At 38.7% G+C, this 103,761-nt stretch overlaps 5 protein-coding genes across 15 annotated transcripts in view; 2 read left to right on the top strand and 3 right to left on the bottom strand.

Annotated features, from left to right (window-relative positions):
• The window catches only part of LOC113529593 (CD59 molecule (CD59 blood group)), a 5,507-nt gene extending 643 nt beyond the window's left edge, over window positions 1-4,864 (bottom strand). The window contains exons 1-4 of one of the 2 annotated variants that reach the window (XM_026918878.3): window positions 4,740-4,864; window positions 4,566-4,658; window positions 4,322-4,462; window positions 1-654 (exon numbers count right to left, since the gene is read on the bottom strand). The exon at window positions 1-654 is cut by the window's left edge and continues 643 nt beyond it. In XM_026918878.3, coding sequence (XP_026774679.1) covers window positions 461-654; window positions 4,322-4,462; window positions 4,566-4,620 — 390 coding nt within the window. In that variant the 5' untranslated portion in view covers window positions 4,621-4,658; window positions 4,740-4,864 and the 3' untranslated portion in view covers window positions 1-460. The remainder of the gene's footprint in view (window positions 655-4,321; window positions 4,463-4,565; window positions 4,659-4,739) is intronic. The other variant, XM_026918877.3, reaches the window with a different exon arrangement.
• Window positions 4,865-10,155: 5,291 nt separating this feature from the next.
• Window positions 10,156-21,929, bottom strand: prdm11 (PR domain containing 11). 2 transcript variants are annotated; one of them, XM_026919521.3, is made up of 8 exons: window positions 21,743-21,929; window positions 19,509-19,630; window positions 18,792-18,886; window positions 18,402-18,664; window positions 18,229-18,296; window positions 17,942-18,129; window positions 15,446-16,009; window positions 10,156-14,987 (listed from the first exon to the last, which is right to left on the bottom strand). In XM_026919521.3, the coding sequence occupies exons 2-8, from the start codon at window positions 19,613-19,615 to the stop codon at window positions 12,826-12,828; spliced, it is 3,447 nt and encodes a 1,148-aa protein (XP_026775322.1). In that variant the 5' UTR covers window positions 19,616-19,630; window positions 21,743-21,929; the 3' UTR covers window positions 10,156-12,825. The 2 variants fall into 2 exon arrangements, with proteins under 2 accessions (XP_026775322.1, XP_026775323.1); XM_026919522.3 differs by lacking the exon at window positions 15,446-16,009.
• A 1,185-nt stretch (window positions 21,930-23,114) lies between these two features.
• Window positions 23,115-52,801, bottom strand: phf21ab (PHD finger protein 21Ab). 7 transcript variants are annotated; one of them, XM_026919951.3, is made up of 19 exons: window positions 52,136-52,800; window positions 45,691-45,731; window positions 45,155-45,253; window positions 44,078-44,110; window positions 42,460-42,525; window positions 39,658-39,825; window positions 38,548-38,802; window positions 37,797-37,889; window positions 36,358-36,651; window positions 36,016-36,120; window positions 35,850-35,901; window positions 35,271-35,350; window positions 33,739-33,799; window positions 32,548-32,723; window positions 31,790-31,945; window positions 31,288-31,363; window positions 30,728-30,831; window positions 27,833-28,520; window positions 23,115-27,705 (listed from the first exon to the last, which is right to left on the bottom strand). In XM_026919951.3, exons 3-18 carry the CDS (start codon window positions 45,209-45,211, stop codon window positions 27,858-27,860), a joined length of 2,439 nt encoding a protein of 812 aa, XP_026775752.3. In that variant the 5' UTR covers window positions 45,212-45,253; window positions 45,691-45,731; window positions 52,136-52,800; the 3' UTR covers window positions 23,115-27,705; window positions 27,833-27,857. The 7 variants fall into 7 exon arrangements, with proteins under 7 accessions (XP_026775752.3, XP_053093036.1, XP_053093037.1 ...); XM_053237061.1 differs by having other exon boundaries at window positions 23,115-28,520; XM_053237062.1 differs by lacking the exon at window positions 45,691-45,731 and having other exon boundaries at window positions 23,115-28,520; window positions 52,136-52,801.
• dgkzb (diacylglycerol kinase, zeta b) lies at window positions 50,531-95,065 on the top strand. Of its 3 annotated transcripts, XM_053237058.1 has the most exons (34): window positions 50,531-51,306; window positions 63,356-63,779; window positions 64,095-64,298; window positions 81,812-81,920; window positions 82,347-82,442; window positions 82,771-82,848; window positions 82,943-82,999; window positions 83,088-83,156; window positions 83,355-83,423; window positions 83,514-83,630; window positions 84,289-84,360; window positions 84,505-84,600; window positions 84,705-84,787; window positions 84,907-84,967; window positions 85,198-85,311; window positions 85,936-86,076; window positions 86,550-86,628; window positions 86,732-86,787; window positions 86,860-86,922; window positions 87,136-87,209; window positions 87,351-87,462; window positions 87,936-88,135; window positions 88,503-88,603; window positions 89,263-89,342; window positions 89,997-90,066; window positions 90,145-90,185; window positions 90,295-90,485; window positions 91,008-91,115; window positions 91,650-91,684; window positions 91,843-91,892; window positions 92,784-92,904; window positions 92,998-93,034; window positions 93,267-93,366; window positions 93,448-95,065. In XM_053237058.1, the coding sequence occupies exons 3-34, from the start codon at window positions 64,111-64,113 to the stop codon at window positions 93,562-93,564; spliced, it is 2,985 nt and encodes a 994-aa protein (XP_053093033.1). In that variant the 5' UTR covers window positions 50,531-51,306; window positions 63,356-63,779; window positions 64,095-64,110; the 3' UTR covers window positions 93,565-95,065. The 3 variants fall into 3 exon arrangements, with proteins under 3 accessions (XP_053093033.1, XP_053093034.1, XP_026775747.3); XM_026919946.3 differs by lacking the exons at window positions 50,531-51,306; window positions 63,356-63,779; window positions 64,095-64,298 and adding exons at window positions 74,766-74,918; window positions 76,601-77,564; XM_053237059.1 differs by lacking the exons at window positions 50,531-51,306; window positions 63,356-63,779; window positions 64,095-64,298 and adding an exon at window positions 53,404-53,593.
• Window positions 95,066-96,214: 1,149 nt separating this feature from the next.
• On the top strand, window positions 96,215-102,418 carry mdkb (midkine b). The gene is made up of 4 exons (XM_026919122.3): window positions 96,215-96,372; window positions 101,279-101,355; window positions 101,478-101,645; window positions 101,730-102,418. Exons 2-4 carry the CDS (start codon window positions 101,280-101,282, stop codon window positions 101,918-101,920), a joined length of 435 nt encoding a protein of 144 aa, XP_026774923.1. The 5' UTR covers window positions 96,215-96,372; window position 101,279; the 3' UTR covers window positions 101,921-102,418.
• The last annotated feature ends 1,343 nt before the right edge of the window (window positions 102,419-103,761 follow it).

Genomic DNA, 103,761 nt, shown 5'->3' with positions numbered 1-103,761 from the left:
TCTAGTGAAAGTTATTCTTATGACACCAACAACACCTGTTAGCCTCTAGCTAGCACTAGCTGAAAAAGATTAGAAGATAAATAAACACAAGTCTGTCAAAAGTACACACACCAAGAGCGAATAGAAGTAACATGCCCAATTAACCAGGTGTGAAATGCAAAAATACACATAACTCATCAAACACAATTAGCCACAACAGACAATATTTTTAGACAAGATATTTAGGCCTCAATTTCATTAAGAGCTTTTAATGGTTATTTCCATCACTATCCAACAACGAGCAAGTTCAATTAAAAACATGAAAAAAAAAACAGTCATTAGCATTCAGAAAATGGGTTTATCTGTATTAAAACATATTAAGATTGTTGTTAATATAAAGAACAAGTTAAAATTACGATACACATTCTATTACCATTACTGTATGTAAGAACAGTAAAAATTCTGTGATAGAGTGAGAAGATTAGCAGCAGCAGCTCCACCACACGCTGAGCAGAGAGATGAACAGGCTGAGGATGGCCGTGTCCCTGTGCCCGCTGTTACATAAGTTAGAGTTACAGCAGCGGTACGTAAATCCAGACACTGCTGGAAACATCTGGGTCAGCCGGGAGTTGTCACAGTCCGTGTACCTGATGCACTGCCGGATCGTTTTTCCTCCTGTCAAAAAACAGTTGTTGGAGTTAGAGTGCTTAGCTAATGTTTCTGAACCAGCTATTTGGTTAAATGTAGCCTAATATCAGAACTCTCTTGCAGGTTTGCAACATTACGAGATAGCTTGTAACTAGCAAAGCTAATTTGAATGTTCTTGATTCAATGTAGGATACTATTAACTAATGTGCAACAGACTAATATACGGATCCCTCCAAAAGTATTGGAACAGCAAGGCCAACTCTATATTTTTTTTGCTATACACTGAAGACATTTGGGTTTGAGATCAAAAGAAAAATGTGAGACGATAGATCAGAATGTCAGCTTTCATTTCCTGATATTTACATCTAGATATTTTAAGCAACTTAGAACATGGTACCTTTTGTTTGAACTCACTCATTTTTCAAGTGATCAGAAATATTGGAACATGTGACTGACAGGTGCTTCTTGATGCACAAGTGTGCCCTGTTAGATTAACAATAAATAGCTCTGAAAGTTGGTCTGAGCTCTGGGTTTCACCTGTGAAGACTGCATTTGTTGTTAAAAAGGATAAACCAACATGAAGACCAGAGAGCTGTCTATAGGAGAAAAGCAAGCCATTCTGAAGCTGAGAAAAGAAGGAAACTCTATCAGAACCATTGCACAAGCATTGGGCATAGCCAATATTCCAACAAATTGGAATGTCCTGGAAAAAAAAAAAAGGAACTGCTGTTGTACTTAAAACCAGACATTGGACAGGCCACAGAAAACAACAGCAGTTGATGGCAGAAACATTCTGAGAGCTGTGGAAAAAAAAAAAAAAAAAAAAAAAACAGTCAATGACATCACCATAACCTCTACAGGTCAGGGGTGAAGGTATCACAATCCAACCTTTGAAGAAGACTTCAAGAGCAGAAATATAGGGGCCATACCACAAGATGCAAACCACTCATCAGCAGTAATAATCAGAAAGCAAGATTGGAATTCACAAAGAAATACAGAGATGAGCCACAAAAGCTCTGGAACCAAGATTAACCTCTACCAAAGTGATGGAAAGGCCGAAGTGTGGAGAAAGAAAGGATCTGATCATCATCCAGAACATACGAGCTCATCAATCAAGCAGAGTGGAGGTAGTGTCATGGTTTGGGCTTGCATGGCTGCTTCTGGAATGGGCTCACTAATCTTTTTTTGATGATGGAACTCATGATGGTAGCAGCAGAATGAGTTCAGAAGTCTACAGAAACATTCTGTCTGCTAATTTACAGAGAAATGCATCCAATCTAAGTGGGAGGAATTTCATCATGAAGCAAGACAATGAGCCAAAACACTCTGCCAACACAACAAAAGACTTCATCAGTGGGAAAAAGGTGGAAGGTTTTAGCCTGGCCAAGTCAATCACCAGACCTTAACACAAATGAACATGCATTTCACCTCCTGAAGAGGAAACTGAAGGGAGAAACCCCAAAAACAAACAGCAACTGAAAGAAGCTGTGGTACAAGCCTGGAAAAGCATCACAAAAGAAGAATGCAGCAGATGTCAGTGGGTCACCATCTTGATGCTGTTATTGCAAGAAAGGGATGCAACCAAATATTAAATGTGATTTTCTTTAAGACTATCTGTTCCTATACTTTTGCTCACCTAAAAATTGTGTGGTCTGCCACCAACGGCACCATGTTCCAAGTTGTTTAACACATCTAGATGTGAATATCAGGAAATGCAAGCTGAAATTCTGAGCTCATTCATCTGATCTCAAACACAAATGTCTTCAGTGTATAGCAAAAATGAAAGAATTGGCTTTGGTGTTCCAATACTTTTGGAGGGGACTGTACATCTACCTTGGCTGATCCCATAAGCAGCCTTAGATTTGCACAAACAGGATAAAGTTGAGGAGAAACAGAATATGGGTGTATATTCCACCGTCCAAAGGAAATAAAGGTTGACTTGAGTTATCATACCCTTATATCAAAATTCTGAAACCATTAAGACGTTTAAAATTTAACGCAAGTTAGGTTTCACAGATGTTCCTTTGTCACAAGTAAAAATATTGTTATTAACAGCATACATATAGACATTTAGATATTTTTAAGAAATTAAAATTGAAATAATCAAAATTACGTTTATTCAGGATATAAATGTGAACTTTTCTTCCGATTAGCTCTGTTATTACAGTTATTACAGCCTATTTAATTTCATGAAATAAACATGACAACAATTAAGTAAACATGTGTAGACTGTTTTAAGTCATTAGACACCTTAATAAGGCACAGTCAAATTTACTAGAGGATGTCAGGGATTTACTTACTAACACTCTTAAAAGAAAAAATCCATACTGAAACACGTTAAATATGCTTACATTGAAATATGTGTGATGCAATTCTGGCACTAACTTGTTGGGTGGTGCTGTATTGTCTCAGTTCCATTGAGAACTTAGTGGCTGTCTGCCATGCTATAACAGTTACAAAGGCATTTAACAGGAGCTTCTTTTCTCCCTCACCAATTTCCAGAGACGTTAAAGAGAAATCCAGCAGATAAGGGCAGACAACAAAAGTTGGACTCCAACTTCCAAAAAAAGTGCAGCTATATGAAAAAATTGCACTGAGATAGATATTTATGAGATGACAAGCATGATAGTGTTGATCTAAGACAGTAGTTTTAGCATAAAGGTTGAAGCTTTGGAACCTTGTTTGTTTGAACAGAGTGTACAGATGAGGAGGTGAGAGAGCTGGATAGATTAAAGGAGTAAAGTGCTGCTGCATCGGACTCTTTAGGTAGGCGATGAAGGAAAGGCTAAATCCCACTGGCACCAGTATTAGTGGATAGTCATACAGCAGTGTGGGTAAATTAAGAAACGGTTACCCAGAATGAAATAGACAGGCTTGATTAAAGAAGTTTAAACTAAAAAGGTCAATTCAGAATTTAAATCACCACTGAAGATCACATATTATTTACAAATATTGATAATGAAGTCGTTCAGGGTGGATTTTTCCTCCAATGGGCAACCATCATTAGCTAAAATGAATTTTTCAGCAACAAGCCAAGACAGATGCAAACATCTGCACCCAAATTTAGCCAACCAACTCACAGGTTCCTCCCAAACCTTCTTGCATATTTTAAACTCTCAACAGCAGTGGAAAGTTTTAAAGAGAAACAGAACTCGTCCGTTTAAAATTGCTGTGCATGAAATCACTAAACATTTTACTGTTTGAAGTGGAAACCTGATGGACAGAGTTATAGGAACATAATCCATGTCAGGGTGGTGTGATATGGCTCCACGCGAAGCAGAGTAGCCTGATTTACTTGATGCGTGACTTGTTGCTGCATTGTTCACACACCCGCTGCTTATCTTATGTACATCCAGAAGAATTAAAAGCGACATTCACTACATGGCACATTAGAGCCAAGTCAGTTCAAGGAATATTCCTTTGGTTTTCAGTCACGTACATTACACATATGTATGTTACTAACTTAATGAAGTGTTCAAATGTTACACCAGTCGAAAACTCTGGAATTTAAAAAAATTGTGGTGCGGTCAAGGCTTGGGATGACAGAAAATTCATAATGTCCATTTGGGGTCATTTGCCCAAAAAGTTTGGGAACCCCTGCTCTAGGTCGTGGTCTTTTGTATTGTGTTGTAGCACGTTAGTATGTTACTGCGTATGTTGTAAGTTAGTAGCAATTCATGCTTTTGACACACACCTTTCTCATGCAGAGACAAACAGGAGTCTTCATAAGTGCACTCCTGGACATTTCCACACCGGCCACCGTAGTAGTCCGAGCACTTATAGCAGCGCAGAGACGCGCCTAATGAGGAGTAGTGCATTCCATAATGCTTATTGCCTGTTTCCAAGAGAAAAACACACACACACACACACATACAGAATTGTTGTCATACACAACATAGCAGGAAACCAGTGAATAACCAAAGTGTCAGTAAACTTACAGACGCTGACGGTCAGCAAAGAGATTACCACGAAAAGTCCAAATGAGTATTTCATCTCGCTTTAACGCTGACCAGAAACAGAAAAAACCAAACCTAAATGCAACAAGTCATTAGACAGTTGAACATTCAAAAAAACTATAAAATAATTGTTTTAGATATTGGTAGGCTACTTACCAGTGTTTACAGTGTCTGTTGATGTTTTTAGGCGAGAGGAGGTAAAAGTCCGCTGCACACACAGCCCATTCAGGACAAAGATTTCTCATGCCATCTCTCCTCTGCTCTCGCCCAGTCTCACCCCTGCTGCCCTGCATGAATGATGTCATTGATTGCTGTTATGGACACGCTGGGTTGACCCAGGCCACACCACTCATGGCAAATAATAGCTTACTGATAGCTAAATTTTGTCCAAATAATAATAATAATAATAATAATAATAATAACTTGTTGATAGTTACAGTACTGTGCAAAAGTCTTAGGCACTGTATATTTTTTTAATACAAATTTCGTTAGATATTTATTTCATGATTTCTACATTACTGAGTCAGTACACCATTTTACATTTCCAAACATTACTTTTCCAACAAAAAAATTAAATGTTAGAGAAAAATATTTGTATGTTAGTAAAGAAAACAACATATTATGTAACAGGTCCCTTTTCAGACAGCTGCTGAGTTTTGCATGCAGGGACAAAAAGAAGCGAATGCGACAGTCAAAGTCTAAAGAAGAACTGATTCTTCAAGATGCTCAAAAAACTTCCCAGCTAATTTCCTGCAAGAATTGTACATGAGACTACTAATGATTTAAAAAAACAAAACAAAAAAAAAAGCAAAGGGTTGTCACATTAAATATTGCCTTTGTTTGGTTTATTACTGTTTGTTGCTCTTTGTAGCTTTTTTATATAGAAACATTTAATTTTATTATTTCTGAAGGCATCTTTGCTTTACAGCATTTCTTTGCATGTGCATAAGACCTTTGCACAGTAGATAGATAGATAGATAGAATCACTATCTATTAACTCATTTTTTTGTAAGACAATTATTTACAAAAATAATCAACTGGCAATAGACTACAGTATACAGCAAAATCCCAAAGATTGCATCAACACACTATTAAAGTAAGGTCTACACTGCTGAATGAACAATCCCAAATGTATATCTTAATTAACACACTCCTATTGTGCTGAATGTGTGACAACAGGACACCACTTCATGTTAAATCATTGTCTAATCACACTCTGGACTACCTTGAACTTGCCCACACGTCCACATTTACTATTTCTTTTATATTATTATTATTTTTTTTTTTAATGATCAAGGTTAGATGAGTGTTGTTTAAGTAATTTGAGTTGACAAATTGACAATATTTCAACACATATTTGGGTTTAAAAACTGTCCATGCTGTCTGTACTGAATATCACAGCACCCTGATTGTATTAAAAGTGACAAAAAATGAGGTGTTGAAAAAGCAGTATTCATTCAAGTCCTGCTGGCTGATGATCTCTATCAGTTCAACTCTGGTTTACGTTCAACTTGTTACTTTGCAAGACACAGGCAGATTATTTCATTCCGTACAGGTCTCAGTGTGGGCACTACACAATGGTGTCAGGCAGATCTAAAATAGCATTACAATCAGGAATTTACAGCTTCTTGGAACTGACACTTGAACACTGAAAAATAACAGGCATCTTTCAAAACAGTGTGTTATATAAGTAAACGACAGCGACTGGTCATGGGGAATAAAAAAAAAAAGCATTCAGTTATCTTGCACTGCAGCTGGGAAGATAATAAGGGCACTGTGTCAGACTTTCCATAGACTTTCTGCCACAGACATTCAGATGCTTTTTTCCTCAACTGAACTGTTTGGGTGCCTTATAACTATTGTATGACTATGTACTGCTGTTATTCTGACTGTTAAACTGAGAGAACTGTTTTGTTTCACTGAACTGCCCCATCTTCTATAAAGTCCACAGTGTTAATTACACTGCTTGCAACATGAACACAGTATAATTTTTTTTTGTTCTGCCATTAATACTTCTCAGAACTCATGCAGGGGTTCACAAACATTTTGACCGATTTGACCTTATAATAAATCCCATGGACGCCACAGATTTTTTTGCGATGATCATAATCCAACTATTCATATATTAGGGTTTTTATTTAAATGTGTACAATAATATTTTAACTATTTAATGCAGCCATAGAGCTTTTTATTTCTCAACTGTCCATTAACAGATATATTAGGTAGGTCCAAGTTGACATATTACATACACATACTTGTTTTTGAGTTACCAAGATTTGTAGGAACCTTTTCATGCATAAATAACTACTTTTATATTTTATCTTTTTTTTTTTTTGCTTAAAATTGCATGATATTTGAATTTTGATTCTGTGTATATATTAATTATTAAAGAGTAAATGGATTGACCATGAATAAAAAAAAGGTTAAAACAGTATGCCTGACATGATTAAAAAAATAAATCATTTAATCTTCCAATGTCCAAAAAGTTTTAACATTCCGGTTTAATATATATAATCTTGAAGACAAAATTTTTTAGAAGATTTCATTTCTGAAAAAAACAAACAAACAAACAATTATAATAATAATAAAAAAAAAACTAGTAGAGTCTGGCACAAAAACATTTTTTAAAACTTATTTTTTTTTTTTTTTTTTATGTAGAAAGTTAATAAATATTGCAAATGACAAATAGCCTAGAGCTACAGATTCTCAAGTGATTTGGAGGTGATTTACATCTTATATTTTTCTAAAATATAAAAAAGAGCTTAAATTGACCGTCAAAGTCCACGAGTTTGTTCATAAATGTGGACACTATGCATGAAAGTTTCAATTCAAGCGATCAGTCAAACAGGACTAGATATGGAATGAAAAATGTGCCACAATAATCTGAATTTAAAATTTTATGTGAATTTTATGCCTTTATTTGAGTTTGAAGTGAGTAAGTAAGATTTGTAGATGAATTACATAAAACTGAAATTGTTGTCCGTGACTTGAATTTGTGTGCAAAGGTTTTAAATTAAATCTTATAATAATGAAGTGTAGAAAATTCTAATAATTTTTTGGCACCACAATCTATTATAAATTCATTTCTTCTAATTCAGATAAAATTTTTCAAAACCCTACATCACTGACTCAAAACACTGCTCATTGGCTGAAATGCTGGTGATCAAATCTGTGCCTGTTTGCTTTTCCCCAGCAAAAAAAAAAAAAAAAAAGCCCCCAGATATAGTGTTTTGAATATTTGAAATTGAATTTTAAGAACTGAATTTGAAATCGATTGTGCCACCAAAAACTTTGAAAAGTTTGAATTTTCTACACGTTTATAAAATTTTATTTGAAATATGGAAATATGGAACTTTAGTTTCATGTAATTCAACTATAAAATTTCACTTACACGTTCAAATAAAGGCATAAAATTCTGATTTGTGCATTTCAAATTCAAATTATAAATTTGTAGAATATTAAGAATATTATAAATATGAGAACTCTATAAGCAGGCAATATCACTTGAGCAAAAGTGTGATTATACTGAATATTGGCTTGGCTGTGATTCGTCTGTAGGCACGAAGCCACAGATTGAGTGCTGTAGCTAATCTTGTACAATTGTAATAGCGATATTGCTTTTATACAACAATTCTATAAACAAGAAATTAATACTGAGTAAGGGATATTTCAGACACAATATGGCCAAATGTTGTGTTTATTTTTGCTCCGCTAGCGGAAATAGATCCTGACGGCTAGCTGGATAGCTATCTCATGTTGATTTGTACATTCTTGTTAAAGGTGCTTCCGGGGAAATTGGCTTCCCTTCTTCCATTTCATCAACTGATGAGCTTTTATGTTTCAAGTCAAAAGTTACACTATATGGCCAAAAGTTTGTGGACACCTGACCATCACATCAATATGTGATTTTTGATCATCTCATTCCAGATTTATTCTCCTTTTGCTGTTGTAATAACCTCCACTCTTCTGGGAAGGCTTTCCACTAGATTTTGGAGCGTGGCTGTGGGGATTTGTGATCATTCAGCTACGAGAGCATTAGTGAGATCAGGCGCTGATGTTGGGTGAGGAGGTCTGGTGTGCAGTCAGAGTTTCAATTCATCCCAAAGGTGTTCAGTGGGGTTGAGGTCAGGGCTCTGTGCAGGACACTCGAGTTCTTCCACTCCAACCTTCACACACCATGTCTTCATGGAGCTCGCTTTGTGCACAAGGGCATTGTCATGCTGGAACAGGTTTGGGCCTCTTAGTTCCAGTGAAGGAAAATCTAATGCTACACCATACAAAGACATTCTATACAATTGTGTGCTTCCATCTTTGTGGCAACACTTTGGGGAAGAACTACATATGGGTGTGACAGTCAGGTGTCCACAAACTTTTGATGATATAGTGTATATTCATGAAAAATGTGTTGTTTGCCATGTCCACTGATGATGTTGCTAACACTAATGTAGTAATTGTTTTGAATTAAGAAGTGGAATTTGACATGGCGAACACAGGCGAGCGGAGTGATACACACAGTGAAACGTCCCAGTGCAGTTAGAGGAAATATAGGCACTCTTGCAATGCCACTTGACCAGTCAAATTACATTATTTTTTGGATAATTGTGGGTTGTGACTTCCAGCACTGAAAGAAACCCCACTTTTCAAACCACTGACCACTGTTCAAATCTTTTAATGTAGATAATCTCAGCAAGAAGTTCATTCTTTATATTTTAGATTAAGATTAAAGTTTGAAATGTTTGCACTGAGTCACGCTGGCAGCATGTTGGTAAAATCAATTACAGCTGCAAGCTGCTGATGTAATGATCTGCTCCTTAAACCTGCCTCTGTCTTTCTACTGAAAGCCTTATCCTTACATGTTTACTTACATTATTTGAAAATGTTTAATAGGATTGTATTTGAGGCATTATTTAATACCAGTGTTAGTAAACCCTAGGTTAACTATAACCATGTTGCTCTAATACTTTTAACAGAGATTTGAAAGGAATCCCTAACTGAAATTCAAATCCTGCAGATTTGCTATAGTGGTTTAAATTTCAGAAAAAGTTTATAATAGGTTTTACTTAAAAGGAAGGAAAAAAGTATCAGTCTCTACGTTGATCTCTACAGGCGAATCAGTCCATCATGGTGGACAATCAGAATTAATCTTAGATAGCAGATAGCTCTGTAGAAATTCCAAACATTTAAGGAAATTTTGTGGTAAAACAAGCTGGATATAGTTCGCTTGAGCTCCTTAAACATGTTTTCAGTATTTCCTATAAATTGAAAAAAATCAATGTTTTTCTACGAATACTGCCAGAAACGTAACAGGCTTCAGCGCTATTGTTTTTCAGCACAGTTCAAGCACACTGTTCAGGAAATCTACCTTTTCAGGATTTTTTCTTCACTCCCAAACATCACATGCACAAATATAATCACGTCCACGCTGATCTACACAGCTGATACGGATAACAATGACATGTTATTTGTCTCAATGCCAGGGATCAGTGTGCAGCTTGAGAGCTGGGAACAGATGAACAAAGAGCATTTCATCTGTGTCTCCTTCATGGCAAGCAAGTCAAACACAGCAAAAGAATACATCTAAAATACAAAACGACTTTATTAAACCATTATATGTGGAATTATATATTATTAAGCTTGCATTTTGAGTGGACATATATCGTATATAATCTCACACATATATGCAACTCACTCCTTAAGTTCACATATACTTTATAATTATGTATTTCCAGTGTTACAATGTATTCATGCAAAATCCCAAGTCTGTGATGTATAGTGCTATGTAAATGTTTATATTTGATGATACAACTTGCTTGACTTCATAAAAAAAAAAAAAAAAAAGAACACCAAAATGCATCATTCATACTGAAACATCTGAATATGAACCTAAAATCAGAAAGGTTTTGTTCCTTTTTGTTTAACCAAACAAGGTATCAGCAATATAGGGTATGGTATCAATACAAAATATCGTGAATACCTTAAAATATGTAAATCATATGAATGTTTTCTAGACTTCTTTTATGATCTTTAAAGAATGGGAGAAATGAATAATTTCAACAAACATTCTAGTAATTAAGGTACAAGCAACTGTGTGTCTTTGTGCCAAAAGGAAAAGAAAGAAAGTGAAAAAAAAGAAAAGAAAAGGTAAATTCCCATCCAAAAATCCCAATCGTTCTCCAAACAAGGAAGACGTGTGCATTGATGGCTGTACCAGACCATCATGAAGAAAAAAAAACCCCACACTGAACAAATTAAAACAAATTAAAACACCACAACATTACATTTGGTTGACTAATACAGCTAGGTACCAAAATTATCCATTTCACGGCACATCTGAGGTAACAGTCTGTACATTCATGAATAAACAACAAAAACAAATGAAAACAACAACAACAAAAATTACACTGCAGTATTATTCTGTAGAAAACCATTACACCATTAAATTGGACCTTAACTAGAACTAAAATCAAGGAATGCTATGACATGAAATGTTTATAATTAACAAAAATAAATCATTAACATGAAGAAAAACGTATGTAGCTAATATGCATTGTTGGAAGTATAAAGGTTTATCATAAAACATACTGAATATTTATTTCTGGAAAAAAAAATAAATGATGCAAATTACTTTTGCAGTAAAGCTTTTTACACACAGTATGTGATCTGCATAAATAATAATCAAATTGTGAGAGGAAAAAATAAAGTGTGAAAAACCTTTCTGAAGCTATCAATAATAACAATACATGCCAGGTTTTATAGGTCTGAAAAATGTCAATATTACAAAATAACAACCGAAGGTTATCAATACTTGCATACAAATTTTTGTGTAAAAAAAAAAAATCTAGCTGTGCAGATAACATGCAATATTACTGTATCAAATTTGTCACTAGACAAATTTCAACAACATATACTGCATAAGGCCATATTCTCCATTTATGTGCCCTTTAAAATGCGATATATCAGAGAACACAATTAAAAGTGATTGCAAAAATGATAAGATTCTACACGTGTACTCATTATTTCAGTAGAAACTTTGGCAATAATGGTTAAGACTTTTTTTTAAAGCAGCATCGCAAATTCTGTTCATTTCTTTTTGTTTATATAAACACTAAATAAATCAGATTTAAAGATCTAAATCCATAGTATTCCTCACTAGAGCATAAAAGTGTCCTAACTCTTCAGTATTCAGAAACTGACAATAAATGTGTGATTAATACATTGCACATGTTAACAATAATATTTAGTGGTAAATAAAAAAAAAGCACATTTTAAAATGATATAGGTCAACACATAACAGTGTCAAGGTACTCAAGCACAATACCATGTTTTCAGAATCTTTGTTCTTGCACTATTAATAGTCTGTAAGTGATCTGTTTGTTTGGATGTTGAAATGTCCCAGATGCTATCTCACTGACAGAAGGTATATAGTCTAAAACAGAAGAAGAAAGAGAACATGACAGGAACAGTAAATTCAGAATAAAACATGAGTATAAGGCATGAGCATCTTGCATATTGCATTCCAAACCGCTTGACGATTGGCAATAAACTGCATCATGCAGGGCTACAATTTTGCAATGCATTATGGCCCGTAAGTCTTTGTAAGGGTTCTCTGAAGCAAAAAAAAAAAGCAAGAAAATTACTTTTATTCAAAATAATGCTATTACCTTTGAGCAAGAAAGGTCACAAAATCTCTTTCTACTTAAATGGATGATTAACAGCATTTAAACATGGCATAATTAAAAGCTTACATAATTCTCATACAGTGAAGAAAGTGAAACCATATAGTTTATAGTAGAAAAAACAGGTTCTCAGGAACACAAGCAACTCAGGCATAACTGTGCATATTCAAGCAAATATTGGACACGCTGAAGTTAATAAGTGAAAATAACAACCAAAAAAGAGTCCACAAAATGGAATATCCATTTCTTATATATTTCAGCTATTCATTTCATTCAACCTAACAATAAGTGCTTTCTTTTTCTTTGGAACATCAAATCACATAAAATAATTACACATTCCAGAATAGGTTTAAGTGTGTAAGTGCCAAAGCCCTGCAAAGGCATTCATACTATTTTTTATTTTATTTTTTTAATAAATGAATTGTATGAATAAGGATTGCTGACCAGGCCATTGTAGCAGCAGAGCCAATGTCATTCATATTGGCCAATCACATAACAGACCCCGGTCAGTTCACGCCCACTGAGATGGCTTTTCGGAATAATATTGGCTGAAACGCAGGTTCTAATCAAATACCAGGATAAAACTCTGAATTCACATCCATGGAGTGCAGCACAGGTTTTTGTTCAGTGTTGGACAGTCTGCTCAACACTTCTGCAGAAAGTGCGTAACTATTCCCCGACTTCTCTTCAAACCAGCTGTCTAGTGGCCTCTTGCCATCAAAGTTGACAATAGGTGGCCCATTAACAGCCAACGTGAGCAGGTCATTCATCTGTTCCAGAGTCAGTCTGGAGTGGTTATTCCTTCTTACTTTGTGTAAAGACTCTCGTCCTTTGTCACAGCAGACAGTCGATGTTGGCAAGACCCTCAACAACTGCTGGATTTGGTTGAGCAAAGGAAAGCGCTGCTTATATTTGCAGATATGACTTATTACTTCCTTAAAGCCATTCATGCTAAAGTAGTCGGCTTTGAGATCCCTCCATTCTCTTATCAGGTTTCCGCGTAAATCCATTCTGTCATGTGACAGCTCACGAGCTGACAAGGGAATTGTCTCCAGATGGTCAAAGATGAGGAGGATCTCTTCCTCTCCATAGGTTTGGAGGTCATCCCTATTGCGTGGCCATGAGGACAGGTCAAGCACCTTGCAAGCCTGCACAACAGTATGGCTGTGCTGATCAATGCGCTGGGTCAGAATTCCCTGGGTCTTTTGGCAGATTTTCTCCCGGATGGACTGGAACTTCGATTCGGCCACCCGCAGGTTCTTGAGGTCCACTCCATTGAAGCTTTCGCGAAAGTTGTCCTCAAACTCTTGCAGGTACTCTCCTGGAGAATCGACTAGCTGACCAATCTCATGAATGGCTTCCGCAATCTTGGCATCTACTTGAGAAACTAGTAGATAATCTCCCTGAAAGTTGAAGGCAAGGCGTGACAGTATAGCAATGATATCCAAAAGGAAATAGATAAGCTTCACAGACTGGTAATCCATAAGGAACTGAAGAAGAGAAAGAGCAATGGCGGCCGCATCTGCCCTCTGGATCTGAGTGCTGATGCTTTTAAGATGGGTCACTACTTCGAGATAGTCCTTGATGAGAGCATTTAGGACATTAGGCTCACCTATGATCCAGCGAACTGCTCGTATATCCCCAAGAAACTCTGTTTCCTCAGACAGAGTAGGTGCTGTTGACCTCAGTTCAGTCATCATACGAGGGGAGTATCGATAAAAGCTCAACAAATGCTTCAAGTTGTTCTCCAAGTCATCTAAACATGAGAGCTCCTTCCCACAGATGGAATCCAGTATCTCCAGATGGGGACGATGAATCATTACGGGCAGGCACAACACAAATGGAAAAGTCTTCCGTATGGCTACATAGAGGTTTGCCCGAAGGCTAGAAGAGATGTTGGAACCATCTATTCCCAAGCCAACCACGAGCATGTCCTGTAGCCGTAGACCTAGGACAGCAAAGGCACGGTCAATAGCTTGAAGGTATCCATCTACACTGCTACCACTCAGTCTCTGTAAAGAGACAAATTCAGTAGCAGGCGGGCCCTCTGTGGTGATGAACTGCACGTAAACCGCAACAGTGTCTGCTAGCAAATCATCATTCTGCCCATCCATGATCACACCAAGGAAAGGTGAGAGACGGATCTTCTCTACCAAGTCCTCTTTAAATGCTCGGGAAATGTGGTGAATAAGAATCTGGCAGTCACTCTCGTTCATGTACTGATCAACTACCTTAAGTTCACACTTTTTTAACAGCTCTGCTAAGGGCCGTATGTCTGAATATGGCCGTCCTTCAACCGCAAGATGGTAAGCAGCATTGAACAGTGTCATCATGTTCCGACACATCTCTTCTGTCTTCTCAGGGTGCATGCGTAGCTTATACAACTGCAGACATTTCTTGTGGAGATTGCTCTGGCTATGAAGCTTGATGGTGTGGATTTTGAACTGCTTGGACCCAATAATGAAAGCAGAAGTCCTTGATGACTGTACGGTGTACTGCCGGCACACGTGGCACCACATCTCATTCAACGTCGGAGAATAACGCAAGAACCAGAATTTCTTTAGCCACTCTTGTTTAAAGCGTCGGATTCGCCGACCTGGGCTAACAGACAGTTTTGAAGAGTCATCAGTGGCTACAATCATGTCAGCAGTTATGGATTCATCTGCAGAGTCAACATCCTGGTCATCCTCCTCCATACCAGCTGGAATGGGTGTCATAGCCTCTACCACTGCAAAAGACCAGAATTCAGAAATATGATTTCACACACATTTCAGCAATATCAAATTATTTAGTGCATCTTGTAGATCCTGTTTTAATGGTACGCCTCTCTATGACAAATCTCTCAGAAAAACTGAGTCTGAAATAACATCAATAACACTCACATGATGTCTTACAGCAGAAACTTGCACTGTAGCCTAATTTGGGATTGTTTAAAGTAACTTAAGCAATTTCAAATGCACACCAGAACAAGTCATTAATAGCTGATAATCAGACAGCAAACGAGCAGACAATGTTTATTTTCAATATTTAATAAGTCTATTAGGTTTACAGTGATATAGAAAAGACAACAATTGTTATGCAAGAACAGGCTCAGCATATGGACATCTCACATAAGTAAATTACCAGCAGTGATCCAATACAGCATGATAATTCCACGGCTGAGTTGTCGCCCATGTGTAAACCTACCTCTCAGGTCATCGCTTGGCAAGGATTCGGATGGGGGCAAGCCCAATGTCTCGGTCTGCTCTTGTTGTTTGAAATGAAGAAGCTCTGCTTCCAGTTCACGTATACGTCTCTTCAGTCTAACACAGTTTGGGCAAAAAGATGTAGATGGGCCTTCACTAATCATCGTGGGCTCCTGCGCATCTTCTACTTTGACATATCTTTCAAGACTACTCTCTAGCTGCTTTACAGGCACAAGAGGCACTTTTCTCTCAGTCTGGCCCATGATTGTCTCCACTACATTTGGTGAAAATGTACCGGATTGGCTGAAGACATTGCTGACCTGCACTCTTGGTCTTGGTAATGATAGAGTGCTGTTTAGTGGATTGTCCTGACATTGGTTTGCTTCCAGAGATGCCTCTACAACATCTTTGAATATGAGATCGATTTTTTTCTTCTTCACTTGAGGTTGGCTATCTGCCTCGTCACTCCCATGCTTTATGAGGGTTCTCCTTCCATGTAAAGCCGAGCGTAGAAGTGGGCCTTTAGCTTCTTCTTGGTGTTGGGTGGTGTCTTCTGAATTTAACCCTGAAAAAACCACAAAGCTCAGTATAGGTAAGGGTAACATGAAACTTATTAAAAAAAACACATCAGACAATAGGGATGACCAAATCCCACTTTACTTACCTGTTAATCATTGCAGATAAACGGCCAGGAACATTTCCTCTGTGATATTTTTATTGTTGACAAAAGTTATTAAAGCTCACATTACAACTGATGGTCAACTATATGGTGGTTCAACAGATGGTAGATATTTACTAAAAAAAAATCTAAGATAGGAATCATACTTTGACAGAGTATTTATTGTTTGTCCCTTTAATAAACATTATATAGAATATATTTATTTAGGATATTTAATCATTTACACAGGTTCATTGAAGGTTAAAGAGCAACACCAGGGAAATTACTGATAAATGTAATAAACATAAACATAACTGAAAGGCTATTATGTTTTATCTTGATCATGGCCGAGTTGAGACAAAAATTATGTGCATTCATTTGCAGATCTCTCGAAGAACCTGTGGGTTCACCTCAGATTTAAATGCAATCGTAACTACTGGTGCGGCTTATTTGACTGAGACGCAACACAACTGTTCTCAGATGTATGCAAGAGAGAGAGAGAGAGAGAGAGAGAGAGAGGGAGAGAGAGGGAAAGAGGGAGAGAGAGAAGGAGAGAGAGACACCTTGAAGAAGGACAGCATTCACAATAAATAAATAATTACCAGTAAAACAACTCATCATGCTAGCAGGTAGCAACTTAATGAGTCAGAAATAGATTCTAAGTGTTTATTAACAAAATGAAAGGCTACTTCATTAACTGGTCGATAAAACACTTCAGAAGTCTACTTCTCACTTGATTTAAAAACTAGCACTCCGACCACACTTTGTGAACTGTAAATAAATGAATAGAGTAATTTCGAGTAAATCTGTACTCGAGTAGTTAGCTGTTTAAAATAAACAGCGTAACAGGCTTAATTTAATAACTAAGAAAGTGTACATCAAACCTTATAATTAAAAGATCCTAAATGGTATGGTACACTGTAGACTCTATCTAGTACATGTAGTGTATAGGAGATGACTTCATTTGGGTACACTTGCTTCAAATGTATTGAAGGAATTATTGGCAAATTATTTCATTACTACTGCTTATTAGATAGGTGGCACTCTGGCACAGCAGGTAACATTGCTGCCTCACAGCTCAATCCTGAGCTCGGGTTACTGTCTGTGTGGAGTTTCGCATGTTCTTTCCTGTCTGTGTGGGTTTCCTGTTTCCTCCCACCATCCAAAAACATACCAGTAAGTGCAATGGTGATTAAATTGCCCCTAGGTGTGAATGTGTGTGCTGGCACCCCATCCAAGGAGAACGTAAGGAACAATCGCTACTGAAACGCGGAGACACATCTCTATTAGCGCTTCAGTTTTAAATGAGAGATGGTTCGATGAGTATGAAAATGAGATGAGTATGTACATCATACACTATGGCCTTCACAGTAACCAGATCTCAACCCAGCTGAACACCCATGGGAGATTTTGGAAGATTGTTCTAGACATCGCCCTCCACCACCACCATCATCATCATCATCATCGCAACACCAATTAAGGTAATATCTTTTGGAACAACAGTGCTCATCTTTCCAGTACAGTTCCTGAGATGTTTAGACTCATGGTCAACCAAAACCTTTCTAAGGCATGTGTTTATGTTGGTATTTCCTTTACTTTGACCCATAGGTCGTTGGTGTTGCTCTTTAAATTTGCTGGTATTTAATTTAAGACAGTCTGTCTACAGACATATACAAACTAACTAATAGGATTTTCTTTTAAAACTTTACACATGGTGAAATGTTCAAATATTCACTCGGTGAAGTTCTGTTTCAAGAACACATCCAAACACACTCAGTAGTGCACACCTAATCTATCTTATCCCACTCAATAAGATGACAACAGCAGGAGATAGCTCACCTGTGTCCGGCTTGCGGTTGGTCCTGTCCTGGGACATACTCTGTAGACGTTTTGTGTACTCATCGCTGTACCACACACGAAGCCTCTCCCCAACCGCCAGTCTGCGACACACTCGAAAGTAAATATGCTCGCCATGCTGGAACGCACTCAAGTTTCTCTGACCCTCCTCTGAAGCCATCCGGATGTATCTAATAAAATATGGAAAAGTGGAACAAAAAATGATGATGGAGTTAGTTTTTTAGTGAGGACTTCATCACAAGTCGTCAGAGAGGACTGTTGATGTTTACCTCATCCAGTTTGCTTTAGTTACATCACAGCCATCGATAGTTTTGTAGGTGTTGTCCTCATCAACAATCTAAAACAAGCCGAACAGATTTTATCAGGTTAACAGGAATCAATGATTCAGACTGAAAAGGAAAATATTCAGAAGTAATATTTGAAAACACGAAATCCATCATACCATCCAGGAGTATGTTCCTGACGGTTTGTCATGGGCTCCTATCAGCTGGCCTTGGTAGGGGCCAAACAGAGCTCCCTTGGGGATATTCTCATCCATGCAGCACACTTCCACGTCCTGACCTTCCCTAACGATCTGAATCCCCGAAGGCACAGTGAGAGCTGCACGATCAGGCACTCCAAGCGCAGTGGGCGTATCAGGCACAAACACGGGGGGACCGTGGACTAGACATTCCTCTAGGAAATACTCTTTACATTCTTCACAGACTACATGAACAATAACACAAGAACACACTTTAGCACTGTTGCATGTCATTACACTAGCCTGTCACTATATCAAATTTAAAAATCATGTTTAAAATGTAAACACTCTGTGTAACAGCCGAATACCTACACCAGCAGTCAACGTTTCGTTGTCCCACATTCACACAACGCTCATGGTTGACTTTTTTCTCTTTGGGCTCCTCAGAAGAAGCATCATTGATGGCACTGAAAAATTTCACATATTGCAATCCATTAAATTATCATTATTATTTAATCAGACACACAAATCAGACGTTTGGCAAGGCAATGCCTATTACTGCTCTGTCCCATTACTGTTCATAACATGCCCTATTTAATGTGCTACTATTCATTATTGGATTGCAGAGAATTCCCACGTGGAGCTTCTTAAAATACCACAGCCTTTAAAACATCATATTAGTTAAAGCTACAGATTGCTATCCATAAATAATTAATAATTAATTTCATGCAAACTAAAAATATGTCCAAATTGCACGCTGTTCACTATATAGTGCACTATTTTAGCAGTTTTGGTGGTTTGTAGTCATGTCCATTAGCACAGAAGAGAATATCCAGTGCACTGAAATCTCACAGTGGAAGTCAATAAATTAGTGTCCAAATGAAGAACTGTAGCAGGTACAAAGCTATAATTCACTTTAACGTTTATAGGCAACACTGGGTAGGGCACACAGTTCCCTACACTTTTGAAGTGTTTTATTGCAAGTTATACCGTTCTGCAGATAGGAAGTAGTAGGTAAGCTTTTTCAGAAACAATAATGAAATGAAGCTATGTGGGCTTTCCAAGAAAAACATGTATTAGGATATTTACCCCGTGCTGCATTGTGGCTCAGTTTCCATACATGGCTCAGTGTGAAAGGCGACAGAGTCCGCCATGGTCAATGCAGGATGGAGGGCCAAACCCTGGCCTATTTTCATGCAAACATCTTACAACTGTGAAGAGAACAAAAAAGTGAACATACTGTCCTGACTTCATTTATTAATTAAGGCTAAAGGCATGTCAATTTCATGCTTCCTTCTATTATTTGATTAACCTCCCCATCAGTTCCACAACAGATCGCACATATGAGTAACTGCTAATGCGCATCAAGCTGTGGATTTTATTTATCGCTTTCTCATAAGTTCATTTCATTTGACTTCTCTTGATCTCAAGTTATGCCAGTATTCAATTCAATTTTATTTACATACTGCTTTTAACAATAGACATTCCAACAAAGCAACAGAAATCTGTATGTGGATCTATATCCCTAATGACCGAGTCAGAGGTGCCGGTGGCAAGGAAAAACTCCTTGAGACCACATGCGGAAATCACGTCATTTTCCTGAGATAACATTTAATTTGAGATCTTAAAAAAATTTTGTCCTGCAGTACTGTACACCAAAGTCATTGCCCAAAATATTCTGTATAGCATTCAAGAGATATTTATAGAGCTGAAGTTACAAATGCAGGCTAATGTAAGCTAAAATGACTGTTCAGGACACCCTTCTAATAGTAGGCGTGTGGTCTGTTAAGTACAAATAAAGGCTTTAGTGACTCTAGGCAATGAAATTTGGCCAGTTGGAGACCTGGCAGGAAGGCTATTTTAAGGAGAAATCCACACTGAACTTCTTGCTTATCAATATTTATAATCAATTTAAGATAATCTACTATGCATATATCCATCATTTTAATCATAAAATATTTATTTCATGACTAACTTAAGGAAATGACTTTTTTTTTGTTTGGCTTGTGGTTTCCTACATTAACCACAATGCCATGTGACTGCCCGCTGGCACCACTGGGAATTCTTCTCTGTCTAATGAGAGCGATACAGCAGCGCTTTAATCTTCTAGTCCAGCTCTCTCACCTCCACATCTGTACACTCTGCTCAACAGACACGGGTCTGATCCTTAACACAGGGTGCACCTTTCCTTCAAATATGATACACTAGTCAGTCTCAATAAGGCTTTGCACATTCAAATCACTATCTCAGGAAAACAACTGTTCAAAAGGATTGATGATCCACTTATATCAGGGTGGGGAAAAAACCCCAAACCCAACATTTGTTGTTACCTGATAATAACAATATAAATAATACGAGGTTCAAGAGAGAACAAATAAAAATAACTTCATCATCACGAGTTTATCACTTGAACCCTGAGCTATTTAGGGCAAATTTTGGAGGCATGACTACCTCAGGAATCTCGAGGAGATGTCAAGCACGGGAATTTCTAAAAATATTACTCAGTGGCTTACATAATCAGTATACGCAGAACTAGGATGTGTGCTTGGTTTTCTGTGTAGCCATGACATGAAGGCCAGTAGGCTCTCCTGAGAAAAATCCAGCTTGGTTTGACCGGCTACCAGTTTGTGAAAACACAGGCCGAGCTGGTCAAGCGGGCCGACCATGTGGTCACTGACAGGTTCAATTCCAGCCTTTACATTACAAGACTGTACTGATCAGTAAATGTTGGAGATTTTGTCTAGAATATAGCACATTCAGAAACTGCTTCCTTTCTAAAAGCTGGGCCTGTGTTTTGGTACAAAGCTGGTACACAGACTAAGGTGTTTTTTTTTTTAATAAACACCACCTCATGAGACGCTTTGTGGTGTCAGGTGAGAAACAGAAGTGTGCAGAGCTAGTGGCAATAAACACCATGCACTTTAAGCCTGACTGTTTGATACAGGCAGAGGCAGAGAGTCGCAGCGCGCGCCCCGATTATCTCGAGCCTTCGACGTGTTTCTGCTGGAAAGCTGAAACGTGATTGGTGGACGGCCGCGTCACTCACAGAGGCTAGTCAAAGCTGAGAGGAGACAAACATTAGCACCACAAACAAACCTCAAACCTACACTTCTCCAGCTATTCATGGACTCCTAAACAAGCGCAGGGAAAACTACCGAGGGCCAGGCGTCGAGCTCTTACGCCGTCCAGCCCCTGCTGGAGAAGTTTCTCCTCGGTTAGCTCATAACATGGAGGAGTCTCGCAGTGCGCAGGCCACTGGCGACTTACCTAGCGCTTTCGGGAGCCATTTTCATTGGCCACAGTGTGGCTAGTGCGGGACTCACCTTGTGCACGAGACGCAGTCCGTCCGGAGCTCCTCACTCGCCCTCCTCTGCATCAGCCGCGACGACACGCACCTCGCCTGGTCACCACCTAATCAAACTAGTCTAGGCGAGAGCCAAACTTTTAGCTCCTCACATCTTTTCTAACGAGTCAGCTGCTTCTCGCAGCTTTGACCACCATCTTTTTTTTTTTTTATTACAGGAAATGACATGGAAAAACGGAAGAAAGCTGCGTTTATGTGGAGGAGCGGGTCTAGCGTGCAAGATAACCAGAAAAGTTTTCATCTGCAGGAGAAGCTCCCTTCATGTGCCTGTAGTTTTTCTTTCGAGTATGAGCTCCACTCCTGCGCCACAACCTACCTGAAATCAGGCTCAGGGATTTAGGCAAGGTTTTTATTCAACTGCTGTACACCAGGCTCTGGGAGAGTTCAGCCAGTTCAGCAGGATTTCACATCACTGTGTAAAACACTGTGTAAAACCAGATCTAAACAGCTCCCTTCCCTCATTACTTTCATGAAAAATAAACAAATAAATAAATACATTATAACACAGAGCTGTCTTTAGCTCATTTTTACTTTTAACACACTAGAACCGAGGTCTGAAGTCTAGCTGCATGGTGTAAAATGTAAGGAATAAACCATAACAACAACCGGGGCATGCAGTTACAGGAAAATAATCAACGACGAGGTGGTGTAGTGCAGCCTGGCTTAAAGATTATTTCTAAAACCAGATAACAGCTCTCTTCCCTCAGTAGTTTATTAATAATAATAATAATAATAATAATAATAATAGTATAAACTTTATAACAGAGACGTCTTTAGTTCCTTTTTACTTTTAACACACTGGAACCGAGGTCTCAAATCTAGCTGCAATCTTGTAAAATGTAAAGAATAAACCACAATAGTTGTTGCATGCTGTTACAGGAAAATAATCAATGACGAGGTGATGTGCTGCAGCCTGTCCTAAAGATGATTTCTAAAACCAGATCTAAACAGCTCCGTTCCCTCATTACTTCAGTGAAATAAATAAATACATACATAATAACACAGAACCATCTTTAGTTCTTCTTTACTTTTTACTGCGGTCTCAAATCTAGCTGCAAGCTTGTAAAATGTAAGGAATAAACCATAAAAACAAACGGGGCATGCTGTTACAGGAAAATAATCAGCGACAAGGTGGTGCGATGCAGACTGTCCTAAAGATGATTTCTAACTTCTGTCCCCATATCAGTTTACCTTATAATTCCATTTAAGTGTCTAATGATGAGGAAAAATGGACTGGGTTTTTATAACGTACTAAATTATTGCTAAACAAAAGTAATAGCTGCTAAATAAAATGCAAAAGTATTAAAACAAGATTGGAAGTTCATTCAAAATATGTAGCAGACCAAGTTTCTTGGTAAATTTATTAACAAAATGATAAAATAAATAAATACAAATTGATCAATTGCTCCTAATATCAATTTTGTCTCACGTTCCCTACAGTATTTCTAAACACTGCATACAAACAAATCAGCACAGGCTCAAATACATGAGAGAGGTAAGAGAACCAACCAATTCACTCACAATGTCAGGCGAAAAAGACAAAGCAAGAGTTCTGTAACAGAAAGAATTCATAAAAATAAACACACTCCTTTTTAAAACCATTATGAAAAATACAAACAATTTTACAAATATTTATATTGTGTAATAAACAATTTACACATAGTTCAGCACACCAGGTGAACGTTTTGTAATTACTCAAATCGCTACAATGCATCTTGTGTTTCTTTAGTGGAAGATTTTTTTTTTTTCCTTTTTTCTTCTTTTTTTTTTTTGCACGCGTAAACAAAAGTACTCCAATTTAAGAGTTGACTGCGGATGAGGTAAAAGACACACACACACACACACACAGACACACACACACACACACACACACACACATAGACAGGAGATGTACAATACCAGGGAAGTTACTGTATAATGAAATGCATCAACAATACTAGAAGGCCACGATCATGACTGAGTATAAAGAAAAGAAGAAAAAAAAAAACCCAACAACTTAAAACTAACATGTCAGAGGGAATTATAATGCACATGTGTGAATATGGATGAGCTAAAAAGTAGCAGGTTAATGAGATGTACATCTGGAATGAATCTGTAATCAGTGTTCCCATATATGCATAAATGTAGTCCCCATTCTCTCACTTCTCCAATATTGTAAACCCCAAATTACAGTGCACTGAAGAATGACTATTTAAAAAAAAACAAACAAACCCAAAAGTCTGCAAAAATGAAGGTTCAACATAATGCTGTAAGCTGTTAGCCATAAGAGAAATCGACAGTGATATGTATTTAAATCATAAAAGGCTTCCTCATAGCAAAATGCACATTTGCAGTCTCTTTGGGTATTCTGACTATAGAACGTGAACGCGGGGCTCTTACACCACAACTTTACGCCAGTAAGACATTTTCTTCGGTCACCCATCACTCCCAAAAATCTAAACTATCTATAATTCAGCATGGTACACATACGAAAGACAGGACTGAATTAAAAACAAATGGTCCATTAACCATGAGATGAAATACTCTACATTAGTACAAGCGACAAGGTTGGTGGCATTCTGATTATTCCTGCATGTAACCGATACAGTGTTTGACTGATTATTTACTTAACCATGTGCCAGAGATACCAGAAATGCCACAACGAAAGTGTATTTGTTCATCAATAAAAACTTCTTTTTATAGACGCACAGCATGCATGTACTTTTTTTTTGTTTGTTTTAAAATCTCGCTGCCAGCAATGTTCAATGGAAAGTAACAAAATAGTTCTGCATAAAAATCCTACAAATTAAACTCGAAGCTAAATGCATATTCAAAACATTTCTATTTAAAAAAAAAAAACTTGCATAAGAAAGTGGCGTTTGCTATTGAACTGATTGGTCATGTGGTGTTTTCGGTGGTTTTGTTAAGTCAATGCAGTCAGCTTGCAGATGTTCTTTGATCGTTCCTAAGCTGCCTAAGCCTAGGCTGAAGTTTGATTACCTGATAAACGTCATTTACTTCTGTGATAGAAAAAGAATTAGGTGTATTAAGTTGTTAATAAGAAGATAATATTTAAACAGTCCCAGCTAGTGAACAGAAACATACTCACTAAACCTCAGCGAAGAGGCTCTACTACATTACAGCAGAATGTATGGACTAGTACAAGGTGATAAGTGAACGGCTTGGGAGGTTACGTCCTACTCTGATGGTATACTAAGCCAAATGACTAAAAATATTCCTTGGTGTACCTTTAATACTAATGGTATCACTGCTGAAAGTGCATAAACAATAGAATTAAAAAATGATCCCTACTCACGTCTGTCTTATTTGTTTTTTTTTTTTGTTTTTTTTTACCCCTGCTTAAAATTGCTTATGCCAATAAAAATGATCATACTCAACAAGTCAGACTTGAGCACTAAACAGGACTAATTTTGCCACAATAGAAGAATCTTGGTTTCTTTACAGACATTTTTTTTTAAACTTGTGCAATTACTATGATAAATACACTTTTGTTATGGGTGTTTCACAAAACTTAAAAACACCTATTAAGGCAACTCCTTAACCTGAACATTAAGCTCTTTAAGCTTCCATTTTAAAAGGGAGTGTGTGAAACATCTACATCAACCACAGACAGCCAGAGAAAACCAGACAATCACACAATTAACACCACCATTAGTACACCCAATTTTACTTTTGCCCAATAAAATCACAACTTGTGGCTGTGCTTCTACTTTAAGGACGCAACACGCAAGGGTCTGAGAGAGTGAATGACAGAGCTGTGGTAATATAACTAACGCAGGACAGGAACTATATTGGGAGATAATGTAATAAAGGCACTCTAGGGCACCTGTACAGGAAGGAATGGAGGTGTTTTAAGTAAAAACCCTCTCACCCTCATGATGCACTAGACAGTGAAGGGTTTCAGAAGGCCATAAAATGTCCTTTCAGATTATTTGATTTTAGATTATAATAATAACAGCCAAGATATGAAGAGTTATCATCCTGCTTGCTAGTCCGAGCTCAGTAACAGAAGTATAAAGGAATGCCGAGAGCTGATTCGCGTTTCACATTCATGCAAAAGGAACTGCAGCATGCTTCCAACGAAAGCAATGACTCTGACTGGACAAATTTTTTGTCTGTCCACCTCCTAATACAAAGTACACTAGGTTAGTTTGGTTACATCTTAATGAAACAGTCTGAAATCACGAGGCCTGTTTTGCCCTGCAAACAGCAGTAATTGTGCAATATAATTTACATGGTATAATGAATAAAGTTTGATATTTATTGTTCAGTAATAGACTAATGATCTGTCAACATAGTACAGATGAAGATATGTCAATTTGGAAAGAGGCGATGTAAACATGTTCGAGGTGCCAGCTGTGCAGTACCATTAAGACATGATTTACCCCAGTGCAATGTACAAATGAATGCAAAAAAAAAAAAAAAAAGGAAAAAAAAAAGGAAAAAAAAAAGGGTAGGAGTCAATGTAGAAGAGGTAACTGGGCAAACGTGCATCTGATGTTTTGGTCTTAGGGAAGGTGGAAAGAAAGGCTCAAAATGAACTGGTACAAAGTTTGACAGAAGATGCCTCCACTTGCGGGTGAATAAGCAGCACAGCTTCATTACACATCCTTGGAACAAAAATATGTTGGCAAGCATAAAGGTAATTAACAAATGGGCAAAACTCACTTTCCTAAGCTTTGCTTTACTTGAAGTCTTTCAAGAAGTCAGGGCGTTTGCTTTAGTTATTTTAAATAAAGCTTGTGCTTTAAATCCAGGGTTTTCTGTCTTTGTCTTATTACTAAATTTGGCTCAAACATCAAACCCTCAAGTTTAAGACAGCAAATTGTGAAGCATTATTGTTGTTTATGTATGTTTACCATACAGGACGATTCAGGGGAAGGAAGAAAGGAGTGTTAACGTATTTGCTGTTTTCTAGACTAGACTTAAAATATGCTAACATCTATATTCTGGATGTAGGAAAAAAAAAATTTGGCAGTTTAGAATAATAAAAAATAAAACACTCATTATGCAATGCCCTTCTGCTTGCAACAAAGAGCTCCTTGCATAAACAATGCCATTTTAACACCTCTGATAGCAAATTACTGTTTTAAGAAACAGAAAAGCACTTATTTTTGTGTGAAGACTAGGAAGACCTGAATACATTTTGCTATTAACAAAAAGACAAAATACTCCTCAGACATGGACACCTTTTTTTCCCCCTCAACACAGTAAGCCTGCAATGTGTCACACACGGGTACAGTAAAGACTCACTACAGAAGAGCAGCATCTTTTTCGTACTTGTCAGATGCTGCTACCAAGAGATGCAGTTGCGTTTCGTCACACCAACTACACGTTATTCTCTTCTGATGTTTAGTCTGAGGCGGACTCGATATGGGTCTTCTTTTTAGCCATATCATTCACGTTCTACAGCTCGTATGAAATGAAAACAGGATGGAGAGATCGGCATTTGATAGTTCTGATTCAGTCTAACAAATGCCTGTGACTTCAGAAGCCTCGGCGCTTCCTGCCGCTGGCGAATACTGATGCAACTTGTCCAGCTCAGAACAAGAAGCTTTTGGTTTAGGAAGGGTCCTCTCAGACCTGGCTGGGGGACACGACGAGGGTGGACAGAGCATGCAGTCTTTGGACATGTGTGACCTGCCACCCTCTTCCCAGAGAAAAGGAAACTAAGACAACTTAAACAATCCCCATGAGTTTCAAGGGCAACTGTTGCAGGCACACACTGGTGTGATGAGATATATTCAATTATCCTCCTCCTTCATTATTAATTTAATTCGGTCTTGTTTTCATTTATTTTTTAAAACAGTCCACTAATTGGTATGACACTGTGTTATAAGCACCTTTCTACAATCTTCGTTGGGCATATTCATGACTAATTCACCTTGGATGTAGAAGCACTGTTGACAGTCTCACCTTACACTGGAAAAAAAAAAAAAAAAATTAAAATGCACATATATATGTATAATATATAGATTGGCAACTTGGTGCACCGGTGCTGGATGCAATAAAAGTTGTTTTTAAATGTTTGGGAGAAGGAGAGGTATACTTAGTTGAGTCGACTGGGATAAGACTCATTTGGAGATGTCCACGCTGTTGAGTGCCACTGGCAAAAGCTGTTGCGAGGGTTCTAAGATTTTTCCATTGTTGGTGTTCTTGCTGTGGTCCAGGTCCTCTACGTCCATCTTGACTGCCTCTTCGCTGTTGCTGGCATTGGGAGTTGTATTTTCAGAGTTTGTTATGGTCACAGGACTCTCTCCCACCTCTCCAGGGCTCTGAGAGTCCGTCCCGCCATTCTCTTTGACCTCTGTAACCTCCATTGGCTTCACAGTCTTCACTGTGTCCATGTCGTCGCTGACCGCTGTGTTACTGGCCTGTGTGACTCCTGATTCTTTCGGCTCTGCCTCTGGAGTGACAGCGGCGGCTGAGTCGGCCATCTCGCCCACCTCAGGCTCAGCTTGCACCTTGGGCACCGTGCCAGCAGCAGGGACCTGCGCACCAACTTGGGCAGAGTTCTGCTCAGACCCTGAGGGCTTGGCACATGAATGTACTGTACCCTTGGGCTCTGGGCAGCCATCAGTCTTGTCCTCAGGGTTGTCCTCCTGGTTTGCGCCAACCTCTACAGTCTGAGAAAGGTTAAAGCTGTGGATGAGGCGCACCAGGTGTTTCACTTTCTCAAGCGAGGACTGCATTTCCTTCTGCCGTGCCAGGATGCTGTTCTTGGTCTCCATGCATTTCTTAGACATTAAAGAGAGAAGCATATGGTGTTAGTTCTGAATTTGTTAATAAAGAGGGGTTAAACTGTACAGATGTGCACAGGAGTGGACAGAGAGACACCTTTGGCTTATGTGAATGGCAAGTGAAACAGAGCATCAGTGCTATAACATGATGGAAACATAAATCATTTACATTACTAATTCAATTGCTGTATTTAAAAAAATCCATTTAACCCTAAGATAGCTAGAACAGAGAGCATTTTTAGTCACATCTCACAGAAAAGATGGTTGTATTTCAACCAGTGTTCAAAAACATGATCCTGTTATGACAGATTAGCCTGTAGTTCCAGAGAAAAGTGTTTGTACGGTAATAACACCTACTACAACAACCAGAAAAAAAACAGAAAATGTGCTTTTTTGTTTAGTGTACTACTATCATGTCACATTTTAAGTGAACTGCCTGTAATCACAGCTGGCCCAATTTCGGCTGTCCCCACCCCCATGTGTTTTGACTGTTGTGTGCACAGGCATTGGCTTTGTTGTTCAAAACTAACTGGAAGAAGGGCAGATTGGACAGTTGCTTAGGCTCACAAGGACATTTGGAATCTGCTAGAAAAGGAGTTGCTATGTGTTGCTAGAACATACTCTTTTATCTTTTCAGAATAATGCAAGTAAGCTTTCCATCTTTCCTGCTGTTTCACAGTGGTTCAACTTGATACATAAATTAGATAATGATGCCTCAATCTTTTAGCAGCCAAGAATCTTGCGGTTTTGTGTTTACATGCTGACATTATAATATAATTCTGCTCTGCACTGCTATAGAGAGATGCACTTATTTCAAAACTGTAAAATAAAATGTTTTTATTCAAGGCTTTTCTGAATTATGTATCTTTGCATTAAAAGATTTAGACTTTAGATTTGGCCATTCAGTTGTAGTTAAATTAAACCCATAGCACAAAAACAGACATCCAAAACTTGTATTAATCACATTTCCATTAATGTTGAGAACGCCATGTTAACTGAAAGGTACTGTTCCCACATTGGGCCTCATTCGTTGAGTAAATGTTTGCGTAAGCCAAAGTGAACTAAAAATTTATTCTGGATTTAAAAAACTTTTATCCTTATTCATGTGTGAATGTTGATAAATGGCAATCACCCGTAAATTACCAGGCGTGTGTACGCTACAGCTGATTTGGGTTTGAGGATGCCCATAAAATTCCATAAAATGGCAAAGTTCACAGAGCAGAAAGTGCAAAATGGTTACTAAAGAAGTTCTCTGAGCCAGAAGCGGAAGTACTTGTGACTCATGTCTACGAGAATAAAAATATTATTTAGCAGTGTATCTATCGGAGTCACAGCACCTGAAAACACCAAAATAAGGAGAGAAATTACAGAGGTGAATTCAGTGTCATCCATCCAGCGCAATATAAGCAAGGTCAAAAGAAAATGGTTTGATATAAAAACAGAGTAAAAAAGTATTACTGCTAATGGAGGGTTTCTCTGCTAGTGGGGGAGGCCAAACCATGACGAAGCTTTTTAAAATCGACCAGATGCCATGGCAGACGGAAGTGACTTATAAGCCAGATTTCATCATGCACTAACTCTTCCAGTAATAAAATTCTGCCTTTCGCACTGCCTCGGCTTACTGCTACCATCTCCACAGATCAGCCCACCCTCATTTTATACAGCAGCATTTCATCTTCATTGAACAATTATCTTTATTAGTCTTAAAATACATTTGGGTTGACTCGCTGTCATTTTTAATATATATGTAACGTTTTCTTAATGAAATTTAGACCTTTTAGAAATGATGGGTCTTAAGAAAATAAATTTGTGTGTGTAATTGAAATAAATAAGCAACTTGAACTTGACAGCGTAATCTGTATATAAAAATGCACTAAATCAACACAGATTATAAGATTCGAAGCCGATCAATCGAGGTTTACATTACTTCGTGTAAATTAGTTAACTTATGTGTAAATTTACACCCACTCAGGAGCATGAGTAGGATACGAACGTTTTTCTGAATTTACAGGATTTTCATGAATGCCAATTTTTTTTTTGTGTGTAAACGCTCATGCGAATGATTTATGCATAAATCCATTCATATTCCGCTTGATAAACGAGGCCCAATGTCAGCATCCATGAAAGAAATCCTGCCTCGCCTTCTAAATAGGCCTGTGCCTGGTGACAATTAATCAAGCTGTCCACCGTTTATGGATACTTACCGTTATAGAGTTACTGAGCTGCTTGACTCTTTGTTCCAGTTGCTCTCGCTGTAGTTTGAGCTCAGTACTCCACTTCATCAGTTTCTGCTTTTCTTCTTCTTTCGCTGTTGAGCGCAAACGAACAGAGGTTATTATATGCACGATTTCTAACTTGTTTCTAAAAGCTTAGCTCTAAAACAGCAACTGCTATTTCATTTAAACGGTTAATTACACAAATTTAAAACAAGATGCACGAACACACAAACAGCTCATCTATTCATCCCAAAAGGTGACTTTAAAAAGTTTAAATAGATATCTGAGACAGAAACCCAGAGGATCGTTACATTAACATGTCCGTAATTCCAAATGACAACATAAACAAAAATAAATCCTTGCAAATACATTGTCCAACTGTAGTACTCCACTCTTCTCTATTAAGCAAACCACATAAAATTTAGCAGTCACAGAAAGGATCTGGACTAAAATGTTCCTACAGTAAACTCTGCTCACTAAAGATGTGGCTGTGCTTCACTACATCCTGAATCTTAACACTTAACACTATCAATATAAAGCTGTTTTACCTTCTTTATATGCAATGTAGGAATGTACAATCGCCAGGGTCCCGGGCCACGGAATGGCCTCCTCTTTTTTCAGTATCTGAAAAAAAATGTGATGTTAGCACTGGCACAGTATTGAGGAAAACTTTGGGACACCAGAATAACCCCCTTTCCCCAGTGATCAACTGCTAATGGTGTAGTGATGAACAAAGAAAGGAGTTCAATGGGAGTGTGCTGGATGCCAGCTTCCATTTACATGATGAGTGAAATAAAAGGACAATTGATATAAGACCACATGGAAAGTTACAAATACTTATAAGCAGCCTTATTTTTTTTTTTTTTGGTGTGGGTTAGGGGATGTATAATTGATACTAATAAGAGAGAGGCCTGGTCTTAGGTCAAACACAATATGTATTACTGTATTTATGTGTCTGAAAAGCCTGATAAGCTGAGGTCAGGTTAGCAGGATTCAATGCAGGCTGATTAACGAGTTTGGGGATTTTCGTGGCAGAGTGATGTAGTTTACCTGGTCTTTACATTTGGGACAGATCCACATGCCTTTAGGAATATTTTTGAGGGGCGGGTCCAGGCAGTCGAGGTGGTAGACGCGTGAGCACGTGTCGCACATGAGCAACTGGCCACTACGTCTGCACACAGTGCAGAAATCCTCATGGATGTCTCCCTGTCAGGAAGAACGGCACGGGTCAGTACCACCACCGCTCTGTGCCGGACCAATCAAATGGGGAGAGGGCAGGGCGGGGAGGGAAAGTGCGGACTACTAGCTTGCTGACTTGTAAAACTATAGTATAATCCACTATTTAAAGTAAATGCAGATTTATTATAATCTCTGAATAAATTCAGATCAAATATGTGTAGTATCTGTCTGAAATGATCCTATTAATAGGTGTATAAGAGACTTAAAGCTGACAGAAGGCAAAGGGAACAGATAAAGTAGCTGGGAAAACAAACCTTGTGAATCACTTTAGAAGTGATCATTATATTTTGACCATTAAAGAGATTAAACATCAAGACTATTTTCAGTGTAAGGCTGCTATCTTATTTCCGATGAAATAACAAAAACACGTGAATAAGAATGTGCATGGAGGACAATCTGTTTTTGTATTTCCAAGAGGGGAACAGGAGGAGGATGTTCCTCAGCACACCACTCCACTACAGTACAATATGAACAGGGCAGGTGTAAAAGTGCGGTAGGGGCAGCCTGTGGTATACACTACTGTACTCTAGAGCAGAGTGAAAAGTGGGGTAACCTCTGTGGTTACTTACATCCCCGGAGCTGGGGCTGGGCTGAGGGAGAGAGTGGGGATGGACGGGGAGGGGGAAGCCCCCGAGTTCAGGCCGCTCGGCGGCTGGGGAAGCGGGGTGACTGCTGGATGGGGAGAGCAGGGGGTGGCAGCCCAGCTCTGGCCCTGATGCACTGCTGCTGTATTTGGGTGGGCGACCTGAGCGAAAATGAGACAGACGAGAAAAGGAAAAAAAAAAAAAAAAGAACAGAAAAAGATGGAGGAGGAGGAGGGGGGAACAAAAAAAAAACAAAAACAAAGGTGAAATAAAACAGATGATACATTGGTCACAACATACCTTTGAAAGGGGGTCCTCGTTGGCTAGCATGAAAATGGAGGAATTAAAGAAAGCAGAGAAGGAAGGGAGGAAAAAAGGAAAGGAGGTCCAGAAAGCAATTAGTGCACCAGACAAGAACTGCATGCAGGGGGTTAGATTGGAGACAGAGACAGAGAGAGAGAGAGAGAGAGAGAGAGAGACAGAGAGAGTGAGAGAGAGAGAGAGAGATGGATAAAAGTCAGAAAGAAGAAGGGAGGAAGACAAAGAGAGTGGCACACAAAAAGAGCCCAGACACACACAGAAGGACCGTTCACTCCTTTCAGAACTCAGATAACACTGTCAGAATTGATAAGAATCAAATCACGCAGCTCTATCCAATGAATAAATTTTATTGTTTGCTCCAAAGATGAGGAGAAATGAAATGCAGGTTTTTCTTTCCATCTTGTGACTTCCACTTCTTCCAGAACTTCAAGCAAAAATCCTAATGGTTCCTTCCACAATAACTAAGTGGTTTGACTTGCAGATAAATATGAGGCAAATGCATAATCAATGTTAGCGCTTATCTTCATGGAAAATGTGATTTTACCAAGTTAGCCAGTTTCTATTCAGGTCTGGTGGTGGGCTAATTGAAAATAAATAAAAGAAATAAAGCAGATAGGGTTTGCAAGCTTGGGAAAGAGGATACAGCTAGAAAGAGCAACAGCAAGAGAATTCATAGACTTATAGAGGTCATTAATTTTGAGCTGTCAACACACTAAAACTTTGTTAGGAAGCATGCAAAAGCAGGAGTGGCAGACAACCAATGATATAACACTCACTGTAAGCATGAAGACAACAAACAGCTGTATCAGATAAAGTTATTCAGAGCTAAAAGTGAGGCAGTGAGCAGTTACTGACCTCTCTTCCTCGTTCCTTGATGGAGGGGAGTGTTGAGATAGGTGACGGCACTCTTTTTCCTCTAGGAGGTGCGATAACACAAATTGAGTAATTAGAGTACATGTTTATGAGGCCACAAAAAAGCTCTTTTCATCAGAAGTAAGTCTGATGAATATCCAGACTGATCAAAATACAGGATGCATCTGGGTGTGTATATTAGGAAGGTCAAATTCCTTGGAAAATAACATTTGGGTGTTAATGCACTGAAATATTAATGAACTTAAAGATCTACAGATATCTGCCAGACAGAACAAACGACGCAATGGTGATACATTATGCATTTGTAGCACATAAACAGGAGTGTGTGCATGTGTGTATGTATGTATGTGTGTGTGTATATATATACACACATACATATACATGCACACACACACACACACAATAGCACGAGCCTGTCGTAGGATCTGTTTGTACCCCTTTAGAACATACTATTTGTTCAACCCAAACAATGTATTTTGTATTAGGTTATCCCTGTTTTACATGCACCAGTCTCCCTCCTCTGGTAACTCAGTGTAATAACAGAAGATACACTACATGGCCAATCGTTTGTGGACACCTGACCATCACACCCATATGTGGTTCTTCCCCAAATTGTTGCCACAATGCTGGAGGCACACAACTGTACAGGATGTGTTTGTGTGCTGTAGCATTACAAATTTCATTGGAACTAAGAGGCCCAAACAATGCCCCTGTGCACAAAGCGAGCTCCATGAAGACATGGTGTGTGAAGGTTGGAGTGGAAGAACTCGAGTGTCCTGCACAGAGCCCTGACCTCAACCCCACTGAACACCTTTGGGATGAACTGGAACACTGACTGCACCCCAGACCTCCTCACCCAACATCAGTGCCTGATCTCACTAATGCTCTTGTAGCTGAATGAACACAAATCCCCACAGCCACGCTCCAACATCTAGTGGAAAGCCTTCTCAGAAGAGTGGAGGATATTATAACAGAAAGGGAGACTAAATCTGGAAAGGGATGCTCAACAAGCAAATATGAGTGTGATGATCAGACATCTTTAAACATTTGCCACTATACTGTATGTGCATACTAGAATGTGACAGGCTTATATATTGAATGATGCAACACTTGTATGTCATACAGCATGATCAGTACTAATCAGATTTTTTAGTTACCTCTGGTTCTTAAAAGAATGTACAGACTTCATAAATGTCTGTGTTTAAGTCTGGTACATCACTAACATCACTTCTTATTTAAAGTGAGTGTTACAGTTTACATATTAAAGAAAAATGCAACAAGACAAGTTACTGTAAAGCTGATATGTGCTGTTTCGTGCTTCTATTACGTTATGGCTTTACTGTGAAGCTGTTTTTTTTTTTTTAACTGGATCTGGTTTGCCTTGAACTTCAGTCAGGTTTGTTTTGTTCATCTCATGTTGGATATTGGATCATGTTTTAGTCAAATCGGGAGATAACCTACTACTAGGTCCATACAGCACGTGTATGTATGTGTCCAGAGAAAAGTTTCTATACCTCTGGCTCAAATACTGCTCCACTGTACACAGGATTGGCTGTTGTTCTCCTTTTCCGTTCCTGCCTTCGGCTCTGAATCTCTGCAACAGAAAAGCATGTTGGAGAAAAAGTTTTGTGTTCGACTCAGCAACAGTTAACTTCACCGAATGCAATGTACTGATGAAAGTATCCAGTTGATCCATTACACCTATTGGACAGCAGTGGCGTTTCACAGAAATCGGATTTAATCAGCCTGTGGGACGGCATTCTTTGTTTTGACAGACTTTGTCTTTTTTTCCCCCCTTCTAATGGGCTTTCGATCTCTGCGAGACAAAGGATCAGACCACCATTAAGATTTTGAATAATCTGACCTGAAATTTTCTGAGGAGAGGAAGAAAAAACACAGAAACTTCTGATGTAGAGAGAACTAAAATAAAAGATGGAACTACCCCAGTGCAACCTGTAATACTAATGCTGCCCAGAGAGGACCATGAGCTAGACAGAAAGACAATCAGAGAAGGTCCTGTAAAAGATTAAATTACTCCCAGATTCTAGTGTAAAACTAATACATGCTGGAAAAATCCGGTAGGTAGGACTTACCTTCTAGATGGTCATGTGTGACCAACCCAAGAGACACCATGAAGGCAAGTTTCTACCGAAAAGACACATACATAAACAGTAGGTATAAACGAATAAGTATTGCACAAAATCTAACAGATACGTAAAAGTCAGAGAAGTCAGGTTATCATGTAACCTCACAGGTTACCTGTGGATTCTCCTCTCGTTTAACCTTGGGTGGAGAAAGAGGAGGAGACGCTGAAGAAGGGGTGCTTGTGAGCACCTGCTCTGAAGCCCCCTGAGATTTCACAGTCTGACAGAGAGAGATGTTAGAAGTTAGATATGCATAGAATTTAAATGATACCCTTAATATTAATAAAGCTTTGTCTGTCACTTTCAATGCTACATACATATCAGTGGAAAAACACTTAAAAAGAATCTTAGAAACGTCTCATAAAACTGGATGGCTAAAAAGAAATAGAGTTTAATGTTGCCCAATAGAGTGTTTGAAGCTGCTATCATTATGTGGCCACAAATGCACTACTCTCACCTTTATGTCTGCGTTTAAGCTGCTGATCTGCAGCGTCTGCATCGGGCCACTGATAACGATGCCCGTCACTTGGCCTGTGCTGGCTCCTGTAGAAGAGATGGTTTTGGGGATGGTGCAGGGCTGGCCGTTGACAATGCGCACTTGATGGATGGGACCTGCTGAGGTGGGTAGCGCTGATGTTAACTTGGTAGTAAGCATGACTGGTCTCTGGAGCAGCTGTGGCGCGGCCATCATGGGGGGGGGAGGAGCAGGGGCGATGGGCACGTTGTTGGGAGTAGCAGGTTTCGGGCGCACCTAAGAAATAAAGAAGATCGAGTTAGACTGCTGGTTGTGGCACACACACACACATACCCCTTTCTGCATTTCAGTGGTATAATTTCTGTCAGAGAGGATCCCATGCCATTAACAACCATCATGCTGACTTGTTAGTCCCAGGTAAGGCCAACTAAGGGGCTCTGGTAAGTACTTTATCACTAGTGAGTGAGAAAGACCAGAAATTCTCCCTCTCCACTAATAGACAAGCGCTAATCATTTCGTGAGATCAATGAGTGTGTTAAATTTCTTATTTGGCAGAAGCAGACAGCCCAAAAAAGTACAAGAGTTTTAACCACCGTGACACGTTTTTGGTCACTGGTTAAGTCACTGGTAGTGAAATAACATTAATAAATTAGGTTGAGGAGTTACAGCCACTATCTGGTCATTAAATTATACATAAATTGCCATCAGAATTTCAAAGATAGTGAAATTAGTTCTGTCCAAGCTATAATATTTTACTCACAGAGCCCCAGTTAGCATTGCAAGGCTTTAATAAGTCAAAAGCCTTTTTTTTTTTAACATCAGAAAACAAATGTTAAGCAAAGGGACAGCCAAAGCACAATGGAACTTGCTGAAAGAAAAAAAATAAAATCAACCCATTGCGAAGGGCAGAGTGCAAACAGTAGAGCAAAACAAGCGGATAAGTAAAGCATTAGAAATGTTTCAACAGAGACATCCTTACAGTGATGGACACACTGCAACACACTGGCAAACACACTAGCTGCAGAAAACAATAAGGTGAATGGAACTGACAAATGACTGCAGCCAGCGCTGGGTTAGAAAACAGGACAGTTAGGGTCATTACAGTGAGCCGTGTATGCCTAATTCTACACCTATGGATCTTATTTATGAAGGATCTTTATGACCTATAAAGAAATACCACATACAGTATAATTACATCATTAAAAAATAACACATATGTTTTGATTAAAGTGTTAAAGTACATGTGTTCAGTCTGAAGCGTCCTGATAAGTCTTCATTGTGTGACATTCAAATATTAACAACAGTGAACTTCCTCCGAGTCTAAACCTATTCTGTGTTGTTAGAGTTCCTCTAGTGGCGTCAGTGTTGAACTGCACACGCTGGGACAGGGAAGGGAGTGGGCGGATCTTACAGAGACGCACCTGTGGCAGAAAGGTGGGTCGAGGCGTCAGTCTAGGAGGAGGGACAAACTGGGGAACTTTGATAGGCTGAGCCGAGGTGGTGCTGGCCTGCACCTGTGACAAAACCAGGGCTTTATTTGCAACCAAAATGCTGAGCAGATTTTATTTTATTGTTGTTCGGGGAAAATGTCAATGAAAGGAAAGACTTTAAGTCTCTTAACTACTACTATGTGTAGTTCCAATGTCCAGAAATTAGGCCTTTTTAAATTAAACTTTTTCTTTCCTTCTTTTTTTTTTTTTTAAATCATCTTTCCCCTTCTGTTTTTGGTTTTAAATCACAGATGTATACAAGCAATCACCACAGGCTAGCACATCAGCACAGAAGTCATCGCAGTTTTTCATGTAAATATACACATCCTTTTCGATCTATAAGACATGAACGCACTTCATAACTAAATAATGACTTAATGCAAACTGTCAAAGCAAATATAAAAAACACTAGAATTAGCCTGAACTTAATATAACTGAGAATGCTTGCTTATATGAGCTAAAGTAGGGAAGGGGTGTGCCTAAATTCTCAGAGTAAGAGTTTGCTGCTTCTTTTATCTATTATTCTAATAATATTACTACAAAATAAATTTAAATAGGTGACATGAAAGGTCTGAGGCGAGATTAGCACTCTTACTCAGAGATATGGCAAATAAGGGCCTCACTCTATAAAGGAGTTTGCACAGGGAGGAAAGGAACAGATGATGCAGCGATTTACACTCACTACGATAACGTTCTTCGGCACGACTCGTGATGCGGCCTCGGTGTCCTGACTGGTCAGTTTGCTGGACAACTGAAGGTTCACTGGTGCATTGCGGGAGTCAGGGGTCAAGGCAGGTCTGGGGGGATTGCTGATGGCAGTGACCATGGCAACTGTGGGGCGTGGCGTTGTCATGGAAGCAGGCATGGTGGAGGCAGCAGCTTTCAGTACTAGAGGTAGAGTCTTCGTGGTGATGACCGGCGTGACTTGCAGAGTCTTCTACAGTGGAAAGTACAGAAACAATCGGAGGACCAGAAGAGGAATCACATCAACAAGAAGTTGATAAGAGATAGTCAGACAGTAGCACTACTTGAAATTTAAGCCAAGTCCATGAGCTGTGTTTATTAAATAAGTAAGAAATGACATAATGCTACAAGAAAATCTCTCATGACAGGTATTGGCCCTACAAAAAGTGGATTATTTTCCTACAACAGCACTAAGTATTTTATTCCTCTTACACCACAATGATTTGCAAACTATTACAGCTTTTAACTTATTAATGAATGAAACCATTTATTGATACATTTAACATCACAGAATGCCTACAAGATAAGTTAGTTCCTGTTACTGCTTACCTTATAGCAGCTATAAACACTCACTCACCTGCCTGTCTTTTTTATCTCTCTCTTGAAGTTATAAAGACAATAAAATGCATGTCATTTTAACAGAAACTGAAAGAGGAAAGGTGCAGAAATGACCAAAAGCGCTGTTTCCTGACACTAAATGTTAAACGCTTCCTTACGGAAAGCTTCACCATATGAGCTGTTACTATAAAAATGATAACGTGCTACTACTAGCACATTAATATAAACCTGTGAATGGTATTGCAGCCGGCACTATTACCAGAGCCGTGACATAGCTGTTACAGAAAACTAATCAACATCATCTGACCTATCAGATTTTAGAATGGTATAAGCATTTCTAAGTGACTGTTTCTTTTTTCCTCATGATTAGCATGAATGAGTCTGACCTAACAGTGATATTAATCAGGAATGTTGATGCTCCATTGTAGTTCTAGTACTTTCAGTACCAGGTTAGGAACGTGTGTAGCGCAGGATGCAGGTGCTGCTTTACCTGTGGAGCTGCCTTGTTGTGAGGAGGTCCTGTGGGCTGCTGTTGAGGCTGACAGGAGGGTGACAGTATCATGGCTTTACCGTCTGCCGCTGCCTGCACCGTCTGCAGCTTCAGCTCCGGCTCCTGCTTCACCAACAGCTCCTTCCTCAGCTGTTCCACTACCTTTTTCTAGAATGGAGACGGAGAGTGTCTTATGCATAGCTAAAAACCGAGCAAATGTTAGTACCCCTGCATCCACTGTTATTTTAGCCAAATACGTAACGTGGCCAGTATTCACTGTGTTATTATATGTTTGGCTTAGAGACAGTCACTGTGAAAGACCCTTCAGGTGTGAAGCAGTTACACACCTTAAGAGGAACCTATTCAATAAAGGCTGCCAGAGTCACTCAACACAGACATGCGCACATTGAAATTCAGCTCACACACACCACTGCCTCCGAGTCTGCTGGAGCAAAAGCGCACCTCTGAGAAGACTGGAATAAACGAAAGAGCGCACGCGCACACACACACACACACACACACACACACACACACACACACTCTACATCCTTCACAGGATGATTTTTTTTTTAAACCATAAAAGGGGTAACCGCTCCCACTTTAAAAAGACCATTTATCTAGAGACTGTTCGTATAATTCTATTTTGTTATAATAGAGATAAAATTACAGATAAAATAGAATTTGATTTTATCTGTATCGTAAGACAGATAAAAATCAAATAGAGATATTTTCAAATACTAGTTTATCGAGATGAAGTCATATAGCAGTAAGGCCAAGTCACATGTCCCACATACTGTTAAACTTGTACAAGGTGGTGAAACAGCCTCCTATCCTTTGACTAGCTAAAAATACTACAATCAAAATATACATTTAGTTATTAGGCTAGTTTTAATAAAATTGAGATAAGCTTAGACTATGCATATTATGCCATTATGTGCTGCAGCCCCCACAGCATGACTAACGGGGGGTTTCACAATGCCATGCTAATGTGGGGTAAAAGACAGTACTGTGGCATTTGCATGTTCATATAACGTATTATAGGTCAGGAAAACAGGAAGTGGAAACTCAGCAGAAACCAAAAAAAAAAGAGAGAGAGAGAGAGAGAGAGAGAGAGAACCCATTCACTTCACTTTCATTAGACAGACAGCACCACAAATCAAGCCATCCTTTCTTCTTCAGCATGACAGGGTATGGCTGAATTTTGTATTCATAGAACAGACACACATTTTTCATGTGCCAAAGACAGACAGACACAGACACACACACACACACTTTACCAGCTACAGCAGAAGCTACAGGGTAAACCTAAAAACACGCGTGTTAATAATAACACTTCCTGGTTCATAACTAAGTGTTACAGTTCTGTTCAAAAGTCTTAGGCACATGCAAAAATAATGAAATTAAATGTTTCTACATTTAAAAACTACTATAAAGAGCAGTAAACAGTAATAAATGAAACAAAGTCAATATTTGGTGTGACGACCCTTCGCTTAAAAAAAAAAATAGTAGTCTCAGGTACAATGTGTGCAGTTTTATAAGGAAATGAGCTGTAAGTGTTACTGAGCATCTTGCAGAAGCAGCCACAGTTCTTCTGGAGACTTTGTGACACTTGCTTCTTATTTTTGCAGCAAAATCCAGCAGCCTTCATTATGCTTTTTAGTCTGAAAAGTGTCTCTTATGTAATATGCTGCTTTCTTTACTGACATACAAACATTTTTCTGTAACATTTAATTTTGTGCTGGAAAACTAATGTTTGGAATCTAAAATGTATTTGTACTGAATCAATAATGTAGAAGTCATAAAATAAAAAAATATAACAAAGTATGTACTAAAAAAAATATAGGGTGCCTAAGACTGACTTTTGCATAGTACTGTACTTGTACTTATGTTTTGAGTGCTAGGTCATATTTTAACATGCTTGGCTGCTCTTAAACCACTAAGACAAAGCAAATCAAGATATTTTAACTCACTCAATTCTACCTGTGACAAAAGTCAGCTACTTTAACAGCAGTTAGTGGGCCGGCTAGCTAGCTAGCTTGCACTTGGCTAAAGTTAGTGACCAAAATCTTCACTGTTGTGGTTACGGTTAAACAAGTCAATTACGGAAAATATGACAGACTGAAACTTGAAATGACCTGTGACAAATGCAAGCTAGCTAGCTGACAGGAAGACATGGAGCATTTCCAAGTGGCGCATTCGTTTATATTAATGTATTTTTTTTTATTAGACATAACAGCGTTCCTTTGAGAGTTTTAATCACTGATGGTATTGAAACAGAATTTATTAGTCTACACTGATTATTGATTTAAAATGCCATGAGCAGATTTACTGCAAGAAAAACATACAAAGCAGAGCAGGTCCCCATCTCTGAAAAAGCAAACAGCTCTCTATAAACACCAACAGACTCTCAGAACAATACACATTTATCCATTTGCCTTTATTTTTCATGATGTTAAATGATATAACTCAACCTGTTCTCTTTGACAATACAAGCTGAGTCAAAGGTCCTTAAGACAGACAGTACAGGATATAAAAATAAGCAGTAGAGGACAAAATGCCCATGTAAGGACATTGTTGTCATGCAGCACAGGTCAGTGTTCTTACTACATAACCGATTCAGCTCACAAACGTCTCAGCATGTGAAGCAGAAACCCATGTTCACTGCTAATTACTGCAAAACACTGTGATTAAATCCTCAGACACCATGTCGGAGTACTCCACTGCTAAATAATACCGCTTTTATATGAGCACTCGTAAGAGACATTATATTATCTGTGAAGTCAAGGAAACTGCCCTTTGTACCTGTTTCTCACTCAGAGCAGTGATCTTGGCCTGAAGTTCATGAAGCTGCTTCTTCAGATCAGCATTCTAGAGGGTAAGAAAAAAAAATAAAAAATCATGTGAGAACGTGTGGTGTTGTTAATTACAGTGTTAATGAGACACAACGTGCCTTGTGTGTTCCAATAAAGAATTGCGAACAGGATTAATAAGTTTCATTCAGCAGAATGCTGAATAAGCCCTGCGACATTTAATGCAGGCGATCACAGAAGAAGGGAACAAAGATTTGGTGAGATGGAAAAAAAAAAAAAAAAATCAGAACAATCTACAATATACACTGAGAAAGACAGTTAGCTAATGGTAAAAGTGGCACTGAGTTTCAGCTGGTAAAGAAAAAACATTTAACGGTGCAGTATTTTAGTATTTGCAGTATGATATGCTGTACAGACCTGCACAACTCACACTATATGGCCAAAAGTTTGTGGACATCTGACCACTACATCCATATGTGTTCCTTCTCCAAAGTGTTGCCAAAAAAAAAAAACACACAATTGTATAGAAGGTCTTTGTCTGCTGTAACATGACAATTTCTCTTCACTGCAAATAAGAGGCCCAAACCTGTTCCAGCATGACAGTGTCCCTGTACACAAAGCGAGCTCCATGAAGACATGGTGTGTGAAGGTTGGAGTGGAAGAACTCGAGTGTCCTGCACAGAGCCCTGACCTGAACCCCACTGAACACATTTGGGATGAACTGGAACACTGACTGAACCCCAGACCTCCTCACCAACATCAGTACCTGTTCTCACTAATGCTCTTGTAGCTGAATGAACACAAATCCCCACAGTCACGCTCCAAAATCTAGCGAAAAGCCTTCCCAGAAGAGTGGAGGTTATTAAAACACCAAAGGGAGGACTACATCTGGAACGGGATGTTCAACAAGCCCATGTGTGTGTGAGGGTCAGGTGTCCACAAACATTTGGCCATATAGTGCATCTCTGTTACTGTTTGTGGAAATCATCATGAAATGGTTAACATCACATGCAAACTCAATTCAACATTTCCAATAATGAATTATGCAAATTCAAGAATATTAAAATATTAAAAACTACATTATTTTCTTGCCAAAATTAGAAGGTATTTATGTCAATGTTCGTTAAGCAGTGCAATAGTTTACCACTTTTATTTGTAGCTGTCACAGAGTGGTTGGCAAGTCGTTAGCTGTTCTCATTTCTTTAAAGTTCGATTTTTTGAAATAAACTAAAATAATTTATCTGAAAAAGCTTTCAATCAGAGCCTGTTTTGTATCCAAGAGTGGTTTCTAAACAGTGTAGCTTAACACAATATAAATATTATTAGGCTTTGTTATAACCAGCTCCCTGAACACTCCCTAAAAACACCTAGCCCGCTACGGGGCACGTTTACTGGCATTACAGGTTCTTCTGCTGCCAGTCGTTCAAAAGCAAGAAGCATTTCGAGCAGCTGTGTGTGAAGCGCCGGGGTTTTGGTACTGCCTGGCTGACCTCAAATGATAAAGCAGATTTGTTTGCTTTCAAGGCTAAGGCTCTATTTTTATACAGAACTTCTAAAATTGACTGGTTAAGTAATGTGTAAGTGATGAACTGCTTTCTAAATGTATTTACCTGTGGGTCCTGCTTCATTTGTGCAACCAGTTTCTGTATAAAAAGAAAAAAAAAAAAGAAAAGAAAAACTTTGTCAAATTGTCAGCGTCACATACAATCTTTAAAAGAGCATTAGCAACACACACAGGCCAACCCTGGTACTGCAGCATGAAACACCTGTACCACACATGATGACATGATGGTCATCTAACTCATTCTATGTGCATCATTAGGAGAGTAATTACATACATATTTCTCGGTGGTATAATTAAAAAATAAAAAAATAAATAAAAACCGATAGAACAACAATATTTATTTCAAAATATTTGCCATTCAAATATTATATTTGGTGAGATTTTTAACTAGCTTTGGTTTGTACACCAGATGTGGGCAGTATTGAGTCTTTCCAGTGAACAGGTCATACAGGGACACTTCTGCTCTATACACCAACATATGCTGGCTATGCACAGTCAGCTAAATACAAAAAAAAAAGGTCCAACTAATTGCTATGAAGCATCCATCAGTTACTTTCTTGCTGAAATGTAAATGGGTGTACTATAGCAGTTTTCCATCCCTGTTCACTCGCAGTGAGAGTGCACCATGTCTCATTAACCTAGAGTTCGTTGAGTACGCTTTGAGCATGCAAATACTGAGCCTTTAAAGCTATGAGCCCAAGACTTGGCAACAATGTTCCCGCTCTAACAATAGTGCTGCCATGTTCCCAAACTACTGTATTTATCCTGCTAAGGCATCTATACTCATTCTCTACTTGCTGGAACATGCAGCTCCCAATTATACTGCTGGAAGAAGAAAGTGTTTTTTTTTTTGCACTTCTAAACCCATGCATGCATCTTCAGTATTTACTGACTTTATAGAACACGTGCACATTTGAAACCATATGCATCAACTGCCTCCTAGTGAGGAAGAATCAGTTTCTCCAGTTCCCTACAGTAAACCACACACTGCCTCAGAGTCATTAAGCAGTCATTAACACCCGTCTACAATTTACTTAAAACAAGACGAGACAAGATGCAAGATTCAGATCTGTTTCAATTCAAAAGACAAGAAAAAAAATGAATTTTCTGAACAGCTTCCAACCTGATGGACTTGTATTTCCACTTTCAGGGCCTCCTGTAATGTCTGTAATTCCATCATTGGTCCAGTTCGCCAGCAAGTCAGTCCCAGGAATTTTTCAGCCTGTAAAATATTTAGAAACTGTTATTTGTTTAGAGGATTACTCAAATGTAATCAAATATGTCCCGTAGGAAACAACTGACACTCATTATCAAGCAGGGTTATGAAGGGCCTAATGGAGACTAGATGGGACATTAAAGCAGTAACGTTAACAGTGTGTTAATCCGGGGGTTTTGGAGTATCTGCAGTCGTAGGTTAGGAGAACATTTAACATATAGACTAATGATAATATATGTATGGCTATGTAAATATGCAGAGGAAAAAATTTTTATAAAATGTGTGTTGTTTTGGCTAAGGGCATGACAATTACCACACAGCAATGATGTGTGTGTGTGTGTGTGAGTGAGAGGCAGCCTTACAGATATTCAGTATCATTGATTTTGGTGTGCGAGGCACTGAGCCAAAAGAACAATTATAACTGAAGCTATTACAGGACTCACCAGCTGGCAATGAGACTGGTGTCCACTCACTCTCCAACTCCCTGCATACACACACACACACACACACACACAGAATTAGACAGAGGAAGAGACACACTCATAGCCTATGGGACAGCATAGCATTCAACTCTCAGCTCATTACTATTGCACCTGTAAACCAGCAGGTCTACTACAGAGGGAAAAAAGAAAGAAAAAAAAAAACCACACGAATCTATTACCGTAACTCCTTAATACCTTTATTTGTACACACAAGAAAGTCAAACTCAATAATAATGTCAAGAATTAATTGCTGAATTGCTGCAAATGCCAGACCTACTGATACTGCAGCTTTATACAGGCTTTAAAAAAATTTCAGCCGGACAAATGTTTCGTAAAAACTGTGAACTGTTGGTAAATTCAGTGCTAGTTCTGACATTCGTGTCACTGCCACAGCAAAATGAAAACACGATCTATTCAAACTGGGCACTTGTTTAGTGAGTAATGTCAAGAACCAAGTACACGTATAGGATTTCCTAATTTCATGAAAAAAAAAAAAAAAAAAAAGGCTATTCTACTCTTCTTCATGTTTGCAATAAAAATAAATAATAATAATTGAATTAAAAAAGACTTTCTAAACTGAATATTCACAAAGATTTGATGACCACTGATCTTGTGTCAAATCTAAGGAAAACTATTTGTTCTACCAACAGACTGAGATTGTTCAGTTTACAATATTAAACTAACATCGAGTCCGAAGTCTCAAAATGCAACAAATATATACAATAATTAAAACAAACTGAAATTGAAACTGAAATGAACAATTAGGTCGCTTGTGGGTTTTCACAAGACACATGACTATATGCATCAGGATTAATTAAAAAAAAAAAAATATTAAAAATTGAAAAAAGAAAAAAAAAAAAAAAACAGAAGTCACCTACACAGAGGTAAATTAAATTTACTCTCCACAAAAATTTCATTCTATATAATGTTTTATATAGAATAGTTTTATATAGACGTGTTTTCCAAGCTGGTCCTCAAAAAACACACAGATGATCTGCATTTTTCTTGACTAATCCATCTCCCAACATACATTTCCCAGTATTCTGTCTTATTGACTGCTTGGTTTAAGGAGAATTGGGAGGTTGAACAGGACAAAATGGGGGCGTCCCTGAGGACTGCTGCAGGCTGTAAGTTCTCTTACAAACTGCGTGGTATGAGATCTTTTACCACACTAATGTTTTAAATATTAATAACAAACAAATGCATAGTATTCTCAACTTGCATAAATTTACAAAGATCTACAATTACTGCATTATTATTTCACTGTATCTGATGCTACTAACATTTATTTTATTGATTACTGTAGTGCAATAAAACCCATTTTCTTTGTAGAAATGCAAAAAAAAAACAAAAAAAAAAACAAAAAAAAAACAAACTCATGTTTTGGGACACTGCAGGAGGATGTTGCTGAATTCACTAATTCCTAAAACCGAGTGTTTCTGATTGTTCCTGATTCTTGAGTTGATTACTTACTGCAATAATATTTCATCAACAGCACCATTTTAATAAAGTTCTTGAGAACAGTGAAGTGGCAAGCGTGCCCTTAATACAGTATTAAACCTGAACTGGGCTACAGCACACAAATTTCATACATCAGCACTTACAGACAAACACTTGCGCTACAGCTTTATCGTTATTTGTAGTTATAGTTGCTGGTTCTTTGCTGTACTAATCTTCAGCTCGGGCTCTTTTCATTAATTGTGCGACGTAAATAATGCAGCCTGGGTTATTGATTAAAACACAGTGAAAATACAACAGAGGCTGCTCTCCCAGACATGTACAGTACAGTACTACACATAATCTAATGGACGAGCTTCCTGTCTAAAGCTCTCTCTCATGTGGTTTCGCACAAGTCGGTAAGAGGCATAAAAAAAATGCTACAAACATGCCAACGATCAAGCAACAACTGAATCCGACTTGGTCACTAATAATAATAATAATAATAATAATAATAATGATAGCAGCTGTTAGAAAATTGCGCAACACCATCAAAGAACATTCAGGACATTTTGAGAAGAGAAAATGTCTGCAGACACAATGACTCAGTTTAAAGCAACTTCGGTGTACTAAGACTTGGGTTATTTAGATTTTTTTTTATTTATTTAGTTTAAAATATTAAGCCAAGGTACACTATTAGAAAAAAGCTCCTATAGCTGGATCATCAGTGTGTATCTTTTACATGGTTGTGTATCTTTAAAATGATTGCACACAGTTGGACCACTCTTGTACTTTTAATTAGCTTTTAGAATAATACTTTAAGGTGAGGTACACCACACGCAGGGCTGTTTCTTGCTATAAGCTGTTGCTCAGGGCCCCAGGACGTCCTGATGGTCCCATGACTTTTAAAAAAGATATGCAAAAAAAAAAAAGACACTTTATTATTATTAAGCAAAAAAGGTTGAGCCATCAGGCAGTCACAGGGGCCTGTGGCATGTGAAAAGAATCAAAACTAATTTATTTCACTAAATATCTCTAACGTAACTAACGTCAGAACATCATGAAAAAGTGGCGATCATGAACACGTGTACGAAATGAACGCTAATTAACTGGATTTAGTAAATTTGTTCGCTTGCTTGCTTCCACTTGATATATCTACAGTAAGAAATGCTAGGCTTGACACATATTATGGTAGGTAACTCGATACTACTAGCTATAACAGTAGCCTGCTGACTTTAAAGATAATCACCACTCAGGTGGTCAGAACGTTATTCAACTAGAGCAACTCAGAAGATCAGAATCAATGAAGAAATGCTTTTTCCTGAGTTCGAAACTTTCACCATGCTAAGTACCCTAACGGGATAAGGGTAATTTTTTCAGGTGCTATAAGAAAACATTTTGCAGCGTTAGAACCAACTGAAAGTGATGCAGGTACATTTTAATGCAAATTCTACTTGACTATATACACTCAGCATCCACTTTATTGGGCACACCTTTACATCTGCACAATATCTAATCAGCCGATCATGTGGCAGCAACGCAATGCGTGAAGTCATGCAGATACGGATCAAGAGCTTCAGTCAATGTTCACATCAAACATCAGAATGAAGAAAAAGTGTGATCTCTGTGATTTTAACTGTGGCATGGTTGTTGGTACCAGAGGAGAAATGACCGGACTGGGTTGAGCTGACAGGAAGTCTATAGTAACTCAAATAAGAACTTTTTACAACCGTGGTGAGCAGAAAAGCTTCTCAGAACACATAACACATCAAACTTTGAGGTTGATGAGCTACAGCCACAGAAGACCACATTGTGTTCCACTCCTGTCAGACAGCAACAGGAATCTGAGGCTCAACATAGTGTTAAAGAGTGATTATTTGAGTTACTATATACTTCCTGGCAGCTCAAACCAAGGTTTCCACTCACAGAACTGTCGCTCGCTCAATGTTTTTTGTTTTTCACACCATTCCGTGTAAACTCTAGAGACTCTAAATCTCAGCAGATCAGCGGTTTCTGAAATACTCAAACCATCCCATCTGGCACCACACAGAGATCACATTTTTTCCTCATTTTGATGTGAACAATAACTTAAGCTCTTGACCTGTATCTGCATGATTTTATGCATTGTGCTGCTGCCACATGATTGGCTGATTAGATAACTGTATGAATATGAAGATGTTCCTAATAAAGTGGATGGTGAGTGTATAACTACCCATTCATGTCTAAATTATGTTAGCTATGTAGGATTCACAGCCAGCGATTACTTTCGTGCTACAATAAAGATTATTACAATAGCAAAAGTGTACAAAGTCACTGAGAAACCCGTTTGGGAAACAAGACTTCTGGTCCCGGATTCGCCTCATGTCAGTCATTTTATAGGCACTCTACAGGCCTCCTAGATCCTGGGGATGGGGATGGGGCTTCATGAACCTGGGCGGGAAACATTCAAATGTGGAACCCACCTAACTGTTAGAGACCTAATCTTAGGGTTTAAAAACAAAAAAACAAAAAAAACCTCTCACCTAATGTATCAAGCTCTAAGTAAAAGTTATACAGTGTATAATTCTTGCAGTGAAGTCCTTAACTGTGAGTTCCCGAACAGTGAAACGTTACAAAGCGCAAAGACACATAAAACATACAAGACAAAGTGCACAACAGTGCAGGATAATACAGTGCAGGGGCAATAACAATAAATATCTTAGTACGGAGCGCACATGTAAATACTTCAAATTAAAGCCCAAAGTCTGCACTTTAAGGTCATATTCATTATTTACTGTGATAGACACATTTACTGTGTGTATTATATTATATTATATAAAATAAACGGAAGATTTTAGAATTTGTAAATACCTAAAACAAAGAAAGTAAATGTTCAATATCATAAATATTTAATATTCAAAATTCTGCACTATTTCTAGGTCCTGTTTAAATGTAAGGAAATGTGTGATATTGACCGTGATATTTAACTGCTCTGTACAAAAGGTCCTCAAGCCGAATCTCTTCTACCGAAGCACGAGTTCAGACGACATTCGATGGATTTGATGTAAAATGGATCATAGGGTTTTGCACAAACTTGTGAAGTCCATGCCAGCTCGAGTGCACACTGTCATTAAAACAAAACAGGGACGTACCGAATACTAAGAAACACTGAAATTCATGTAAATAAATTTTCACTTACGTTGTTGCCAAGAATATAATTTGTAATGAAAATTGATGTATTAAATTAGCAAAGAATGTGAAATAGAGACATTTTCACTAGCGTTCAGACTTTTGGACCCCACTCTGAGAGTGTGTGTGTGTGTATATATATATATATATATATATATATATATATATAAATAAATGACTGACCCTCAGGTATTTTGATGGTCAAATCTGGCCCTCTTTGGAAAAAAGTTTGTACACCCCTGATGTGGTGTGTGTGCTGTTCATCACATGCACCTCTCCAGATAAAACACACACACACACTAAAGGTGCACCTCAGGTACACAGCTCATAAAAGAGCTTTACAGGAAATCAAGTTATAAACAAAAGGACAAGTATTTAATCTAAACACACACTCCTAACTACTGCATAACTACATAAATAAGAGTATCAGGTGATAACATTAAACCTCTACAGGAACACGATGAAGAAATAAAACACAGGGAAACACTGAGACAAGTGAATACAGTATTCCAGCAAACCTTGAAGTTAAATCTTGATGTCTCAAAAAAAATATATATATAAATAAATAAATAATAAAAAAAAAATAATCCACCATCAAAACTCCATCTGACCCTGGACTCATCTTCCTGCTGCTCCCCTGAGAACTGCCACAAAGTGAGAAGCCCAACATTTAACTGAACATTTACCATGAAAAAGTGGTGATGGGACATGAGATCAGATGATTTGCTGCATGAAAAGTGTTTGTGTGTGTGTGTGTGCGTGTGCGTGTGTGTGAGAACCCGCAAGGTGCACAGGGACAGCTAAAGTTCAGCAGCACTTTTTTTTTTATTGGGCCTAAAGCAGCTCCCATACACTGAGGATGATGCGGGACTCGGAGACGGCAACGAGGCAGAAAAGTACACTTTATTCCAGCCTTTTTCAACGCGTGGAGGACTCATTTCATTACCAGGAGTGAAGGAGAAATAAAAGAAGGTTGAATAAAGTTTCCAAGCAGCTCACGCTTTTGAGTTTGGGGTGGCTAAGCGCTGCTTCTTGCTAGCTGAATCTCTTAACAATCTGCTCAGTCCTGTTACTTGGTGCAAGCTAGCTAGGTGCATTAGCAAGAGCAGAACAACTTAGCGACAGACCAACTAAACATTTCTTTAACATGTAACTACGTTGACTAACAAGTGAACAACTCGTCTCAGGTTGTCAGGAACAAACTGGTAAACTGTATAAGAGAGTTTTCGTAATGAATAACTAGGTAGAAGAGAGACACAGAGACAGAGAGAGAGACAGAGAGAGAGAGAGACTCAGGAGCTAGCACTTCGGGTTCAGTCTAGCAGGCTAACAAACGCTTTCCAGATGAGAAGCTAACACAGCTAGAGCTAACAGCTAGCACTACTAGCCAATTGAAACGACAAGTAACTGTATTGGCAGGCTAACTGCGAGCAGCATGTTTTATAAGACGCGCGGCCGTTTTCTAAACACCGCAACAAATTTGCTTGCATAAACAAGATTTCTTTTCTCTTGGCTCCTTGTTAAGATGTTTGTAAACGAAGTTAAATTCGGCCCTTTTGGCTGTTTTCGCTCGCCTTCCTCCAGTAAGCACTGCACTTAGGAATAGCACTCAACTCTTAGAATAAGGATAAACCAAGGAAAAGGCAGGCATCCAGACTTCCTCACCTACAGCCTACACACTCACATATCTCGACTCTACGAAAACAAAAGCGGCTCAATAAGCGAGCAAAGTCCAGAAAACGACCAGAATAAAAGTTCTAATAATAAGAATTTAAAAAAAAACATCCCAAGGTGCACTTACCCTGCACTCTTCACTTGAGCAGTAGTCCTTCTGACAAATTATTTAAATAAATATTTACAAACACCCCAAAATATCTCGGCAAACAACCCCCTAAAACGATCCCTTACATAACTGTAGCGATACACAAACATGGATTTAGTCGGACGATCCAATCTTATGTTTGTTTGCTTAAATTTAATTTGTGCGTTAAAAAAAAAGAGAGAAACTGAGATACAAAACAAGAACTCTTCTTCAATCTCATTCACCACGACCGCAGCACAAAAACGATCAATGCGCGCAGGAAGAGGGAGACGAAGGGGCTGTTCAAACTCCACGAACAACGCGTCGATTTAGCTTCATTTTGCCTTCAATCGCTTTATGTTGAACAGGAGAATGTTAAAGTCACGGCTGTTAGTCAGATCCGTGGGCTAAAGTGAAAGCGAAAGGTGTTTTAAAACAGAACTACTTTTTGTGACGGTGCGGCGAATTTATTTCACTTTGCCTAGGGAACAGTGGTACTGCGACTTCCATTGCCTAGGGAAAAACCCGGATGTAAACTCGGCGAAACTCATCTGGAGAGAAGTGGCACAAGCAACTCCGTTCAACTCAACACCGAGCAAAGAAGTAGCTCAGAAGAAGAAGAAGAAGGAGGAGGAGGAGGAGGAGAAGAAGAAGAAGAAGAAGGCCTTTAGACGCAAGCCCCCTTTTTAATAAAGTGTCTTTACTTTCTTTGTAGTTACAACACGTTTTTTTTTCCCCTTCTTTTTTTTTTTTTTTTTTTTTTTTTTTTTAACTTCTGCATCTCGAGTCCCCTCTGCACGTGCACTGCGCTAATTGTATTGTGCTAATCGGTGGAGAAACAGTACTCTTCTTGCTGAGTGCGCGCGCGCAGGCGACCGGTGCCGTGTTATGAAACAGGAGGCTGCTGCTGCTCCGTTAACCAATAAACAGTTTTTTTTTTTTTTTTTTTTTTTTTTTTTGGTGCTGCGCCGCCATGACATCTGAGCCTCCGTGTTATTCCACACACACTTTCATTAAAGTGTTTCACGAATCGTTTTAAAGGTGCAATAGTCAATATTTGTAATTTCTTACTAGTACAAATTATGCAGAAATGATAAAAAAAAATATTTTTTTATTTTAGCCATTTTCACAAAACAAGTGTAGCTTAAAAAACAAAACAAAACAAAACAAAAAAAACAATTTGGAAACCTGCTTTCCGGTCCGGAGTGTCTGTTTATATTTGGATTGGCCTGTTGTCAGTCATTTTATAGCCACGCCCCCAACATCACTTCACTTCCTCTTAAACCATTATAAGGAGAATTTTGCATGTTTGTATGTAATGAGTTGTAACTTAGCTTTCAAGCAGTTGCATGTCTGTGTGTGCTTTTTAATAGTCCTTGCTAATGCTAACTCTAGTTGCACCGCCATAAGTTTTGGAGGCCGAGGTTACATACATGGTCGGAAATGGGACCAGACTCAGTGAGTAAAAAACAAACAAACATTGAAATCTTATTTAACTCCACCCATTTAACCCATTAGAGACCTATTTTCACAAATCTTACCTAATGCACCTTTAAATGGGTAGATCAGGATAGTTCCAAGGGGCTGTGAAGATTAGTGAGATAGCCCTAAACGTTTTTCAAAAGGTGTGTCCGAGAAGAGGAGATGTGGCTGTAAATCTTATCTGAAACTAAACATGATGAAATACAGTTTTTGTAGAATGATTATATTGTTAGCTACATATAATAATACACTATGGCTAAAAGTATGTGGTCGTTTGATACGTGTTTCTTCACCAAACTGTTGCCAAAAAATTTGGAAGCACACAATTGTATAGAATGTCTTTGTATGCTGTAGCATTACAGTTTCCCTTCACTGGAACTAATAAGCCCATGACAATGCACCTGTGCACAAAGCAAGCTCCATGAAGACATGGTGTGTGAAGGTTAATGTGGAAGAACTCGAGTGTCCTGCACAGAGCCCTGACCTCAACCCCACTGAACACCTTTGGACTGAACTGGAACACTGACTGCACCCCAGACCTCCTCACCAACATCAGCGCCTGACCTCACTAATGCTCTTGTAGCTGAATGAATCTAGCGGAAAGCTTTCCCTGAAGAGTGGAGGATATTATTACAGTAAAGGAGGGCAAAATCTGAAATGGGATGTTCAACAAGCACATGTGATTGTGATGGTCAGGTGTCCACATACTGTAGGCCATATAGTGTACATATAATACAACATGTTCAAATACTGTGGTAAAAATTTAATATGTTGACCTCAACGTGACTAACAGAATGAGTCATGTTTCAAGCAAAGAATACTCATTTACAGTCTACAAGCTCAGCTTCATAATGTGAATCTTAACCATTATAAGTGATGATGGAGAACACTATAATCTATAAAGTGACCTAGGGTGTTAGAAAGGCCCTATATAAATTGAACAAAAATAAATAAATAAATAAGCAAGCAAGCTGGACTCAGTCACTGTGTAACTTAGACATCTTTAGTCCCTTTTAACTACACACTAAATAAAGAATTTAAAAAAGGAAAAGAAAACCCAATTGACCATTTTGGTCAGTAGAGGGAGACATAATATTCCATATTCTCCCACAGCCAGTAAGCCATTGGACAAACTAGACAAAACCATCCAGCTGCATTGTCTTGTACCATAAGACTTGTTAGTAAATGTCATGTAACTATGAGTCAGTAAAGAGAGTGAAACATAGACATAGAATTGCACATATGTAGAAGATGTGTAAAGTTTCTAAACATGTAATTATGTTACTGCAAATGCCAGAAGAGCTGATTTTCTACGGTATCTTTATGGCTATCGTACAACATCTGTGCATTGTAATTTGCATTTCTTATTAATACTAACAACAAGTTTTCAGATTTTCAGAAAAGTCACTAAGGATATATACGGTGTTCCCTATTTTCCTCTGAAGCAAACCAAAGGCCAAGCTATTGTGTTATATTTATCAATAGCAGGAGCAATTGTATTGGAAAATAATTTCAGCTATGCTTTAGTCAATCTCAGTCTAAAGACACAAAATCATTTTCAAATTAACCTACATACAGGGGTTTCGCAAAGAGTAGGTAAAATAGGAGTGATTCCACAGGCCCTGAGTAGAGACAAGACCCGAGAGGACCCTAGGAAATAGAAATTGCTCAGGAGAAATAAAAAATGTCCATGCCAAGGGACTAAACACCACAAAATTATAGCACAGTGATGACGGTTCATAAACAGCAGGTTTATTTTGAAAGATTCTTCTAAGTAAATTGATTAGCAAGCACAAATTATTCACAAGTTATTCATTTACACTAAAATAAGCATACTATTTTCCATGGCAATTTGTGTGTGTTCTTTAGGCTATGTATGTATCTTAACATTTAAATCCTGAGATAGATAATGGTGATCTAACCGCCTGAGTTGATATACTAAAGCTACGTCTAATCTGTCTGGCTTTCACAGAGTTTAAAGGAAAACTCTGTATTTACCACCTCTGTCACATATGTCCAATTAAGAATTTTGATATGTTTCATTGTACTGATAAAAGATTGGAGAACTCTTTTTGGGTCTACCCATTTTAGAAAGAGATGCTTCTAAAGAGACGCTTCGACATCAACCTCCAAAATATTATTTACAGTGCAAGACAAGGGGTTTATGCTGTGAGAAAAATGTTGAACTTGCCTGCATACTGTCCAACTAGCTTACAACTAGTGCATACTGTATATGGGGCATGTGCACTCAGGCAGGTGTGTTTGACCCCTTGCAAACATCCTAGTATGTTGGGGTCGCCCCAAGGGGTCATACCCATAAATTCAAGGTGTAAGGTCTGCTGTGCCATGGTGACCCATTCATCTAGGATTGTAGGTCTGGCCTGATGGATAGTGGGAATGGAAGGCCTGCTAGTAACATCAGTAATTGTTGAATCATGGTCTGTTCAGCCAGAATGGGGCATCCTGGCCTAAAACGGCTGTCTGTGAAGCACACCAGCCAGTATGTTGTCTGTCTGTTTGCAAACAGAATTCCGTTCTGCCACCGTCTTGTGGATTTGACAATCCTTGGGTATAGCAGTGAGAAAGCGCATCTGCTGTCTGATGGTTTTGGTTCGCTAGGAATGCAGCTCTCAGAGACGCAGAAGATGGTGTGCATTTGCCCATTTCCAAAGCTTTTTCACCCACTTCAACATTGCATACTTTTATCACCATTATTGACTCATGCTTTTGCAGGTGCCTGGAGAGCTAGTGGTTAGGCCACAGTGCTCTCACCGCTGTGGCCCAGGTTTGATTCTTGGCCAGGGAACTGACCCCGGCCACTGGGGTTGCGTGCAACAGTATGCTCTCAGTGCCGGTCCCAAGCCTGGCTCATGCTTTGACTCATGCTTTCGAGATATGACTGACAGTCACTCACCATTCAGACAACACTGTAGTGGTCTGTGGTGCAGCATTCCCAGTTTTAACACTGGGGCTGCTGCTGTCAACATCCCTGCCAGATGTAGAAAGTCTACACTCCTGGCCAAAAAAATGGGCCAAGCCCAAAATGGCAAAATATTAAGCTTTTAATGGTCTTAACTACAAATCATTGGTCAGAAAATTAGCAAGAATGAAACAAATAGATAAAGGATGTTTGTATGGGAAGCTTTTCCCTTTGATTTCTTTATATGTTTAAACCTTGTGGCCCTTGTTGGGCTGCATCAGGTGTGACAGAGAACCAAATAATGACTAATCTTTAAAGAAAAAAACATCCCAGAAGATATTTTTGGAAAATTTTTGCACACCAAGACATGTGTTAGTTTGAATTTTACATCAAACATTTTAATAATTATCATGATTTTACCTTTGTGTACAAGAAGACTATATAAGTGAATTTCCTTGTTTCTAGCTTTTCCTCAAACAAACAGTTCACTGCAGCAAAATTAGTCGAGCAAATGGTGGCACAGGAGCTCTCAGGAGTGCATTTGTTTCATTCTTGCTAATTTTCTGACCAATGATTTGTTAAAAGCTTAATATTTGCCATTTTTGGCTTTTTTTGCCCAGGAATGTACATAGGAATGGTCACTTGTCATTTTCTGCGTGCCATTTTGATTGAGATAGCTCTGTCTTCTGTTGGAAAGGCTCGCATGAAGTGAAGCTTCATACCTATGTACAGTCTGTGCATGTGTCAGAAGGCTTTCCTTTTAATTGATTTTCCTTCCTAGACCTTCAACATGTGAGATTACTTGCTCTTGGGACTGTCCAGCAGCCAGTCATCTTGATAGTGGGGTACACACAGACCCTGGCAGTGCAGGGACTCTAAGGCAACTCTCACACATTTTGTAAATACCCTGGGTGCTAAAACTCAAGCATTTAAGGGTGGTTAAATGCCTTAAACTGATATGTCACCCTGCTTGTAGAAGTGGAATTGCCGGAGGCAGTATTAGGCTCCGTTGAATGCTGTATTTCATAGCGCTGTTGCATTCCTGCTAATAGTGCTTGCATTAGGCCCATACCACCTGCCAGCTATTTTAATCTGCATTGCAATGCAGTAAAGACACTTAGCCTACTCCTCCTCTTCCATGGACTAATTAATGTTTCTGTCAGTTGCTGTTCTTGTTCCTGCAACGTGATAAAGGATTTTATCTTCTTATTTCCAGGTGAGTCACTAATAGCATTATGCTACAATTAAAGCAATGGTCTGTAAGTGCCTCTCTGAGATGTTCAGGTCCCAAACAATTTGGGCACTGATCACATCCATCGTCCAACTAAACCGTGGCTTGTCTGAACACACAGCTCACCATCCTGTCCTGAAATACACAATAGGTTATGAAAGTTGGCAACGTTTCAACAATTCGCACAATTACAAATTTATGTAATTGATAAGATCATAAGATGATAAGACGTTTCTCTACATCAGTAGTGCTGCTACATGCCATTACTTGTTGAGTAACACAGTCAATTATGGTTATCAGTTGTGGTTCATTCATTCATTAATTTTCCGTAATTGCTTCATCCTGGTCAGGGTCGTGGGGTTTGGGGGCCCATCCCAAGGACGCTGGGGCACATGGTGATTGAGATTTCAGTCCATCGCAGGCCACAATACACACATACATTCACAACTAATGTAAATTTAGAATAGGCAATCCAAAAAAAAAAAAATCAAATGATTAGATCCCAGTGACATTTAAAGATTTCTGGTTGTACTGGAGCACACAGCTGTCAAACCAAGAGCAATTAAAAGCCCTCTTTCTGTACCTAAGTACTGATGTGGATTCTGAGACAGCCTTATTACCTGTATCATTGTGGCCCAAGTCATGTTACAAATCTTTTAAAACACACTTTCTCCCCATTCTGATGCTCTATTTACTCCTTCTCCCTGTTCTACTCCTTCTCTAGTGCCTACCTGTTTTACTTCTGCCTTCACACTTTCTCAGTTTTGCTTCTCTTTTCACTTCTGTTCCCTGCTCATTCTCTGGCAATATACAAATACAAAGACAACAAATACAAATTGTGTGATTTTGTTTTTGCATCATCAGCTCATGCTAGGTACACTGTAAAAAAATGTCTGTGCAATTTACGGTGAAGAACTGTTAAATTACAGCAGTAAAAAACTGTAAATGGAAAAATTGGGGGACAAAACGTTTCCGAAAACATCAAAACACTGTAAATAGTAATACAAATCAATCCTGTTATTTTTACTCTAGCAATTTGTAAACCTAAACCAATTTTGCTGTATAAAATACTGTTTACCTTCAAAATTAACAGTGAAATACCATCATGTGTCAAACAAACTTGTACCATGTCTGTTGTATGAGTTTCTTTTTCATTGAGATGTATGAGATAAATTTGGAAAATTGGCCCAGTTAACTTGTGTTTTGACAAGATTTAATGTCAGCGTAGTAATTTGTTGGATTTTAATTGCTATTTATTTATGTAAAAATAGTTTTACAGGTTTTGAAAATACCAGTATTTCAGTGTAAAATAGCTGTAGTTATAGAAAAAATACTTATGTACAGTCGGGGTCATAAGTTTACATCCACCTTGCAGAATCTGCAAAATGTTAATAATTAAAAAAAATAAGAGGAATCATAAAACAAAAGGGTGCAAACATTCACTGATGCTCAAGAAGGCGACACGATACATTAAGTAAACTTTTGAGCAGGATGATCGGTGTAACTTGTTATTATTTTGTTTAAAGATCTTTTTTCATTTATTTTTTTTCATTTTCAAGCTACATAAGACCAAATAATAACAATTTACATTGTTCATCCTGTTCAAAAGTTTACACCCCCCTAGCTCTTAATGTAGTGCATTGCCTTCTTGAGAATCAGTGAATATTTGCACCTTTTATAATAGTTGTGTACGAGTCCCTCAATTGTCCTGAGTGTGGAAAGATGGATCTCAAAATCATATAGTCACTATAGCAAAATTAAACAAAATATTAGGACACTATTTTTGAAATGTCAGTTGCTTGATATTAATTTCTTGTTTATAGATCTGTTATATATAAAAGCACTGTCACACTCGTAATCATGCTGTTGTACTCAATACTCAATGTGACCCAATGTGATTAAACGAATAAACTGATATTTAGTACAACAGCACCATTGTTAATGTCTCCCAATTCAGTCAAGTGAACCACCATGCGCTCCATATCAAAAGCCCCAAATTATATTGGGCTTCTGTGTAATGCCAGACATTGTGCCACTGTTTGCTTTGTTGTGTCATTTTGCATTATAAAACCATAAAGGTGATAGTATCCAGTAACCACTCTTTGCTTTATCTTACCAGACCCTCCAAGGCACATCGTCTTTTAATGTATAATATGGAAGTATATAAATAGGTCTAGAACAAGAAAGGAAGAAATATTCATACACAGCAATGATGGTGATGATGATGATGAGCATTTGTTTTAAAACTTCATCATTAGTAGTAGTTTATTTTTATTATTAAAACTTTCTTTATGATAAGCAAAGATATGGTTAATTTCACTGTAAATGGAAGCAGAAGCAAGCTTCTTATTTCTCTGTCCCCTAAAAATAAACATGCAACACAATTACTCATCAGACATGAACTGACAGAAAGCACTGGCCAGTAATTTAGTTTGTTTCCATATTGACTCAACAACTGGGTTTGTAGATGGAATTAACTCTGCGTTTTTGCATGGATGTGATGAACAGAGTAGCTTTGGAGGAACAAAGGCTATCGGGCCACACCTGGGCCATTACATCAAACACCAATGTGCCCAAATAACTCTAAATTCATCTGCTCAAAAAGGGCTTTGTGTATGCAGACATAGAGCTCAAAGCATGCTCTGATGCAGACATTAAAGGGTTTGCATAGAAGATAATGGGTTCTGGCTTGTGCACTGTTCTTTGGTCTCTGCATGCTCTGGTTTTGTTCAATTCACCAGCATCTGGGCCGTCTGTTTTTTCTTCTACCAAATATGTTATCAGCGTGAACCTAACTTTCTTAATGTTAAAGTCAACAGATTCACACAAATACTCACAAAAGTTTAAGATGACATACATTAAACATGTCAAGTGGTCATTTCTTATGATTACCCGCCCCTCTGTCTGCCAGATCACCCCTTTGCTTAGAGAAAATGGTGGCACTTTGACCATCTGTGTGTCGCAGCCTCTCATTTTTTCGATGTTGCTACTCAGCAGGTTGCTACTTTGAGAGGGAGAATCAGCCTGGCAAAGACATGCCAGCCAGACTTGATTTTTAAAGTGCTGAAGTGCCAAGGCTGTTGGCTCTATTTCTGTTCTCAGTATGTTGTTGTTGTTGTTGTTATTATTATTATTATTATTATTATTATATAAAATATCTTGTTAATTCTAAAATGGAGAACAAATCTGGGCACATAGCAATGGAGAAGTTATAGTTTTTAAGCATAGTAAAATCAGAATAGCTCTCTGATGGTTATCTGCCTCTGCAGGAGCCCATTAGTGCCTGTGAGCACTTAAACAGACGAGAGCACCCAGAGCCCTGACACTGCTGCCTGTTTTAAGTTTTAAACATTTGAATTTGGAAATTTCTACATTACCTGCCATGTGTGTAAACTATTTGGATCAGTGTTTGTTATTTTGTAATTTTGGGTTTCAGTCACTTAGTTCAACTTAGATGTATTTTCTTTCTATACACAGATGTACACTATACACTAAATGGCCAAAAGTTTGTGGACACCTGACCAGTCACATGCTTGTTGAACATCCCATTCCAGATTTAGTCCCTCTTTGCTGTTATGATAACCTCCACTCTTCTGGAAAGGCTTTCCACTAGATTTTGGAGCGTGACTGTGTATATTTTGTGCTCATTCAGCTACAAGAGCATTAGTGAGATCAGGCACTGATGTTGTGTGAGGAGGTCTGGGGTGCAGTCGGTGTTCAAATTCATCCAAAAAGGTGTTCAGTGGGGTTGAGGTCAGGGCTCTGTGCAGGACACTTGAGTTCTTCCACTCCAACCTTAGCAAACCATGTCTTCAAGGAAACTCACTTTGTGCACAGGAGCATTGTCATGCTGGAACAGGTTTGGGCCTCTTAGTTCCAGTGAAGGGAAATTATAATACAGCATACAAAGACATTCTATATAATTTTGTACATTCAACTTAGTGGCAACAGTTAAGGGAAGGACCACATATGGGAGTGATGATGAGCTGTCCTTATAGCTTTGGCCACATAGTGTAAGTACCTAATTCTCCTGGTTTGAGAAACTCTTACTGCTTTGTTGACGGCAGTCTTTAAGTTATATGGGTTGGGTTGTAGTCAAACTATGTCTTTGTAGTAATTGTTCACTACTAAATTTCAGTTACTCCACTGATTTGAAATGAACAGGTGAATGATTAAAATGGATAGGAGAAAGCAAAAACTGTCACTTATTCTACTCTCAAACACAGGCTGCAAAAGTCAATCACATTACATGACCAGGTTTGGCTGGTCCTCCGCCATGTCTGTGTACTTAGCAAAATGAAAGCTAGGATTAATCATAAATATTATCATTGGATAATATGGATGAGCCAAAGAAGATTTGATTTTTATTTCAGACATACTCCTGCTGCACAGCACTGTGAGTAATTGCTGCAGAGGGCCATCATCCCTACACTTGTACTGCTGCCTTTAATTTTTTTTATTGACTCAGCTAACCATTAATGGAGCAAAGCAAATTAGAAGGAAAATAACTTTACTTTTTTATTTTTCCTTCTTTTCCTCTTTGCATTTGCTTAAATCACATTTTCAATCCCCCCACCAAACATCCACTCTTTTTCTTGCAAACTGCCTCTCTGTCCTGTTATACCTGTTATCTAACAGTGCGTGGTGTGTAGGCGGGGATTATATTCATACGCTCATGGATATCAGCTGCATATGGTGCAGCAGAAGTGCACTTCTATATTCCACCGTCCCGCTCTGCTGGAGGCCCACAGTGTACCTCACACTCGGACCACGCAGAACATTCAAACCAGGACAGTGTTAACATTTCACTTCCCTCATGCACGCCCAACACAAAGTGAAATAATGCCGCATAGATGAATCAGCATGTGCTTCAGCAATTGAGTGAAGCCAAATTGAGCCTTTGTTTAAATTTACAGGAAGTTTAAGTTGCCCATCTGACTGACTGCAGATAGTGAGTTTTGCTATAGTTTATGTTGTACAGCACACACACACACACACACACACACACACACACACACACACACACATTGCTGTATCTATATCTATTAATGTATTGCAACTATTGCTGCTGGTTCATTTCATATATTGCTTTTTTTTTGTAAATAGCTCTTATACTTGTTGCTTCACAAAACAACCATGTGTAACCTTTAGCTTTAATTTAATATTGGGTGCTGAAAATGACTTCATAATGTGCATAAAACTGACACTGCATTAGCACATGAGCCTCTCATGTTACTGAGCTGATGGAATAAGTCACTGGCACCTCAGAGGTGTGTGTGTGGGAGCAGAACCTGTGCGTTCTACAAATTCAGGAAATGCATAGCGCATTGAGTGGGTTTCTATTTGCTTGGATTTATGTAAAGCTAAGTAGGAGGGAGGCTTGGCCTCTGTGGAGGATGTTTGTGGCCTTTATAGTATACAGCTTTATACTGATTATGCTTCCTGGCACCTTTAGTTATCCAGCAGTCTGATTTTAGTTTCATTTCAAGTCATTTATTGCCAAACCTCCTGCAGCATGTTGACACATTTGTACTCCTATAGAAACAACAGCTGATTTGCTTGTACAGTTTCCATTCTTGACCAACAGGTGGCAACACAGCTTCATCCTAACATGGGCCAATGAGAGGAGATGGGAGGGAGGACTGTAACATGCTCAGAGAGGTGAGCCGATAAAAGTGTGGTTCTGAGGCAGTCAGCTGGGAAGTGTGTGAAGGCAGAAGACAAGGCTGTAGGCATGGAGTGAAACAAAAAGGCAGATAAGAAGACAACTATGGGTCCTGCTGCTGCCTGAGGGTTTTACACTTCCTGGACTTTGTTCACTGTTTAGAGACACTGCCTGGTGTGAGTGCCAGAAGATAAAGAAAGAAAGAAAGAAAGAAAAAAGAAGAGACAAGGAAAAGGCTGAGCAGCTGAGTCCTGGAGGAAGCGTCTGTTTGAGACAAAGTCATATTGTTGTCAGTGGGTGGAAGAACAGGCTCCAGAACATGGACGAGGAGAAGGAAAAGTTTACTGTAAGAGCCTCGTACAGACATTCACACACTTTCAGGGTTCACACACATGTTCAGACAGCTGCACTTCCTGGTATGCTGTGTGGACTGGTTGCCTGAGCTGCTTGGTGGAATGAACTTCCACAGCATGGAGATCAACCACATTGTGATACTCTCGTTCACAAGCCGAGGATATTTTCTGTAATAACATAAAAACAGACTTCTGATTTTTTTTAAAACTTGTTTTCTCTGGTTGTTAGAAGTTTCACCCCACTGTAAATGTTTAAAAGTATATAAAATCATGTTTGTGTGAGATGGAATATCTCTGCCTGGACTCAGTTTGCCTTGTGACCTCATGATGGAGGGAGATGGAGACCGAGGTGAGATGTCTGCCAACCTGGATGCTCTGGTGGATGGTAAGGAACAGGCAACTCCGGGATCAGCATCGTCGTCCTGCTCAGATCTGTCCTCCACTACCCCTGCAGCTCAGCCCTGTCCACACACCACCAGGACCTTCAGCGGACTCCGGTTCTTTGGCAGAAAGTGAGTGTGTGCTTGTGTGTGTAAATGTGTGAGTAAGTGTAGCTGCTTTAAGTTCTGGACTAAGGAGGAAAGTCATAGCCCCACCCAAAAAAAAAAAGAAGAAAAGAAAAAAAAAACAAACCGTCAACTAAACAATAAGTAATGAGTCTCAGATGAGTCAGAACAGTTACACCTTGAGCTCCAGCATTCCTTACAGCTGGCTTCTCAGCATAACTGTCTCATAGTTCAAATCTCAGTGTTGTACTTTCACTTTTCTTTAGTTATTCTCGATTTTAGTAATACGCTTGTGGCATACCGCTTATTTAAAGTTCTAAATGTATATCTGCACTTTCCCCACTACTGTTTCTACTACAGTTTCTAGATTATATGTTTATATATATGTGTTTCCTGCCATTAACACTCTCATACCCCACATTGCCTCCTCACTGAATTTTACTCAAATATGGAAGGTTTTTAAATATGCAAGATCAGATTTCATCAAGTGGGTATACTAACCCTACAGTCTCTGGTGGTTCGCCAAAATTGGCTACCTTAATGGATTCTTAAAGAACTTAATTAAGATCTATTATTGTCAGACCTGCTGGGACTATGGTCACACCCACCCTTCTAGTACACAGCTGACCTTGTGCTTTTTAGAGCTGACCTACGAAGTACGCTGGTTTCAGATTTGAAAAGTGTATATTATGTTTACATTTGAAATTACATCCTGGCTTTTCTAATCAGAATATCGATCATTATTTAAGTATATAAATAACATGTTTTGTATAATATGTCATTAACTCCTTAAACTCATAGGATCCATCAGCAATTCCATCACATTCGTCACTCTTGTAACTACATATTTTTAATACTACTTAGTTTTAATGTAGTTACTGAATAATATGCTTCAAGATGAATAACTGAATAATAAACCAGCGGTTTAGGGGATTAACATTTGGTTATCCAGTAACACTGAATAATGAGATAGGAAGCAAGAAAGAGGAAGCATTAATTTTTTTAAAGATATAGCTTCATGTAATTTTATCTGACCTGCTGGTGCATTACAAATTACTGTTACTAGTCTGCTGGCAGGATTTTTCTGAAGAAAAAAATAAGGATTTTGCTTTATTTTGAAGGACGAAAGAGACCCCTGGAAACAAACGTTATGATGCATCTTACCCAAAAATGAATGAATTACTTTTAGCGTTTGACCCTATGGTTCAGTTAGGGACTTTATCACTCTGGGCATGTGGAAAGTTTGAGTGTGCGTATGTGTGTGTGTGTGTGGGTGCTTATGAATTAAATGTGATGATTCTATCTAGTCTAAGCATAGCTTTGAAGCATAAAAATATGAAACTGGATGAAATGATTATGGTAACACCAACATTTTTTTATGATTATGTTCGGGCGGTTCAAAACAGTCAGTGGGGCTACAATTTTCCGCATTCACAGTGAAAATCCATAGTACCTTGTGGTTTTACATAATTTTTCACATTGTTCTTATTCAGTGAACCATATTCATATTCATGTTAAAATGGATTTAAATGGAAAATGTTGTTAAAATGTTGAAATGGAGAAGCACCTCAGTGCTTTTGGTGTAAAAAAGAACAAGTGGACTTAAAAGGGGACTCAGATGTCTTTCTGGATATTTTAGCAGGTTTGAGCTCTCAGATCACTTGTTAACTCCCCAATCCCTTTAGTAATTCAAGTGTAATTCAAAATGATACTTTACATGGTGCTATTATTTGGCTGTGGATGAAAAATAGAGAGGATAGAAACAGGATTGAAATGAAATATGAGAAGCACCTGAGGGATAAAAGAAAGGAACAAGGATTTTTGTTGCAGAACCATCAAAGCCATGCTTCATGCCATAGGCATGTAGCTCTCAGGTGAGTGGTTGGTATAGACAAAATACATGCATGCACTACATACTGTATATTACAATAGTAATATATGATATCTATTATTCCTGTCACTGTCTATTATTATTATTATTATTATTATTATTATTATTATTATTATGATTATTACTACTACTAATGCCTAACTAATTAATCTCAGTAGCATAATTTCTAGTGCCTCTGTTAACCTGTCTGTCCTGTTGCTACCCAACACTGCTTACTTGGTTGTTTGTTTTTTTACTTGGTTTCTGCGAGGTGACAGAACACTGTAGCTATGTATGAGCGGTAAACACTAGTTGTGTATGTAATTGTAGATTACCCATGGCGAGAATCACCTGGACACCTTTTTAGACACAGGTGCACACATGCCAAGACCTACAAAAAAAAATCACAAAGTGAACTTATGATGTATTATTTGATATGGATACCATTTGTTTTACACTCATTGTTCCATGGAATGTTTTTGCCTCTCGCCCTGGGTTGGCATGGGTTTCAAATGACGGGGACAGTTACAGATGTGACTAGTATTTTATTTCACCTTTCCTAACTGCAGTAAGAATCACCTGGATAACCTATGCCACTATATCATGAGGAATTGACCCAACTTTGGACTGACTGGAAAGGTGTGCTGAGATAAATGCTGCACTCGTGCCAGTGAAAGGGGCAATATAAACACTGTAGAGTATGGGGAAAGTACACAGTGGTGCCTAAATTGCAGCAGCGCAGACTTGCTGGAGTGGCACACCTCATCGTACTAGCACAAGTAATACATGCCTCAAGATTTGGCATGATGAACAGTTGATCTGATGATCAAATTGCTGCTATATGGTCCGAATTGTACAATAGTGTGCATATTGGGCATAGCAAGGACCACTCAGCAAGTTCCCCATCATGGAACATTGGTAGGTCAGAAACCAAGAGTTCGACCACAAGGTGACTCTCAACCAGCCACCAATGCTTGCAAGGAGAGCTTTTACTGCTGGCATCAGGTTGGGGACTGAGTCTTACAGCTCTACATTTGGGAAGGAACATGCCAAGGCATTTAGTCCACTAGTGAGAGCAGCAGCTACCTTGCATCCACTTCGGGGCCACAGGCAGGATTGAGAATTCTGTGCAACGTGGACAGAATCAGCTGTAGAGGTGGAAATGCATACAGTATACACTGTGGCCATTCATGAGCAGGTGCATCCTCATCTATCAAGCAGTTCAGAACCACAGTTGACAGTGGGTCAATTTGGAATGTGCAAATAGGTCCATCTATTCACTACCAGACTTTTCCCAGATCTGGCATCCCACATCTGGGTGCTGATGACAATCTCCCAGGTGTATGTGCTGTCTCGACTCGTGCTGACTCGTCCTGGCAAATGAGTTGCTCTCAGTGAAGCCAACCATGGATGTGCCCGCCAGATGAGTTTTTGTGCAAGGTGGAGTGTGCTGTCCAACCATGTGCTATCTTTGTGATTGATGTATCTGACCCTCACGTCTGTTTGGACCAGTATGGTTGGATAGCACCATGTGTGTGTGGCAGAATTTGAGGACTAGATAGTCCACCCTGTATAGTGATAGGGTGGCTAGACTTGCCACTGAATCTAGCTTCACATGAATGAATTTTGAGGCCTGCTTTGGTACTAAGCAAAAAATACTAATACTAAATAGCAGCAGTTTATAGCAACTATTCCAGTGACTTTGGCCTATTTACACCATATGTGAGGCAATGTCATAAGACCTCACCAGAGTGTCACTGGATGTGTCTGGATTCAGTGCTTGGGCACTTGTATGACTGATCTTTATCTGGTGAACAGTCCATATCTCCCAGACATCTATACAGACCTACTGTATGTAGGCATTGGCATTGCTGCACAGTCAACACAAGGGATGCCCAAAGTTTCTGACATAGATAACATTGCATATTAACATAGATGATCAATAGTGAGGCAGTAATCAAAAAAAGTTGGTGTTTATCCTTGGCTTCCAGGGAGCTTAGTCTTTGGCTGCACAAATGGGAATCCTGTAATATTGCTAGGAAGTCACAGGCCTGCTAGACTTTAGATGGCAGGTGATATGGAAACTGAGGAATTACATGTTGAGAGAGGAGAAAGCTCCGACCCCAGTGTGCTGTTAGCAAGGAAGGAAGGCCTAAGGAAGTACACCTATGAACAGCATCTCACCACACGAACAGCACCTAGTCACAGGCATGCTGTTTGGCTAGATGGTTAGGCATAGGAAGATACAGCAAAGGATGGACCACAGCTGTACAGATAACACAGCAAGCTCAATACTGGACAGTGGTAGAATATTGAGGGAGACCACTTAACTACGTTAGGTGCCTTTGGTCCACTAGTCAGGAGGCTGTGGGTGGCTGCAGCACTGAACCGACGTGCTGAGGATTCTCACCATGCTTGGTGGTTAGAAGGGGTTAAATAGAACCTTATGTTCTTTATCTATAAAGGAAGGTGTAAAGCAGACTGAGACCACTTTGTTTTCACAATACATAAACACAATACATAAATAAAGTGGACTACATAGTTCTCTTGTGGTTTGTTTTAGAAGTGTCTGAGTTCATTTGTTGTGTTCACATATGGACAAAAAAAATACTGTGTCATCGGTCTGAGGCCACTTGAAATGAGGAAATGGACCAAGTGTGACAACTTGCCTTAGATCTCTTGTTTAAAAAAAGTCCTTTCCAACTACAGTGCATTCATCTCAATGATGGAAAATATTCTTTGAAATCTAAGTGCTCACCTGTCATCTTGTCCATCATGTAGCACTCTCCAACTCTGTAGATAAGTGTGTGTGTTCATGTGTGTGAACTCATGTATTCCACCTGCTCTGTCTAAGAAAGAGGCAGCTGTTTTGGTGCTTTGTTAGTATATGTTCACTGAGCTTGTGTAATCTGATAATGTCACACACTCCACAGCCAACTGAGTTTTGTTTTGAAAAAGTAAGTCCTCCGTGCCAGAAGTGGAACAGTGACATGAACCTGATTTTCTATAGCGCTGCTGGGTGATGCTACATCCCAGCACCAAAACACTCTTTCAAACAAACTGATTTATTGCAAACATCTTTAAAGTGCCTATTCTGAGACTCATTAAAGTAGGTCTCCTAAACACACACATACAAATCATGCAGTTCACAGTCCACATTTGTATTAGCGGTCCCAGTCAAGACCTGACAAGGGACAGACCCATTTCTGCTGCTATCTTTACCATCTCTCCCTCTCCACTCCTGCTATGTATAGATCAGGGTCACAGTCTCAGTATTGGATTGTGTGTGTGTGTGTGTGTATGTGTGTGTGTGTATGTGTGTGTGGAGAGTGCTGAGGCATTAAATGATGCTCTCCTGAGCTCTGACTCAAAGGAATTAGGCCAGCTGTTTGATTGAAGTTGGGCTGTGGGGAACTAGTGGACCTGAAACAAGGCAGTGAAGGTATTCACATATCTATTTGAACACTTTGAAATTTAAACACTTGTCATCTCATTTGTATATTAAATTTTACCAGTTGAACCAGCCTTTTGCCTGTCTACATCCAAGATTCAGTTGGAGCATTGCACTCTGCTGTTTACACATGGCTTATTGTCCTTATTATTATTATTATTATTATTATTATTAGTTTTAGAATGAATACAGGGAATATGATATGCATGACAGGAGGAGCTGGGGTTTTGAGGAATTCTGTATACTGGAGTATACTGTATGACAGACTAAGATTTCTTGAAATATAAAAACTATGTTATCAACACTTTTGTTCATCTTCAGTTATAAACTCTGATGGCAAAAGAGTGGATATTTGGGAAGTGTCCTGCAGGTGGCGACAGTGCTACATGTAGCATTCTGAACATCAGCCTCTCAGACCCTTTGCTCTGAGAGCCATTACTGTTGTGGTTGCTTGGCAATCACAGTCAGCCCAGTCAGCCCTACTGCCATGGGGGGACAACCAGGGAAGTCCAGGGCCTTGGCTGGGTAGTGCCCCAGGGGGCACAGTGACATGGAACAGACATATACGGTCAAAATATTGTGGTCAGAATGTTACGTTTAAACTTTAATTAAACTTAGGGTTTACAACTAACAAACAAAAAACCCTTCTAGTCGTTCCACTTGTTGTGCTCACATGCATTTATTTATTTGTTTGCTTGTTTGTTTATTTACTTTTTTTTTTTAAATAAAAAATGTATAAATCATTTATAAAATGTATAAATTTGCATATTGATTTCAGCATATATTGTGCTCATCACTGTTCTTTGGTGTTTAGTGTGGCTCTGCTCTGTCCTCTTAGCTGGCATCTTTGTGAAACTCCCAGACAAGCTTTCTTTAAACAAACCTCACTGAGTTTCCTAGCAACATCTGATACGCAACACACACAGTACACAAAATACCAGTTAACGAAGTTCATCAAGTCTTTTTCAGAGCCTGAGTAACTAACAAGTAAAGTTAAATATTTATTGGACAGATGTATTATCCTGACTGGATCAATATTTCAAGCCGTGTCTGCTTTTATCATTTATTTAATTAATTAATTATTCATTTTATTATTTATTTCTAAAGCAATATTCCTGTTTTGTTTTTCAACCTAATGTCTATCAGCTGTAATGCAGCATAGTTTATACATATTACTGTGAACAGAAAACTCAAATTCAAAATAATTCACTGTTCTGAGATGGGGCAACTTATTCAGAGGGAAGAATGATAGGTTATGAACTTGCGTTATTTAATATTATCTTGAGAGAATGGAACAGTTGCCCTTCCGTTATACGTCAGTTCTGAGTAAACAGGTTTTCTGGTCTTATCGGTACTAGGAAAGGTGTCAGTATACTTTTACATGATAATCACATATATGATACAGATGTGGTAGATAGAGATTAGGTTCAAAAACCTAGGTTGAAAAGTTTCAGATGATTTTAACTGGGTAAAGCACAAGGAGAACATGTAAAACTCCACACAAACAGCAGCCTGAGCACAAGATCCAGCCCAGCACCTTGGACTTGTGAGGTGAGAAAACTGCTCTCTGTTCTCGTAATATGTCTAGTAACACTGTTATATAAGTGCTTGGAGACATACTTGGCGCAATTTATTGGTTTCTTCCTGCCTTCAGAGGACTGAGGCTACCTTTAAAATAAATAGTTACATATTTACCTGTGCTTCTATGAAGCCTTCTATGAAACCGCCAAGGGTGGTATATCATACCTGCATAACAACTTGTGCATGTTTACACATGCCAAGGTACTCCAGAAAGCTCAGGTAGTGACGTATGATACAGTATTCACAACTAAATCACAGTCCTTGTTTGGCAATTCAGTCCAAAGACCAAACCTGCAGACAAAGTTGACCTGGCTGGGTGTGTCAGATCACGGCATCCATCTGGGTCAGCAGATCTGCTTGGAGAGGAAGCTGCCAGGGTGTTCGAACAACCAGTGAAAGCAGTGGAAACCAAGGTCTTGCTGACCATGTCAAGGCCACAAGTATGGCCTAGTTGCTGAATCCTGCACAGAGTGGGAAGAATAAGTGGTAGAGAAAAGATATGTAATAATTGGTGAATCCAGTTGTGGGCCAGGGCATCATGTCCCAGAGGGATATCCAACTCTGCCAGGAAGAACCATAAATGGCAATATGTTAACTTAGCACTGGCGGAGAGGTCCACCTTCCCCTGGCCAAACCTCCTCAAAGTTCTGGGCTACAACCAAGGTGTAGAAACCACTCTTCTGGATGTAAGCACAGTCTTGACAGTGCATCCACCACAGAATTGCACAGACTGAGCAGATGAATTCTTCTCGGTGAGACCAGGTCTAGTTTGGCCCACTTGAGGAGATTCTCCACAATTCTCTAGCATTCTTGGTGAATCCCGTTTCATGCTATTGAATTGTGTCACCTGCTTTGGTGTTTGAGAGCTTTGTAAGTCATTTCTAAGTTCACTGTGTGCCCCAGTTCCCCAATATGAGGAGGCTGGACATGTACTGCATGGCCTGCTCTTTGGTGAGAACACACAGAAGCTAGTAATCCAGATATGGAGGTATCCTGAAGCCTGATATCCTGGCCATCAGAGGAAATAAGGCCATCTATATGCACCTTTCTGAAAGGTAGGAATTTGACCTGTCTACAGGCATCCCTACCAAGTAGAAATGGGGTACTTGAATGCTCATCAAAACCTGAGGGTGTGGTCCCACTGTCGAAGACAGCCTGAGGCAGACAGGCAACCTTGGCAACCTATAGGTGCTGGAAGGCGTGACCGGTGTGTGGTGTCTTGAAAGCACAACATGGACAATCTGTTTGGCCATGCTGGCTGTGTGATTCTGAAAACTGCAGCCCCTGTGCAAGGCTTCTTTGGCAGCAGGCCCAAAGAGGGACCCAATCACACAAGGCAGGTTCTGCAGAGATAATCAGTACACCTTTGGCAGGGTGGATTGCGCCGACCACATCTGATGCCCCGACACCCTACCATCAGTAGTGAGGTGCTAACTAGGTCCCTTAGATGGGTATATACTGTAGCTGCTGATTGGAGCAACTGCTAGCAGAAGAGTAGCCAATGTGATGCAACATCACAAAGGCACATTCACACCAGATGTGTGTTGTTAAGCGTCTTGTCTAGCCTCATGTCAAGCTTTGTGTCAACTCCTTATTCGATTGTTGTTTGTTGTATTAGAGCTCTCTTCATGACAGTTTGGCAGAAATGTTTAAGTAGCTGTGCACCTGCTATGGCAGAGTCTAACAGAGTTCCTCATTATATTTTTATATTCTACAGGGTGTCCTCAAAGTCTCCATACATAGGGGAAATGACTTATTACACTTATTAGCAAAATATCTTCCGAAATTTTTCGTACTTAGTTTATATGATATATTTTTTTCGGATTGCCTTTAAGAATGCCTTTGACAAAAGAAGAACATATTGAAATCATTCTCATGGTTGGATTATGTAGAGGATGTTTTGTAAATAAAGTTTTGCTAAAAAAATTTTAATTTCCCCTGTGTATGGAGAATTTTGGGACACACTGTATTATAAAATCACATATAGCATTGTGAACAAACTGAGGAACATTCATACAGGAAACAAAGTTGCTAATGAGCAACAGTTGAGTGTAATTAATTAGTAAACAGGGGTTTTCATTGCCACTGGAACCTAGAAGTTAACATCCAAGTACAAGTAGAGCATGTGAGGGACTAGTGGACACTGTTGTACTCAGTAGTTTTTTGAAATAATGATTTCAGAAAAGCAAACATGCGTATTACCATAATCTGTCATAATGCTCCTTCTGGTTGTTTGGTTTGCTGGTTTTCTCTGTTTCTCTCTGATGCAGTACATGAAGCATAGTCATTGTTCACAATGGGGCACTCAAAAAAGCATTCAAAGCATGATCTGATTTATTTTAAAGACTGAAAACAATGTGCAAGGTTTAATTCTGTATCCCAGAAAAAGAGACATGAGCCGATACAGCTTCCAGACCGCACTCCATGGTAACAGCCAGAGTAAGCAGCAGTATTCTGGCCCCTCTTAAAGAGCAGTAATTATTTCCTTATGTGTTGTTGTGCTTTGAGTGTAGTGGTACATCTCTCATAAGCGGAAGTCTTGCTGAGGTTGATAATCTAATGAAGTAGATGGTATTGACACTCTGTATTTTAAGTAAGGCTTGTAATAAACAGACAGCAGCTGATCAGCGTTCTGTGAAGTTAAATTAGCATGCAGCTTTTTTCAGACCCTGCGCTGGTTTATACACGCTGATCCATAATTCAAGAGCTGATGGGCCTTGAAGTGGAAATGAATGGTATTGTGTTGTGTTGTGTTATATTGGTGTTGTAGTGGCTTGGCTGTGTCTTTTTATCTGGTGAAGAGTTGATACAATGACAAGATGTTAGCTGCATGCTAGACTGACCTAGGGAAGGCTGCATCGCACAGCTACCTGCTGACTATCTATGAAGTAATGCTAAATTACAGCATGTTCCTAAATGTTGATAACTTACTGAGCTGTGCTCTCAGGTGTAAATAGGAATATGTTTTTTCAGGGTCACTTTTTTGGTATAATAACAACATGTTAATTACTATGTATCGTACTGGTCATAGTGGGTTTAATTTTACTTATTGATGGTATGAATTTTGATTTATGCAGGTGTTGATAATTTTTTTTTATTATAAAAACATCAGTTAATACAAGACTTAATTACTTTGTTAACATTACTTCTGGTGTATTATTGCTGAAGTAAGTGGTTTGTTCATGTTTACTTATACTGTCCTGTTACTGTTTACTGTAAGTTTATTGTACTTATACTGTTAGTTAAGGGAACCTTATGTTTTTCATACAAAAGGATAAGATTGGTAGAGTGGAGATCTTCTGGTCAGGGCTTGTGATGCATCCTCTGTAGTTTAGTTGTCCTTAGGATGAATAAATACAGGTTTCCTATCGAAAAGGGTAGTGGACTGGGGGGCGGGGGGGTTGTCACTGGAAGCTGTTACTATGGTGTGTGTGTGTGTGTGTGTGTGTGTGCATGTGAGTGTTGTGTAGCTGATGCACACAAGCACAGTGTGTGTCTGAATCTGGTAATCAGTGATTATTTTAAACCACAGGCTTAGCCTCTGATGCACTCCTGCTGGCTCCTTCACAGCCAATCGATGAGCTGTGTTTGTGTCTGTGTTCTTTAGCACCTCCTCTCCTCCTTCACCTGATCATTCGCCTTTCTATCCTCTCTTACTTTCTCTCTTTCTGTCAGTCGTTTGTGTTTCAGAACTTCCGGAGGAGAGCTGCGTAATCAGTGCCAGGTCGTATGCTACTACTTTTCTCTTCACATTTCACAGTAGTATTAGTCTGGTAAACATACTGAAGTTACGTATTTGTGGTGAAGTTGCAAAATTGGGTTCTGTGCTTGGTTCCTTGACGTTGCTTCTATATTTGAGTACAGTAGCTAGACTGCTGCATTGATGCCTGATTGATATACATTTAATGTTTATTTAATTAGCGTCTGTTTAAAATAGTTTCCTACATAAAAGACAAGTTTTACAGATCGATGAGCAATAAGATGCGCTTATTCATCCTCACTGTACCGTGTCCATAACTTCTCTTTACGTGTGTTTATGTTGCTATAATTTTGGAATAGCCAGTAGTCTAGCACAGAGTTCTCAATATAGACTGAATGCTCTTTTTTAATACAATGTCAATATACAATAATACAATCCAATTTTTAATAAATTGTATGTGGTTTGTCCATAACATCTTTTGTAAAATATTTATTCTTGAAATAGCTTGAAAGATCATTTTTTTTAACCTCACAGGATGTTAATTTACATGACGAATCTAAACCCTAACTCTTTAATTTAGACTGGGGGAAGTGAAAGTGGTTATACTCAGTAATATACAGGAAACATATGTGGTTAATAAGTGTGCAATACAAAGTTAGAGAAACTTTGAACTTTGCACAGTTTTTTAACAGATACATTTGTCTTGTATTTACAACATGACTTTGTTAATAGAAGGAAGTTAGCTGGATTGATTAGTCATCGATTAGCAGGGAAGACCTAAAGAACTTCCTAATCAAATCCTGTTAGCTGATCTGCCCCCTGGCTTGAACTTCACCTAGGATTGACTTTATCTGAATTTAGACTGACACAACCCAGGGACAGAGCAAAAAATATGGACTTTCTGGGGGACCCTAAGGACTGTTTTGAGAACCACTAACATATATGATACAAATAATCAAGTGATGGACATGTTTTTCAGTACTACAAACCTGAGAGCTTCCATACTATCTTCTGTTTCTAGTAAAGTTGGAAAATAACTTTATGCAATTTATAGAATGCAAAGCTAATAATCTGTTTCAACACCCAGCACTACAGTTAGTTCTTAATATTTATGGCTAGTAAATGCACCAATAACATGAACCACCATTGCACACAGAGACCAGTGTTTGGACTGAGTGTAATGTCTACAAACTTTAATAACTTGAAATGAAAGTGAACAGCTGCTCACCACCTCTAAATGAGATAGAGATGGGCTATAATTAGCACAGCCATTAGTGAAGGGTTAGAAAGCCTTTTAATCTGCTCTGTACATCTACAAGTCAAAGGTTTATAATCAGGAGGTGAACACTAGCTCATTTTCTCAAGTGCTTTACATGTCACTGTATGATGATGTCATCAGGGCTTTACAAAGATACAGCGCAGGTGGCTGCTTAAGACGAAGTTTACTAGGGCTAGTCTCAGAACAGAATATACTAGAAAAAGAGCAGTGCACTAATTCTGTGGAGATCTGTGCTAGCTATGGGGAGGATATAAAAATGGCATGTTGCAACGCATGCAAATGCCAGGCTGTTAATATTACATTAAGGGCTGGAATTAAATTAGGAGTAAATTAGATCAGCATTATGTCAGGGTTCTGCTCAAAGACTGTTTAAGGCTTAGGTTTGTAGTACAAGCAGTAATTCATACTGACAATTTTACACCAACAGCCTCAAAGAAGCTTTAGAAAGCCTCCATGGACGTGTTCTTTCGACGTCACTTTAAGAGGAAGGAGGCTGTTTTTGCTAGGCCAGGTGGTGAAGGGTCTGAGCCATGTCGATCCAGGAGACCCAGTATTGCCGTGCCAGCGAGCCGTGCACGCAGGCGTTCCAGCGCAGGTTTTGCCTCGGCTACACTGGCGCAGCGCAGGAGATCCAGTGCTCAGCTACAGTCACTACAGTCACTACAGTCAGTGCCTCATGCTGCTAGCGGCCGATCAACTAAAACTGGTAATGCGAGACGCCGATCAAGCACTACTACACCAGGTGCAAATCCACGTTTTGCAGTACGCCGCAAGAAGGCAAGTAAGTTGCGTAACATTGACACACACCTTCTTGGCCCCTCCATGCTGCTCGCCAGTCTTATCCAGATGACAGAGGAGGAAGAGGATGTTAGAGACCAAGTTGTTGGACAGGTGGAGTTGAAGGGGAGCATGTCCTACATCTGCTCAGACCCACTGCTTTCAGAAGGAGACAGCGAAAGTGATAGTCCAAGCTCCACTACTGACTCTGACAATGACCAGAACTCAGAGCCATGTGACGAGCATCTTACGGAGGCAGGTTTGTCAGAGCAGGAGTTTAGAAACTCCTCTGTTTTGTGCCAGAGGAACTGCCTGCCTCTGAGCGTGGTTGTCGAGCGAGTCCAGGCTCATACGCTAATCCGTGTTCCACGATGTCTCAGGAGAAACTCCTCTTACCTAGGCCATGCTGAAGGTGGCCCACAAGGGCGTTATTGCCAGAAAAGGCGCCGCAGACGTGTCTCCACCATCTCCAAGGCAGGCAGCCCTTGGCCAGGAAGAGGTCAACCACTGCCTAGTCGCAGGAACTCCACCTGTTGGAAGACACACGCTGCCTTTGGCCCACTAATGGGAGCCCATTATGACCCTACACTGGAGTCATGGAGTGGCTTCCTCTCGTATGTAAAACTTTTACTTTCCTTCAGTCCAGATGATGTTCTCTGTTTTTACTGTTATTGGTCATACCCACTCCCAGATTGATCTTAAAACTGACATGCTCTTCTTGTGTTTAATCTGGAGGTACCTAAGTGTAAAGCTATTTGGAAGTGTTTTTTCTGGTACTGTTACATACGAAAAGTTATGTCTTTACAATAAATCGAAAAGACATACTGGACACTACACTGTAGAACACAGACAATTTGGGTTCTCCAAAACATTTGTGACACAAACTGCTATTTTAGACCACAGGAACATGGTAAAATGTAGTCATTTCACTCTAGCATATTTCTTCATGTTAGAAACAAACACTGTAGTCAATAGCCAGACATGATAACATTTAAATAGGAAATCTGCGTCATTTGAAGGGGGCTGTCTGTGCATGTGTGTGTTTTTTCCTGAGTGACCTTCTAATTCTCTGTCCTGTGGATCTGAGCTCCATGGCGCTAGCTCATTAGCGGCACTGGTACTACAGCGTAGCATCGTTACTTATCAGTCCCGCTGATCAGCTAGTAGGTTAACCACCATCAGGTTGCTAAGCGTTACTGATTCTCACAGCAGGGACTGCACACAAAGGTTACAGCAAGCAAGGCCTTGCACTAACAGGAAAAAAAACATACTTTAACCCTATATGTTCTGAGCCCTCATGCAAGGGAAGTCAGGTTAACATAATTTTGACTTCAATACTTATATCAAATATAGTATACCAAAGTGCACAATAACAAAAGAATATGAAAAAAATTACAAACATATTTTGTATTTTTATTTATGGTATGTTAGTTTATGATCTAAAAGCACAAGCTAACATACTTTACTGAATAAAATTCTTCATCTGTATATTTTAGATATGCTAATGAACCTGAACCCACCCCCCCACCCCATATATATATATATATATATATATATATATAATCATCTCACTGTTTAATATCAAAGTACAGACCATTTACTAGCACGTTTGCTAAATAGTCTCTTTGTAATGGCAATCCTCAGTTCTTTATAGTGCTTTACAGTGACTACATCTGAATTTCCTGCATGGCTGAGCTTACACAAATTAAAATAGCAATTCGTGAAATTGTATTTGTCGAGAGACATCATACTTTCAATATAGCATTGACCTAGTTAAAGATTTAAAAGTATGAATTATGGGAGTACTGAATTGTTTGCCACTTTGTAGCATCGTTATTTCCCAGTGCTGCTTATTGCTGTTGCTTTGTGAATGAATTTGTCATGCTGAGGTGTGGATGAAACTAGACAGACCTTTCTTCACGTTGTATGTGTTTTTTGTTCTGGCAAACAGAGCAGTGTATAAACTGTGGAATGAATTATATAAGGAATCATGTGTGTAGGTCTATTAAATGATAGATAGAATAAACTACTTGGGAAGTGAAAAAAAGCAGAGATCTATATTTTGAAACTAGACTCTGTGATTGATATGGGAATAAAAAAAGAAGTAGAAACAGGTCCCTGAGATGCTCCAGGCAAATGAACAGAGAAAGCTCTTCCTGAAAAACCTTACTTTCTAATGTCAAGATTATTTATATCTAGATGACTAGATGTCACGATCTGATTTGTGCTGTAGTTATAGATATATTTTCCCTATATATTATGAGCCAGCAAGCAAGATGTCATTGTCTGAAGTTCCTTTATTGGCAGCAGTGTAAACCTAGACAATTCGTCAATGCATTGTTAATGGGGCTTATTAACAAAACTGATGAAATGTAATAACCTCCAGCACATTGAGATACTATTTGTGTATACTACTTGTGTAGAATGTCTGTGTATGTTCTCCCTGTGTCTCCCCGTGTTTCCACCCATATCCAAAAAACGTTCCAGATAGGTGGAGTGGCTGCTCCAAATTGCCTGTAGATGTGAGTGAGTGTATGACTGTATGTGTGTGTTTGCGTGGTGACCTGTGATGGACTGGCGTCCCATCCAGCATGTATTCCCACCTTGCAATAATATGTCCACAGCTGCAAAAGAAAGGTCAATGGCAACCCTAAATTGCTGATACTTGTTATGTTTAAGATGATAATGTTCTGTAGCCTACTTATCTTGTGTTCAGTAACCTCCCACAATGTTTTCATTTGTGCTGGCATTCTTCAAATGCCTTGTTTTTGTTAATTTATATTGATGAAAGTGAAAGTAATCCTGGCGCTATGAAACACTTAAAATTAGTTTTAAGGACCTTGCATCAAACCAGTCTGGCCTGCTTTAAACAACTACATTTGAACTTGCTACTAAAATAAGAGTTGTATAGCTAGTTCATACATCATTTAAAAGGGTGTGGATTATGGAATACCATGCAAATTATGTATATACAAATTATATACATGCAAATTATAAATTATACATAGTTGAATACACTATATGACCAAAAGTTTGGGAACATCTGACCATCACATCCACATGTGGGCCTTCTCCAAACTGCTACCAAAAACGTCAGAAGCACACAATTGTATAGAATGTGTTTGTATGCTGTAGCATTACAGTTTCCCTTCACTGGAACTAAGAGGCCCAAACCTGTTCCAGCATAACAATGCCCCTGTGCACAAAGTGAGCTTGATGAAGACATGGTTTGCCAAAGTTGATCTGGAAGAACTCGAGTGTCCTGCACAGAGCCCTGACCTCAACCCCACTGAACACCTTTGGGATGAACTGGAACACTGACTGCACCCCAGACCTCCTCACCCAACATCAGTGCCTGACCTCACTAATGCTCTTGTAGCTGAATGATCACAAATCCCCACAGCCACGCTCCAAAATCTAGTGGAAAGCCTTCCCAGAAGAGTGGAGCTTATTATAACTGAAAAAGGGGGAATAAATCTGAAATGGGATGTTCAACAAGCACATATGGGTGTGATGGTCAGGTGTCCACAAACTTTTGGCCATATAATCTAGCTAGTGTTGTCAGATTGGATTAAAATGCATTTTCAATAATGGAAATGATGACATTGGATGGGTATGGTTTACTTTGGTTATAATTGAGATACAATTCAGGCAGGTTTTCAACACTGATGGGGCTGGAAACAATCAAATCCAATCTGGCAACCTGTGAATCCCAAAGCCTCAGGCCCACAGTTCTCCACAGGCGGCTAGCGTCCCGCCGCTCCTCCACAGAGCTGTTTTTGTCAGGCACATATGAGTGATGGAGTTGGTCAGGATGCTCTCAATGGTGCAGCGATAGAAACATGTTAAGATCTGGGGAAACAGATGAACTTTCTTCAATCTCCTCAGAAAGTAAAGATGCTGCTGCACCTTTGAAACCAGAATTGAAGTATTACCCTCATATGCTCAGAGATGTGGAGGCCCAGGAACCTGAAGCTGGAGATATGCTCTATTTCAGTCCCATTGATGTAGACGGCAGAGTACCTGCTGCTTTTAGATTTAGGAAGTCCACAGTGAGCTCTTTACATGAGCTAACAAGTATTAAGAATGTTACCTGTAAACTAGTTAAAGATAAACTAAACTAAATATTAAACAGTAATAAACAGTAAACTCACCTGACCAGCCTGCCATAGCTCCTGTATAAACTTCCTCCTAAATGAAAATAAAATATATATAATATATGTATAAAATATTCTCCAAAGTTTCAAGTAATTCCTGGTTCATGATTCTTACATCCAAATGCTGCACAGTGTTCTGACATTTTTGCAAAAATCTTTGTGAATGCTCTGGAAAGTTGCTCCCACCAAGAGAAAGGTGCTGTAGCTGCATGAATCTGGCATCAAGGTTTCACATATCTGTGGTTATTAACATGAAAATTAGCAGCAAGCTAGCAGTTAATTATTAGTCTTTATTGGTAATTATTGAGTCCTCAGGCAGTGTGTGTTCTGACTGCAGGAATACCCGCTGAAACGAGACTTTTAGGATTAGGATGCAATCATAAATCTTATATTTATTTCCTATGTAATGTTACTGTGTATGATATAAACACAAACAGCTAACATGAGAGGGATGAATATGTACAGCATCACATATGATGTCTGATTAGCCCATCTTTTTATTAGCTTTTAATAAAAAATGTAATAAAAATAGCTAAAACCTGCGAAATATATATATATATATTATATAATATATATATTATAGTTCTTATGTTTTCTTTCCCTTTCTTTCCCTTTGCTTTTGTACTGAGTGTGAACAAGCCAAGTTATGTGGAATATAATATGTATATTAGTCCATAAGCATGTGTGTGTTTGTGTTGTTTCAGGAAAGCCATTGCCAAGTCTGGTGTTCAGAACCAGGCCAACCAGTCGAGTGCCTTGGCGGCGTCCAAATGTGAAACTAACCAAGAAATCTCCCAGACAGTCGACTGGACTGTGAGTTTCATTATTCTATGAGAATACTGTGACAGATCTTCCTGCTACCATGGATAATGATCATGTATTCACATTCTGCTAATTAGCATCAGTCTGATGTGTGGCTGCTAACAGTTTTCATTAATTCCTTCTCACAGTGTATGCACTGTATAACTCCATATAAGCGGATACTAATGAACCAGCATTGCCTTTTACATACAGTACAGGATGAATTACTCTAAGATTACCCTGGAGAGTAACCTTAAACTATGTAGATGAAAATCTCAAACGGTTTATAGATGTGAAAATGTTTACTGTGTCATGAAAAAGCTCCTAGCAACACTGTATTCACATATACGGCTAACTGTACTGCAGTGATGGCAGGATGGGAAGATGCTCTTGATAAATACAGTAGGGTCTGATTATTGGATCTACTCTACCCTACAGGAGAATGCTCAGTTCGGACAGCACGTCTGGTTTGAGACCAGTCTTTCTGGAGATTTCTGCTATGTTGGAGAGCTTTACTGCTTTGCCAAATCACTGGTGAGCTTTCTACAGAGCACATATGCTGCTTTTCCTCTTTTACACTTCCTTGTTTTTGTACTGTACTGTTTGTTCTGTCAAACTGAAAATCATTAACATAAAGGAACACAATACTGATTCAAAAAAAAAAAAAACAGCTTCCTAAATTGTTGATTAGGTTAAAATAAATTCAACAAATACTGTAGTGCTTGATCTCTTTGAAAAACCTTGAGCAAGAGCACCCACCACTGTTACTCCTGTGTAAGCACATGTCTTGTGGCAGACAGTGATCCATGAATAATAATATGTCACTGCCCTGTCTTATAACCATATGTTTTCTGACCAACAGCAAAAATCACTGCCTCGCTATAAATGTGCTGCTTGCAAAATAGCAGTCCATACAATATGCATGGACCAGCTAGAGAAGGTAAAGGTTTAAAGTTCATGCATGGACAACACATTTGATTTTACATTATATTTATTGAGGACATTCTTGCATTATTCATTGCTTTTGTGTGCAGATTAATTTCAGATGTAAGCCATCATTTCGGGATCCAGGCACAAGAAACGTGCGAGAGGTAAGAAAAGTCTCATTAAACTGAATTTCTCAGTATATCCTTGCTGTCTAATGTTTCTCTAACATCTGTATGTTTGTGTGTTTTTCAGCCATGTACTGTAAGGCATCACTGGGTCCACAGGAGGCGGCAGGATGGGAAATGCAGACAGTGCGGAAAGGTCTGTTACAGTTTAGTGCCAAAAAAATACACATTTGATTTTATATTTAATGTCCTGTTGTATTGTATTGTATTGTATTGTATTGTATTGTATTGTAGTGTATTGTATTGTATTGTAGTGTATTGTATTGTATTGTAGTGTATTGTATTGTTCTGCATAAACTGAAAATGCTACAATCACGGTTTCTTCTTTCCTCAGGGTTTCCAGCAGAAGTTCTTCCACAATAAAGACATCGTGGCCATCAGTTGCTCTTGGTGTAAACAGGCGGTAAATGGATCTGCTGATCTGACAGTGTTTATGTAACAGAAAGAACAAAGCAAGAACAATGATATTAATGGGTCTGTGTATGCTTTGCAGTACCACAATAAGGTGACCTGCTTCATGCTACAGCACATAGAAGAGACTTGCACTCTCGGTGCACATGCCGCTGTTATAGTACCTCCTACCTGGATCATCCGAGTGCGCAGGCAGCAGGTACAGACTCAGCCCTCTTCCCTTCTTACTGTTCTGCTTGTTACATTTATAACATGTAACATCTGGTTGAGAACTGTTTTTTTTAGATTTCTCTCTTTAGCTCAACATTGCATTTTCAAATCTGCTTTCTCACAGCCTTCCACCTGCAAGGCTACAGCATATATTAAAGCTATAGTTGATATAAATTGTGTGGAAGAATTTTAATAAATCAATATTCAGAAGACCAGGTCTATGCCAAATAATTTGAGCTTTATTGCAATACAGCTGGAGAAATGAGCGTACACATATAGAGTATATCTCCACTCATCTCTCCCCACCAAGAAGATTTATATATAGTGATTCCAGAGAAGCTCACAACCCCTCACTTAGCATCCTTCCACATTATAAAACACACACCAAAGTCCACTCCTATTCCGCACCTTTCCATTGTCAAAACACACACCAAAGTCCACTTATACACACAAATGATAAATGATTATTTATTGATCATCATTAACTGTCATGTAGATAAATGCTTTTTTTATTTCCACACTTGTCTAGGGACAAGTGATCAAGTGAAATCTCATATGTGCCTATGATGATGATCAGAGGCATTACAGACATTGTGCTCTTCAGATAGTTCAGAATGTTGCCTAAAACCCTATTTTACTTCCTTCAGGCTTCCCTAAAGTCTAGTAAAAGGAGGAAAAAGACATCTCTGAAAAGCAAGACCAGCAAGAAAGGGACAGAGGTAAGCCATTCAGTTTCACTATGCTGTACCATGAACGCTGTGATTAACACAGTGACAGTGAACAGCACTGGACACGTTTAGGTGAAGTATATGGAGCTACTATGTGCTCAAATAGCACTTCTTTGCTTTTAATCCCTGTGTTAGGATGGCAAATGGAAACACTTTATAGTCAAGCCGATTCCCTCTCAGCTCATGAAGCCATTGCTTGTGTTTGTGAATCCAAAGAGTGGTGGAAATCAGGTGAGTATCCTCCAGGTAATTTTTTTTCTATCACATGGAATTTTCAAGTACTACACATAAACAAGGCTTTTAACAAATACATTTGGTTTTGTCTTTTTTATTAGGGAACGAAAATTATTCGGTCTTTCTTGTGGTACCTAAACCCACGACAAGTATTTGATCTCACTCAAGGAGGGCCTAGAGAGGGGTTAGTACTGAAACGTTGGTCATTCAGTTTGATACTGGGATCTGTTTCTTACTTCAGCTCTAGAAAGACTTTTTAATTGCAATTTTAATTTCCTCGCTCCATTTGTGCTCATTTTTAAGGTTAGAAATGTACCGCAAAGTGCCCAACCTGCGCATCCTAGTATGTGGAGGAGATGGAACGGTAAGTGCAATTTGTCAGTTATGTAGACTTTAATGTGACATTAAACATTAAAAGACATTAAAGTAGACTTACCAAGCAGCTTTCTTGTTTAGACTAAGCAATCGTGGTAATGTTGCATACAGCATTCAGTGTAATCTAAATAACACTTTATTTAGCTAGAGCTGACTTTCTGTTAAATGTCAAGTCAGATGAGTCAGATAAGATGAACTGAACACTTTTTGAACATGCAGGTTGGCTGGATCCTGTCAGTGCTGGACGAGCTGCAATTGAATCCTCAGCCTGCTGTTGCTGTCCTCCCACTTGGCACGGGAAATGACCTGGCCAGAACACTCAACTGGGGAGGAGTGAGGAAAATATAATGCTCTAATATGTTCTTGAAGTAATTTGGCTAGCAGTGGTTTGTGCATGTTGATGTATGTGCATGATTTGCTTAGATTGTTCATAGTGTCATAGTATTCATAGTGCCATAGTATTCATTGTGTCATAGTGTTTATTTTTATGTCTCCACCACTTGGTGGTGGAGATCCTATGAATGGTGGTGGAGATCCTATGAATCACTATGAATACTATTTTCAGATTGTCCATCTGTCTATCCGTGTGTCCATCCAAGATTCTCATTTGCACGATATCTCAAGAACAAGTGGTTGAATGTTTTTTGGATTTGTATGGAATTACCATTGTAACTAGCAGATGACCTGATTAGATTTTGGATCTATTGAGCCAAGGATATTTTAGATATATTTTAAGGGTATTTCTGGCAAGGAGTAGACTTTTTGGTGGCGGAGGCTTTGCCGAGGTCTATTTGTTGCTCTCATCAGTCAGTCAAAATGGATTATCTTAATCTTTTAGATGGGTTTGTTATTATTATTATTATTATTATTATTATTATTATTGTTGTTGCTGTTACCTCCTAGATGGTACTCAAACTCTACACTGTACTTGTTGATTTATCTGTGTGATATGTTCAGGGCTACACAGACGAGCCGGTGTCTAAAATTCTGTCTCATGTGGAGGATGGGAACATTGTGCAGCTGGACCGCTGGAACCTCAGTGTGGAGCCCAATCCGGAGGCCAGCGAAGAAGAGAAAGACGAACACCAGACAGACAAGGTCAGCTCATGCTCCCAGCACAGAAACGGCACCTCTCATCTTAGCAAGTGAAAACAATCATAAATAGTCAAATTTATCTTGTATTTCCTATTACAAGATTACAATAAATCAAATATAAGATTATTAAACCTGTTTTTTTTGACATATTTACTAATTTCAAGCTTTAAATCTTCTTTTTTCTATTTAGAAATAAATGATTAAAATGAGTGAAATTATCTGCTAGTGGAAGATTGAAATTAATAAAAAAATTAATAAAATCATTTTAATCATCTTACATTTGGTTTGTCGTAATTGTTTAACAGGAAATCCTCAATACATTTGACTATATTTAAGATAAGGTGTCATTTTTTGCATTTGCGAGGACAAAATTTCCATTAGATATTCAGCATAATAAATTATTGAATTAAACTGAATGAAAGTGTATCACTTCTGAATCTTTCTGTTAATCTCGTGTTTTCTGTTTATAAATTTAGCTTCCCATTGATGTCTTTAACAATTACTTCAGCTTGGGTTTCGATGCGCATGTAACCTTAGAGTTCCACGAATCCCGAGGTGCACTTCCTCTACAATTTTTTTGTATTTGCATAATTTTGATTTTGGTTGCCAAAAAACAAATATTTTAAAGACATAACCTGTTTTTTTTTTTTTTTCTCAGAGGCCAAACCTGAAAAATTCAACAGCCGTCTTCGGAATAAGATGTTCTACGCAGGGGTGAGTGTGTCGTGGATTACAGGTATCCCTGTGTGTGTTCTCACATGTGCTGATTTTCCTGCTTTCTTCCAGACGGCATTCTCTGATTTCCTAATGGGCAGCGCTAAAGACTTGTCTAAGCACATCAGAGTGGTGGTGAGTAGAAAATGGTTCCTCTGAGTGATTTTCTCTCACGTTCGTATAGTCAGAAAAAACGTAAAATGAATATGCATGTGAAAAATGGAAGGATGCTTGATTAGTTAAACAGCAATTACGGGAGGGCAGTCATGCCAGTATAAACTATAAAAGCATTCTTAATGCCACTTCTGTATTTCTCTGTCTTATTTGCCTGTTGTTCGACATATCCAGTGTGATGGCACGGACCTCACTTGTAAAGTTCAGGAGCTGAAGCTACAGTGTTTGCTCTTCCTCAACATTCCTAGGTAACATCTCTATATCCTGTCTTTGGTTTATTGACTAGTGAGCAACATGTAGGATGGTTTGTTTCATAGTTTCTATATGTCTAATGCTGAGCCTGACATCATGAGGAGTGTAACATGCTAAGTGATGTTTTTTTTTTGAAGATATTGTGCTGGTACAATGCCATGGGGCAACCCTAGTGACCACCATGACTTTGAGCCTCAGAGGCATGATGATGGCTACATAGAGGTTATTGGATTCACCATGACTTCTCTGGTAAATTAATCACTGAATCCCTATGTTTCTGGTCAGTTTTTTGGTTCATATACTATTTCCAGTGGTTAGCCAGTGGCTATATATGGGCATATGTCAAATATTGTTAAAGTGTGAAATAAGACAAACCGTTGATGGTGCCAGACTCTCATTCCTCACTCTCACTTAAAACACCCTGGAGCTTAATGCTGAAAAATAACACCCTGGTTTTTTTTTCTTTTTAAAGAACTTCAGTACAGGCTTGAGTTGTACTCCCTGCCCTCTGATTTTGTCAGACAGTGAGAGAAGGAAATTATACTGTATGAATGTAAGTTTAGTGACCATTAAAATCAGTGAGTGTATTGCAAGAGAGTAGAGAGGGCATGGAAAATGGGCTAGAAATGATGAAGCTGTAAAAAGTGTGTATGATAACTGCATGAATGTGCTGGATATCCTTGATTGGTTAATAAGACAGTGTGCTGTGGATGGTTTTGTAGGCCACGCTGCAGGTAGGAGGCCATGGCGAGAGGCTGCATCAGTGTCAGGAGGTGACTCTCACCACCTTTAAGCCCATTCCTGTGCAGGTGGATGGCGAGCCGTGCAGACTGGCTCCATCCGTTATCCACATCACGCTCAGGAACCAGGCCAACATGCTGCAGAAGACCAAGAGGAGAATCTCCCTCCCACAGCTCAATGAGTGAGTCACACAGAAACACCAGCCTTCTCCTTTATTATTTCAATTAAGGGAAAACCATAGACATTTTAATATTTTCAGCTTCCTTAAAATGGATTTATTTGTCTGTTTATAATCCTCTTAAACTATGGTCACAATGGTAAGATGAGCTATGGGTCTTATTGTTAAAAAGTATTTTATGTCTATAATAATAAACAAATATACAGAATAATCAAATATCACACTTATTAACCATATATAACTTTTTTTTTTACTTTAAAAAAAAAAAAAAGGTGTAATGCACATTTTATTTTGGACAGGAGTCAGGAAATGATAGTAAGTCCCGTATTAAGCTGTGTGTGTGTGTGTGTGTGTGTGTGTGTGCTCATAGTCAGCAGCCCATCTCTGAGCAGCTGCATATCCAAGTGAGCCGAATCAGTATGCGTGACTATGAAGCATTACACTATGACAAAGATCAGCTCAAGAAAGCCTGTAAGTGATACATTTGTATTTTCAAGAACTGGATGTTTATTAAGTGGTATACACAAACACTCCTGGGCAAAAAAAAATGGGCCAAGCCCAAAATGGCAAATATGAAGCTTTTAATGGTCTTAACAACAAATCATTAGCAAGAAAATTAGCAAGAATTGAAACAAATGCACTCCTGAGAGCTCCTGTGCCACCGTTTGCTGGTTTCCTTTTGCTGCAGTAAACTGTTTGAGGAAAAGCTAGAAACAGGGGAATTCACTTATATAGTCTTCTTGTACTCAAAGGTAAAATCATGATAATGATTAAATGTTTGATGTAAAATTCAAACTAACACATGTCTAGGTATGCAAAATTTTCCAAAAATATCTTCTGGGGTGTTTTATTTTCTTAAAGATTAGTCATTATTTGGTTCTCTGCCACACCTGATGCAGCCAATCAAGGGCCACAAGGTTTAAACATTTAAAGCAATCAAAGGGAAAAGCTTCCCATACTAACTAATTCTTGCTCATTTCCTGAAAAATGATTTGTTGGGCTTGGCCCAATTTTTTGGCCAGGAGTGTATGATGTTAGCTTCAACCCACGCTTGATCTCTCTAATAGAGCAGCCTCTGTTATTGTTTTCTTTTGAGAAGGAATACACATCAGACATTTTTGTTTTCTCAGCAATTCCTCTGGGAATCATCACTGTCCGAGCAGACAGCGATTTGGAGACTTGTCGGCTGCACATTGAGAGGCTTCATGAGGTACATTTGGACTCTGAACTGCACATTTGAGTGTAGCTCTAATAAATAATAAACCTTTGGACATCACTTTTTTTAACACAAAATGAATAGTTTCAAACGTCGCCCTTTTGTCAGAAAACTGGATGTTTGGATGAAACGTAATGGTGTCATAGCCGTCTGTGGTTGAAAGTCTTGTGATGAGACTTTGAGATGAGATTGATGGACTTCCTCTCTTATCAATTGATCAGAATGACACTAGGCAGTTGGACCTGATAGTTTATGTAGACAAACGAGGACATTTAATGCTCTCCTCAGTTGAATGAAAAGATACAGTGGCTAGTTTTAGGAGGGAATTGTCAACAACTAAATGGTAGAAAAATAGAACCAAGGAACTGGTGTTAGTGTAGTTACTGCTCTTTGCTTGTACAAGGTTCTGTATTTGTATTTACTTACTGAAGGTCAACCATCTGACCTTATAACCATATTATAGTTATTGAAAAACTTCAACATCTAAGTAAATTAACATGTGAAAAAAAATGTGATTTAAGTGTTATGATTCTAATATGATTCATTATTTCTAAAGTAATTTTAAGGTAAAATTAGACAAACACACAGTAGCTGTGAGTAATCACATTCAATCAGAGAGTTGCTAGAAGTTTCTCTTTTTTTTTTCAGGAGGGGGTTGGTGTGAATCCGGACACAACAACCATACCAAAGCTCTCGCCAAAATGGTGCTTCCTAGACTGTAAGTGAAATTTATAACTTGTAATAACAACTATTGCTTAGATGTCATTTTTTGATGCCGTCTGTTTTTCTTTCACAGCCACAACCGCGGATCGTTTCTACCGAATAGACCGTGCTCAGGTATCGATGTTGAGGGTTTAGTAAACACTTACAGTATGTAGATACATTTTAATTCTGTACTTTGCCTTTTCAGTTGACATATTTCTGCGTTCTGTGTTGTTTGTTCCAGGAACATCTGAACTATGTGACTGAGATCTCGCAGAATGAGCTTTTTATCCTGGACCCTGAGCTGGTCACTAAGGAAACGGTGGGCACATCTACTGGAATGCCAGAAATGGTAGACACACTGGGAGAGAACTCGAATAGCTCTGACCAGATTGCCTTCCCAGCATGCCCTGCAGCATCTCCACCAGTCTATAGGTAAAAGTCTGTTTTTTCTGCTTGTGAGTGCACTTCCATTGCTTTATTAAAAGTAAAAATCTGCCTGTAATAAGGTTGCTGATTTCACTCAAGAGCTTGATGACTGTTCTGCAAATTCAAAAGCTACAGTTAATGGCCCATTATGCTGCTCTGCCATTTGATTCACATGAGTAACAAGTATATTTTGCAGTGTATCTTGCTAATCTCCTAATGTAGCATACCCCATTGCAATAAGAAGCAAGCCCACTGTTAGTTTCAGCTGGTGGAAGATTTAATTTGCCTTACATCGTCCCGAACTCTAAAATAGATTTCCTAGACCGCTATTACGACCGCTAACTCTAAATGTGTTTATGTAAAAATGTAAGCACTTATGAATATATTATATACTTTAAATCTTTTAAATGTAAAGAAGAATTTGGACTCAAAATAAAACGAGGATTTTATTAGTGTACACTATATGCAGGCCTCCATATCAGCACTTGCATTGAAGTCTATTCTTGTTTTCTACATGTTTTCTTGCAGGGTAAATGAAGATCAAACTGCAGCTCAGAGAAAGCACATGTCCTGTGATGTCACCGATGCTGAGGAACAGGATGATGCACTGGCATCCACAAACACGGACATTTGCAAGTGAGAGTTTGACTTAAAGGGGTGTAAGTCACTAGTCTAAGTAGTGCCAGTCAGGCCAATTCATGTGCCGACTGTATTTGAAAAATGGCCAGGTTTTGCAGTTTGCGAAAAGAGATCAGCACTGGGTTGCTCCCCAAGAGGAATTTAATCCTGTACCACAACACTATGGCTTAAGAGCTGCACCCAGTATTGAAATTGCAGCATGTAATTCTCTTCGGAATTCGGAAAAAAAATAAAATAAAAAATAGAAACGTGTTCCAAAGTAAATGCTAAGAAAAAGAGGTTTGTACTGAAATCAAGGTACTTCCACTCTTCTTTTGTCCATTTTACTGCAAAAGACAGGAGAAAGAATTGTGATTTAGTGCAACTCATGACCAGTGGGTTGCTTTTACATATCACTGATTCACACACACACACACACACACACACACACACACACCTTCTGCACTAAATAGCCTTCAAATTCTACAAGGTTTTTAATGAATATGTTGACAGTGCTCACTGACTAAATATTTCTTCCTCTTGTACTCACAGATCGGATGACGTGGTCCAGAAGGAAACTGATGAAGGTAAATTCACACCATTTTGAAGATCGTATTTAGGCTTAAAAATCTGGTAGAATCACATTTTAGTTACCAGTTTTAATAGTGAAAACATTGCTGTTGTTGCTTATAAGACTGCAGGCTGGTGGAAAACTAAATTAGCTCCAACTTTTTTTTTAATATAGAGACTATGAAGATGCTACTCACAAGTGTGAAGTCAGATAATTTTAAAAAGGTGAGGAAATCATTCTTATGCATATACTTTATTCCTCTTATTGAATGTGACGCCATGACCCTGACCAGGTTGTTAATGAAGATGAATGAATGTTTAGGATTTAGAGATGGCATGATACAGATACAGTTAAACCCTTTCACATAAAAATCATTGTAAATATAATAAAGTATAAAGTATAAACATAACAAAATCAATACTGACAAAAGAAAAACCAGTCAAGTCTCTTTATATTAAATATTTTCAGTTGCATAAATAAATTTCTTTTCCTAATCTTTTTCCAATCTATTACACTTATAAATTCAATTCCAATCTCTTACACTTCCAATTCCAATCTCTTACACTTCCAAATCCAATTCCAATCTCTTACACTTATAAATCCAATTCCAATCTCTTACACTTCCAATTCCAATATCTTACACTTCCAAATTCAATTCCAATCTCTTACACTTCCAATTCCAATTCCAATATCTTACACTTACAAATCCAATTCCAATCTCTTACACTTATAAATCCAATTCCAATCTCTTACACTTCCAAATCCAATTCCAATCTCTTACAGTTCCAAATCCAATTCCAATCTCTTACACTTCCAAATCCAATTCCGATCTCTTACAGTTCCAAATCCAATTCCAATCTCTTACACTTCCAAATCCAATTCCGATCTCTTACACTTCCAAATCCAATTCCAATCTCTTACAATTCTAAGTCTTATTCCAATCTGTTACAGTTCCATATCCTATTCCAAAGCCATTTGTTACATGGCCTGATATCTGATTTTTTATGGTTTTTTGTTGCTGATATTGGCTCAAGACCCATACTAGATATCGGATCAGTGCCGTTTATATTTTGCTCAGTTTCATACAAATCAACTCCGATGTCTTATTTTTGCAGCTTGTAGAGCTACACAAAGAAGGAGCCAATCTTGCAGTATATGATGCATTGGGCTGTACGTTGCTCCACTATGCTGTAGATACTGGCAACAAGGAAATGGTCAGATACATCATAGATAATGGTACAGTGACAAAACAGTTATTCATTCTGTAAAGCAAGGACTTAGCAGTCACTACTGCTGACTCACATTTCTTTCTTTCTTTTTTATGAGCAGCTCCACTGAGTATCCTGGATGTTGCAGAAAAAGAGACGTAAGTAAACCTTATTTGAACCTTACGTGAGTGTTTTTTATGTATAGAATCTTTATAAAACCTCTCTACTCAGTATTGTTGCATAAGCAATGTTACCAAGCATCGTAATTTGCAATATTCTTGGAGCGCATGATTTAATACTTACGCAGTTATATTTTATATCATGTAATGTTGCACTAGAGTAAGGCAGCTGTAAAAGAGTCTTGGATTTGTGTGTGTGTGTACAATCTAGAGGTGAGACAGCACTGCACAAGGCTGCAGCATCATGCCAGAGGACGATCTGTGGCTACTTGGTGGATGCAGGTGCTTCCCTCACAAAGACAGACCTACAGGTAAGAGGGTGGCCACCTTTACCATCGCCTTTACCTCCTCTAGCAGACCTAGTGTTAAGTCTGACTGTGTGCTCTCCTCAGGGTGACACTGCAAAGGCACATGCTGAGAGAGCTCAGGACTGGCAGCTGGCCGAGTATCTGGAGAACCAGCAGCACCACCAGATGATTCAGAAGGACAACCATGAGACGGCAGTATAACCAACAACCTGAAATGTCCTGATCATCCACTGGAAAATGCTTTTCTTGGCACGGTTTAATGACGACACTGGGCAGCATGTCAGTCTAAACGGAGAAGGTTCATTTCTTTCTTGACTGCAAAGCCAAACAAAGACAACAAGCGATGTCCTGTTGTAGCTGCATGAATATGCTTCTATTGTACTGCGGGTCATTTGGTGACAAATGCTACATTTCCTAGATAATAAGAGCAAAAATCTTTTGGACATCAGGGTTAGAAGAACAGAAGTACATCTGACTGTGGCTTTAGCCTTTTATTAAGCAAACCGCTTAAACCTCAAAACAGATCATTGTGGACAAAAGGGTCTAATATTTTTTTTTTTTTTGCTGTATTTAAGGAATCTATTTTACTTTTAACTTGGTATTTGCTTGCCAGACACTTAGATACTTATGCTAGCTCATTTTACCTAGTTTTAATAACATTTTAGTAATATTAAAATGTTGCTTTTGTCATTTTGACTGAATTGGACTTTATGACAGCCGTCTGCATTAAAAACTTCTTCCTTTCCTGCTGCTTTATGAGCTGTTTCTCTCTTTTTGGTAAATGCTTGTATTTTGCTACAAGAACATAGTTATTCGCATGATTCTGTAAATCTTATTAAGTGACAGTGTTAGTGGCTGCGTCTTTTTTTTGTGACATTCTTTTAACCTTATACTAGCTTCTTTCAGCAGATTTTTCTGTAGATGTGGAACACTGCACTGATTGTTTAAAGAACACTTATAGTAATGTGATGTTCTTGCAAGGAATAATATTAGGTCATTAGGTCATGATGTCTTTAGGAATAAGTTACCATTTATCATGTTTTAATTATTCTAGGAGGTCTTTGATTAAATCATTACATGTGATATCACAGCCAGTGTAATTCCATCAGAAATGTTTTAGATGCTTGCCATTGTTTATTACGTTTTAGCCACAGCGACCACACTGAAAGATGCATTTTGCCATTAAAACATGGTGTCGGGATTTCTACTAACACAATCTGTGGGTGGGTAACTACATGTTTACTCCTAATGAGTAAAGACATTACATCTTTTGGTTGGTGTGTTTTGTGCTTACACAATTGTTAGTGGCATATCCTCAGGTACTGAATATGTTTTATGTTTTTATATATATTTTTAATGCAGGCTGCCATCATTGCCTTAGCATTATTATTATTATTATGTACTGTCATGAGTTATGAGTTAAACTGCATTGTCAATGCTCTGTTTCGAGTTGCTGTGCAATTCACTATTAGACATTGTGTGTACATCTCTATCAAACATTTTAAAAATGTGTGAGTAACGATACCATTCCAAAATCCCGTCTAAGCATTTGTATTATTTTATGAATTTAAATGAACTATAGGCAACAGTTTAATCCTACTAATACAAAATAAACTTTGGTAGATAATAGATTATAGTATTTACTGTATATTTGCTGGTTTGTTATTGTCTACCTGTATAAATAAATAAAGTTGTAAATTTCTTTTTCTTTGCTTTTTTTTTTAGTAGTGATAATAAAGTACAATGTGCTATAACAGAATAACATTGTTGAAAGATGGACACCCTGCTTAAGGTGCAGGTGAGGTGCACTGACCTTTTCAACTCATGCATTATTACTCAAATCAGTTCTTGTTTTCTATCACGGGTTCATCATTCTGTAGTACTTGTCCTACTAAGCCATGCAAACATTTTATTTTATTGTGCTTTAGGTAGGATGGATGGATGGATGGATGGATAGATAGCTAGATAGACAAGTACTTGTTTTCTTTCATCCTTCAACAGTAGGCTACTGCTTCTGCTAAGACATGAATTCTTTTGTGCTTTAGGTATGATGGATGGATGGATGGATGGATGGATAGATGGATGGACAGACAAAAATATTTGTTTTCTTTCTCTGATTCATCCTTCAGTAGTACTTGTCCTGCTAAGATATACAAATATTTTATTGTGCTGTAGGTATGATAGATAGATAGATAGATAGATAGATAGATAGATAGATAGATAGATAGATAGATAGATAGATAGATGCTTCTTTTCTTCCTCTGATAGATAGATAGATAGATAGATAGATAGACAAATACTTCTTTTCTTCCTCTGATTTATAGACAGATGGATGGATGAATAGATGCATGGACAGACAGACAAATACTTCTTTTCTTCCTCTGATAGATAGATGGATAGATAGATAGATAGATAGATGGATAGATAGACAAGTACTTGTTTTCTTTCATCCTTCAACAGTAGGCTACTGCTTCTGCTAAGACATGAATTCTTTTGTGCTTTAGGTATGATGGATGGATGGATGGATAGATGGATGGACAGACAGAAAAATATTTGTTTTCTTTCTCTGATTCATCCTTCAGTAGTACTTGTCCTGCTAAGATATACAAACATTTTATTGTGCTGTAGCTATGATAGATAGATAGACAGATACTTCTTTTCTTCCCCTGATTTATAGACAGATAGATGGATGGATAGATAGATAGACAGATGGATGGATGGATAGATAGGTGGATAGACAGATTCACGTGAGGATGAAGTTGAGGTCACGTGGCTCTGTACTCTGGAGGCTGGATGGAAGGTGCCTCAGTGCGACCAGCTCAAACTAGATTTCCAAAACAAAGAGTAGCGGAGGAGGAGCTGCACTTGCTAGGAAAGCAGTTTACACACACATACATACATACACACACACACGCACGCACACACATATACACACACGCACGCACACTCACACACACACACACACGCACGCGCGCTCTGGTGGTGAAGGACCTCTCCCACAGCAACAAGGCAAGTAGCATCATTGTCTCATTATCACACTTGTGCATTTGTAATGCAGTGAAATTGTGGATGTAGCAGCTGTACTTTTCTTCTCTTTGTGCTCACACTGATGTAAACCTGCTCCATCTCTCTCACACTGTCGTCCTCGAGCGCTCTGATTACCGATTGCATAATGAGGCTATTTAAATGTGTAGCTTATCCTAATGTCTAACGCCGTACAGCAGGCACACCTTGGTGGGTTTTTTTGTCTTGGGTTTTAGAAGGGAAATCTTACGGCACATTAAAAGCTATCTGAAAAGCCTTGTGATGATGTTGTGCTCTAAACCTTTCATTTCTGTTCAAATCATTAAACTGTGCTGACAGGAAGAAACTGACACAAGGTTGATTAGTTGAGAAGTAACTGGCACTGAGCATTTAAACCTGACACTCTTATCAGCTGTCCTGCTTGATGCCATCATTAAAGCCTTCTTGCTGGTTAGAAGGCGAAACACAACACCAGTGCCCGCTGTTTTTTCACTGGCTGATGGAGACGTTGCCCTCAGGAGTGCCAGTGCAGTTTTTGGTGCCAGCTTCACTGACCCACTTTTCAAACTCATTACAAACCAGTCTGCTTCCTCAGGCCTTTTTTCCTTCAGCCATCAGCTATTACCGGTACAAAATTACAGAAGATGGATGAGGAGCCTCAGAGATGATGAGTGCTTGCTTAATGGGAACGCACTCCACAATGAACCCACTAAAGTTTTATATATGGGTAGGTATATAAAATTGCCAAAGGTTTGTGGACACCTGACCATCACAGCCATATGTGCGTCTTCCCCAAACTTGGACGCACACAATTGTATATCACAATTGGACGTCTTTGTATGCTGTAACATTACAATTTCCCTTAATCCGACCTAAGAGACTGAAACCTGTTCCAGCATGACAATGCCCCTGTGCACAAAGCGAGGTCCATGAAGACATATTTTGCTGAAGCTGATGTGGAAGAACACGAGTGTCCTGCACAGAGCCCTGACCTCAACCCCACTGAACACCTTTGGGATGAACTGGAACACTGACTGAACCCCAGACCTCCTCACCCAACATCAGTGCCTGATCTCACTAATGCTCTTGTAGCTGAATGAACACAAATCCCCACAGCCACGCTCCAAAATCTAGTGGAAAGCCTTCCCAGAAGAGTGGAGCTTATTATAACTGCAAAAGGGGGAATAACTCTGAAATGGGATGTTCAGCAAGCACATATGGGTGTGATGATCAGGTGTCCACAAACTTTTGGCCATATAATCTAGCTAGTGTTGTCAGATTGGGCTGTTTCTCAGTATTAAAATGCATTTTCAATAATGGAAATGATGACATTGGATGGGTATGGTTTACTTTGGTTATAATTGAGATACAATTCAGGCAGGTTTTCAACACTGATGGGGCTGGTAACAATCAAATCCAATCTGGCAACCTGTGAATCCCAAAGCCTCAGGCCCACAGTTCTCCACAGGCGGCTAGCGTCCCGCCGCTCCTCCACAGAGCTGTTTTTGTCCTCCGATGCAAATAAGCTTACATTCAGTCAGCTTGCCGAGAGACACTGCATGGGATCTGTGCTCTGGCTCTTTTGGAAAAAAAAGAAGAGGGAAGAAAAACAGGCGAGAGCCGCCTTTTGTTTCGAAGCACTGAATCGGGCTGCTCTCTCTCAATCCGGCATGGAGGCCTTTAAGAGCGCCCCTCTGTTCCCACAAAAAGCCCCCTACATTTATGAAGCCGGGGGAAAATGTCAATGAAAGAAGGACTGCATCAATGGAGGGATGGGGGTAATGAAAAGGACAAGTGATGTGTTTGTGCTTTCCGGGAGGAGAGAGGAGAAAAATATAGAAAGGCACTTAAATGGACTCATGCACAGTGGAGTCTTGGTATGATGTTATTAGCTATTGGGGCTCTAAGTCGCATGCTTTGTAGAAAAAAAACATTCACCATGAGGTCTATTTATTGCCATGGTTTGCTTGAATTCCTTTATTTTGCTTCCTTTTTCATGTTTAACGTGAAAGGCCCTTGTATTTCCCCAATGATGGATGTGTACATTGAGTGTTTTTCTTGTCATGCCAAATGGATCAGTGCTTTGTGGACCATGTCTAGATTAGTGCTTTATTAGATGTGTGGTCATAATTAGCCTTCTTAAAGGAAGGATGAGGAAAGATGAATCATATTTCATATTTCCTTGTCTTAAAATGTTCCTTTTTCTCTAAGATCACTAAGTGCCAAATAAGATGAAAAAATGACCTCCCACAGGCTTGCACAGAGCGCAGAACAAGAAATCAAAGTTACATTTAGAAACTTTAATATACTGCAAAAATATTACAGCAAAGTAATATTCTCCATCAGCTGGGTTATTATTTCCATTTCTTTTTATAATTCTGATAAAACACAGAATGCATGTAATCATATGATTTATGATTATTTTCCTGGACCACGTTGAGGGTAGTGAAGGTCTGATTTTCAGTGACTCTTACCCAGAAGTATGCCATATACATCATTTCTAATTTGCTTGGCATGAGCAGCGCAATTCAAGCCCAATCCCCGTGGAAATCACACCTCAACTACAACAAGACTAACTGTGTGAATAGGTAAACAATGGTAATGATGTTGTTTTGATGGGTTATGGTTCAAACAAAATTTTCCACTAGCCTCATCTTTTTGTTGTGCCATGCAGGCCTGAACAGCTTTTCCTCCTTCTTCTAGGTCATTCAATATGGAAAGAATGTTACCATATTGAAACCATAATAGAATCCAGGGGTTTTGGTCTAGAATTACTCTTAATATATAGCAGATGTTGTTGGCAAGTGTTAAAGCTATAGCTACATCACCCTTTCAGGGCTGCTTGGCACTAAACAAACTGGAACTAACTATCAGTGAAGCAGTGTAGGGTCAATTTCCCTATGGTCTTTATTATCTTTTATACCTTTATTCCAGTTTTAGAAATAGAAAATAAATATTCACTGAGCTGAAACATACTGTTAAATATTTATAGGCCAATAATATGAATATAAACCATGAGATACTATATGTGCACCTTATCCTGGAAACATACAGTAATTCGTAATGCTTTCACTGCAGTACTAATAAAACATGTTCTCAAAGTTATCTTTTATAAAAAGCAAACCCTTTTTTTCTGTGAAAAACTGCTAGTTGGATATATTATTAGCCCTCCTGTCTTGGTGTGTGTATGAAACGGACCAGAAGGCAGGGGAAGATGGCGGAAGGAGTAGTATCTATCATGTACATCGTCCTAAATCACTGTATTCTGTTTGACATTATAATAATAAGTATACAGAATTGATATACTTAATATTTGATATATTAGGCGCTATTTTTAAAAGGAAATGGCAAGATTGAAGGTATTCATACTTCCACCCATCTCTATTTGAAGCTTTGGACTTGTAGCCAATTCTGACCTGCTATCTGAGTCGCTATAGCATGATGAGTGCCATTTGGGAGTGTGAACCCTGACACAAAGAGAGCACTGGCTATTTTATTTTATTTTATTTTATTTTTTTAAAAATTGCTCATGCAATGCCATAAAGCAGCTTAAAGCACTTGGAGGAAAGTGCTAACTCTATACATGAGCCACCAGATGGCTATGATTAGCTAGCTTTACTAATTGACTCAGCAGAGAGGAACGGCATTTTTTTCCTTAAAACAAACAAGACAGACGAACCTTTTAAAAAGTGTTCAGAAAAATAACTTGACTCAGCTAGCAATTATCATGAGGTAATCATTTGACTGAATTTGCTAGCAATTTGCATAATTGTGGTTACTGACTATAGACCTTCCATAGTTATCTGTTCACAAGCTTACTTTCTAAACTTGCGTGCATTATTCTGTAAACACTGAGTACAAGTGTATCTGATAACAGCAAAAATAAGATTTTGGCAATAATTAATCTAAAGCATTTACATAATTCTGGCTCACGAGTCAGTCAGTAATTCAGTTTCTTTTAAAAAAACATGACATAGCCATATAGCAAAGAAGAACGCCATAAAATTCAATGTTGCTTTGTGCTTGTATGCATGTGTAAATGAATAATTAGATAATGAAATAACAGTTTGGATAAAATAAAATGGCTAATAACTCAACAGCATGTTGTCTATTGGAGATTTGAGAGTTCATTTTCATCACCACAGCAAAACAGTCGAACTAGAGAACAGATTTCAGGGAAACAACACATGCCACAAGTCAGTAAACTCAACTTGGAAAGCTTCCCAAAATTAAATTGCTCAGAGTGAGAAAATGGTGGCTGTGTATATTCGCATCAAGATTCAAGATTCAAAGATTCTAAGCGTTTATTGTCATGTGCACAGGGAGGAAAATCAAGTTTCCCTGAACAATGAAATTCTTTCTTTGCTGTCCACTTTGAATGCCAAGACAAACTATGCGAACTATGTAAAAAAAATAAAATAAAATAAAAACAGACATACACATACATACAAACAAAGTTTATGGAGATGTCTTACTCCTGATTGCTGAGCCACATAATACTTCTGTCTTTAATAAATAGAATTTTTCACAACAGATGGTTTTACAATATTATAGTTTCCATAAAAAGCCCAAATGTAATTGCATTTATTTGTTCATTCTGAAGACTGCTTGTGAATAAAATCTAGCCAATCCCAGTGAAGGAGGCGGGATTTGTCAGAATACAGTTGGTGTACAAAATGACACTTTTCATCACTAGGCAGTAGGTGTGTATGGGTGATATTAGAATGAGAGACAGAACTTGGAAGTGTGTCTCACACCAATAGCATGAGAATTGACATCTTTGCCTTTTGCTATTTGGTTTATGCAACTCAACAAACCTCTACAACACTCTGAGGCATCTATATCACAATGTACGAGATTTACTTAACCTGTTGGCATTTTCTGTCCATAGGATGAGGGGTATATTCTCAGTAACGATCATGCTGCTTGTGGCTTTGACCATTGCTGTGGAAGCCGTAAAGACGAAAGGTGAGATTCAAACACCAATCAAAATCAAACGTGTTGATAACTTTAGTTTTTTGACATTAATGCCAATGATATACATGCGTGATATGGATACGTCGTAATATTCGATATTTATATTCCCACAGAGAAAGGGAAGGAGGTGAAAGCAGAGAGTGACTGCTCTGAGTGGCTGTATGGGAGATGTGTGCCCAACAGTGGCGACTGTGGCGTGGGTGTTCGTGAGGCCACCTGCAATGAGCAGACCAAGAAACACAAGTGTAAAGTGCCATGCAACTGGAAGAAGGACTTTGGAGGTATACGCTTAGTAAATGTTTAAAATAGTAAGTTCTTTCAGTATGTAAAGATGATCAACTAAAGACATTTTTATTGCCCTTTAGCTGATTGCAAGTACAAGTTTGGCCGCTGGGGGGAGTGTGAGGCAGGCACTCGAAGCAGGTCTGGAGTACTGAGGAAAGCGCTGTTCAAAGCTGACTGCCAGGAGACCATTAAGGTGAACAAACCTTGCAATCCAAAAACGCCCAAACCCAAGGGCGGGGAGAAGAAGGCGAAGAAAGGGAAGGAAAATTAAGTAATCCAGTGTGTCCCCCTTTCCCCAACCTTTAAATGGAATGACGCTTAATATTGCAATGAAGGATAAAAATTGTAACCCTATCTATATTTGATTCTGTCTTTTGTTGGTACAATTGTGATCGTTTCCTTTGTCATATTTTTAAATAATTCCTGTAGAAAGCTGGTAACTGTAATTTACTTTACATTTATAAATAGTGAAACACAGAAAACCATTATTTACTAAAGATGCATGTCTGTATGGACATTTTTGGCCCTTGAAAATGGATCTAAATACTGCAACAGTAGAGAAATGATTTAACACACAGTGATCAACTGGCTTTATATATGTATATGTCAAATAAAATAAAACCCTCAAATTTTTAGTACACTTGCAATGGTAGACGAGCTACGTATCTATGCTTATAAATGTTTCTTGATTTGTAATCAATGTACAATCAACATCACTAACGGATACTTCTTCAGGTCTGTGAATAAATAAGAAAAGTTTTTTTTTCAATGGCATTCTCTTGCATTTTTCCTCCACAAATACCTAGAGGCTATAGTTAACTGTCATTTTTTTGCACACATTTTTCAAACTAATTGTGTCAGTTGTGCATGTACTTTTCACAAATTGACTCCTGCATCTTCCTCGCTAACCTCCTGACTTCACTAACCTGACTTCTGGAAACTGTGTGGACCTACAGATGAAGAGGAACATTCATGGTTCCTCTATAACTGGCTCTGGCACTATCTTTTTCCACACCTCCAGTATTATTCATTTTCTAAGTCAGCAGTCAGACTTTGGTCCTCCAGTGAGAACGTAGAACATGAGCTCTGTGCAGTGTGCGTTTCAATCCAATGAGAGAGATTAGGCAGGGATTGCAGATTATTGGTTCAGCGTGTGCTGCCTGGTGGTTTGTCGTCATACAAGCAAACAGCCAGCTCAAACTGCAAACACAAATAAAATTTGTGTCATTTTATCCATACACAACACGAGCAACACAAGAATGTCTGGAATCCTATGTGAAAGTAAGCAAAAATTAATATTAACATTCAATAAATGGTACTTTGAGCTTTAACATAGGGGGACAGTTTCATTTTAGCACAAGACTTTTTAGTATAGTGCATTTTATTTCTGCAAAAAACAAAATGATCAGCACTCCAGTGATTAATACTTAGTGAAGCCTCCCAAGCACTCCACAGAGTTTCATCCTGTAACATCAAACAGCATTGGAGACACTTTTCGACTATATCTGTACAAAGAACATTTCAAGTTCCTTTTCATGCTTAGGTTTGCACATGTGGACCTCTTTAATTCAGACCACAGGTTTTGAACAGGATTCAAATCCAGAGACTGAGATGGCCATTCCAAGACATTGTTGATTGTACTAAAAAATCTATTTACGACCAATTTATTGAACGTCATGCCAGAGGCAACCAGGTTGTGGCCTGAAATATCTTGGTATGTTGCAGATTTCATGAAGCCATCAATCATCGCAAAAGCCTACCAGCCACAAAACACCCACCACAGGATTTTACAGTGGATATCAGGTGCTTTTCTTTGTATGTAGTCCCCATTTTTTCCCCACAATTCAGATGGTGCTTATCACCATTAAGATTTTGTTCTTATTTGACCACGACCCACGAGTCCACCTGTTTCAGTGATGCTTTGCAATGTTCCGGTGCTGCATTTTGAGGGTTGTCCTCAGGAAGTGCTTCTTTCACAAAACCTTTCTGAACAACTTCTTGTTATTGAGTTTGGCATCTAATAGTTAATTATGAAATATGACATTGATTTGACTGTATGAAATAAACTGCAGCTCTGAAACTGTAATCTTTGGATTCTTCTTCGCTGATCTC

This window comes from Pangasianodon hypophthalmus, chromosome 9 (assembly GCF_027358585.1).
Source record: "Pangasianodon hypophthalmus isolate fPanHyp1 chromosome 9, fPanHyp1.pri, whole genome shotgun sequence".
Taxonomy (NCBI): domain Eukaryota; kingdom Metazoa; phylum Chordata; class Actinopteri; order Siluriformes; family Pangasiidae; genus Pangasianodon; species Pangasianodon hypophthalmus.
The sequence above is the reverse complement of the archived record's forward strand: the minus strand, read 5'-3'. Positions and strand labels throughout refer to the sequence as shown.

What these genes read in the sequence shown, in the direction of transcription:
- prdm11 (XM_026919521.3), bottom strand. Translation starts at nt 19,615, where the DNA reads ATGAAAATAGGCCAGGGTTTGGCCCTCCATCCTGCATTGACCATGGCG. An exon ending in GAGCCACAATGCAGCACGGG is followed by an intron (nt 18,887 to 19,508) that starts GTAAATATCCTA and finishes GAAATTTTTCAG; the next exon opens with TGCCATCAATGATGCTTCTT. An exon ending in ACGAAACGTTGACTGCTGGT is followed by an intron (nt 18,665 to 18,791) that starts GTAGGTATTCGG and finishes TTGTTCATGTAG; the next exon opens with TCTGTGAAGAATGTAAAGAG.
- phf21ab (XM_053237066.1), bottom strand. Translation starts at nt 45,211, where the DNA reads ATGATGGAATTACAGACATTACAGGAGGCCCTGAAAGTGGAAATACAA. An exon ending in CCAGCCCCAGCTCCGGGGAT is followed by an intron (nt 31,946 to 32,547) that starts GTAAGTAACCAC and finishes TCTTCCTGACAG; the next exon opens with GGAGACATCCATGAGGATTT. An exon ending in AGCTCAGTAACTCTATAACG is followed by an intron (nt 28,521 to 30,727) that starts GTAAGTATCCAT and finishes TTAATGTCTAAG; the next exon opens with AAATGCATGGAGACCAAGAA.
- dgkzb (XM_026919946.3), top strand. Translation starts at nt 76,627, where the DNA reads ATGGACGTGTTCTTTCGACGTCACTTTAAGAGGAAGGAGGCTGTTTTT. An exon ending in AGAGTTCCACGAATCCCGAG is followed by an intron (nt 86,629 to 86,731) that starts GTGCACTTCCTC and finishes TTTTTTTCTCAG; the next exon opens with AGGCCAAACCTGAAAAATTC. An exon ending in ACAAACACGGACATTTGCAA is followed by an intron (nt 91,116 to 91,649) that starts GTGAGAGTTTGA and finishes TTGTACTCACAG; the next exon opens with ATCGGATGACGTGGTCCAGA.
- mdkb (XM_026919122.3), top strand. Translation starts at nt 101,280, where the DNA reads ATGAGGGGTATATTCTCAGTAACGATCATGCTGCTTGTGGCTTTGACC. An exon ending in GGAAGCCGTAAAGACGAAAG is followed by an intron (nt 101,356 to 101,477) that starts GTGAGATTCAAA and finishes ATATTCCCACAG; the next exon opens with AGAAAGGGAAGGAGGTGAAA. An exon ending in CTGGAAGAAGGACTTTGGAG is followed by an intron (nt 101,646 to 101,729) that starts GTATACGCTTAG and finishes ATTGCCCTTTAG; the next exon opens with CTGATTGCAAGTACAAGTTT.